At 33.4% G+C, this 129,355-nt stretch overlaps 9 protein-coding genes, 1 long non-coding RNA gene and 2 pseudogenes across 16 annotated transcripts; 6 read left to right on the top strand and 6 right to left on the bottom strand.

Annotated features, from left to right (window-relative positions):
• Positions 1–22,331: 22,331 nt before the first annotated feature.
• On the top strand, positions 22,332–31,877 carry LOC145591456 (uncharacterized). Of its 2 annotated transcripts, XM_081647914.1 has the most exons (4): positions 22,332–29,829; positions 30,003–30,086; positions 30,191–30,269; positions 31,398–31,877. In XM_081647914.1, exon 1 carries the CDS (start codon positions 26,376–26,378, stop codon positions 26,919–26,921), a length of 546 nt encoding a protein of 181 aa, XP_081504040.1. In that variant the 5' UTR covers positions 22,332–26,375; the 3' UTR covers positions 26,922–29,829; positions 30,003–30,086; positions 30,191–30,269; positions 31,398–31,877. The 2 variants fall into 2 exon arrangements, with proteins under 2 accessions (XP_081504040.1, XP_081504039.1); XM_081647913.1 differs by having other exon boundaries at positions 22,332–30,086.
• Positions 31,878–35,848: 3,971 nt separating this feature from the next.
• LOC145591792 (uncharacterized) lies at positions 35,849–36,825 on the bottom strand. The gene is made up of 2 exons (XM_081648287.1): positions 36,229–36,825; positions 35,849–36,139 (listed from the first exon to the last, which is right to left on the bottom strand). The coding sequence occupies exons 1-2, from the start codon at positions 36,823–36,825 to the stop codon at positions 35,849–35,851; spliced, it is 888 nt and encodes a 295-aa protein (XP_081504413.1).
• A 2,806-nt stretch (positions 36,826–39,631) lies between these two features.
• LOC145591455 (uncharacterized) lies at positions 39,632–42,398 on the top strand. The gene is made up of 2 exons (XM_081647912.1): positions 39,632–39,938; positions 41,949–42,398. Exons 1-2 carry the CDS (start codon positions 39,643–39,645, stop codon positions 42,151–42,153), a joined length of 501 nt encoding a protein of 166 aa, XP_081504038.1. The 5' UTR covers positions 39,632–39,642; the 3' UTR covers positions 42,154–42,398.
• Positions 42,399–43,179: 781 nt separating this feature from the next.
• Positions 43,180–45,093, bottom strand: LOC145591791 (uncharacterized). Its single transcript, XM_081648286.1, has 2 exons — positions 45,066–45,093; positions 43,180–44,747 (listed from the first exon to the last, which is right to left on the bottom strand). The coding sequence occupies exons 1-2, from the start codon at positions 45,091–45,093 to the stop codon at positions 43,870–43,872; spliced, it is 906 nt and encodes a 301-aa protein (XP_081504412.1). The 3' UTR covers positions 43,180–43,869.
• Positions 45,094–47,470: 2,377 nt separating this feature from the next.
• LOC145593058 (uncharacterized) lies at positions 47,471–51,722 on the top strand. 2 transcript variants are annotated; one of them, XM_081649567.1, is made up of 14 exons: positions 47,471–47,541; positions 47,619–47,693; positions 47,811–47,882; positions 48,007–48,084; positions 48,351–48,569; positions 48,654–48,956; positions 49,031–49,096; positions 49,230–49,969; positions 50,048–50,323; positions 50,409–50,585; positions 50,676–51,048; positions 51,142–51,204; positions 51,326–51,394; positions 51,478–51,722. In XM_081649567.1, exons 1-14 carry the CDS (start codon positions 47,493–47,495, stop codon positions 51,618–51,620), a joined length of 2,703 nt encoding a protein of 900 aa, XP_081505693.1. In that variant the 5' UTR covers positions 47,471–47,492; the 3' UTR covers positions 51,621–51,722. The 2 variants fall into 2 exon arrangements, with proteins under 2 accessions (XP_081505693.1, XP_081505692.1); XM_081649566.1 differs by having other exon boundaries at positions 51,472–51,722.
• A 1,201-nt stretch (positions 51,723–52,923) lies between these two features.
• LOC145592538 (uncharacterized) lies at positions 52,924–53,511 on the top strand. Its single transcript, XR_014102446.1, has 3 exons — positions 52,924–53,020; positions 53,135–53,335; positions 53,435–53,511. It is a non-coding gene; the product is annotated as an uncharacterized LOC145592538 (long non-coding RNA).
• Positions 53,512–68,962: 15,451 nt separating this feature from the next.
• Positions 68,963–71,670, top strand: LOC145593057 (protein IQ-DOMAIN 6-like). Its single transcript, XM_081649564.1, has 5 exons — positions 68,963–69,296; positions 69,396–69,638; positions 70,198–70,425; positions 70,512–70,625; positions 70,720–71,670. The coding sequence occupies exons 1-5, from the start codon at positions 69,225–69,227 to the stop codon at positions 71,407–71,409; spliced, it is 1,347 nt and encodes a 448-aa protein (XP_081505690.1). The 5' UTR covers positions 68,963–69,224; the 3' UTR covers positions 71,410–71,670.
• Positions 71,671–71,722: 52 nt separating this feature from the next.
• Positions 71,723–74,666, bottom strand: LOC145593056 (cytochrome P450 711A1-like). The gene is made up of 5 exons (XM_081649563.1): positions 74,365–74,666; positions 74,039–74,191; positions 72,337–73,141; positions 72,153–72,248; positions 71,723–72,066 (listed from the first exon to the last, which is right to left on the bottom strand). The coding sequence occupies exons 1-5, from the start codon at positions 74,628–74,630 to the stop codon at positions 71,734–71,736; spliced, it is 1,653 nt and encodes a 550-aa protein (XP_081505689.1). The 5' UTR covers positions 74,631–74,666; the 3' UTR covers positions 71,723–71,733.
• Positions 74,667–77,134: 2,468 nt separating this feature from the next.
• On the bottom strand, positions 77,135–80,270 carry LOC145593054 (heat shock factor protein HSF30-like). Of its 5 annotated transcripts, none has more exons than XR_014102535.1 (4): positions 79,687–80,270; positions 77,693–78,563; positions 77,554–77,591; positions 77,135–77,421 (listed from the first exon to the last, which is right to left on the bottom strand). XR_014102535.1 is itself a non-coding variant. In XM_081649561.1 (4 exons), exons 1-3 carry the CDS (start codon positions 80,002–80,004, stop codon positions 77,560–77,562), a joined length of 1,098 nt encoding a protein of 365 aa, XP_081505687.1. In that variant the 5' UTR covers positions 80,005–80,269; the 3' UTR covers positions 77,137–77,421; positions 77,554–77,559. The 5 variants fall into 5 exon arrangements, 3 of the variants coding, with proteins under 3 accessions (XP_081505687.1, XP_081505688.1, XP_081505686.1); XM_081649561.1 differs by having other exon boundaries at positions 77,137–77,421; positions 77,816–78,563; positions 79,687–80,269; XM_081649562.1 differs by lacking the exon at positions 77,554–77,591 and having other exon boundaries at positions 77,138–77,421; positions 77,816–78,563; positions 79,687–80,267.
• Positions 80,271–95,264: 14,994 nt separating this feature from the next.
• Positions 95,265–98,420, top strand: LOC145591790 (glutaredoxin-C6 pseudogene; annotated as a pseudogene).
• Positions 98,421–107,714: 9,294 nt separating this feature from the next.
• LOC145593053 (ADP/ATP translocase At5g56450-like) lies at positions 107,715–116,350 on the bottom strand. The gene is made up of 2 exons (XM_081649559.1): positions 115,714–116,350; positions 107,715–108,686 (listed from the first exon to the last, which is right to left on the bottom strand). Exons 1-2 carry the CDS (start codon positions 116,065–116,067, stop codon positions 108,045–108,047), a joined length of 996 nt encoding a protein of 331 aa, XP_081505685.1. The 5' UTR covers positions 116,068–116,350; the 3' UTR covers positions 107,715–108,044.
• Positions 116,351–117,069: 719 nt separating this feature from the next.
• On the bottom strand, positions 117,070–125,149 carry LOC145591789 (spermidine synthase 2-like; annotated as a pseudogene).
• Between the last annotated feature and the right edge of the window lie 4,206 nt (positions 125,150–129,355).

Genomic DNA, 129,355 nt, shown 5'->3' with positions numbered 1-129,355 from the left:
CATTTATATTATTTTTTACTACTTTCGAGGTCAATTTAGCTCTTTAAGGTCTAAAATGGCCCCAAAAATCTTAATCGAACAATTATTTACTTGCAAATTGATACATTATATGTACCAGTGGGAACTGGGAAGTTAAAAAGTTAGGAGTATATCATTAGTATCAATGAGAAAAGTCATTACCAGATGTGTACCAATGATAATTTTATAAGTTATTACACGTTTACTTAAACGAATTAGTCACATCAATTAATAAGTCCAAAGTACAGCTGTACCATTGGTAAATACGGAATATAATTTGAGAAGGTGTACCATTGGTAAATATAATTTGAGAGGGTGTACCATTGACAAATGCCAAAACTTGAGGTGTACTCGTGTACCAATGAATCAATGATATTTACCCTTCTTTTATTTAAAAAAGAAATAGTAGTAGAATTTCTTTCAAAAAAAAAAGAAAAAAAAGAAATAGTACTCCCTCCGTGTTTTAATAAGTGTTACACTTACTAAATCCGGCCGTGTTTTAATAAGTGTTACACTTCCTTTTTTGGCAAAAATCTACAATAAAATATTATATCTCTTTTCTCTCATGTTCCCCACCTAAACCTACTACTACTTTTTTTTTATTATATCTTTCCTCTCACATTCATTACTTTTTAATAAACTATGAATCCCACTATTTTTCTTTTACAATTTTTTAATACTCCAGCTACCCCACTTATCTCTTATTCTATTTAAGTCAATTAAATTGCCTAAAATTATGTGCCGGTCAAATTGTAACACTTAAAAAAACACGGAAGGAATAGTAGAATTTAAAAATTATGGAACTAGTTTTGTAAATTATTACGACACGAGACAAAGGATGTACACAAAATACCATTATAAGATAACCATGGCATATACCAAGCTAAGCTTTGTCTAGTGGTAAGATTGTCACCTTTCAATTTTGAGGTTGGGGGTTCAATCCCTACTAGAGACACTTTTAAAGTGGGGATCCCTTACCCTTCCCCCTCAATATCGGATTAAAAAAATCGTGAGGGTTTAGTTACGATAAAAAAGAAGATAACCATGGCATTTGAAGCTAATGGAGTGTAGGTGGGAAAAACATTTCGATCCCACTTTTACAGGGTACGGTGTAGGAGGCCAATCTTTAATCTTGACTAGTAGACCATTAACACTATCAATTTTACCAAAGTGAGTATCAAAATGTTATCTCCTCCTACAGGGCTACACCTTTTTTAGAAGTCGCCTTCATATTACTAAGTGAACCTTTTTTTTTTTTTTTTAAAAAAAAAAAAATTTAAATATAGTGTGATATGGCAATTATCCATCGATATAAGGTTTATTAGTGTTTGGGTCCAATTTCTCCAATTAGGTCAGTCAACAAATGATTCAATTACAAGTTCAAGGCAAAGGTTCAACTCTCCAAACAGTGCCAAGTCAGTCAAGGCCCTATCAACATGGCACGCCCATTTGACCCCGCGGCCCATTTATCTATTTAGCAAAGGTATAAAAGCCTTCACTCTCCTCTCACTACATTAACTCACATTAAGCCTCAAACAGTTAATACTCTTGCATAGCTTTCTCTCTCTAAACATTGTACTGACTTCGACATCGGAGGGCCTTCCTTGGCACAACCCCCAAGACCAGTTTATGTGTGTTTGCTGTGCAGGAAATCCTCGGCTCAGTCATCACTTGGACCGAAATCAGTCTTCAGCCCACAAGAAAGGACTTGTCCGAAGGTCCCATTGTTTTCACCCGAAACAACTAGTAATTCGCCAAGGGTAGCACTAAAAGTAGTGGAACTAGGGGTAAAAGCAATTCAAGATGATACAAATTAAAGATGGAGGCTAAGAGCAACTCTAATGGCAAGCTAATTGTTAAATTAGCTTGTCATGCCACATAAGCTTTTAAGCTAATTATCATTTTAGTTACTTTGAGCTCCAATGGCTAGCTATTAGCTTACTTATAAAAGTTATAATGTGTATTTGTATGACATAGTTTGGTGGTAAGACACTTAGTTTTACAATTAGAGGTGCATATAATCTCGTGGGTAATGTTTATTATTATAAATTGATGAAATTTGACATGCAAGGAAAACACATACATTAAAAGATTACCACATGGCACGCATACTTTGAAACATCTTTTAATATATAGTATAGATATAGATAGATTAATTAATTAATTAATGTGGTCATTTGACAATTATAAGATAGTCAAATTGATAAATCGCAACTTAAGATAAAAATTTCAACCTATTAGTATCGTGCATAATATAACTTATTTTTTTTCCAATAGCATATGGTTTATATCTATATATTATATATTAAAAGACGTTTTGAATCAAGTCCACATGCCACATGACACTCTCTCGACGTTTCGAATCAAGTCCACATGTCACATGCCACATGGAACTCTCCCGACATTTCGAATCAAGTAGTCCACATGCCACATGGCACTCTTTTGGCTTTTTTTATTGACTATTAATCCATGTCATTACACACTAGAAAATCTAGAAGTATAATTCATATAAAATTCGAACTCTTAATCTCAACATTAACTAATAAGAACATATATAACCATTGAATTATATATTCATATGTGTCTTTAATTTCTAAAACAAATTAATATATGACCACATAATATACACAATTAATATATACGAATCTATATTATTATTAAAATACAAAAGGACAACATGCTAATGCTATATGTCATCGATCCCTCAATATGATTTGGCCCCACATCATTACTATGTGTTACCCTTACAAGTCATCACTCTGTTTCTCTTGATCATATGTGTAACTTTCGCATTTATTTTTTCTTAAATGTAACTTCGAAGTAATTGCACAATAAACTACAATTAATTTGTAAGAAATTAATCACATACTAATGGTTATTAATTCCTTGAATGCTAATATTCTTGATTCATACCGGTTAAGCAATTATACATAATAATATTTACAAGTATATTACTACATCGCTCTTTCTATTCCCATATTTTTTTCATTTATTTAATTTTACTTTAAACTTAAGGTGATGTTTTCAAAATTTAATTTAAACTTAAGATAATTTTTCCTTGTAATTAACCAAAAATCCGGGCATCGCTCGAGCCATAAACTAGTTACATGTTATAACTCGAGGCATCGCCCGGGTCCAAAAACTAGTTTACTCTATTAGACAAAGCTCTAACACTTTTTTTTTTTTTTTTTAATTTTTCTGTAAAACAGCACAAAAAACAAACTACTGTGTATTCATAGTATAATTAAAAAAAAAAAAACTAAAGGTGATTGTTTTGCTAATAGAACTAACTTTGTATAATTATCCTCAAACTTATTGATCAACTCACAATAAGTATCGAAAGCATTTTTTCCGAAGATTTTTTGCTAACTCGGTAACCCTAAATAAGTAACCTCTGAATAAGTAACACCAAAATAAGTAACCTCGGCGAAAGTACTAAAAGACTAAGTAATCGTATAAATTAATCCTTGACTGACTGTGTAACCTCCAAATAAGTAACCCCATCCACACTGAAGCAATGATTATTATTATTATTATTATTATTATTATTATTATTATTATTATTGTAAAATTAACAAAAAAACCTACAAAGTCAATCAATTTACAAGAAATTGGTGGGAAGCCGAGATACAATGTGGGCCCCCATCCCTTATTATTATTATTATTATTATTATTATTATTATTATTATTATTATTATTATTATCTCATTATTATTATCTCATAAAGTCATACAACCTACAAAAAAATTAGTGGGAAATTGAGATACAATTTGGGCCCCCACTCCTCTAGCTATAGAAAAGTCTATCCTAGTAAAAATATGAGCAACATCACAAGCCCCGATATCCTGAGTCGTTGAGAACTTCGCTTCTGAACCCGCTTCAGCAACGCAACAGCCTCTTTGTCTAATTCCCCAAGTGAAGAAAATGAGAAGGGAAGGAATCCATATCCAATTGCTCGAAAACTAAATTCATACTTGACCCACTTCCGATGAGGTGCATCAACCACAGTCCGTCAAGGAACAAAGTCAGATAGCCGAGAAGACCCTGTCAAATGAACACAGACATCACGACCACGATCCCAGGAATAAAGTAGCACATCTGCAGGTCTAAGGGTCCCGTCGTTCCCTCCAGACAAGCCAATGTCAACCTCCTTTCTAGCTGAAATCCCAGATCGATACAAACATCAACAAGAGTATCCCGAACAACATTATGCCGATGTTTAATACCAACCATACCAGCACACGGCACTGCGAAAGATTAAGACGGCATCCAAAGCAGAACAGAGTAGAGCAGTGAAAATTTTAATAGCGTAGAATAGGGCCTAGAAGAACAAAGCATATTTTAGCACAGTAGAACAACTCAAAAGAACAGGGTATTAAAGTTGATCAATCATGACCCTGGCACCCTGCCCACTAGCCTGCCCCGAAAAAAGGGGGTTTGGGTAAGTCGAAAAAAACTTTTTTAGGTAGAAAGCCAAATCCAACCAAAAACCTGCTTTGACCCGATAAGCTCACAACTTCATAGATATTTGGACATAAATTTTGATGTTAAGGTTTGACTCGAATTTTGGATATCTCTCTATGAATACACATTTAAATAATTTTGGGTCTTCCTAAACAAAAATAAAAGCACAATTTTGAGGTGTGGGCCCTTAGAGGTTACTTGGCTGCACTTTTTTTTTTTAATTTTTTATTTTTATTACTCATCCTTCTTCCATCCTTAACTAGCTCTTACTCCATTACTGCAATTTTCTTTGTTCTAAGTTCTAACACTCAATTCTATTAAAAAAAAAGTTGTAATTAATTTCATCCATCGAGTACCTTGAAATTTATCTCTTCACCTAGTATGTTTCCCATACAGACCAATGCTTAGCTATATCCTCTATATAAAAGGTTACACACTTCATTTCCTCTTCTACACTACAACGATATCAAACCTCCATAACTAGGGTTCTTCAAAATCGATTTCCTTTTCTTTCTGAAGAACTTGCCAAGTTCTTCAAAATCAAGTTGTTGATCGTCATAAAATCGATAATCGAGTCCTAAACTCATGGATTTTTTAGTATTCGTAGTTAATAATCGAGTCCTAAAGAATATATATATATATATATTTTTGAAAAATTGTCAAAAATAATACAAACTTTGAGCGGTCCGCTAAAAACAAGTCAAACTTTTAATTATTTCTAAATAATACAAATTTTGAGGGATATCCGCTTTAAACAAGTTATTTTACCTACAACTTATTTAGTCGGTTAATTTTTTATTTATCTTATAAAGTTGTTTAATAGTTTTAAAAAATAATACAATGTTACGTGTTCTATATAACCTATTCATGAGGTAACTAATCGGTTTTGATTTGTTTAAAGCGGATAACTCTCAAAGTTTGTATTATTCAAAAATAATTAAAAGTTTGACTTGTTTTTGACGGATTGCTCAAAGTTTGTATTATTTTTGACAATTTTTCCTTTTTTTTCAATATATTTGAAATTATACTTCATTTTTATTGGTGGATTAAATAAATATGAAACAAATTAAATTAAAATTATTTATAATTAACAAATTACGTGAAATTAACTGTCTAGTTCTGGTCATTTGTCCATATAAATTTCACAGCAAAAAAGGTGAGATGTTTGAACTCCATAGTTATGTCTTATATTATGAAGATTAGTTCAGCAGTCTTGTGAGTTATGATATATATATATATATATATATATATATATATATATATATATATATATATATATATATATATATATGATTGTCATATCCAAAACGCATCTCTTAGTATTTGTTTTTGCATAAGCACCTTAAGGTTGTATACTCTCCCGAGAGAAGAAGCTTCAACATACTTCATTTTCATGATGTTGTCAACGGGTTGCCCTCTAATTCTTATTCAGCACACTTGCTTGAAAGATCTACCATTTCAAAAGGTCTCATACTCTCTTTATTCCCCTTTCTGTTCCATTTTTCCATCTGCACTAGCTACATTCGCATTAATAAAATCATGATTTTTTTTTAATTTTTTTTGGTGAAAAAATGTGCAGATGAGAACCTTACATTGAACCTTAATGATAAAATGTTAATATCTGCTAGAAGAAAAGAAACAAGGGGAAATGAATTCTAATCGGCGCATGTCTAGATAGCAAAGTGGACTTTACAGTGATTTTACCGGTAAAATTGATTGCTACATTTCTTGGTCATCCCGCAGATTTGCTCATAATTCTAGTACTGTATGATGACCTTGTGAGCAATTGTTCCTTCCCCTCGTTGTGGCATTTCTATTAATATTAGCATTGAGTTTTCTTAAATATGTGAATGTCTTGCCATTGTTATGATAGAATTGAAAAGTGTTTGATTTCAAGGTTCTTAGCTCAAATGGCAGAGCGGTGTACAATAATGTACATGGTGTGGGTTCAAGCTAACACTAGTAGAAAAAAGAAAATTAGCACCGGTTCAAAACCCCCCTAACCCAGCGGTTTTGAACCGTTGAGTATTTGAGGGAGCCAATTCATCCAACAAATGCCACCGATTCAAAACCGGTGGGAAAACCTGTTATTGGCACCGGTTAACCGGTAGCCAAAATATTCCCGGGTTTTTTTTTTTGGTATTAATACTTATTGGCACCGGTTATTTCATGTAATATTTTTTTTTCTTGATTTTCTTGCAATAATAATAATAAAAACCTGTTTTTCCTGCAATAATAACCTGTTTTTCCTGCCATTATAATTGATATTAACAAAAATAATTATAATTATAATAATTATTATAATAATTATTATTGTTATCATTAATAATTATCAATAATAATATTATTATTATAATTAATAATAAGAATAATTTCTAAATTGAAATAAGAACAACAATACATATATAGATATAAATATTCCCAAATGAAATACAATAAAGAAAAACGTGTCAGATATATATACAAACAATACTAATTAATTAATGAATAATGTAGTTAAAAAGTTAACAAAACATAAATTCAAATAGAAGTGACATTTACATGTTAAAGGTGATAAAAGACGCCAACATGTCTCGAACTTCATTAAGTTCCTTGCTTGTCAACGGATCATCCTTTTGTACCTTGCAAAACTTAAAATACATAAAAATTATGTTAGAATTAATTAATTAGGTTAAAAATTATGTATTTTCTATTTTTTTTTCTCATAACATTTCTATATTACCTAGTCTTAGGTGTCTAAGGCTTGAAATTGCATCAAAAGAGCATTTTACTAAGTTTTAAGACGCATTTTATCAAAAATGGCCCAAATATGGCCTATATGACTTCTATTTAGCCCATTTTCTACATTTCTTATCAAATGATCTATTTGTTTCTCATAACATGTCTATATTACCTAATCTTAGGTGTTTAAGGCTTGAAATTGCATCAAAAGAGCATTTTACTAAGTTTTAAGATGCATTTTATCAAAAATGGCCCAAATATGGCCTATATGACTTCTACTTTGCTCAATTTCTACATTTCTTATCAAATGAACTATTTCTTTCTCATAACATGTCAATATTACCTAGTCTTAGGTGTCTAAGGATTGAAATCACATCAAAATATCATTTTACTAAGTTTTAAGACGCATTTTATAAAAAATGGCCCAAATATGGCGTATATGACTTCTATTTAGCCCATTTCTTATCAAATGATCTATTTCTTTCTCATAACATGTCAATGTTACCTAGTTTTAGGTGGCTAAGGCTTGAAATCACATCAAAAGAGCATTTTATTAAGTTTTAGGACGTACCTCATCAAGCTGTTGACTGTCCGTACAATGAGTCACTATGTCAAGCATGAATCTCATCACATACAAGCCACAATCAACTCCATTATCTTGTTGTGCGCACCAACATAGGACGAACAAATCTCATGAGTCAAACGTGCATAGCTAATTAGCAATAATTTACACAGTGTTTATTAAGATAATCACAATATCGTGTAAATTACCATCAATGATTTCCATGTAGGACCTTGAGGAGCACGACAATGTAGCTTCTTCATAACACTGTAGTAAAGTAAATTCAAGTTTGATTAGTCTTCTGACTACTAAATGAGTTAGGTAATGATAATCGTCACTAGGTAGCTATTTATATTTTCTTTTGCAATATAGCCTTCACGAGCAACTTCTTTGTTGATCGAGCTGAATCAAGGTGAAAGATTGTGTTATTGGAAAAACAAATCACCATGAGGGTCCAATGCAACCTACATAAATTCACAATACACAAACAAATCAATAATTAGGAGTCAACATATAGTGAGGGGAAAAGATTGAATTTGACATTGTTAGACATACTCATCATAACATGAGGCGAATATGAACTTATTTCCCGCACGCACTGATTCCTTGATACTCTGTTCAACATAATACATCACGTCAAGGTGGTTTCCTAAGATTCTAGTAGTGGATATCTGCTCAGGCATAACCACCCAACTTTACAAGGAGAATCAGTGTCACTTAAGTGCTCCTGTAGTGCTCTGCGTGCATCTCCTGTAGTGCTCTGCGTGCATGAACATTGAAAAATTAATGGAAATGAAGGATAATCACCACTAATTTGAATAACATAGATTAAGTGAAATTGAAGTACCTCATGAATGTTTGAATGAGGGAAATGTTAAGCATTGAACCACGTAGAAATTCCTTCACATCTTCTTTGTTAATCCATGCAAATGCATACTCATCATAGTGGAACATTGCCTTAGGAAGTGCAACTTCAATGGGATCGACCAAAAGATTAACATGATTGTGTAGAAACGTTAAATTCTTAGAGAGCGATTGAAGTACAATGTCTTCAAAAAGTGGAGTAGGTTGCATGGGTGAACCTTTCGAAGAGTTCTTCTTCGACGCTTGTTCACTCTTGGACCGTTGTTCACTCATCTTCATTTTAGGTTGATCAATGCTTTCAGGCTTCTCCACCCTCCATCTCTTTGAAGTTTGGCTTTTATTCGAAATCTGAAACTTCAACGAGTGAGTGATAAAAAAAAACGAAATCAGGTGCAGCTGCCAAGGCCGCAGCAGCCCAAGCAGGTCCTTCCGAGGCTGCAGCAGCCCAGGTAGCTGCTGCCGAGGCCGCTGAAGTCTCGGCAGCGGAAATGGGGGCCGGGGAGTCATGAGTAAGTGCTATTTTTGGGTTTTTTTAAGAGACAAGTTAGAGAGTGCAGATTGGTTATTTAACACAAAAAAAATAAATAAATAAATTACCTCGTTGATCAACCTTACCCACGCACGTGGCCATTCTAAAAAGCTACCTTGAGCTTGCCAAAGTTTAGTTATCCCAACCTCTTCTATGGGCACCGGTAGTGGGATGTCTTCGAACCCCGCAATCACAGAATTGATCCCAGCCGAGTAATGTTGTGGCCTAAGCGATCGGAAATGGACCGTATCACCAGTCGTCGCTTGTGCACTACCCTACGCCACCAAATGCAATTCTCCACTATTTGATAGCCCCGCGCCTAGAAGTGCACACCGAGTGTCTTCCTACACCAATAACGAAATTCACTTGTAAAAAAAGAAGTTATCAAAAGAGGTCTTTTCCTACACAATTGATAATATAACGACATTCATTACGCTAGAACCAAACAAATCACCTTTAAATTTGGAAATTCATGCGGGGTTGGATTATCAAGCTCCCTCGAGTCCGCATGTGTAGGAGTAGCAACCTGCAATAGTTCATCAATAATGCCACCTTAGATCTCACGTAACTCAATATTTTAAAACTTGTAATAGATTTGAAACTACCTCATGTAGCACATCTTCTCCATATATTTCATCTCCTCCATGTCTCTCATCTTCTCCTTGTCCTTGCGGGTGACTACATGAGTCGACCAGTGTAGTCGAGGGGAACGGCAAGCTCAATAACTTCATCTGCTTCGCCCAAGCATTGAATTCACCTACTATCTCGTTGCGTACTTGTTCCTTAATTGATGCCACCTTGGCATCCAAGTCATCCGGTGAGTTAACACTTGCTCGAGATCGACTCGATTTTGTGTATTCTAGACCCATCACCTTTTCCCATCCTAGCAATGACCCTCCCAAACCTACTACCCGTCCTGGATGGTAGGGCTTTCCCAAAGCCAAGGTGAAAGGGTCTTTCTCTACACTTGGGACCAACTTGCCCTCTACAAGTTCTTCAGTGTACTCAAGTTGTAGCAAAAGGAAAAAGGATGTCAATAATACAGTTAAAGTTGTATAGTGATAATTATGCAAAAGCTTCATAAAATTCAACAGTTCATAGGTAACTTACAAGTTTATTTGCCATATTTTTGGTTTTCGGACCCTTGATGACCCATTTTCCGGTTTCCTTATCAAATGTATGGAGAGAACAAATGAAATCGCCAGCCGACTGAACCCAGTAGTGATCGTGGAATTAGAGGGTTCTTTCGATGACCCTAGAAGAGAAGTGGGGTATACTCCCTCTAGGATCCACGTTCCCCTCCATTCACCAAATGTCTTAGCCCCCATACGATGGGTGTGCTGCCTCTGCAATGCATTTTTTGTATTTTGCTCTCGAAGTTCTTACATAAATACAAATGTTAGTATCATTACTTCAAAAAGAGTCAATATATTATTCAATTGGCATCAGATTTACCCAAACTTACAATTGCTTTCTCTCCACTTTTTTTAATAACGAAAAATTCCCATTCATCTTTTGACACATTCTGCCATTTTTGCCATGGGAGTAGGTCATCCTCAACAACTTCATCATTTCCACCTTCATTATCCTTTTCCTTGCAAGCTTTCTTCTTCTTTGGTTTCTTCTTCTTATAGATCCATCCATTAGTTAAGGTGGTCTTGAAGCCTCTGAATCTTTCCGCTACTAAAGATTCAAACACCCTTCTCTTATCGGCATCATTAGGAATATTAAACAGCTTCTGCAAGCACAAATAAAAGCGATTATTAGTTTCTATTTACAAACAACCGTAAGGTGAAGGTATTTATAATTGTGTAAATGTGCCAACAAAACACTTACCCTTGTATCATCCCAAAAGGTTTGAATCAAGCCTAGAGGTACTTGCCGCCATTTAAGTGTAATAGGGATTTTGCGGGCACACATGCCAACTTGGTTTGCATATTGTCGACGCCATTTGCTTGCAGGTTAGCCTCTGTTGTCATACTCCAAGACCATGGGACCGGCAGGTTTCTAAAGACTTGTTGTCGAACCCCTACCCTTTCTCTTAGTTAGTGCCTTTACCCCCCTCCACCACCTGTGTTCTTTTGACCCTGTCCTTAGCTTTGAGTTTCAGGAGTCGGGTTCTCACCTACAATCTCACAAACTGTATTTTCAATAGGAGGCGCACGTTCTGCTGAAATTGCAAATTCTTCAAGCCTACACTCAAACTCATCTTGAGCCTGATCTTCTGGCTCACCCAAATCAACCTCCTTGTTCACATCATAAGGCTCGTCCTCGTCCTCATCCTCATAGCCACTATCATCATCATCCTCCATATCCTCTACACAATTAAGGTCATAATCGTCCTCCGTGAGATATAAACACCTGTCCTTACAAACATAAAACGTTATTAGTTTATAGTAAAGTAGAAGCTCATTTATGCCATTTTCGCCTACTTATGCTCCTATAACCTTGGATTTGCATGAAAATGAATACTCTTATGCAATTTCAAACTACAAACATGTTAAATATAATGAATATGAGTTGTTAGAATGATTAAATGTTAGTTTATACACAAAACAAAGGATTTGGGTAAAGTAGAAGCTCATTTATGCCATTTTCACCTACTTATGCTCCTATAACCTTGTATTTGCATGAAAATGAATACTCTTAGGCAATTTCAAACTACAAACATGTTAAATATAATGAATATGAGTTGTTAGAATGATTAAATATATACAAAACAAAGGATTTGGGTAAAGTAGAAGCTCATTTATGCCATTTTCGCCTACTTATGCTCCTATAACCTTGTATTTGCATGAACAAACATGATAACTATACTAAATATACTCTTAATCCATTACTAACATTCAATTATAATACCTCAATCTAAAATTCCTTCGTTGTGGTTTGATCGCATATAACCTGCTTTGTCGTCTATGTCATTTGGTACAACAGGTCTAGGAACAGTGAAAGGTGCAGAATCATCAAACACATCATATTCTTCCTCATCTTTAACATCTCCAATGCCTAGGATTCTTCTTTTGCCGGCTAGCACAATAGACCATTTTGAATCGACTGGGTCAGTTACGTAGAACACTTGCTTAGCTTGAGATGCAAGGATGAATAGTTCTGCACTATCATTCAAGTGGCCAAGATCTACAAGAGTAAAGTCATCATATTTTATTTGACGTTACGCCTGATATTATCAACCCACTTACACTTGAAAAGAGAAACCGTGAAGTTACAATAATCAAGCTCCCATATTTCTTGTATTCGACCGTTGTATGACAACTTTGCATCGACAGGTGATTTATCCTTAGCACTTGCAAACTCCCTTGACGATGCCACGAGCGTTACACCACTGTTTTGGGTGGAGGAAGATTTCAAATCCTGACCCTCAGTCCAAAAGGTGTACCCATTGATGTCATATCCCTCAAATGAGCGAACATCATCCCTAGGACCATAAGCAAGCCACCTTACTGTATCGGTGACATCATTATCATCCAATCGACCCATTACTCAATCACGAAACCAATTGACAAACCTCTTATTATGAAACTACATCAGTGCCCTTTCACCTTTCAATGGAAATTCATCACGCAAACTAGCCATGTGCTCGTCTAAATATGGGTGAACATCTGCAACATGGTGCAACACATAAAGGTGTGCTTGTAAAAACTGATCTAGGTCAGGTGACATTCGTTTCGACCCAGTTGTGCCATGACCATCAAGTCTCCCTTCATGTCAAGAAGTAGGAAGACCAATAGGTTAGCAACGGCTATATAGTCGGCCACAAAGTTACCAATCTCCTCACCCACGGTCCCTTGCATCATACTTCCTTTCGGGTGAGCCCGGTTCCTTACTTTATTTTGCAATGTACCCATGTGTCTTTCAAAAGGATAGCACCACCTCATGAACACTGGACCGCACAACTTAATCTCACGCACTAAATGAAGAATCAGATGAACCATTATGTCAAAAAATGAGGGTGGGAAATACATCTCAAATTTGCACAAAGTCACAACCACATCCGCTTGCAAAGCATCAAGTGTACAAGGATCAAGCACTTTACTGCATATTGTATTGAAAAACGAACAAAGGCTTGTAATAGCTTCCCTCACTCGCTTCGGTAAAATACCACGTATTGCAATGGGTAGGAATACTTGCATCATAATGTGACAATCATGGGATTTCATACTTGTTAGTTTCAATTCTCCATTCAAGGATACAAATCTTTTCATGTTAGATGCGTACCCTGATGGAACCTTAATGCCGTACAAACATGCACAAAACATGCGTTTCTCTACCCTCGACAATGTGTAGCAAGCCCGAGGTAAATAAGTCTTTTCATCCTTACCTTTACCCTCAACTTTCTTCTTTGACGCATCCGTGGCCTTTCCCTTTCCCTTGCTCTTCTGTTTCCCTTTTTTCGAAACATTTTCATTTTCCTTTCCCGATTCCTTTCCCTTTCTAACCTTTTCTTGAGCCCACAATTCTGGACGAATCCTCATCTCCTGCAAATCTAACCGTGCACCCTTTCCATCCTTTGTTTTGCCTTGAATATTCATCAGCGTTCCCGAAAGAGCATCACACACATTCTTCTATATATGCATCACATCAAGACAGTGCCTAACGTCATGTTCTTTCCAGTACGAAAGCTTCCAAAAGATTGATTCTTTCTTAAAGAGAGTAGTTGAGACCGCAGCTTTTTCAGATTTTCCAAACACCGTTCGTATACCCTTAACTCGAGCATAAACCTCATCATCAGTCAATGGTCTAGGCGCAGTCTCCTCTTCCACTGTCCCATCAAAAGCCTTTTTTTGCCTACGGTACGGGTGATCACGCCTAAGGAATCTTCGAGTCCGCAAGTAGACATCTTTGTGAGAATTCTTAAGTTATATGCTTGATGTGTCATCAATATATATTGGGCATGCTTTTTTTCCTTTGACCTTGTACCCACACAAGTTGCCATATGCAGGGAAGTCATTCATGGTCCACATAAGGGTTGTACGCAATGTGAACACCTCGTTCTTATGAGCATAAAAAACGGAAACCCCTTCGTCCCACACCTTTCTCAAATCGTCAATAAGTGGCGCAAGGTAAACATCTATGTCATTTCTAGGTTGCCTAGGCCCTGTTATTAGCAGTGAAAGCATTACATACTTACGTTTCATGCACAACCAAGGAGGAAAATTATAGATCACTAAAAGTACCAGCCAAGTGCTGTGTTGGATATTAAGAGTGCCAAATGGATTCATCCCGTTCGTGCACAACCCAAGCCTTAAATTTCTGACGTCATCACCAAATTTCCCAAACTTCAAATCAATGTTCTTCTACTGCGGGGAGTGAGCTGGATGTTTCAGCATTCTGTTTTTCTTTCTTCCCTTTGCATGCCACCTCAAGTTTTTAGCGTCGTATTTTGGTATTGAGAATAGACATTTAAACCTTGGAATAATGGGAAGATACCACAACACCTTAGCAGGAGGTCCCTCCATACCAGGATTGCAACTCATGCGCTTGTAGCGCGACTGCTTGCATCATGGACACTCCTCGAATTGTTCATACTCATTTTAATAAAGAATACAATCATTAGGACATTCATGTATCTTCTTAAACTCCAAACCAAATGGGCACATGAGCTTCTTTGCATAATAGTAAGACTTAGGAATTTCATTCCTATCAGGCAACATCTCACTTAATACGGTCAACAAAGAAGTAAAACTAATGTCCATCCACCCATGCTTCGACTTAATTTTGAAAAGTGTTAGCACGGCTGATAGTTTGGAGTATTTTTTGCACCTAGGATACAAAGGCTTTTTGGAAGCCTCCGATAATAACTCAAACACGCCACCTTCAACACCATGCAACATCTCATCCACGTCTTCATCCTCGACCTCTTCCGCCTGATCATCCTCGGCTCCATCGCTCACCATTATCAATAATATATTCATCATTCTCGTATTCCTCATCCACATGAATCCCATTGCTTATATCATGCACATCATTCCGATCAAGATCCCCACTGTACTCTCCATCTTCACCATGCCAAATCCACACATGGTATTTAAGCCTAAACCCACGAAAAAATACATGATCTCTAATGATTTCAACACTTTTGACCACCTTCACATTATTACAATCAACACAGGGACAATAAAGACCTTTGTCACCCATTTTGCGTTGATAAGATAAAGCCCTCTCGCAAAACTCTTGAACCCCATTCCAAAATTCCAATGTATCACGTCTACCATACATCCAACCACGATCCTTCTCCATTTTGTAAATTGTCTCTAAACATATATAGAAACATATTATGAATAATGTGTAATTGCTACATATTTTATGTAAATCAAATTCAAGTACACATCGTGAATATACCATTCATATAGTGAAAAAATGCATATTTTCAAAGGGTCCTTATCACTCCAACCTAATCCATCCTTGAATGTCTACTCTCAATAGTAAATGTATGTCAACTTTCAATTTTAAGGAAAATCTGATCCGGCAGCATTTCACCCTAGTTCTCCAAGTACACGATGTAGATAATTACTTACCCACATATGTACCCAGAGAACATGGTGAGGAAATGGTAAGCCAAGATGTACCTTAAAATCGAAAAGAAGACATACATTCACCACCTAAGTGAGAGTACACATTCAAGAACAGTCCCAGTCGGGGACTATTCAAGACTTTCTCCTAATGAGAAAGCCTTGAACGGGTATCTAGGCATATGATGATGCAAGAATTCTATATATTGTTGTATTTATATGTAATTAAACAATACACAAGTTGTAATGTCATGAAAAGACTTTTATTAAATGGATAAATAGAAAGAAATATAGCTTAGTAAAGTTTATAATTCATACCAATATAGCAAGCACAATGTATGTACACTTTTGAACTTCTCACTTGAGCTAAATATGTAGTCTTCAAGCTAAACTCATGCTTCACATATGAATCTATAAAAAAAAAACAAAACAAAAATTAGGTTAAATATTATGTATGTACTATTTCTTTATCATAACATGTCAATATTACCTAGTTTTAGGTGTCAAAGGCTTGAAATGACATCAAAAGAGCATTTTACTAAGTTTTAGGATGCATTTTATCCAAAATGGCCCAAATATGGCCTATATGACTTCTACTTTGCCCATTTCCTACATTTCTTATCAAATGATCTATTTCTTTCTCATAACATGTCAATATAACCTAGTGTTAGGTGTCTAAGGCTTAAAATGATATCAAAAGAGCATTTTAGTAAGTTCGGAGTATATTTCATCCAAAATGACCCAAATATGGCTATATGACATCTACTTTGCCCATTTCCTACATTTCTTATGAAATGAACTATTTCTTTCTTATAACATGTCAATATTACCTAGTGTTAGGAGTCTAAGGCTTGAAATCACATCAAAAGAGCATTTTATTAAGTTTGGAGTATTTTTCATCCTAAATGGCCCAAATAAGGCCTATATGACTTTGACTTTGTCCATTTTCTACATTTCTTATCAAATGAACTAGTTCTTTCTCATAACATGTCAATGTTACCTAGTTTTAGGTGTCTAAGGTTTGAAATTTATAACTAATTAACAAGCTTACTAATCTCTAATTTTTTTTAACATTTTCCAGTAAAACCACCTAATTAAAATTGACAAAAAGAAACAAAATAAACAAAAAAAAAAAAAAAAAACATACAATTTAGACAATTTAACTAACAAAAATCAAAATTGAGGTTAAATTATATTCAAACCCTAGTTAACTTTAGTTTACTCATATATGCCCAATAATTATTCAAAATGCAAATTAAAATATAGGTATAGAATTCAAAATAATTGTTCAAAATGCCTACAAAATTAAACACTAACCCTACATGTGTTAGTACCATAATTAGAGGTGGAAGTGGTAGAGAGCTGGAGGGCAGAGGACGCGGAGGGTTACTAGACAGGTGGCGGAGTGGTGGAGGCGGTTTTACTCGAACGCAGTCGTCAACGCGGCTGTGTGCAGGTGGCCGAGAGATGGAGGCTGCTGAACTCGCGCGCAGTGGTGGAGGGGCCTGCTGGATGGTGTTCTCAACACCGAAAGAGAAAGAGAAAGAGAAGGAATGCGGCCGCCGGTGAGAGAGGGTCGCCGATGAAGGATTGACGGCAGGAATAAAGGAGGGCAGTGGTGAAGGGTCGAAGGAGGGAATAAAGGAGGGAAAGAAATGAAAATGAAAATGGGGATCGAAGAAAGAAAAGGAAAAGGGGGAGAAGCTATAGGGCGGTTTTTTTTTTTTTTTTTTTTTTTTTTTTTGAATTGCCCCTGGTTTGAACCGGTGGCCTTTAATTTGAACTGGTGCCAATAACCTCTTACCCAATCCCGCCCATTATTTTCCCCACCGATTTTTGAAAACCGGTGGGCATAACTCGGTGCCCATTTGTAAATTTCTACTAGTGTAAGCCCCGCATAGCCTAGATAGCACTTGTTTATTAGTTTATTTCGTGTGTCACCATTATTGGTTGTTATAACTTCTAATTACTGAGCATAGCCCTATTGGTTATGGTAATTTTTGCCCTTAATTAAAGTCACTTTTGTACTGTACACATTTTGGGTCACTTTTTTTTTCGAGTAAGGTCACTTTTTTATTCTCTCGAGAAAGGTTCATTTTTTTTTACTTGATTAGGGTCACTTTTGCCCTTAATTAGGGTCACTTTATCTATAATTTGGGTCACTTTTGCTTTATATTAAAGTCACTTTAATTAGAGTCACTTTTGCCCTTGATTAAAGATTAAAAGTGTTTCTGAAAATTAAGTATGAAATTTGCAAGAGAGGAAAGGGATATTGAGTATGTATTAGTATGTTTTACAACTAAATAGGGATAATTTTCAGTATTAGTATTACAAGGTAAAGTTATACAACCCTCCACGCCTATAAGAGGTGATCTTTCCTTTATATATATCCAAGTTACCCTGTCCAAAGATGCATACCTCGTCAAAGTTCATTTAAGAGAAATCTCATTCAACACAGTACAGCATATATAAATGCAAAGATCAGATGAAGAAGCTTTAGAAATAATTTCCGCAGAAGATAGACCAGATGTACTCAAAATCTCCTCGGCAGCATCCTTGGAATAAAAAAAAAAGGTACAACAATTTTTGTATAACTTGAAATTAATATCAACCCTTAGATAAGTGTCCACAAATCCACAATGACAACAGTTATATCAAATAGACTTAAAAAGCATTTATTAAGATCACATACCAGCCCTGCTTGTTCGGCCTAAAGTCCTTAAACGATGGATGTAGGCTTCAACATCGCATGGTGGTTCACACTTCAACAACAACAAAGCCTTAGTCCCAAATCGATTTGGGGTGGTGGTTCACAAACACAAAACCAAATATAATTAAAAAAAAAAAAAAAAAAAAAAAAAAAAAAAAGAAAGAAAAGAAAAAGTTTACGGAAATCATTAATCATAAATATTAAGTTTTACAGTCATAATGCAAGATGAGTACAAGAAAACTATACTCACTTAGATGATTAGCTGCACATAATCAATATCCAGACCTCTTGCTGCTACACTTGGATGATTGGCTCAAAGTGAGGGATGTTTGTGCAATTTAGAGCTGCTATATGATGTATATGTATGTCTGCCCAAAACAAGCAAAAAATAGCACATCATCCCCATCTTTAGTCAGATTCTTATGACTTGGAATGATTGGATAAATATATGAGTAACTTTTTTGTACATTCAGTTCACAATAAAATTAGCATGCATCGTACAATTTCGGGGGACTTTTAGTTAATTTGGGGTAACTTTTAATCTTTTTTAGGTAACTTTTAACTTGATATGATTTTAAAGTATATAGATAGAATAAATTTTATGAGAGTGATTTTCTTAGTTTCTCTCATTGAGATTTGATTTTTACTCATTTAAAAGAAGGTAACTATATCGGTAAAACATAGCTTACTTTTATTTACATCATAGTAACTTTCTTTTACATTAGGATAACTTTTATTTAATTCGACGTAACTTTTGATCATTTTAGGATAACTTTTTAACAAATGTACCTGATTTTTTTAATAATTTGTGCTTCCCTAATACCAGTACTTTTTTTGAGGTAGTAAGAGTTTTGGTATTAACCATACTCCACTAAAGAGCAATAGAAGAATCATAGTAGAATTATACAACATTTTCACTGGAAAAAAACAATAATAAAAAAAGAACACGTAGTAATTAAATTTTGAGATATAAGTTATCTTGTATTTGTTTTTCTGGAAATTTTGAGTTTGGAACATTGTTAGGGCTGCAAATGAGCCGATACGTTTGTGAACAACTCGCGAACAAGCTCGGTCAAAGCTTGTTTATTAAGTATTGAACGAGTCCGAACAAAAATTTGAGTCTCATTAAGTAAACGAGCCCAACTCGAACACCTTTGTGCTCGGCTCGTTAATTTTCACAAACACTCGTTCATAACTCGTACATATGATCGTTCATATGCTCATTTATAACTCGTTCAAGCTCGAAACAATTAATTTCACTGTTTAATTATTCTTAAAATAGTACAATTTTAATATGAAACCAAATCAATTATAATCAATTATCGTATATAATCAAATTAGCCATGTCAATAATATCATATAAAATTAAAATATGTGGAGTATTATTTTTAAGAAAGTGAATGGTATATTTGCTCAAATTTCTCATTTATAATATCAAATACTCAATTACTGTCTATCTTATTGTTATGATGAATATCATCAAATGACTTTTCTGATTAGAGTATACTTATAGTTTTTCAAAGTTGATTATATTAGCTTGATTGAGCTTGTTCACGTTTGAGCTTGTTCACATTAGAGCTTGTTCAAGCTCGAGCTCGAATCACAAATGAACGAGCTCAAGCCGAGCTCGAACAAGGCAAAACCTTAATGAACAAAGCTCGAACACAAAATTATGAAGCTCATTCAAACTCGAGCATGTTCGAACACTTGAAATCTTTACCAAGCTTAGGTCGAACAAGTAAAAACTCGACTCGGCTCGGATCGTTTGTAGCCCTAAACGTTGTCATCAAAAATTAATCGAATTCATCAACAAAATTCTTTGCTTCATCTTCTATGGTTGTGCGATTTAGTCAAAACTCGTCGTATGCTTCAAGTTCTCCATATTTTCAATTAATGGTGGTTGAATTTGTATAGCAGAAAATCTTGAATTAGGTATTCACAATTTGAGAAATTAAATGTTTTCGACATTGATGGTCGAAAATCTGAGGTAAGATCATCTCCTATTTCTTTCTCGCAATTCATCTTTTCATTTTCCCTACCGTTGTGATGAGAAGTAATTAGAAATTAGAAATTAGAATTCTGGTATTTTGGAAACAAAGAAAATTTGTTCACACGTGCAAACAGCCTGATGTACAGTAAAATATTGCACACCGGGTGTATGCAAAATTTTTTGATTACCCTAATCAGCCATCGAAAAGTGATTGACAAGTGATGAATTTTAATTTGTTAGAGATATGTGATAGAATCAATACTTATATTCTTGGCCCACTAAAACTCTAAATTTAAATCTATCTTATGTCAACCACTAAAATCTTTCCATAAACATATCTTAAAATACACTTAAAAAATAAACAAAAAAAAAAAAAAAAAAACTTATCTTAACTAACACAAATATTATTCTCATAATAAAACACTTTCAATATTGATTATATTATATATCTCAAACAATATTATATATACTGTAATATATCTCATATCTTTTTTTAGAAATAACACATCTTATATCATTAACATCTTAATGTGATATCGATTGCACTTAACTATCAATATTATATAATATATCTCATATCTCTACACTTTAATTAACTAAAGATATGATAAAGTTATCATATAAGCTAAGCGATCTGATAGAGTATAAAACATATTCCTGGGCCTTAACAGTAAGATTAAGCTTTTGGTTGAGATGGTCCTCTAATAGAATCTAAGATGTGCTTATACGTGTGATATCAATTAGGCAAAATGTGCATATAAAATACAATAAAAATATATTTATATATATATATATATTTCGGACATAATAAAATATATTGTTTGTTACATGTGTATATATTTTCAAAATATTATGACAACTTTTGTACATTTTTCCCTACTTTTTTAAAAGGATATTTTGATCTGTTCAAAAAAAATATATCTTTTGAAAAATAACACCATAACAAAGAGGGAAAATTCATGTATTATATAACACCGGAAAAAAAAAAAAAAAAAAACCTTATTGATTTCACCATCACTTAACGAATGTCATCCAAAAAACCGTTAGTGAACCCCACAACGTACACGTGTCACTTATCTATTGATTTTTTTTCCAAAAAAAACCCCTAAACCCAAAAATAAAAAAACTTAAAGAAAACCCCTAAACCCAAACACAACCACCACTCCTACCACTGGCCACCCTAAGCCCTACCGTCGGCAGCCCCACTACAGTCAAGCCCACTTGCCGAAATCACCGGCCTTCCCCATCCTAGCCTACCGTCGGCATCACAACCAACTACGAGCCTGGACCCTATCCCACCCCCAAAACACCCTAATCCACCACCTAAACGCCCTAGCCCATCTCTGAAACATTCCCAGTCTAAGATTTGTCACCTCACAACCAAAAGATTGCAGGATTAAACCTCACTAGAGGTAATTTTGGGTGGGGATTCCTTACCCTTCTCCTCACTCCCAATTTGTCTAGTACTCCCTTTGTCCCATAATATTTGAAACGTTGGGGTGGACACGTAGTTTAAGAAAAAATGGGTTATTTAAAACATTTGTTTATTGTATAAAAGATTTTCTTTTGTATTTTTATATTACAAGAAAGAAAACAACAAGTGGGGTGGGAGTGGGGTAGATGAGAAAAGAGAAAATGTGAGATTTTTTATTAGTGGTCCTATTTCATATTTAGTAACGTGTCAAATATTGTGAGACGTCCGAAAATGGGAACTGTGTCAAATATTATGAGACGTAGGGAGTAGTATGCTAACCTGGCTCGAGTTGACTTGTGATAGATTTCGACCCGGTAAAGCCTTTCTCCTTATCATTTAAAAAAAAATTAACATCAAAGACAAGATAGGACGCGAGTGGACATAGATTATTCAAATGAATCTTTGATTCTTTGGTTAAAAATATTTGTGTACTAAAAAAAACCAGATTCCAAAAAATTGACGTACTAGTAAAACTTATTTTTAAAGCAGCCTTAAAAAACTGGGATATCTAAAAGTCCTTAAAAAATATGGGAATGTTTGGTCTTACAGTCACTACCTTCTTCAACCCACAAAAACTTCCCCAACCCAAATCATCACTCTTCAAATTCAAACTTTTCAATCAAAATCAAAAAGTGGGTCGAATTTTTTTCCCATCTTTTTGCATAGTTAAGCTAAGGCATCAACAGAGGGCACAAGCATGTCAACTACAATCGAGAAATTGGGTGTTAAAATTGAAAGGAACCCTCCTGAGTCTAGGCTCTCTGAGCTCGGTGTTCGTGATTGGCCTAAGTTTATTTCTCTATCTCTCTTTTTATTTCATCTATTAATGGTTATATTTATGATAATGTTTTCAATTTTATTATTACTTATTTTCCTTTGTTATGTTATTTGGACTCTTCATTATTAATTAATAGTCGTGTTAGAATCGGCACTGTTATGTGGGGTATGAACACTTCATTTTGGGCTATAATCTCGAAAAAATTTCATTGAATAGCGGTGTTTGACATTTGGACAAGTATTGGTGTTTTGTGAGACTTTGGGCAGCTATGTCATTTTGAGTTGCTTATGAAGCTTTATGTGTTCAACGTTGAAACGCTTTTTGAGGGTTTTGGTGGAATGGGTTTGCATTAATTTTTGGAAATTTCATTTTAGTGAAAATAAGTTTAGTACCATATACTACCATATGAGTGAAATAAATTAAGCTACTGTGTTTAATAGTTTAAGGCTTTAAGCTCTATATTAGTAATTTGTAGGTAAGTTGCTCTATATTAGGGTTTTGGTGAGTATTGTTTATTTTATTTGATAATCAAATTACCAAATTCGAAGAGATTTAGAAAATTAATTAAAGGGTGTGAACAAGGAGAAAAGACAATAATGCAAAAGGTCATCACTAAGTCACAGCAAGGTTTTCTGCTGCATTGAGTGTTAACTCCTCGTACTAATTTCTGCATATGCCTTTTGTCCATATTATAGTGTACAGTGATTTGCCAATACGGCTTATACAACTACTCTAGGGTTGCTTTTATGTCACCTAAGAAGTAAACCATATTCTTTATACTATGGAGGACACCTGCGTTAGTGCCTCGTCTGCAATTTGCATCCATAGAGATTAGAGAAGGGGCATAATGAGTTAGTTTTTTGTAACTTTGTTAAACCTTCTACGGCCACTTGAAGAAATAAAATTTTTGATTAAGGTGCTGAAGACTCATTTCTAATACTCGTACATAAACTTTCTAATAAAAAAATAAATAAATAAATCTGATAATCTGACTTCATTATGTGAGTACTTGCAGATATGTCTTTCGATTGCTCAAATGCAAAGCTCTCATATCAAAATAAGTTGGCGTATTGTAGAATAATAAGAGTTAATTCAAGTGATGAATATCCTATATTAACATAATTTGTTAATATCAAGGGTTTTTGGTAGATTCTTAAGCAAATCCCCCTCTCTCTCTTCTATCACCACTAAACTACCCACTGGCAGTACCTTCTATTGCCGCACCACCACTAACACCATCATCCGACCATTGCACATCCACTAGTGCGACCATTCGACCACCGTACGACTTTAATCGTCCACTACCACCACCAATTGACCATAACACTACCAATTGACCACTAACACTACCAATCGGCCACTTCCACCACCAATCGACCACTTCCACCATCGTTAGTACCACTAAACGACTATCACACCTTCGCGAGCACCACCCTTTCCTTAAGGGGTTAGTATGGGCCCACTTTACATATGTGCTACTAGGGTGTCTTTTGTTTGGCCGATTGGCCGGTTGAGACTCACGATGGTAGTCCAATGGTCGACAAGGCCATGGGAGGGGAGGAGAGAGAAGGAATAATGGCCATGTGTCACAGTCACTTTTGGGTCGACCTAGGCAAGGTCGTCGACCACCCCGCATAGGCGCGCAAGTCCTTCGGGATTTCACTTGCCCACGCGAGCAAGTGCATGCTCGATTCGGGAAGAACGAGCCAAGTGAGGCTAGAGAAGCTCACTACCATGTCTAAGACTTGTGAGGTTATCAGGGATGACCCCCGAGTGCTTAGACCATGGCGCTAGCATGCAAAGACTTGGTCAGCTAGGCATTGGGCCTAGTGCTAACACGCGCGCGCGCACTAAAAGATCCTCAGAGTGTTTGGATAAGCAAAACTCCATAACAACCTTTGATACTTATTGAGGGGATTTATTAGGACTCTAATAAATCATACATGGCCATAAGGTCAAGGTTAGGTTCAAGTATCGGGCTTGAGAGCCCATTATTGTGTTACTGTCAGTTGGGTGTTCACTATTTCAAGGCCAGAACAATATAAAGCTCTATAAGGGGCGAGTGCTCACTCAAGGGGTCAGTGGCTGACCTAAGGGTGGCATTATGGCTAGGGGCCTTGGGCATGGTCTTGAACATAGGATAGCCTATGGGGACTATAGCACCCTTGGATGGCTATGGTGGACACTCGATAGGACAAACCGACTCGGTAGTCCAGACTATGACGGAAGCGGGGTGACTAACGAAGGCCGATGGCTTAGTACGGTGCATGCTAGCTAGGTGGTGCGTGGTTTGACTAAAGGATAATCTTGGGATCATGTTAGGGTGTTTCTATGGTGGTGACCATAGTGGCTCCGGCATGGAGGAACAAGTGCAGCTCGGGTTAACGATGACTATGGTACCTTTGAGGGGACCATGGACTTGCGTGGCCATATGCTGGATGCTAAGGAAATACCTTGGCTTGTAGATTGTCTACTCAAAGCTTTCCTTGGTGGACTATTTATAGTAAGGACTCCTTGACGATTATGCTTAGTCATCGTGGTTGCATGCGGTTGCCTTGAATCTATGGATTAGCTAAGTAGTGGGGCTAATGGGCGGTTGAGGTAACCACCCACGTTGCATCACTCTCCCTAAATTGTCGGGACGGTTATGCTGAGGTGGCACGTGGCTAAGTTCGGTTCCTAAAATATAAGACCATGATGTTAGTGGGTTGACTAACGGTTATCTTGACTGTGTCTTTGGCGTGGTCAAATGGGAACGCAATTAAGCAAATACGAGGGCGGTTCCTATAAAATAGGAGCACCAGAGTAGTAGGGTGTGGCCAAAAAGTGGGTAGTTATTCTAAGAGAATGATGTCACGTCACGTAGAAGTTACACCACTCACTTAGTGGCCCTAGAAAGTAGGAACACTAAGGGAGTGGGCAGTTGCACTGATCAGGCAGGGTTGAGCGCCACATAAGCACACTGATGTATGCCTCTTAAAATGTAGGAACATGGCATAGTGGGGCTTGGAGGTTACCAAGCAGTTGAAAGAATAACAAGGAACGCGGGTAACTCCCTTAACACGTGGACAAGTCCAGATTCATCCAAGTAAGCATGCAAGTAGTGGGCGGTTATTAGTTCATGGGTGTAGTGGGCATAATGGGCAGTTATCTTATCTGATTGGGTTATAGTCAGTGCCTATAAATAGGCCAAGGCATTCATTTGCTAGGATCGAATTTGGAGGACTCTAGAGAAAGATTCTAGAGAGAGAAACCCCTTGTAATTTGTAAGCCACGAAAATAATAAAGTGTTTATGTTGTTGGTGCTTGTCTCTTACTTGTGTGCGTTTATTCTTTGTTGCTTTGAGTGTTAGGCTAGTCTAGACTTGGTCTAGGTGCCATCACGGGAACCTCCTAAGTTCCTAACTTAGAAAAAAAAACCAGTCCACAAAATATCCCTTGACAATTTGGTTCGACCTGTCGGAGAGGCAAGTTCTACTTAGAGCTACGCAACAAGATGAGACCTCCTCCCTCTCGTTCAGAAAGACAACATGGTCAGTAACAAATCCTACGACTAAGAAGTTGTCCTTCACGAGGGATATTCCCAAAGGTGTGTCGGTCAAACCAATATCTGCAAAACCTCTTCGTGCTATTGCTGGTGAGCCGAGCGGTTGTGTGCCTCCTCTAAGGACGAGCACCCCTCAGCCCACAAAGGAACTGGAAGACCTTCTAGATGAGGACTCCTTGTATGCTAAGGTGATGACGTACTTGGGAGACTTAGCAGGTGAGGTGCTGCACTCAAGTGACCCATGGTTGTCTCTTAGCCAACTGAAGTCCCTTGTGAAGGAAAACCGTGAGAAGCTTGGGTTCAACCTCGAGGATCCTTGGCGCTCTTGGTGGGACCAGGTGAAAGCAGGGGAAGTCATGGAGAAATGGTGTAGTCGAGTGTGGGATGTTAGCAGCAACTTCATCTCACAAGTTCCTTCCCCAAAGCTGGAGGTAGCTTTTGTGACTAACTTCATACCTTGCAATGCTATTGTTTCTCATGCAGATGGATGGATTGAGGATCCACCGGTGCAGGTGAGTAAGCCAAATGTTGTGCCCAAGGAAAGGTCTAAAAAGCTGGCCCAAGCATCTATCCTCACCAAGGTTGCAACCAAGATGGTAGAGGTAGTCAATCTCGATGACTCTGAGGATGAGGGTATGGACGATGCTCCAGCCAATTCCGAGGGTTCTCCTAGTTGGAAAGGATATTGCTTCGGCGATTATGAGGAGAAATACGGTGATTCCATCACCAGAGTATAGCCCTACTTGCGCATCGCCGGAGTACAACCCAACTACCTCGGAGTACGCTAAGCTTAAGCCTGAGTTTGGGCCCTTTGCTCCTTAAAGATGAAGGATATCCTTTGTGAGGATTTCTACCTATCTATATTAGATGCTGCTTGTTATAATTTCTTTTCATTTTCAGTTTATTTTCCATTTACTTTATATGTACATACGCACAATGTAAAGTATATTATTAATGAAAAGAATGTTGCTTTCGCATTATTACATTGCTTGTTTTCATAGTCATGGTGTGTTATGCGATAACTCACTAACTTAATCGATGTATCGATTTTAAGCCGGAGGTGGGAAAGGGGTGTCACTCCACTCCATAAAAATTGACTTGAAACTACGCGAGTGTAATAATAAGGGATGTGGGTAATAAGTCCTTAAAAGCAACAAGGTTCCTTGCGAATCACACTCAAAACTTTAAGAGTTCCGACCGGAATGAGGGGACACCCTACAAAGGTTGGCAGTTAATCTGGGGATTACGCCCGATTCTTGAAGTAGGGATGTCAAAGGAATGACGCTTTTGATAAGGCAAGATCCTCCCCGATGCAACCCTTCTGCGAAGTTGTCTAACTTTGCGAAGCTTAGCTTGGAAAGGTAAGCAAGCTAAGGAAAGCAGTGCAAGTGCCAAGCGTTTGGGCACATGGTCGTTTAAAGCTATGAATATCCGAATGTTAAAGTTCTTGTTTGAACTATGGGAACCTCTTGGTTTAAAGGGGGATGGCGTTGAACATCCTAGCAACCGGAGTGTTGCACCCGCGTTAGACTAGAAGTCTAGGGCATAGAGAATGACTCTAATGCTGGACATTGCGGATTACCTTTGAAAAAGGTTGGGTATAGAAAAATCATGGATAAGAAAAGGAGCATGGCCAAGTGGTGTCATTGCCTTGCTTAAGGGTTGTGCATAGAGACGATAGTGTGCCGAAAACGATGTTCTTGTGGCCAGATATATGTTATCCTTGCACAAAGAACCCAAGTCAAAGGTGGGAGAGCCTTTGATGACCTTGGAAGGTCGATGATGCCTTGGCTAGGCCTATAGGCGGCCAAGGGCACAAGCAGAGTGGCTTGTGCGCTCAAGGTAAGAGTGATATCCTTGAGGCGAACAAAGTTCTAAAACCTTCAAAGTTATGTGTAGGCGTCGTTCGAAGTGCGCCTACATTAAGCATGTGTGAATATGCTTGGCACTCATAGGAAGTGGGAATTGACGTATACGACTAGGGACAAATAAAGTAGGGAGCCGCCAAAAAGTTTTTAAGGAACTTGTAAACCGTTCACGGATCATTTAAGGCAACCACGATTAAGGAACAACGATTGACCAGTGAAGGTTACACCCCATTCATAACCCATGAGATTACTAACTCCATATGGTTCGAAACCATAAAAGGAGGATCGGGGATGATGGTACGAAGTGAGTCATTGAGTCACATTCGCCCGTATTGGCCTCTACTTGATTCTTATAGTGAAAAGTGATTCATGCGACCTCAAAGGCATGCAAACAAAGATTCAATTTGCTCCAAACTATTTTTAGGCTAAATTGGTTGAATATCAATGCAACACATAATTCTAAAATATCGTTATCACTTGAATTAATAAAAAGATTAAAAAGGAAACTAAACCGGTCGTCCAAATTATCTAATTAGGCGTGATTTTCAATTACATTATTCCCTTTAAACATGCAATATGGTGATCAATAATAATAATAGAATAAACATTAATATTGGAAGCAATTTAACAATAATCCAACAATATAAAATCGTTGCAAAAATAATAGAATTAAAAGGATTCCTTACTTTGATTTTGCTTGCTTGCAACTATAAAACAATAAACGAGTTAGTAACTTCAAGGAAATAATAAAACAATAATTAAAATTAAATTAAATAGAGTTGATTTGGGGCCAAACCCTCAAACAGTTCTACCTTTCACGCCTTGGTTTAAGAACAGAACTTCGGGTCAAGTATGGACTCCTTGGAGTGCTTGAAGGAAGTATTTTGAGAGAACAAGGTAGGCTAGTGTTTAGACTAGAGCGTAGAAGAGAGAAGAGAGAATTAATTGATGCCCCGAACAACAAAAATGAGGGGGTATTTATAGGGAAAATGAGTAGAAGAAACACACGGAACCCTAAAAAGATAAAACCCTAAAAATAAATGCCGCGACATGTCAGCAGTATGCCGCGACACGGCAAAATATGCCGTGACACGGTATAATATAGTGTGACGTGGGGTAATTTGGTGTAACGCGGGATAGAAACAGACCTAAAAGATAAAACGCATAAAGTCCGACACATGGGGAAAACACAGGAAATTCCCGTGACACGATGCATGTACCGTGACACGGCAAAAAATGCCGTGACGCGGCAAAGTCCACCGTGGCGCGGCAAGTGGCGCCGTGTCACGGTGTTTTATTTTTTCGAAATGCGGTGGAAAACACACAATAAAGGCACCGTGCCATCAGCCTTTGCCGCGTCGCGGCATTTTAGCTACTGTCACTACAAGAAAAATATTTATTTGCTGCATTTCTTACCATACGCTACAAATTAAAGTGTGTTTCACTTCTTTTAAATAAAATAATTAATTAGCAGGGGTTAAAACCTTCAAACCGCTGCAAATCAATCATCTCTCGCCTTTTATCCCCAAAACCCTCGTTCATTACTTATTCTGCTGTCAAAACTTCTCTCAACCTTCATCTCTCTCTTTCCTCAAATCTATCATTCTCACAGCATGGCTTCGACTTTCTCAGTCACCGGCGTTGCTGCGAGGTAGGTTCTCACTCACCGTTGGCGCTTCACCTTCTCTCCATCATTATTGTCAATCTTTGCGGTTGCGTTCTCCTCCGCTCCTCCAAACCTTTTCTTTGTCCTGCCCTTCTCTATGGATCCGTTCAAGTAATCTCTCTCTCTCTTTATTTTAAATCTTCAATTTGCTTGATTTGAACATGTTTGAAGTTCTAGGATTCATTGATTTGATGAATACAATTGGGCTATTTTATTTATAGTTAATTGCTTCTAATATTGATTCTTAAAAAGAAAATTGAATTAATAAACTTTGAAAGCAAAAGGATGGATGGACATGGACTCCAGAGCTGCATGTTCGTTGCTTCATTTTCCGTCCCAAGCATTTCGCTCACACGGCGAGGGAGAAGGTAAATTAGGGTTTTCGTCGATAATTTCGTCCAATTTTAAATTGATTTCTTTTGGCTCTTAATTGGAATTTAATTGATCAAATTTCATACAATGGTGGAAAAAGACACGATTTTTCTGAATAATTTTAGGGGTTACCACTGCCAATTTTGAAGATATTGAAATAAAGAGATATCTTACTCAAGGTAACTATTCTTTATTATCAAATTAAATTTTTATTTGGTTTAATTGTGCTTTGCTTTGATGTTATACCACGTGGGATTTTGTTATTTTGTGAACGTGTGATTGAATTTATACATTTAGGTCATTTGTCTATCAATTGCAGAGACAATATAGTGTTTTTAGGCCATTAATGTGCAAAGTTTCATCTGTTCATTTTATATATTGTGTTACATGTTAACCTTATATTTGACAAGCTTCTTAAATGTGCAAAGCATGCTTAACTGGTTGCTAGGTACTGATATGACTTAGAAAAGGGATGAGCTTGTGCAAAAAGGGCTTTTTACAAATTTTTATCATAAGTTTAAGGGCTTCAAACACCAAATACAGCAACCAGGGCCTAAAGGAGGACGGGTCTAACATAGTTGATCTTGCTTAGAAAGTGTTGATGGAGTGGTTCACTCACTAAAAGATCTTACATTGTGTTTGATTTGATTATTAAGCTTTATTTGTGATGTTGATCTTAGTGTTGCTAATTGTCTTAATCTTTTTTTTTTTTTTTTTTTTTTTTTTTTTTTTTTTTTTGTGTAGAATTGAATTGAAAGGTCATAGACCACTTGTTCCCCCTGTATTTTGGTGCCTATTTTAAGAATCCCACTACTAGTGTCGAAGTTAGGTATAGGTCATGAGAATTTGGGTAGTACTATTCATTTTACCCTACGAGTGAAAATGTGATGTGTTAGATCATTTGGGTTGAAATTTAATATTGAAATATTGCAGCTTTACTTGCAAAACTAATGGGTATATTCGTGTGGATTGTTATGGAAGCCTCAATCAAATGAGAAGTGATTTGAGTATTTCTTTCATTTTTCTTTTGTTGAACATATATACTCACATTGGTTTTTATTTTTTACTCCTTAGTTATCAGAAAAAGAATCATATATAATCGGTTGAAATTATCTTCTCAAATGCATTGTTGTTACAGTTCTGAGATCGTGAGATGGTGTTGGCATTACAAGTTAGCTGAATACGCTCCTCGTTTTGCCATGCAGCCTAAATATGTGGTTTTATAATTTTATCTCTGTCTGTTGTGGCTGAAATGGTTTTGTATGGGTCTTTAACTATTGTAATCCATCCCCTTTTTATGGTGCTAGGACTTAGGAGGGAAGGAAGAAATTTGCAAGCCTAGTTCTTATAGATGATGGTACTACTGCTTATTTCACTTGTACCTGCTTGTGCCACAACTACTTGCTCCCTGCTGGACGCCACTGCTATTGCAGCTACTTAACGCCACTATAGTTGCTGCCTTCTATTATTTCCTCTTTGGTCTTTAGATTTGGAGCTTGTAATTTTGTATTTCTCACCCCGTTGTGTAGGGATGTACAAAGTGCGGTTTAGACCGCACCAAACCTCAAACCAAACCGCGAATTGGTTCGATTTGCGGTTTGAAAATTACGATGCGGTTTATTATCCAATTCGCACCAAACCGCACCACGAATACCCCTACTGTTGTGGATGTGCTCCCGTTGTATAATGTTAAGCTACCAAACTAGCTAACACTGTCATATTGTATTTTTTTTTAAAGTGTAATTTTACAGGATTTATTAATAGAAATATCAGATTTATTTATATAAATATAAGTGTATGTGTGTATCAATTTAAGGTGCAATTTTGGTACTTTTAATAGTGTAAATAAAAATATTGGTTAATTTTTGGTTCTATAAATACAGATGTAATAATTACATTTTTAATTAATTGTAAAAATGTATTAATTAGCAGGGGTTAAAGGTATAACCGCAGATTGATTTTCTGCAGTTGTTTAAATGCTGCAAATCAATCAATTGATTTGTTGCCACCCCAAAAACGCAGCAAATTAATCATTTTTAACCGCCGCAAATAAATGTTCTACTAGTGTGTGCGATAATTTCAGTTTTTTACGCGTTTTTAAAACTATGATAACTTTTGATCTGTAACTTGGAATAAGGCATATAATATATCATTAGAAAGCTTATCAAGTCTACTTTTCAACTCAATTTGAATCAGGTAAAAATAAGTTATAGATTTTAAGATATGGCCGTTTTAGTGAAAGGGTGTCGGTTTTGGGCCGAGTTTAGTATATTGCTCATATCTTCTTCGTTTTAAATCGGAATTGGGCTTATGATAAATTGTTGGAAAGATTATTGAAAGGCCTATACAACCAAATAATAATTGGATCAAAATTATAGGGTCACAAAATCAGTTTCTCTTGGTTTTGTGATGTGGATACAAAAAGTGGAAAGTAAGTTATGGTTTAGGGAAATGAGCTATGAATTGAGTTGGTTTATGAAATGTATTGAATGGAAACATGGACTAAGCACTCCAAATGTTAAATACTCAACCAGACCAATAATGGCGGTGAAAGGTTGTTCATCATCGGGTTTGGTTTTGGGGAGACATTTTTAGGTGTCTACATTATGCTATGTGAATGATCTTTGATCAGGTAAGGATGTGTCTTTAATTTCTCAAACTTGGCTGACTATTAGAGTCGAACAGTTGTGGGGTGTCCACAAATTTTTCTGGAAGCAACACCATCGTTGATGCAATGCGAGTCGCCCTAGAGATATGCTCCATGTATGTCTGATTTGGGAAGTCAAGAAAGTGGTCTTGACTACGATCACCTGATACTTGGGGGCTAATCAGGGAACGTTGCTATGATCTGATGGAATGTTCGAATTATAGTCTATGAAAGTTTGAACAATCGATGGGATCCTTATGTCCATGGGCATTACTATGACTAGAGGAGTCATGCTTGAAGGGTGGTTCAGAACATGTTCATGCAATGGGTGGAGTAAGGTGGGACCTTGCTGCCATCATTTCTCATGGAAAGATGAGAAAATGATGAGTGAACTCGACGCCGAGAGATACCATGGTATGAATCTGCTTAGAAAATGAGCCGATTTATGGACCAGCAATCATTGCGAATGATTGTGAGTCGGTTGGGAAGCAATGATGATTGGTGCCGATTAAACAGAGGTTAGCTAAGAGCTAACAGAAGTCTTGGTGATAGAGCTTGAATATGGATCCCCGGGAACATGAGCACTTCCAAGCAAGTAAGCGGCAAGGGGGTGCCATCACTTTAACCCAGTTAGGTGCTAACCCGAGTGAGGGGTAACCTTTGGGGAGAGATGTGAGCTATCTCGTGAGAAGCTCCATAGGGGAGCAACCCTATAAGATTGCATTCGTGGAAGACGAAAGCAAGTCCAAGGAGTTCCGTGCCGGCTTTGAAAGGGAATATTGGACAAGGGTTACTTAGAAGGGCCTATGTTGCCTAAGTACACGTTGGTGCTACGAGGTAGCACAACCGGGTGTCAATAAGGCAAGACGTGCTCCCCTATGGAGTGTTTGGATGATTAAAACTCCATAACAACCTTTGATACATATTGAGGGGACTTATTAGGACCCTAATAAATCATACATGGCCATAGGGCCAAGGTTGGGTTCAAGGATCGGGCTTGAGAGCCCATTATTGTGTTACTGTCAGTTGGGTGTTCACTAGTGTTTCAAGGCCGGAACAATATAAAGCTCTATAGGGGGCGAATGCTCACTCATGGGGTCAGTGGTTGACCTAAGGGTGGCCTATGGCTAAGGGCCTTGGGTATGGTCTTGGACATAGGATAGCCTAAGGGGACTATAGCACACTTGGATGGCTATGGTGGACACTCGATAGGATAAACCGACTCGGTAGTCCTGACTAGGACGGACGCAGGGTGACTAACGAAAGCCGATGGCTTAGTACAGTGCATGCTAGCTAGGTGGTGCGTGGTTTGACTAAGGGATACTCTTGGGATCATGTTAGGGTGTCTCTATGGTGGTGACCATAGTGGCTCCGGCATGGAGGAACGAGTGCAGCCCGGATCAACGATGACTATGGTGCCTTTGAGGGGACCATGGACTTGCGTGGCCATATGCTGGATGCTAAGGAAAGACCTTGTCTTGTAGATTGTCTACCCAAAACTTTCCTTGGTGAACTATTTATAGTAGGGACTCTTTGACGATTATGCTTAGTCATCGTCGTTGCATGCGGTTGCCTTGAATCTAGGGATTAGCTAAGTAGTGGGGCTAGTGGGCGGTTGAGGTAACCACCCACGTTGCACCACTCTCCCTAAATTGTCAAGAGGGTTATGATGAGGTGACATGTGGCTAAGTTTGGTTCCTAGAATATAAGACCATGATGTTAGTGGGTTGACTAACGGTTATCTTGACTGTGTCTTTGACGTGGTCAAACGGGAACGCGGTTAAGCCACTACGGGGGCGGTTCCTATAAAATAGGAGCACCAGAGTAGTGGGGTGTGGCCAAGTAGGTGGGTAGTTATTCTAAGAGAATGATGTCACATCAAGTGGAAGTTACACCACTCACTTAGTGGCCCTAGAAAGTAGGAACACTAAGGGAGTGGGCGGTTACACTGAGCAGTTGAGCGCCACATAAGCACACTGATGTATGCCTCCTAAAATGTAGAAACATGGCATAGTGGGGCTTGGCGGTTACCAAGCAGTTGAGAGAATAACAAGGAACGTGGGTAACTCCCTTAACACGTGGACAAGTCCAGATTCATCCAAGTAAGCATGCAAGTAGTGGGCGGTTATTAGTTCATGGGTGTAGTGGGAATAACGGGCAGTTATCCTTTCTGACTGGGTTGTAGTCAATGCCTATAAATAGGCCAAGGCATTTATTTGCTAAGATCGAATTTGAAGGGCTCTAGAGAGAGATTCTAGAGAGAGAAACTCCTTGTAATTTGTAAGCCACGAAAATAATAAAGTGTTTACGTTGTTGGTGCTTGTCTCTTGCTTGTGTGCGTTTATTCTTTGTTGTTTTGAGTGTTAGGATGGTCTAGACTTGGTCTAGCTAGGTGCCATTATAGGAACCTCCTAAGTTCCTAGCTTAGAAAAAAAAACTAGTTCACAAAATATCCTGTGACACCATGGAAGGGGAGGAGAGACAAAATTGAGTGGCCATAGGAGCGGAAGCCATGAGAGTGGGGGAGAGAGAAGTACTATTATTTATGAGAATGCCACTATATTAACAAACAATGTTAATATAGGATATTAATGGGATAGCCTCAAATAATAATCTTATGTAAACTAACGCAAACCATTAAAATACAAATTTGAGAAAAGTTGTAAACAAAAGTTGTATTATTGATAGAATCTAAATTGGAATACTTTTTTTAGCTATATACGATAAATCAATATCAATCAATACTATATACTAAAGTAATCACCAGGAATATTCTAGAATTACACGTGTCACGTTTACATTAAAAAATTTCCCGCTAAAAACTTTTTTTTATTTATTATTTTCCTTAGAAAATAAAAAGATAATTGATGAAAACAAAAGTAATATACAACCTTATTTCAAAAAAAAAAAAAAAAAAGAATATATAGCCTAAATAATTGAACAATAACAATAAATTTAAATAAATAAAATATTAAAAATATACACAATCTATTTAAAAAAAATACAAACTTATAATACGTAATATATAAGTATAATTTTTTGCTGTGAATATCCGAACGTTGCTTGGGCAAAGAACTAGTTATATATAATTTGCGAAGTATAAGAGATAGATCATAAGCTTGGATCCTGAAGCCACACATATGGTGCATGTTCATAACAATATTCTGGTTTAATAATGCCATCAAAGCGATGAATATTTTCATCTGCCAAAGCGAAGATGCCAGCGTCATCATCCCCAGGTATCCGATAATCACCACTAAAATAGATAGAGTTATGTTTGATTCCATGAGCAAAAGATGATGCCTTTATAGAAAAGGATGAATTCCAACCAACGAAAATCGTTATATCACCCAAATCAGGAACATTTTTGGGCTCTCCATTGTTAACATTGAGGTCATACACCTTGAAAAACATAGTTTTGAAGATTTCGTGGCCGCAGAATTCATCCCAAACCAATGGTCTTATAAAAAGTTACCCTTATAAAAAGTTACATCAATTCGTCTGTCCGTAAAAACTGTCTGCCATCTTTCATAGCCTTCTCTCCAGAAACAGATGACCCCATGACCCCGAAAGTTGGGATCGGGCGCAACTAAGGCGATTGTGAAATCACTAGAGGAGGATGGGTTCCCTGATAGGATGAACTTGAGAATTTCCTTGCCTTTAAACGCATAGTAACGGTGTTGTAATAAACTACTAATCAAGCAGGTAACCTTAGGAATGTTTATTTTGGCACCTGACTTGGGGTTGAAAATAAACACATTATTTTCCTGGTCAGTATAAGTAACACTGGCCAGTATCCATCCATGCGACGATAACAGCCTTATATCGAAGCCGTGGATCCACAGAGAAAGGTTGACTGTGCGCACTTTGCGGTTATAGAGGCTGTAAAACTGACGTTGCTTCGGCCCACCTTCTTTGCGCCGAGGCAGCATAAGCCATGGCTTCCCTTCAAACTCAAACTTGCATTCTTTCGCCCCTCTTCTCCAACTTGAACAAACCAACGCAAATGCTTCTAAGTCTTCTACTATTTCCAGATGTTCTGCAATCATACTCGCTATTTCGCTCGGTATATTGCCCCAATCAGCCATCTTAAACTGAATTTTAATTTGTCACTGATATGTCATATAATCAATATTTATATTCTTGGCCCATTAAAACCCTAAATTTAAATCTTTCTTATGTCAACCACTAAAATCTTTCCATAAACATACCTTAACATACTTGTCAAAAAAACTTATCTTAATTGACACATATATTATTCTCATAATAAAACACTTCCAATATATATTGATTATATCCCATATCCCTAACAATATTATATACTGTAATATATCCTCTTTTTTTTTTTCTTTTTAGAAAAGTCATATTATTTTTTTAAAGAAAATAACATATTTTATATCTTTAACATCTTAATGTGACATTATTGAGGATATATTTAGGAAATCTTAGAATATCTTTGGTTGGCATATTTTGTGCTAGTCTATCTTTTGATATCTTTATCTTTTGGTAGTTTCCTAATCCTAGGCAATTAAGGGTTAGTCTTTGTATTATATATGTGTGGCAAAGTTATTAATGAAATCAAGCAATCACATTCATAAATTTAGCAGATATCCATTGCACTTAACTAACAATAATATTTGTTTCAAAAAAAAAAAAAAAAAAAAAAAAAAAAAAACTAACAATAATATTATACTCATACTCCGTATAATACATCTCATATCTCTACATTTTAATCAACTGAAGATATGATAAAGTATGTGTCAAAAAAAAAAAAAAAAAAAAAAAAAAAAATGATAAAGTTATCATATAAGGGATGTAGGATGTGCTTATACCGTTATACGTGTGATATCAATTAATCAATTAGGCAAAATATGCAGTGATTTTTTGATTTTTTATTATTTTTTTAAATAAAATATACGAAGTATTGTGTTTATATTTTCAAAAAAATATTAGCGATTTCCCTCAATAATGTTGAAACAAAAACAAATTCCCATTATGCACCTATTTAAAAACAAATTCCCAAAATACCGTCCATGTAGGATTGGTATTTGGTTTGGCTTAAAACCGCTAATGTTGTTAACGGTTTTATGTTAAAACCGCTAGCAACATTAGCGGGTATTTTTTTTTTTAAAAGAAAGCAAAGAGACTCGTTATTAATGAAATCAGGTCTCTTTGAACTTCCAGCAATAATGTGGGCGCTCTCTTTCCTGCTTTTGGCTAAGGCATGGTTTCAGAAGAAGACCTCCTTTTTTGTTGACAGGTCTCTTTGCCTCCTTACTTTTTTTTTCTAAAAAGCAAGGAAGAAAAGAGACCTGTTAATTGAAAAAGGCGGTCTCTTTTCTGAAACCGCTAATAACAATAGCGGTTTTAAAGCTATAACCGCTATTGCCATTAGCGGTTTTAGGCTGAACCAAATCAAAAAAAATTACACCCAACACCGATCCTACGTGGACGATATCTCCGGAATTAGTTTCCAAATCGATGCACAAAGGGAATTTATTTTTATTTTAGCAATATTGTGGGAAATTCTATATTGTGACAACTTTTGTACATTTTTCCCTACATTTATAAAAGGATATTTTGCTCTGTTAAAAAAGATATTTTGCAAAATAACACCTTAAAAAAAGGAAAAATGCATGGATTAACACTGAGTGATTTCCCTCAATATAGTTGGATCAAAAATTAATTCCCATTATACATTGGTTTGAAAATAAATTCCCAAGGTACCGTCCAAGTGGATCGGTGCTTGGTTCAGCTTAGAACCGCTAATGTTGTTAGCGGTTTTATTAATAAAACCGCTAATGACATTAGCGGTTTTTATTTTTTAAAAAAAAAAAGAAAATACAAAGAGACCAATTGTTACATAAAACAGGTCTCTTTGTTCTTAGTATTATGAAAAGGACACCTACACCCAAGTAAAGCGGGTTTGTCGGTTGGTGTTTGTTTTTTCTCAAAAGAATATAAACCTGTTATTTCAAAATGTGGTCTCTTTTTGCACATATAAAGTGTTCAATGCATTTAAGGAGGGAAAGAGACCAGTTACTAATAAAAGGCGGTCTTTTTTTAAAACCGCTAATACAAACAGCGGTTCTAAAACAAAAACCGCTGTTGTTATTAGCAGTTTATGGTGAACCAAAATAAAACCCCACACCAATCCTACGTGGACGGTGTTTGGGGAATTTATTTTCAAAACGATGTATAAAGGGAATTGTTTTCTCTTTTACATTATTGTGGGAAATCACTCAAAAAAAAAAGAAAAAAAAAAAGATTTCACCTCTACTTAATAGATGTCAGCCACCACTCCTACAGCCAACCACCCTAACCCTTACCACCGAGAGCCCCACTGCCGCCAAGCCCACCTGCCGAAATCACCGGCCTTCCCCATCCCGGCCTACCGGCGGCACCACAGCCAAGTGCCGGATGCCCGAAACTCTATTCCAACCCCGAAGCACCCTAACCCACCGCCTAAACACCCTAGCCCATCCTCGAAAAATCCCAGCCCAAAGTTTGTCACCTCACAACCAAAAGATTGTGGAATCAAAGTATCAAACCCCATTAGAGACAATTTGGGATGACAATTCCTTACCCTTCCTCTCCACTCCCAATTTGTCTAATAGTACGTTAACTCGCGTCGAGTTGACCTATGATAGATTCCGACCTTATAAAGCCTTCTCCCTTTTGTTAAAAAAAAAAAAAAATTAACATCAAAAACAAGATAGGACGTGAGTGGACATAGTTAATTACTTAATTCAAATGAATCTTTCATTCTATGGTTAAAAATATTTGTGTACTAAAAAAAACCAGATTCCCAAAAAACTGACGTACTAATAAAACTTATTTTTAAAGTTGCCTTAAAAAACTGGGATATCTAAAAAAAAGTAAAAGTCCTTAAAAAAAATGTGGGAATGTTTGGTCTTACAATCGCAGGACAGTCAAGTATAGGGTTACTACCTTCTTCAACCCACCAAAACTTCTCCAACCCAAATCATCAGCCTCTTCAAATTCAACCTTTTCAATTAAAATCAAAAAGTGGGTCGAATTTTTTTCAATTAAAAACCAAGAAAAACCCATCTTTTTGCATAGTTAAGGCATCAACAGAGGGCACAAGCATGTCAACTACAATCGAGAAATTGGGTGTTAAAATTGAAAGGAACCCTCCTGAGTCTAGGCTCTCTGAGCTCGGTGTTCGTGATTGGCCTAAGTATATTTCTCTATCTCTCTTTTTATGTCATCTATTAATGGTTATATGTATGCTAATGTTTTCAATTTTATTAATGGTTATATGTATGCTAATGTTTTCAATTTTATTATAACTTATTTTCCTTTGTTATGTTATTTGGACTCTTCATTATTAATTAATAATCTGTTAGAATCGGCACGGTTATGTGGGGGTATGAACACCTCATTTTGGGCTATAATCCTGAAAACATTTCATTGAATAGCCGAGTTTGACATTTGGACACGGATTGGTGTTTTGTGAGACTTTGAGTTGCTTATGAAGCTTTATGTGTTCAATGTTGAAACACTTTTGAGGGTTTGGGTGGAATGGGTTTGCATTATTTTTTGGAAATTTCATTCTAGTGAAATTACGTTTAGTACTATATGAATGAAATAAATGAAGCTACTGTGTTTAATAGTTTAAGCTCTATAATTTGTAAACATGTCAAAATTGGGTAGAATATGTAATTTTGAAATGATACATGTATTTTGGGTTTGAACAAGAGATATCTTTATATTGTATAATTTGTGCATAACATAATTACCCATGATTGATTAACGATTATAGACATGGGAATATGGGATTTTGAGCAATTGAGCTTTTTGATATATGTTGGTGATCTTGATATATGTTGTTGATCTATTGCTCTTAGGACCTGTAATTATGTCTGTTAGGAATCTTAGGATATAGGTTGGTGATCTTGGTAATGTTCACTAAGATGAAAGTGCTCTAGAATATGAGTGTCATTGGTTGTCTTTTTATAAATGGCGCTCCAATGTTTGGGTTAAGTGATCAGCATTTCGAGGTAGTAACATTTCTATGAGATTTCTAAAAGTGTCGTTTGACAATAACATCTTTTTTTTTTTTTTTTGATTCATTTTGTAGTATTTTATTGCAAATTTTCTCAATCTCTGGAAACTAATATCATGTGTACAGGCTTCAGTTTTGTGTGAACATTATGATCTCAGCATTTACTGATCCTTTCATGTCATCAAATGCTAATGACTTGTTAACAATGGTACTCTCATGTGAAGTCTTTATGGCTTATAGAGTCTAGTGTAGACGTTATTGATTAGACTTTGGATTTACTTTCATTCCCTCAGTGATTAGGCTACTTGTAGTTTACTAGTTTTGTCTTTAGTGCATATTTTTTTCCTCTTATACCATACTCCCTCAAGTCTCATTTGCTCAACGCACCTATATTTAGGAGAGCTTAATAAAATAAATAGATAGTAGGTTTTGCTTGATTAGAGGTGAATATAATAAGATGATAATGGGGTTTGGCTGTGGTGAATAAAAGAAGATATTGAGATTTGGTTGATTAAAGATGGATAGAAGAAGAAGATAGTGGAGTTGATTAAAGATTGATTTGAAAAAAAAAAAAAAAGAAAGAAAAAGAGATAGTAGGGTTTTTTGGATGTAAATGTGAATTTTGTAAAACAAATAAGCTAGTAGAAAAATATGAGTTTTACCTTTATAACAAAAGACTAGATTTTGTAGTGAAATGAGACTTTTATTTAGGGACAAAGGAATTATGCAGGAAAGGTGAAGCAGATCAGACAAGAAGAATAACAACATATAGATTGTGTTTTATTAACAATGTGCTAGTAGGCTAAGCCAAGGGGGTGATAATCTTATTAGGATTTGAGGAAGTAATTGTAAAACATGTATATTGATTAGGTTTTAAGGAGTTAAGTGTACAATGCACTTATTGACTATGAGAATACACATACAGACTAGGCCCAAAATAGGAATATAATATAAAGCCAAATCAAGTTGAAATTGTATTATTAATTTTTTGTAGACAGAGGGATTACTTAATTATTTACTTGAGTATGAGTGTCAATTTTAAGCACTTTAATCTAAATTACTCTACCATTTTCCCAACATAATAAGGAATGTTTGAGTATCAGGAGCTTCTTAATTTATAGATTTATGTACAGTTATTTATTTTTGGTTATCATGTAATGTTTTTTCTTTATCATCATATAGGTGGGGTTGTGCTCCTAGTAAGTTTCCTTGGACTTATGAAGCAAAGGAGACTTGCTTTCTGTTGAAAGGAAAGGTGAAGGTTTATCCTGATGGTTCCAGCGAAGCTGTTGAGTTTGGAGCTGGTGATTTGGTGGTGTTCCCAAAAGGTATGAAGTGTACATGGGATGCCTCAGAAACTGTTGATAAGCATTACAACTTTGAGTGAGCTTACAGATACAAGCCTGTGAGACTGTATGCAAATCCTTTGCAAGCCTCTACATAGAAGGTTTCTTGTATACCCTGATTATACTATCATCATGTTGATCAATAATCATGTTAAAAATAAAACTGCTCTTGTTGCTATGGAATTTATTGAGATCAGTTAAAATATTTGTATTGTGTAATTATGGTGATGTCTTACATCTTTTCATCCTTTCCTAAACAAATATAATGATGAAAATTCTCCCTCTACTCTAGATAAGTCATTTTTAGTGGAAGGCTTAGAAGTTAGAAATTAAGAACAGCTAAGGTGAGAGGATGCATAGGAAACATTGTCTTAATCTGGTCAGAAAAATTGACCTTTTCTGAACTGAGAGTTACATTCAGACCTCGTTCTGTTCAACTTTAAGTTTAAATGAGTTAAGTTCAGACAAATTAAGTTTCATTACAATCAACTTAAGTTATGACACCCAAAAGAAAGTTCTGCTGCACTGAATTCTGTTATAGGGAAAATAAGTTCAGAATATAAGTTTGGTTAAGCTCAAATACCATAAGCTCAAATAAAATAAGTCAAATAGAGCAAAGCTTCTGTTTTTTTCCTTTTTGAGCATGTATATTGCTTTTCTATCTTGCATGCCTGGGGTTATTGAGTTGGTCTGCACTCTGCTCCCAACAACAAATCAATTGTCTTACATATTACAAACTAGTTTTTAGTTGTACTTTCCGAGTTTCCCCATTTTGTGTTAGAAGAGGATCAGCATTCCCATCAAACTGGTGATAGTTATGAGTTTGACAAAGAATTTTGTTTTTTTTTTTTTTTTCTTGACTTGTTCATTAGGCTTCCTAGGTGGTTGAGATGAGTACTGAAAGGTAAATTATATAATTCCTTCATGGCTTCATAAATTCTTGTTTTGGATGGACTGGAATAAATCCTACTGCAAGCTGAGCTTCAAAGTCAATTGATTGACGTTATGAAACAAATCATACACAATATTATAGTTTATTTTATTAGAGAAACAAATCATAAAATAGGCCTTTAACTATCTGCTTTTAGAGCATAACCTATGGTTTTATCTGTTTAGAATCGTGTTCTGATTATCAGTTATGTGCTCAACAAGAACAAAAATTCTGAAATAAGAAGGGGGATTACTCTGATATTTTCTGCTGCTTATTTCAAGTCTCTCACGATTGTAGCTGGTAGCATATGCATATCCACAATGTAGTTAAGTAAGCTTTAGTCACTCTCTTGGTTCTCTGAATGAGCAAATCTGTACATATAATTTTCAGAATTTTGAATTGCTGACCTTTTTCAGCTTTAGTGATTATTGCATGTTTGTGTTTGTTGTATACCTTTTAGCATGTTTCTGGTGCCATAAATTTCCTCACATGCGTTAATTTCAATAACACAATGCTTGAACAAGAAAACTACTCGTAAATGTGATTAAGCAAAACAAATTTAGTAATTCCAATGCTATATAAAGATATACTTGATATAAAGTATGCAAATTTCAGTACAAAAGTTAAAGAGGGAGGGAGTCACTACACATCTTCACTGACTGGTTTTACATAAACTCTCGAGTTCTTTACTAAGCATATACTTGGAGTATATTCCAACTTTAGTAAGCTGGCTATATATTAATGTATGCTACTAATTGATAGAATCTTTATGCTGTATACCCTGCTATTCCCCTTAGGTTGTCTTCATATATTAAGGCCAGGCATATTAGTTTCCGTTTTTGGCTGGAGGTTTAATCTGGGTTTTTTGAGCTGGTGTTTGCTTCTTTTCCCTGCTTAGGGATGAGGAACGAGTTTCTGGGGGGAACGGAAATTCTGGAGGGAAGGGAGAGTAAGGTGGGGAAGGAAATTCTGGAGGGAAAGGAGAGTAAGGTGGGGAAGGAAATTCTGGAGGGAAAGGAGAGTAAGGCGGGGAAGGAAATTCTGGAGGAAAAGGAGAGTAAGGTGGGGAAGGAAATTCCGGAGGGAAAGGAGAGTCTGGCGGGGATGGATTCAAAGGGGGGGAAGGAAATTCCTGAGGGAAAGGAGAGTCAGGTGGGGATGGATATTGAGGTGGGGTAGGAAGTTCCGGAGGGAAAGGCAAGTCAGGTGGGAATGGATATTGAGGTGGGGTAGGAAGTTCCGGAGGGAAAGGCAAGTCAGGTGGGAATGGATATTGAGGTGGGGTAGGAAGTTCCGGAGGGAAAGGCAAGTCAGGTGGGAATGGATATTGAGGTGGGGTAGGAAGTCCCGGAGGGAAAGGACAATAAGGGGACTCTGGGGTAAAAGGGAAGTCTGGTGGAGAAGGATTGAAGGGGGATGGTGTTATTGGTGGAAAAGGTGTATTAGACGGGGGCTCACAGGAAGATGTAGGTGTAGGAGCCAATGAGGGTTGGACTTTAGGCTGTTTTGTTAATGCCTTGCGTGATGATAGTTTCGTTTCAGCTGCAACTTGGGCAGGAGAACCTAAAAGGATCAAGATTGCAACCAGAAGCAGTGGCACAGCCAAAGAAGAGAAAACTGAAGGCACGCGAAGCCATTGTGTTTGGGTATTGTGTTTACCAGTTTGCTGTGTGTTATGTTGTAGGTTACAAGTGTTAGAAGTACCTGTATTTATAAGGGCAGGAAGGTAGACTGATTCAAGGTATGGGTTTGTCTTCTACAAGAGACATGGAAATATAGATGCATTGGAGTAAATTATGGGTTTGTCTTCTACAAGAGACTTGGATATATAGATGCATTGGATTAAATCATGGTGTTTAATGGCCTCGATTTTCTATCTAGTTTGAAAATCAAGCTAGAGTTAATTATTCTCATTCTCAAGTCTTAAGCAGGTCTATTACGTTGGTCTTTCCTCTACTGTCTTTTGTTAAGAATTATTGACCTTAGCTATAGTTGGTATACACTACACCCTAGTGTAGGTACCACAACCTACACCCCCATCAAAACACATCGTTTCACATGTTTCCCCTACCCCCACAAATCAGTAACTGCTCTCACTCACCCCCCACTAACCGCAGTAACTGGGGTAAATTAGAAATAACTTCCCCTACCCCACATATATATATATATATTTAAAAAAAAATCCATTTCAAATCATTTTCTCTCTCTAAAAACCATCTTCTTCATTTCTCTAGAGTTTCTCTCTCATCACACCGTCGAATCGGACGAAATTCGCTTCAAATTATTGCAAAATTGCTTCAAAACACTACATAATTGCTTCAAATGTCTAATATTCGAGATGAAATTAAACAATCGAAGCAACATTTTGATAAAGAGTAAGTAATTTTGTTCATTTTACTTGCGATTTTAGTACAATTTTTTGTATGAAGCCTAATTTTGGTTCATTTTCTTGTGATTGTAGAGTGATTTTGGAAAAAAACACTTTAGAGAAGAACATGCAAGAAGAATCTGGAAAAACGGAGCAAAATGTGTCCAAAGAGTAAGTAATTTTGTTCATTTTCTTGCGGTGAAAATTATAGAGCGAATTTATATGTGAAACCTAATTTTTGTTCAATTTTTTGCAATTATAGTATGACTTTGGAGAAGAACACTTCAGAGACGAGTAAATCAGTGAAAAATTCTGAAGAAATGTATGTACCCTAATTTTTGTTCATTTTTGATCAATTTTTTGTTCAATTTTATGTATGAACCCTAATTTTTGTTCATATTATTGCGATTGTAATAAAATTTTACTGAAAATTAAAACATTAACAATTTCTTAAATAAAACAGAGAAGATGAAGATGATGATGTACCTCTTCAGTCAAGACTAGAAAAATTGAAAAAAAACCGCGAAAAGACTCCAATTGTAGATCCTAAACTTTTAAAAGATATTGACAAGTCAATTGGTACGGATTTAAAAATGTCTCCACTTCCAAGGTAAATAATCATTTATAATATATATTATAATCATGTGTAATATGTTACTTGTATTTGATAATATTTGGTTTTATGATTGTTTAATATGCTATTTGTGTTTGATCAAATCTGACACTCATAATGTTCATTTATAGATAAAGTTATGATCATATATGTATATTTGTTCATTTGAGTATTCATTGAGGCTTAAATATAAAATGTACATTTCATTGAAACATAATTGTACATGATCATATTTGATACTCATAATGTTCATTTATATATATAATTGTGATCATATATTTATCTTTGTTCATTTGAATATTCATTGGGGTTTAAATAACAAATGTACATTTCATTGACACATGATGCACATATATAAATATGAGAATAATCATTTGTATGCATTCAAACTAATGTCCTGTGATTAATTTATATTGTAGTGATGTGCCATTTAGAGTGATACACTTACTCCAATTTAGAGATGGAAAATCTGAACCATTAACTCTAAGGAAGGTTATAGAACAAAATGAATTTGATAATAGTTATCAAAGATACACTTTAAACAAGTAAGTTTATATGTGTACAAATAAATGTTTTTATATGCAATCATTGTACATTGTGTATGTATGCCAAACTTAATAGATAATTCTTAAAATTTTAGTGAAACAAAAAAGGTTCGAGTGAAATTTATTATGTCAAAATCAAGACCACCAGAAACAAATCAACCAATAAGGTATAAAAGTTTTATACCAAAATAACTGATCCTCTTCTTCATTGTATAAATTAGTTCATATTTTAATTGCATGTTATATAAAAATAACTATATTTTTTAAAGTGAACAAAGTGAGAACATCTCTGCTACTCATGCATGCTACTCATGCAACAACTGAGGGTGAGTCTGCAACTGACAAAGAGAGTAGGGATCAAAGGTATACTAATGCTCACTTGTATATAAATAAATGTACATTTTACATACATAATTTGTTCATTTTTATTAAATAATTTATTAATGTTTATTTCAGCCAACTGGAAGAAGTTCAACCAGAAGGGCAAAGCAATACAGAAAAGAATAATCCTGTCCAAAAGTAAGATAAATTAAATATTCATTGTCTATACATTTAATTTTATGTTTATTTGCAAAGAAAAACTGAAAAGAATACTCTTGGTCAACATTAAGATAAGTTGAATGTTCATTCTCTTTATACTCTATGTTCATTTTTAATTTATGTTATCAAAATTGTAAATTCAAACATATTTTAATGAATTATCAGAAAATCAAAAGATGATGATCAACAGAAGCCTGCAAATAAATCGAAAATAATAACCTTAAAGGACAAGATGCAACAAATACATTTAGACATAAAGAGAAACCCAAAGTATGTTCAAATTTGAATAAGTGAATTAATATAATCAAATAATGTAGATATTTCAAAATTATTTAACAGTATAATAAATTTACAGGAAGTTTAAAAAATCAACAATCAGAATCATGGAAAGTCTCAAAAGAGTGGAAAAGGCAAAAATGGAAATCAAGAGAGGTAAATGTTCAAATTTATTGAATACTATTATTTAATTATTATAAATATGAATTTTAACAATACTATTTCTTTTGCAGGTGAACTGGGGAGACTGGGAAAACAGAAAGAAGAAGGGCCAGTAGGAGACAAAACTGGGGAAACAGACCTCAAAGGTAAAAAAAATTTAAATGTACATTTTCATTACATATAATGTTCATATTGTATCTACATAATCTTGAATGTTCAATAATATTAAAAAATATAAATTTAAACTTTTTGAACATTCATAGAAGGACAAGAGGGAAAAAAAGGGCCTGAAAAAACTGTGGAAGATGAGTCTTCAAAGACAACAGCTATGAAAGGTAATTAATTTTAAATGTACATTTTTATTACATATAATGTTCATATTGGATCTATATTATCTTGAATGTTCAATACTATTCAATAATGTTCATATTGGATCTATAATATCTTGAACATTCATAGAAGGACAAGAGGGAAAAAAAGGGCCTGAGAAGGAGAAAACTGTGGAAGATGAGTCTTCAAAGACAATTGATGTGAAAGGTAAATAGTGGAAAATGTACATATTTTTACACACATGTTCATTTTAAATCTTCATAATTATAAATGTTCAAAAATAATAATAAATTTCACTAATTAAAATTACACAGATGGACAAAAGCAAGACTCACAAAAGTTAAAGTAATGGAACATTCAACTGCAAAAGAGAAAGATAATATTGTTCATTTATATTGTATATAGTAAACATTTGTTATCTTATTTACATAAATATTTATTTAAACTTTTATATTTGATCATTTCATATGCAGCACAAACTGCACATGATTTTGTTGAAATTGAGGATGAGACTCATCTTCTAAATCAAGATGTGGATAAAGATTTCACAAAAATGAGTGATGAGATAGCTCCATCATCACAAAAAAGTGATCAGTCAACCAAAGGGAAAACAAGATACAAAACGGTTGCAAGGAAGAACAAAAACAAAAACCCTGTTGTTGTGCCAAGTGGTAGAATTACAAGGAGCCAAGGTAATCATAATACTTTTCCATTTAACAATAAATATTACACTTTAAAATATACTAACATAAATTTTTTTTAAAAAAAAAAAATAGATGTTCTGTTACATGAATCTGAAAAGGATGTTGAACCTGCTGAAGGAACTGCAAAAATCGGTCAGAAGAGAAGAATGTCTACAAGGACTTCTCCTATTCAAAAGGAAGCTGATGCACCATCTCCAGCACCCACTCCAATCGGTCAGAAGAGAAGAATGTCTACAAGGACTTCTCCTATTCAAAAGGAAGCTGATGCACCATCTCCAGCACCCACTCCAATAAAAAAAATGGCAGGTGCTCCTGTTGAATATGTTCCAGCACCTACTCCAACCAAAAAATTGCCAAGTGCCTCTGCTAAAAAGGGTAAATGTTCAATCTTAATGTATAGAATGATCATTTATGATGGTATATCATTAATGTTCAATTTCAATTTATAGGTGGAAAAAAGAAAACTGCAGAAGAAGTGAAGAAAACTTCCAAGGTTGCTGGCAAAAGAAAAGCAGGTATATAATGATATATTATAAATGTTCAATTGATATTTATAGAATGATCATTTGAGGTAACAATTTTGTTCATTTTATCATTTTCTTACTTTCCATTTTCAATACATTAACAAAATCATAATTGATATTTCAGATGTCAGTCCTGCCAAGAAAAATGCTGGAAAGAGAAAAAAGATACAAGAAGTACCATCAGATGAACCATCTCAAGATCCTACTGATGAAAGTTCTACGGACAGTGATGATGATAGTGAAGAGTCAGTTTACAGAGCAGAAGCAGAGCCTGTCAGTGAGGATGCTGATGAGTTAGAGGAGGAAGTAAAGCCAAAGAAGAAACAGGCAAAGAAGGGGAAGTCAGTGAAGCCAAAGGCTGAAAAGTTGGAGCAGAAGTTGGTAGTATATGATGAAGGAAAGGTTGAAGGTATGGGAAAAAAGAAAATGAAAGCTGAAATTGTTCAAGCAATGGAAACTGATGAAGTTGAGGAAATACAAGAAGAAGAATTTGAGGAAGAGAAATCTTCAAAGAGAGGAGGACATGTGAAGTTCATTGCATGGATAAAAAAGATGACACCTGCCGAAAAACAACAAGTTGTTGATATAGGGTTAGGATCCCTTCTTGACATCAGTTTACCTCAACTTGATCAAAAGTTCTGTAATTGGTTATTGGGAAGTTTTGAAGAGAATAGCCAGTGTTTTGAACTACCAAAGAATGAAAAAATTGAAATTGAGGTAGAGGATGTGAGGGTAGTTTATGGCTTGCCTACAGGAGAAATTCCAATTGTTGAGCCAAAGTCTGATAAAATTAGTGAGGAGTATGCAGAATTTCTGAAGAAATGGAGAAAATCATGGTCAGGAAAAACTCCATCAGTGAGCCAGGTATGATCAGTTTTAAATGTTCATTTTAAATACATTAAATGATCAAAAGTATTAACATTTTGTTCATTTTTTTTGCAGATTGTGAATGGATACATAAATGATAAATTCTCCAACAACAGACCACCAACTGAACATTTCATTACTAACTTTTTAGCAGTGGCTGTGAACTGCTTGATGAAATGTGTATCAAACAATCAATGCCATTTCAAATTTCTTTATTCTATGATGGACAAAGAAAAAATAAAAAATTTGAACTGGTGTCAGTTTGTATACGACTCACTGATCAAATGTCATGTTGATTGGAGAAAGCAGCAAGGAAAGGGATTCTACAAAGGCCCTCTTCAACTTCTGATGGTAAATTCTTAGATACAAAATGTTCATTTAAATTTTAATTAATGCTCATTTTTTTTTGTTAATGTTCCTTTTTTTTTTCTTGTAGTTGTTCTATTTTGATAGGATTCAGAGGTTAGACAAAAGGCCTCCAAGAACATTTCCTATCATATCTGCATGGAATAGAGACATGGTTCTTGAGAGGTTGAAGATTGAATTAGAATTGGGATTTGGGAGAGGAAAAATTCTACCAAGGATTGTTGCAGAAGTTGAAGAAAACCATCAGGTTATAAAATGATCAATTTTGTTAACATAAATGGTCATTTGTATCATCTTAAATGTTCACTTGCATAATTCTTAATATTCATTCATATAGGTTTTCATGGATGATTTTGTTTCACTGGTAAATACAACTTGTTCAAACCTGTCAAAGCTTTCTTCAAAATTAGTGAAGGCAAAGGACATCTTCCCTGGAAATGACTTGGTGAAAAAAGTTGATGAAGTGTTAGGAAATGTGACAGCTAGGGAACCATCGATTCTAAGCCAAGATGAAGAATTCTTTGGCAGTGAGGATTTCCTAAATGCACTTGTACAAGCTGAGAAGGATCTGATGCAAGGGTCTGAAAAGCAAACAGCTAAGAAGCAAATGACTGAGAAGAAATTGAGCAAAAAGGGAAAGGAAAAAGAACAAGAATATGACATCAGAAAAGCTTTTAGCTTGGGGTTGACTCCACCTTCTCCAGCCATTGGTAAAATCTATCTCAAAGAGACTACTCTAATTTTTATATGAAAAATTCTCAATTTGTGGTCTAATTTTTAAATTTCTTTATTTTTAAAAACAGAAGCAGAGCCCACCTCTTCAACACTTGGTAATATAATTGAACATCCAACAATTTCAACAAATGGTAATATGATCATTTATTAATAAAGAATGTACATAAACTTAAATAGAAATGTTCATTTCTAATTATTATGTGTAAATACTAATAACTTAGTTTATCTCCATAATGATGATTTATAATACAGCTGGAGAAATGGATTTGGGTAAAACTTCAGCAGCTTCAGAACAAATTATTAAAGGATTGCCTAGAACAGGTATAATGTTCAATTATAAAGAGTCAAATGTTCATTTACAAAGAAATAATATTCATATCTAATTTAATTTTTCTTAGATGCAGGATCTGGTTCAGTGGTTGATGCTGACCCTAGGTCAGATGTTGGTGAAAAAAGTGAAGATCCAAAAAGCACAATTGGAGGTGCAGAACAAAACAAAGAAGCTGTTTTTGAAAAAACAAAAAATGATGAAAAAGTGGAGGGGTAAAATCTTGAAGACATGTCTTACTATTAGGGTTATGTAATTAGAAAGGATAAATTATCTAGATGGAACAATTTAACTTATGTATCTATCGTTTTGTAACTTGAAACTGGAGTTTCATAAACTATGTTTGTGTGTACAATATTTTGTGGAATATGTAATATGAATGTGTGGTTTATGTTAAATCAATATCTTTCATTTTATGAATTGAAAATGCACACAAAGTGTTATATAAGAAGCTTATATTTTATAAATATGTACTGACATTGTTTGACATTTCAGTGAACACAAGAAGATAGTTGCTTCATCCTCAAAAGTCACAAAAAGGTACATTTATATTAAGTTAATGTTGAAAAATAATAATGAACATTTTCATATACGTAAATGTACATTTGTATTATGTAATATGATCAGGAATGATGAAAAGAAAAAGTCAATTGCAGAAAAGGAGAAAAAAAGTAGAAAGGAAAAGGTTGAAAGGTATAATTTCAATTTTTTTTATATACACTCAAATGTTCAATTATATTCCTTATAAAGTTCTTAATTTAACAATTTTTTATATTGAACAACAAGACCACAAACGTGAAAAGCAAACAATTCCTCCTGCTTTCCGATCTCCTTACTTGGTCAAGTACAAGGATCTGTTTAAAGATGAGAAAGTCATGAACCAAATTGCAGTAGACTTTGCTCTTGGTGGAAAAGATGAAAGGTAATTACTTATTCTAATTGAACTTAAGGTTAAATATATTTTATAAAAATATGTTCACATTCATATTATTAAATGTTCATAATGCAGTTCACTCTTATACTATGATGGCTTGAATCTCATCAATAGAAAAGAAATGAAAACTCTTGGAGATGATGTTGAAGTGACAAATAATGTCATAGATGGATGGGCAAGGTTTCTTAATCATAAAAAGCCGAAAAGCAAGATTTATTTCTCAACAATGCTTCATGTTAGTCTTTCTTCTATTTTTATATTATTGATTCTATTATCCTATGATAAATTATTGCTAAAAATACATTAATCTTATATATGTTTGTTTCTATTTCAATAGCAAATCATGTGCACAAATAGAGTTTGTCGAGAAGGATCATCAATGAAGACAAGAATTAAGGCCTTCATAGAAAGAATTGACAATGAGCTGAAGGGGAATAAAATTGACAGCATTGTTGGATATAAACATGTTTTAATTCTTATTTAATATAAATGTTCAATTACATTCAGTATATTATCCAATAACATTATATAATTTGTTCAGGTGTTCTTCCCAATATCAACTTCTCAACATTTTTTTCTATTGTGCGTCAATCATATAGAAGACAAAATACATATAATTGACAATAGAAAACTACCACAACATGTATCAATTCAAGCAAAGTATGAAGATCAACCAAAAATGCTGGTGAGATAATATTTTCATTTATACTTGGCTAAATGATCAATTATATTTTATTAATTATTCATGTCTTCATCACATTACCAACTTCTAAACAATTTTTACTCTTGCTTTGATCAGTTAAAAGGTTTGACAGAGTACATGAAACACCTTGGATATGAAGATGCAAATAGAATTGAAGACTACACAGTTGTTTTGGAAAAGATGAAATGGCGTAGCAACGATAACTATACAAACTGTGGAGTTTACATAATGAAGCATATGGAAACCTTCACTGCTGATCCTAATGAGAACTGGATTTGTGATTTAAAACCAAACAATGTAAGAGTTATAAATGTTCAATTATTTAAGATATAATGTTCATTTATGAAACAGTAAAGATTGTTTAATTAAAATTTGACAATTCATTTTGTTCAACAGGTGGAACAAATTAGGAAGCTAAGGCTTCAATACACAGCAGAACTGATGTTATTTGAGGAAAACACTTAATCAAGAGCAAACAGAAGGAAAGCAAGAAAGTTTGCAACTGATTAGTTTTAAATGTTCATTTACAACTACATATATGTTCATATCTTATATATAGACTCTATTGGTTTTAAGAAATAGACTTATAGATTTTATTTTTAAAAATGTTATTGTAATTGATATTTTATTTTAATCTTTGAATGAATATTTTTATAAGTTTTATAAATTTGATGTTGGTTCTTACTTTTGTTCATATACAAGTGGCTAAAATCATTGATAAATATAGAATTTTAAAACATATAAAATTCTAATGACTAAATAATCATTGAAAAATGTAGAATTTTAAAAACATATAAAATTCTAACACAAAGTTCAAATATACTAAAAATACTACTATATAAAATATAATACTTATGTCTTTTACATAATAGATTGAAACTTCAAAATTACAATATAGTTCTTAAAACAACATTACAAAAAAGTCTAATGTTTATAATGTTCTGAAATACTAACCTATTTATCTTTATTAGCCAAACGTTTAGCTACACTTGTATCAAAAAAGGCTAACAACCTGTCATACCTAGAAGAAATCTTTCCAGAACCTAATTGAACATTTCTTGATTGAACATTTTGGACACGAGCACCTTGATCATTTCTTTGAACTGTGGGAGGAATAACTTGAACATTCTAAACACGATATCCTTGATCATTTTTTTCAACTGTAGGAGAAATAACTTGAACATTTGTTGATTGAACATTTCTGGAGTTAGATATGATCATTTCAAGATTGGTATTTGAACAATTCTGAGTAGGATTTTGAACATTCCTGGGAACTGTAGGTTGAATAACAGCATGAGATTTTGTTGACGCAGTAGGTTGATTGTAAGTTTTAACACAAAAAGCACCTTTATTTGCACCAACATTAGAACGAGCTTGAACAGCAGAAACACCTTCAGCAAGATTAAAATCTTTCGCCTGTTAAAAATTAAATTGATCATTAATAAACCAGTATATGATCAGTTACAAACACTTATATAAAAAAATAAGAAAAAAAAAAAACCTTAGCAATAGATGAAATATCAACATCAATAGATATGCTGGATGGAATAGGGCTTTCACCAGTAGCCTACAAAAAAACCAAAAAAAAAAATAAAAGATTAAAAAAAATTATCATATAGATCATAAATGCAAAAAATTAAAATAAATTTATAATCAATAACAAACAAACATACCTGATCAAAATCATTAGAAATACTCTGATCTGATTCCTTAGAACTAGAAGGAATTTATTCTACAACAACTGAATTAAAGCCAACCTATATTTTTAAATTATAAAAATCAATAATAATAAAATATAAATCTACTTTTTTTTTTTTTTTTTTTTTTTGCACATTTGAATTTACCTGAGATTGTTTATTGCTCAAAACAATCAATTCAGTGGGATCAGTAATAGAATTAGCATAAGTAACAGGACAACCATTCTCATCAAGTTCCTATTAAAAAAAAAAACTTAAATGATCATTTACGAAAACATGAATGATCAATTTGAAAATATTAAATGATCATATACCTGTACAACTGCTTGCCCTATACCCCTTGTAAGGAGTGTACAGAGACTTTTTCCTCTTGAAATTACCCTTTGCCTTGTTACACTGCTTCTCCAAGGTACTCTTAGGCCTTACATTCCTCTCACCTTTAGGCCTAGCTTTTGGAGGATTCTTGATCTCAAGATCAACAATTTCAACCTCTTTAACAGGTTCACTAAAGTCAATTACACCTGATACGCTCTCAACCTTTTCTTTTAACAAATTGAAATAACACTCAACCTCTGCCCTTGCATTCAAAGAATTCTGACAACTTGTTATCAACTTAACAAACTTTCTGATTGTTTGTGACCTCCAAACACTAGTAGCCACAACATTTGTCCTCAAAGTAGGTTCTTCAATACCATGACTACACATGGCAGCCTTTGTCCATCGTTTCATTATATACTCTTGTGGAATATTACGCACACAATGCAAATGATATACTCGAAGAGAATGAGAACAAAGTAAACCAGTCTCACTAAAGTACATGCATGTGCAACAAATTGCATGTGTTTCCTTATTAAAAACAACTTCATGCTTAATTATATCCTTCCCAGGCCTCCAAAGAAGATATGAATATTCTGGAAAACGCAAACCATTATCAACATGATCATAAGCTGTCCCCCTAATGAACTCCTCTTCAAAAAGCACATAAGCTTGAATAGTGTACAGTGATCTTGCATGAACTAATATACCAATATTAGCAAAAGCTAGGTGCCTATTACCCCTCAGAGTATTGTAATCTCTTGCACCTTCCTTACTTCTCCACTCAGAAATGACATCAAGAAAAACATGATAAAAATCACATAAACCTTGAGTCTTATTAAGACGTTGTGAAACTGACTTATTATTAGTTTCACTACGTTGAGAGGACAATATACCACCAGACCAATACTTCTTAGAATAAGCAGGACACCACATTTCCTTTATTTTATACAAATCACATAACCAATCATCATTTTCACATTTGTATTTATCACACATCCTGTATAACATAAATGATCATATATTAATTGAAAAATGAACAAAATATAAATTAAAATATGTACATTTGTATAAAGAATAATGATCATAAACAATATGGACACTAATAATATTATGATAACATACATAACAAAGTAAATTGTATGATCATATGTAAAACACTAAATGTTCATATATATATCACATAATAATCAAATATATCACATAATAAAAATAAAAAATAAATACAAAAAACAATAATTTACCTTTTCCAGAAATATTCAAATTCAGTAGGAGTTTCACAATACTTCAAAAGATATCCAAACAAATCTGTAAAGCCTTCCAAACCTCTCAATGCTCCAATGTGTTTCTTAGAATTTTGTTCAAGATGCCATACACATAAACGATGATGAACAGTTGAAGGAAAAATGTTTCTTATACCCGCTGCAATCGCTTGTGCTTGATCAGTCATAATTGTAATGGGACTTTTCCTCCCCATTGAGTGCAAAAATGTATCAAACAACCAATCAAAAGACTCGGTGCGCTCATTAAGAATAAAACCCATACCAAACATGACATTGTTACCATGATGGTTCATCCCAACAAATGGAGCACATATCATTCCATATTTATTAGTTCTATAAGTTGTATTAAAAACCAACAAATCTCCAAAGTAATGATAATCTCTCATCATCCTACCATCACGCCAAAAAAAACTAACTAAAGCACCACTATCATCTTGTTTAAAATCATAATAAAAATCTGCCTCATCCACATGTCTCTTGGCAAAATATTTAATCAATTGGTTACTATCACATCCTTCAATTTGGGCAGCTTTTTCAGATGACAATGCATTATAAGCATCAGAAGCAGTAAAACAAAGATTAGGAGATCCCCCAACCTCCTTCTTTAGAACCCTCAAAGAATCAGTAACTTTGACTCCACTCAATTTCATTGTTGAAATGAAAAGAAGCTGCTCTTTATTCACATCTCTTTGAGACCTTATCAAATGCCTTTTTTCAGGAGGAATCATAGCATGATTATGAACCATTTCATGTCTTGTACATGTATAGACCCCTAAATGATCAATATGAAACTGCACAAAAGCTAAACAACCAGTTCGATGATCCAACTTCTCATAAATCCTTTTATTCTTACACTTATTATCTTTGAATCCCTCATTACAACAAACAAATCTTTTCATCAAAAAAGAATCATCTCTTCTTCTCTTACTCTTCCCAATTCGAATTCCAAAACCTTTCCTAAAAGCATATTCATTATACGCTTCGAAAGCTTCATCTTCAGATTTAAATTCTTTATCCTTTAATTCAGACTGTTCTGCTTCTAAATACATAATATCATCATTTTTTTCCACTGCACAATATACAATTATAAATGATCATAAAGAGTTTCATGAATGAACAATAACAAATAAGTAAAATGTTCTATATCAAAACAGCACATGATCAATTGCAAAAAGAATTTCAGCACATAATATTTTGAACAATATTTTCATTATTTACCACTACACATAATATCGATATAAAAATGTAAAAATAAATGATCAAAAATGACTTTAAGACTGAACATAAACACATTAGTAAGTATGAATAAGAAAACATAAACGATTAATTGAAAGTATAATCTACAAAATATACAACAAAAACACACAATTCTAAAACACAGAGAAAACAACCAATGAAACAACAAATGAAGCAACAAAATGTTCATACAAAGTATAACAATCCAAAAACGTTCATCATAATGTAATCAAAGTAGTAAATTCAAAAATCGAAAGTGAATAATAATACATCAATTAAGTTCAAATTAACAGAGCATTATAACAGAACAAATTAGAGATAATTAAAAATTGCAAAATTATGATCACAATTACTCACATTGTTGCACAAACGAATCAACCAAACGAACTCCAGAAGAAAACACACGCTCGCAATCACGATCAAAATCAACGCAATCTCCAGATGCAGAATTCGCCATTGATGATCGGTAACAATTAACGAGTTCGTTCAAAAAATCAAATGAAGAAGATGAATTAACGAGAGAAAAATGTAGATCAAAAATGGAGGTTGATCAATTGAAGAGAGAGAAAAAATAGGGTTTAAAATCATATATATACATAGCTTGAATAATAAGAAACAAAGAAAAAAGGAAAAAAGAGGAAGAAAAAAAAAAGAAAGAAAGAAAAAAAAAAGAAAAAAAAAAAAGGAAAGAATCGCAAAAGGAAAGAAGCTGCACATGAGAACTCAAATACCAGCTACAAAACGACGTAGCATAGGGGGGGTGTAGGGAACACACCCTACACTAGGGTGTAGGGTAAAATTTTCACCTTAGCTAGCATGGTGAAGATACATTGTTAATTGATTCCAAATTATGGAAATTTTTAGTAGGGGACTCGTGGATGTGAGAGGTTCCGAGCTTGAAATTTCATCCCTAATACTTTTGAAAATATACACCTCCTTTCTCTCAAAGTAATATTACCTCCGATTTTTTTTAGTTGTAATTTTGGGGTATTATTTGAGAGATATAAAATATTTCAAAGTTGTAATTAAAAAAAATCGTAGGTAGTAGTCACATTGTTTCACATTACTCAATTTTATGTAATTTATATGTCTATAATCTCAAAATGGACCGAGTATATGAATAATTAAAAAAAGTTGTTCTTAAAAAACTTTTAAATTTACTATTTCACCCCCACATGGAATTAATAGTCATAATGTGTGGTGTGGAAAATGCCTCAAGTAGCTACTTTGAGTTCAATTAGATTAACAAGAAATACTCCTAAAGTTCAGTGTATTTTATAATAATCGAAAGTTGAGATTATTAAAGATAAATTAACTAAATTTTGGATTATATATATCAATTTTTCTTACATGTTTTTTTAAAGGAAAATGCCTCCAGTAGCTACTTTGAGTTTAGTTAGATAAACAAGAAAATACTCTAGGTTGTTCCACAATATATTTACCAATTACTCTAGGTATAATTTGAGAAGTTGAGAGGGACAATTTTCTTTAGTTATGTTTTAAGCAGGTCTGATACATACGTCGTTCATCTCATTTCTTCGTTGAGGATTTCTCTGAGGGATACATTGGCAATATATAGCATGTTGAGGGCAAGAATTTAACTTAAATAATTACCGAACTAGTTGCGTTGTTTGCAATTTTATACTTCGTATGAAATTGTCATTGTAGGACAACTTGACAAGGATTCTTTAATTAAATATTTTGTGGTGAAGCGGAGAGTTTAAATGGAGAGATAACTAACCCTATGTGTTTTAACAAAGTAAAATACATTGTGTTTTAGCAAATAACTAGTATAGTGCCCGTGCGATGCACGGTTTATAAATCATATTATTAATCACGCAGTAAAAAAAATTAAAAAAAAATCAAAAAATCAAAATTCAAAAATAAAAAATAAAAAAAATCAAAAATCAATTAGTAATAAAGGGTTCATTTTCACTAACAATTTAATTATTAAAATTTTGTTTAGTCACAGTAATGACTGATACAAAACTTACGAAATTTGATTTGAATAATATTTTATGTCATTTGCATTTGTTTTATTTTATTCGGTTTTTTTTATATATAATATTGTTTTATTAATTAAAAAATAAATGAATAATGCTCCATACAACTATATAAGAGAAATAGACAAATTCATTTCCTATCCTCCGTCAGGAAAAACTAAATTTTTTCTTATCATATCATCCGCTTCAATAGATATATAATCTAATATTTGTTTTACCCGCCGCAGTCACCAAATCTATAGATACAATAATAAACTTATATCTTACACATTATATATAAATTTTTGGCATATTTTTGGCTAGGAACATATTTATCAACTTTTTGTAATAAATTATTTGAAATCAATCAAAATGAATAAAATATATTTTGAGTTCTATCAATATTATTAATATAATAGAAACTAACCAAAACTATGCAACAAAATATATCAAGTCTTTGTTAGAGATAATAGTACAAATATAAGACAAAAAAATTAATATTGATGACTTGTTTGTCTTATAATATAATGTATTATTTGAGTGAGGTAAATTAGAATATTCTAATTAACAACATTACTATTTATAGAACATCATAAAATTATTGCCAATAATTGTTATATATTTAGTATAGCACCCGTGCAAATGTGCAATGTACAATTTTATTTTGAATCAAAATATTACTCACTCCGTCCTTTTATTAAAGCTCACTATTCCTTTTTTGGCAAATCAAAATTAAAATCCCATTATTAGAATCTTTTTCTTTTTAATAAATGGTTTTTATAACCTCATTCTCCTAATTTAATCCCCAAATTATCCTTAGTTTTTGCTGATTTTTTTTTTGTGCTAAATATTTTTGGCATTTATTAATCTACCAACATATGTTCTCTCTCCTCATTCTTCTTCTTCTTCTTTCTTGATACCTCTTCTTCGTTTTGACATTTAATTTATTAACCTTTTTTTTTATATTCTCTCACTTGTTATTTAATGCACTTGATATACTTTGATACTTAAAATCACATGGTTTAAGAAATCTACAAAAACCTTAATTCCCGTGAAAGATGAGAAATGATACTCTAATAAAAGGACGGAGGGAGTATTTTTTTTCTCAAAATTCTTAAAACTAATGGCATTGTCAATATATGAATATTACAGTTTTAAACACGAGTAGTTGTTGTAAAACCTTTTAGTCCTATATATATTTTCCTATCAAATATCTAATTTAACTTGCACTCTTCTCGTTTAGATTGGTTTTTGCTTCAATTTTTCTTATGTAAAAAAAAAAAAGGAAAATGTCATTATAAGAGACATTGTACGGAAAATGAAAGGATAATTAAAGTTAAATTTATATTCAAGTTTCTAAATTTTTTCTTAAAGCAACATTTCAGCTTAATATTCAGTATTTGTCGAGTAAAACAACCGATAAACGTAATTATAACACTATTTTGTATTATACCTTTATTGACTCCATAATTGATCTCAAACTAAAGTCTATCAGTATTTTTGTTTAATTTTCAGTAGAAAAACAATATTAGGCTTTCAATATACGGAATATATTGTTTCCTTATGCCACTTAAATCATATTTATTCAAATTATTTATTTGTAACTTGATGACATTGGTAAATCATATATGAAGTAGATATTGGAAAGATATTATGAGTTATTTGTAGTATTAGAGTAAGTAAAGATACATAGTTACACTATAAAATTTATTGAGTAACATTTAAGAATTACAATACACAAAGTATAATTTATTGCTAAAAATAAAATACAAACTTTTGTTAGGAAATCATGAAGATCTTATGCATGTATAGAACTTGATTTTTATTGATAGATTTAAGTTTGAAGTTTAACAAAAAAAAAATTATGCTTGAATAAGTAAATAATAATTATTAGAAATATTTATATAAATAAGACAAGGAAATGAGGAGTGACATTTGTCAGTCTCACGTTAAGACGCTTGTCTTTTAGTATAGTATATAGAAATTACGGAATGTGACATTTGTGATTTGAATTGCAGAAAACAGAATACACCAAAGAGGTAATGATAAATTTGTTACAAAGGTAATGATAAATTTGTTATAATATTTTTTTACTAAAAATATCAACCTTTTATAATTTTTACTATAGAGAATTAAATTATTTAAATATATTAATGATTAAAGTAGTGCATTGTCAAATCCATTGATCAACATTTTTCATTTAATTTGAAACAAAATGACTACAATATTGAGCAACATGCTGGACTTATTTAACATGGGCCCAGCCTTTAAAAGTATGGGTTTATGTTAGATTTTTCAGCTTGAATTTGGGGAAATTTTTCTTAGGTATTGGTCATCATTTCAGCTCTAAAAATGTATTTCAAGACTTCTTTAGGTTAGGGATGGCAACGGGTCGGACTCGGAGCGAATTATGCTAAATCTGACTCCGACCCGACAGGAAGTCGGAGGCTAAATCAGACTCCAACTCCGACATCCGACTCCGAGACTCCGACTCCGACTTCATTATCCGACCTCCGACTCCGATCCGACCCGACCCGACTCCGAGTTTTTTTTCGTTATTCAATATACTTTGAGAAATTGGGCTATTTGGGCCTTTACAACCCACATCCAATGCCACCATGACCCACACAAAAATCCACTATCTATTGGAGTCGGAGTCGGATAATCCGTAGAGTCGGACATTTATCGGAGTCGGATTTTTTTCTCGGATTTTTTGTAGGATCCGACTCCGACCCTCCTTCGACTCGAAGTCGGATTATTTTAACGGAGTCGAACTCGGATTACTTTTTTCTCGGATTCGGAGCGGATTTTTTTACCTCGGATCGAGGCGGAGTAGGGTCGGATCCGGACTGGATTGCCATCCCTACTTTAGGCTTTAAGCTTTTTGGCCCAAAAATATCATTTTTTGTTTGTTTGTTTGTTTGTTTGTGTGAAGTTATATGTCCCTTTATTGGTTCTCTTTTTTCTCCTTTCACTTGACTAAAATTATTCACCATATTATTCCAATGACTATTATAATGTGATAGAATATAGGATTAATATTCTAGATATTCTGTTATAGTAGGATATATTTTGCATATATTCTGTAATTATCTCTTGAGATTTCCTAACAAGATTAGGTCTCATACTTGTAACCCTATATATATTGATTAATGGAATACACTCCAATCTGAGGAGTTTCACAAAATCTAACATGGTATCACAACTTCAGGTTACGATCTAGCTTCCGCAATTTTCCTTTTTTTTAAATTTTAAGCCGGCATCCCTGCCTTCTTTGTTTACCAATTCTCACGACAATTTCTCCTTTTCCTTAGTGCACCTGACTTCTTTTCCCTTCATTAATTGATCTGCTTAATCAATTAATTCCTTGTTCCTCAATCTTGTTTTTAATTTAATTCTGGTGTACCTACTTTCTTGCTACGAATATGGGCAAAGATAGCGACGCTTCATCTTCCTCTTTCGAATATCACCCAGCCTTAGGGGTTAATAACATCAAGAATGTTATCCCTCTTATTCTTGATCGTGAGAAAGTCCAATATTCTAATTGGGTTGAACTGTTTGAGTGTCACGCACACGCCTTTAATGTTCTCGATCATATTGACTCTAAAACACCTAAACCGAAAGATTTATCGGATGACATGTGAAAACGACTCGACTCTGTTGTCAAGAACTAGATTTATGGTACTATCTCAACAGATTTGCTTGAAACGGTTCTATGTAAAGGGGATACGGCTCAGCAAATTTGGGACAAATTGAAGGCAATTTTTCAAGATAACAAAACTACTAGAGCCGTCTATCTTGATTTGTGGACTAGGCTTGTCCCAAATTATTATTCATGCTGATTTGTGGACTTCTCCCATTCGTAGTGATAAAGGTCATAAATACTATTTAGTGTTATTGGTTGATTATACTCATTATGTGTGGACAATTCCTCTTGTTTACAAGTCTCAAGCCTTTCAAACCTTTCTAAACTTTCGACAATATGTGCTTACTCAATTTGAACGTCCTATTAAGTCATTTCAAAGTGATCATGGTCGCGAATTTGATAATAACCCGTTCAAACTCTTTTGTGTCAAAAATGCATTGGTTTTCCGATTCTCTTGTCCACACACATCCACTCAAAATGACAAAGTCGAACGCATGATTCGTACGATTAACAATATTAAACGTACTCTCTTATTTCATGCCTTTCTCCCACCTTCATTTTGGAGTCATACCCTTGAAACGGCCACTTACTTGTTGAACCTATTACCTACAAAAACTCTCAACAATATTACTCCTGCTCAAGCTTTATTTGGCATTGTCCCATCCTACACTCACCTTCGAGTTTTTGGGTATCTATGTTTTCCTAACCTTCCTGCTACGGCCAAACGCAAACTAGCACCCCGATCACACCTTGTGTTTTCCTTGGCTATCCTTCCGAACATAGGGGCTATAAGTCCTTAGATCTTTCTACCAATAAAATCATAATCTCGCGTCACGTAATTTTTTATGAGCAAACTCTTCCACATCGAAATATAACTCACTTTCGAAGCTCAGATTATAATTTTTTGGAAAGTATTGATCCATCCCCTTTATTTCAGTAGCAAAATATTTTACACATACCCCATTCAAACCTTAGGTAACCCACACCGCAAGGCAACTGCGGCCCAACACATTCTCCCGCACCTAACCTGCGGTCCCCCTTTCATGAGGTTAGCCCAGCGACAACTGGGATTCCTGCGGCCCAAGTAGAAGCTGAGCAGGAACCGGCCCAACCAAGCCCAACGACCGCTGGTTTGCCTGCGGCCCAAGAAAAAACTCGGCCCACCCCCAACACTCCCCACTCTCCTCCATCCACTACTAGCCCAAATACATACACTCCACCTCCTTTAAGAGGCCTCACGCCCATAACTGCTACCAGACCCATTCCAAACTCCCCCTAAATGCAAACTAGAGCTAAGCATGGGATTTATTTACCCAACCCCAAGTATGGCTTAGTTACCTCCCAAACCGACACCAACATGACCCGTTCTCCCTTACCTAAAAATCACAGACAAGCTCTTTCTGACCCTAATTGGAATGCAGCGATGCGTGATGAATATAGTGCTTTAATTGAAACGGGGACATGGGATTTGGTTCCTAGGCCAATGGGGGTGAATATTGTGTATGTGGTTATTCCGACATAAATTGAATGCTAATGGTGATCTTGAAATACACAAAGCACGTCTAGTTTGTGATGGCGGGTCTTAGGTTGAAGGTGTTGACTGTGATGAAACTTTTAGCCCGGTTGTTAAGCTGGCTACTATTCGAACAGTGTTGAGTTTGGCTATGGCTCGTAAGTGGTCTATTCGCCAACTTGATGTAAAAAATGTCTTTTTTACATGGTGATTTGAATGAATGTGTTTATATGCATCAACCTCCTAGGTTTGTTGATAAAAGATTTCCAGGCTATGTTTGCAGACTTCGCAAGGCTCTATATGGCCTCAAACAAGCTCCGAGAGTTTGGTACCAGCGATTTGCTAACTATCTTTTGCAGATGGGGTTTGTCATTGTTAAAATGGACAATTCTTTATTCATTTTCCGACATGGGAAAGATATGGCATATTTACTGCTATATGTTGATGATATTGTGTTGGTTACATCCTCAGATAAACTATGAGAGAGCATTATTTCTCACTTACGGAAAGGGTTTCGATGACTAACTTAGGTCCTCTGAATTATTTTTTGGGCATTGCTGTTACTTGTACTCCTTCATACTTGTTTATGTCACAACAAAAATATGCACAGGAAATTATTGATGAGCGTGCAGGTATGAGCAGTTGTAAACCTGCACAAACTTAGTTGATACTCAATCCAAACTCAGTGCAGACGCTGGACCTAAGTTTCATGATCCAACACTCTATCGCAGTCTTGCAGGTGCATTACAGTACCTCACTTTTACTCGTCCTGATATAGCTTATGCAATTCAGCAGGGTTGTCTATTTATGCATGATCCCAGAGAGGCTCATTATGATGCATTGAAACGGATTCTGCGATACATTTAGGGTACCATTGATCATGGGTTACATTTATATCCTTCAGCTCCTAAAAACTTGATTACTTATACTGACGCAGATTGGGGCGGGTGTCCTGACACTCGACGCTCCACTTCCGACTACTGTTGTTTTTTGGGTGACAATCTTATTTCTTGGTCGTCTAAGTGTCAGCATACTCTCTCTAAATCAAGTGCAGAGGCGTCGCAAATGTTGTTTCTGAGGCTTGTTAGCTCCGTAATCTTCTTATAGAGCTACATTGTCCTCTCTGGCAGGCCACTCTTGTTTATTATGATAATGTCAGTGCAATTTATTTATTTCATAATCCCGTACAACACCAATGCACCAAGCACGTCGAAATGGACATTCATTTCATTCGAGAAAAGGTGGCGTTAGGGCATGTACGGGTCTTACACGTTCCTTCACGGTATCAGTTTGCAGACATTTTCACGAAAATCCTACCTCGACAACTATTTGTGGATTTTAGATCCAGTCTTAGCGTACGTCCTCCTCCCGCTACGACTGTGGGGGTGTGATAGAATATAGGATTAATATTCTAGATATTTTGTTATAGTAGGATATATTTTGTATATATTCTGTAATTATCTTTTGAGATTTACTAACAAGATTAGGTCTCATACTTGTAACCTTATATATATTGATTAATGGAATACAGTCCAATCTGAGGAGTTTCACAAAATCTAACATAATGGATTTCAACAAATGTCTCAAACGGATCCCAAAAGTAAACTACAAGTATAAAGTCTTTGTTAAAATCAAAAGTTTTGAGTGAAGAAAATTTTGGAGCAATGGCATCCAATGCATGTAAACCACTTTCATGAAGTGTTTTCGTTTAATTTTCATTTTCTGTTAATTCTTTTTTTTTTTTTAACTTGTTTATTATGTTCACTCTACATTTTTTTCACACTCCTTTTTATGTATGAAATGTATCTATAGTACTACACAATCAAGTAAAACACATATAGAAGATACAGGTGTCAAAAGCACACCCAATTTTAATCTGAGGCGAAATCAACTTGAAAAATATTTAGTTTAGATTTTAACTTGCATGGATACATTAATTTAGCATAGCTCAAGTTTAAAAACAGACCTGACCCGACCCAATCTGGACACTCGATTGTTCATGGACATATATCTATAGTTCAAAAAAATTGTACGTGCATTTTAAAAATTGAAAGCAAAGCTGAAATGTCACCTGAGAAGATGAAATAAACTTTTGAAGTACCCAAAGTTTAAAATTTGACTACGTACTCGTGATTATTTAAAATCACATGCAAATAAGAACAGTCAATTTATGAAAGTAAATGAAAGAGTTTAAAAGCCTCTCTCCAAAAGAGTAAACATGCGAGTCAGCACATGGCTTATGCTTTGCTTATACAGTTATACATCACATTCACATTTACATTTACATTTATTTACATACCACCCAATACCTTTTTTTAAATACCCTTTTTATAAATACTTTAATAGTACGAATAATAAATAAATATTACCTCCGATATTTATTATTTACAACTTTGAAATATTTTATGTCTTGTAAATAATACCCCAAACCTGCAAATACGTGTAATAAAAATCAGAGGTAGTACATGAATAAATTAAATACTTCTTTTTTTTTTTTTTTTTTTTTGAAACATATATAAAAACTTCTACGTACGAAGTAAATTGAATAAATAAATTTAAAAAGACTTGATTTGATTTTTAAATATTTAAAAGAGAATCAACGGCTGAGATATGATGAAATCAAAATTCCAACAAATAAATTTACCTTGATTTCGATGATGTCAATTAGAGACAGAGACACTGCATTGCATGCGGTCCCAATTTTACTGTTACATTAAGCAAAGTAATTAATTTTTAATTACAAAAAAATAATAAGAGTCCAAAAAATATAGATTTATTGTCGATTTTTGTGTCTTTTAGTGATCTTTTTGAAGATTTTCATATTTTTACAAGTAACTGACAAAAGTGGTCGTTTCCTTTTCATTATTTCAACGAGAAGAAGTGGGAGGATCTGTCTTGCCTTACGTACTCTTTGTGTTTGGGATTTCTATTCTATCGTATGATCTATCGTATCCGTATCAAGATGGATTATACGAAGTACGTAAATAATTTATTGTACTCGTAGTATAATTGGTTACTTGTATAGTCGTATGTGGTATAATCAAAATTATTCTTAACTCGATTGAAATTCAATTATAAATAAAGTAAATATAAATAAGTGAAAATTAGGTGAATACAACATAAATTTAAATTACTTCGGTATAATATGGTGGTATATTTAGACACTAGCCTACCTTCGGTACCATATACCTAGAGTTTTGTGCGTTTTTTTTCAATGTTCCTTTAATAAGAATATGTCTTGTTCTATGATTTAATGTGTATCCGATGTATGATGATACGAATATATGTTTAAATACAATTAGTAGATTTTTAATTTAAAAATAAATTAAATTCATATTATATTTAAGTTTACTTTTTATTAACAAAATTATACAAAACATTTACGAAGTACACAAGATTTTAATTTGAAAACCTACACAACCCAAGTTTAAAATTGATTTATATTAAGACGAGTTTCGTACAATTAAACTCAAGTTTAAACTTGTGTTAACCTCAAGAAAACCTTTATTAATGAATCATATCGAATTGACTCTAATCAAACAACACTAGTACACATTCTTTACACTTCAATTAAATCAATAAGCAAAATATGCTCAAATACTTCGTATGTTTCAATAAATTCTTTTGTTCATTCATTTAAAGAACAATCAAACTTAAATTATTGCCACAATCAATAAGCCAACCATGCTTAGTACATTAATTAACCTTAAATTTTCTTGTGAAATAACAAACCCTAATAGTAAAAACTCGAAACAAAGCATGCACCACCCTTGACAAATAATTGAGTGGACAGATTACAAATAAGATTCGTCGTATGGACAAATGTTCGGATCATCTAGTAACAAAGTTATTACTTCGTATAACTTAATCAAAATATTCAAATTCTACGTATTGGACTCGACTCAAATCCGAATTAGTCAAAATCCGAATTAGTCAAAATTAAACCCTTCCACGGCACATCGTAAAGAATCAAATGAGTTACTCGAATAGGATAAAACCATAGTATAGTCCACTGCAAAAACAACCTGATACTACAAAAAATAAGCGGGGTGTTGCAGCCTCGTATCCGTTACACCTATTTTTCAAAATTCAAACAAATTTCTCTCTCCTCTAATCACATTTCCTGCACATTACTCCACAACTCCCCACTAAACTAAAACCCAAATACCCCACTTTCTTCCTTCTTCATTGTTTTATCCAAGATTTCAAACTTCCCTTTTTCTCTCACCTTTCTCTCTCCTCTGAACACTCTCTCAGTAATTGCACTACATTACAATTTGATTTAATTCTCATTGGCTCAGTTTCTGCCTCCTCTGTTTTCTTCCTTTAACAACCTCTAATTCTCTCTTCATTACAACATTTCCTATTTTTCTCTCTCTTCAAAATCTTCACTTTCTTCTTCCTCTTCAAATTTACAAAAAAGGGTTCTTTTCAAACTAAAAATTCACCCATCAAATCTTTACTTCTCTGTTCACAAAAAAATCCCCTGTTTTTTTTTACTCTGTTTACTCTAAATGGGTGCTTCTGGAAAATGGGTTAAAACCCTTATTGGGTTCAAAAAACCAGACAAAGATGATCATTCCCATGTAAATTTTACAAATTTCCCAGAATTTTATTGATTATTTTCATTTGTTTGATGAAAAAAAGTTCTGATTTTTGAGATTTTTTTTCAATTACTTTTGTAGGAAAAAGCAGGTAAAGGGAAGAAATGGAAGTTATGGAGAAGTCCATCAGGAGATTTGAATACATGGAAAGGTTTCAAAGGTCGTCATAAGACAACAGCTTCAGAGGGTTCGGATTCTCCGTGTCGAAACGATGCGTTTAATGCTGCTGTTGCTACTGTTGTTAGAGCTCCTCCTAAGGATTTTCGTGTTGTTAGGAAAGAATGGGCTGCTATTCGTATTCAAACTGCTTTCCGTGCTTTTTTGGTAATTTTATTTCTTACTCGTCATTGTAATTTATTATATCAGATGCGTTATGATTTAGTTGTCGCGTTACTAGTTCAAATTACGCAGTCAAGGCGTCAATGACATGAGAATAATTTAGTCATATGAAATAAATTCAAAATTATTGTATTTTTATTCCATGGTACAAAGTGGTTTTTACTCTTAGTAGAAATGTTCAGAAGAGTGGCATTTTGTTCCTAAATTACATTCCTACTTCTCTCTATTATACGAGGAATAAATGTTAGGAGTAGGAATGTAATTTAGGGACGGAGTGAGTAGTGTTAAATGCACATTTATTCATGTTGTGCTAAGCATATTACAGTAATGTAAACTCATATTCAGGTTGGATGTGTTTGAATTTAAACTTGTACAGTGTTTTAAGAGAAAAGGATTTTAATGACTAATTGTGAAATTAATTCTTGATTATTATTATTATTATACAGTATGCTGAATATAAGAAGCAAGGTTAGCTAGATTTTAGGAGATGCAGTTTTTTAACTGGTTTGGTTGTGATAAAATTTGACCAAAAAATTTTCATTAGGCAAGAAGGGCTTTGAAGGCATTGAAGGGAATTGTGAGGCTGCAAGCTCTAGTTCGAGGGCGGCAGGTCCGTAAACAAGCTGCCGTGACACTGAGGTGTATGCAGGCATTGGTTCGGGTTCAGGCACGAGTTAGAGCTCGGCGTGTGAGGATGTCAATTGAAGGACAAGCTGTACAACAATTGATTGATGAACGACGTACCAAAACTGAACTCTTGATACAAGCTGAGGTTAAAACCAATAAGTTTTTGATCCAAACTAAAAATTATTCTTGGGTTTGAACTTTTCTGATTTGCATTTTTTGAAAATTTTGTAGGAAGGATGGTGCGATAGTAAAGGAACATTGGATGAAGTGAAAACAAAGTTGCAAATGAGGCAAGAAGGAGCATTCAAAAGAGAAAGAGCACTTGCTTATGCTCTTGCTCAAAAGGTATTGATCTACTAGTCTTTTCGACTTGCATTACTAATGCTAATATATCGCGATTTATTGTGTATACTGACAGAATGTATCTGAATTTGTTCAGCAATTGAGGTCATCACCCTTTTCAGGGTTTAAAACAACCTTTTCAACCCCTTCCCTTAAGGGTTATGAAATCGACAAGAGTAGCTGGAGTTGGTTAGAGCGTTGGATGGCAGCAAAACCATGGGAAAACAGACTGATAATGGAAGAAGTTAATAGTACAGTATCTGAGGTGAAAACCCCACCTCCGAAAGCCTTTGTGAATCCCTTTAAAGAAACTTGCCCGAAATCTTCTGAACTTCAGTGCCAAGTTAAGGTCAGAAAGAACAATATGACAACAAGAATATCCGCTAAACCACCCATAATGGCTCAAGGAACGCGGTCATCATCTAGCCCAAGTTCAGAATTTCCTTATGATGAGAGCTCGGCTTCCTCCTCTATGTGCACCTCTACAACTCCAATTTCGGGGAATGAGGAGAGTGGTGGGAATAATAGTAATTGCAGTAGGCCGAGCTACATGAATCTCACTGAATCGACTAAGGCTAAGAGGAGAACTCAAAGGGCACAAATGCAGTCTATGGATGAGTTTCAGTTTGCAAAGAAACTTGCAGGGTTCTCAAATGGAGATTCTAAGAGTAGCGCGGGCTCTGATCCTCCTTCTGTGAACTTCTCTAGGCCGCTTAACTTGCCTACTAGTCGATTGGAGAAGAACTTGATGAGGCCAAGGGAAAGAGAGAACTACTTGTACAACTGAAGTAAAAGGGTTATTGCTTTCTCCTGTTTGTTAAGGCAACAGCTTGTTGTTTTTGTAAGTCTAAAAACTTGAAGAAGCAATTTAAGCTTTTGGTGTTATTTTGTTTCTGTGATCGAGTTATCTCCGTAGTGCAGATTGTAATTGGAGTATTCTTTTTGTTCTTACTTGCAATGTTGTAGAAAGTCATGAATGTTGTAATGTAAAATTAAGTAATTTTGCACTTTATTGCAGTAAATGTATCTGTAATGTTTTTCAGTATCAGTTTAGCCACTAATTGCATTTCTGAATTACAAATGATCAACCTTCGAATATGGTTCTAGTAGCTTACACTTTTCGTTTGATCACTCGAAGCTTGACTCCATGCTTGTAGTTTAGAATGATGCCATAGTCCAGCTCTATAGGTGTCTCCATCTTGGGGGAGTGTTGAAATACATAATGGCGGTATAGGTGGATGATCGAGAGCTTTATTTCTTGCATAGCGAATTTCTGCCCAATGCAAGCCCTTGGACCGATTCCAAAGGGTATGTGAGCATATGGATGCCTATTCTTCTCCTCTTTGCCATCCTGATCGAATCTTTCTGGCTTAAACTTCTCTGGTTCTGGAAAGTTCTTCGGATCCTTGGCTAGCACACCGGGTGCCAACCACACCCATGTCCCCTGCTCCCCCAAATGATTGCAACAATTTATTTACTTGCTCAAATAATATGTACCAAAATGATTAATGACAGTTCCAAAATTCTTACCTTAGGGAGCATATAACCTCCTATCTCAACTGGTGCAGCCGTTTCTCTTGCAATCAAAGGCGAAACTGTGTAAAATCTCATGGATTCCTTGATTACCTGCCAACAAAATGCTATTATTATAAACATTCCTACAAAAATAAAATTCTGTTAAAAATGTATTAACAGAACACCACCTAGGACTTACCTGATCTAGATAAGGAAACTTATGCTGAAGATCATGAGCCGAGGGCACCTGATCACGCGGTCCAAACCCATTAATCTCTTGAACCAACTTCTTCTCCACTTCAGGGTGTCCAGAAACAAGATACACAATAGAAGACAATGTAAAGGCGGTTGTGGCTGACCCAGCTAAGAGGTGCTCATAAGCAAGTGCACTGATATAATCTGAGGTGAACAAATTTCTTGATACTTTCTTAGAGTACCTAGCACTTAATATGAGGGACAAGAAGTCCTTCAAATCTCTCTTCTCCTCATTGTCTCGCTTCATAACAATTTCATTAAGCCGGCTACTCAAATTTTTATTATTCCTTTCGACTTTCCAGTCCATAGTTCCCGGTATCCTCTTAAGAACCTGCCTAAATGGCTCCTGTAAGAATGGGATTAACAGGCCTAATATGATCGAAAGTGATCCAGAGAGGTCCATTTTGAGTGTGGTTGTGGAATATATATGTTGGTTGATGAAATCCGAGACTTCAGAATTTTTAGGTTGATCATTTGTTGAGTTTGGCTTAGAGAGGCCAAAGTTGATGCCAAATGCTGCTTGTCCAATAATGTCAGTGGCTAACCTGAGGGAAATATTAGAGAACAGTACGTCTTCGTTGTCGTTGTCGTTGTCGTTGTCGTTGTCATTGCCTTGTTTGAGAGGATGGAAATTGAGGTTTTGGGTTGCTGATTCTATGGAGGATTGCATGGTTGGTAGTAAACTGGCTAGATGAGATGGTTGGTACATTGAGATTATTGTGTTCCTCATTGTTGACCACCTTGTATCCCTGAAAATTATGGAATTTTTGTAATTTGGCTTTATAAAATTAAAAGTTGCAAAGTAAATATAAATCATATAATAGGTGACACTTTAAAGGGACATTCCTACAAAGAGCAAGTATTTTTGGTCTCTTGGAGAGTAAAAAGACAAAGAGAAATGTACCATATTGCCATTTTTGTAACATTACCCAAAAAAGTAATTGGAATAATACCTACTCTATTTCAATGCATGAAGTTATTGTGGATTAAAAGATTTCGAAAATGACACTATCATTAGTAGAACAATGTAAAAGTCTAAAGATGTATCATTGATATGGTATCTAGTTTTTTGTATACAAATTCGAAAACCAAAATCATTCTAAAAGTACACGTATTAACTTTCTCAAAGACATTTTTTTGCCAATATATTTTTCTTATGCTAAGAGTTTTATCATTAATGTTGAATAAAGGAATTCATAATGAAAATTTTTATTTATTTTATTAAATTTGAAAATATACATTAATTTGTAACGGGTAAGAAGTATACCATTTCAAAATGTAACTACTTTTTTGTTTAGGGAAAATGTAACAACTTCATATGGGCATAGGTTGGGCCAAAAATCCATGCACCATGTTGCGCTAATCATGCCTTGAGAAGACACATCCCTATGTCCCTTAAATGAACCTTATTACCTTAGGGATTTGTATTTGGCCACTAACTAATTGAATTTAAATGACAACAAATTTGGCCAAAATTTAATAAAATTAAATGCCAAAGTTTAAGAGAGTGAGGGATAACTCAAGTGGTTAGAGCTTTCTTCCCAATTCCAGTCGATCCTGGGATCGATTATTCTCGCCCATCCCTTGTGGCTCTCTAAACACCGAAAAAAAATGCCAAGCTCTAGACTTGAGAGTATAAACATTACCTGGTGAAGAATAGGCCCTTTTGGTGAAGGGGTGAAGCAGAAATAGGTGAAGGAATGCTTCTGTTAGGAATATATTTGAACTTCCTTATTCCAACTTCTCTGCATAACTCTGCATCTGCTATAATTACTAGTGGTTGTCTTCCCAAATGAAATCTACATTTTCATCACTATTCAAATTTAGGCACTAATAAATATTTTCAGATCAAAAACAATTTCATACATATAGTTTTTTTTTTTTTTTTTTTGACAGGAATTTCATACATATAGTTAACATGCCATCATATAACCAAAACAGAAGCTAAAGAAGAGAAAGAAGCAAACCAAACCTGTAAATAGGGCCATAAAGCTTAGCTAAGGCGGCGAAAACGTCTGGACCATACTTAGCCATCAAAGGAAGATGACCTACCAAAGGGTAAGGTGGAGGACCAGGCACCCTTCTAACCTTCCAATATGGTGCATACAAATAGTAAATCACTAACACACTTCCTACTAATATTGTCACTAAACTTAAGGGCATTAACATGGGTGCCCTTAAAATGGAGGACACCCCTAAATCAACTACTAATAACAGCTTACTTAGAGCTTGATACATAGTGATTAGTAATATTAGTGAAGGTTTAGTGAAGAGAAGAAATGGTGGTAGTAAAGAAGCATAAGCACACAAATAAAGTGGTAAGACTTTCTATTTAAAGACATTGATTAAATGTGTAACATATATTTTCTATGTTTGTCGGTATCGGTTATAATAATCATTGTAGTTTTGACACTACTTAGTGGTGTATAGGTAGTGTCATGTTTTCGTTTGATGCTGTTTATTTAGAGGAAATTAAAGGTGAGAATCGATGGATTTCTAAGAGGAGTCCAATAAGGTATGTTTATGTAATTGATTGAAAATATTCAAGGTGACATAACCTAGTATTTGTTACATTTGAAAAGAAACACTTCATAACGAACGAGCTAGTTTATATAAAAAAAAATCCCCACTAAAAAGTTTTATTTATAATTGGATGTGGAGGTTACTTAGATGATGCAATGACATACTGCCATACTTGTAGTAAAGTGGTACACATTATCAAATCCACGTGTAAAGTATATATATATATATATATATATATATATATATATATATATGTATATATATATATATATATGTACACACACATATATATATATTATGTGAAAGTCGTGGACTTTATCTATAAAACTGCTTGTTGACGAAACTTATTATTTAAGGTCGGGTGTGGAGACTACTCCCATAGCGTATTCGCTATAGATTTATGTTTATTGTATTCATATTATATAAACTCTATATATTTTTCAGACGCTTATATATATCCGAGTATATAATAGAAGATTGATACTTATAGGTCATGGCCACATCTAAAGAAAATCGAGAGAGGATGTTACCTTCATTAGTTAGTGGTGAGAGGCCAATAACATGACCAATATGTTGGCAAAAGAAGGGGCAGACCAGGGTCACTAGACGCACTAGGATTGGATGGATTTAAAAGCATATCTTTAGTCAAAGTATTTAATTTTAGAGGAATATGATTAGAATATCAATGGCATATGCACACATTATGCGTATGTGATTTCTGTTAGACACATCATTATTTCTTTCATGATGAAAACACTCATACAAGCTTTAATTAGCTTTACAACTCTATAGTAAAATTTATATTGTTTGGTTGTATAGGAAAATTTTAAGGGAAAAGAAGGGAGGGTGAAGAGGGGAGGAGAAATGAAAAGAGAAAAAGCATTGTAATTTATTTCCGTCTTAAAAAAAAATGAACATATTCACCAAGAAAGTACTTGAAGGATGTTTATATTAGGACTTGTAATTTCTTAAGCAAGAAAATTGCCTGATTTGCATCTCATTAAAATCAAATTTATCTTATGACCAAGAAATTTTGAAAGATGTTGAAGACAAGGTGATGTTAGCTTGTGTAGAAGATTTCCAGATGCTTGAATCAAAATATGCCCAAATTAAAAAGAGAAGTTACTAAGTTGCTCTTATCCCATACTTTTAAGAAAGACTAGTTATGAGTTAAGTGAGTTGATGCTTATGACATTATAAGAGGCAAAATTTTGAGTTCTTTGAAAGTTTCAGATACTGTTTCTTGGTTGTATGGTTGTTAATTGAGTTGCAGACATGATAACCTTAAGAGGAAAAGATTGATTTGTAATGATCAGGCAAATCCGAAGAGCTTGTGTAGTTTATGGCTTGTGACTCAGAACAGAATCCCGGCTACAGATTGATTGACGTGATGGAATGTTCCGATGATATTCTTTGCTGCTTATTTGTTCAGCATGACAGTATTCAGCTGAGCCCTAGCAGAAAGCGTTAAATTAATGGCTTACACCAGGCTTAGAGTTATAGTAATATGCAACTGGTTGGGATTTTTGGACAAAGAGATACAGAGCTATCTGAACTGCTTGGAGCTCTGACAAAAGCAAAATCTATCTGATGTTCTTCGAAGATAATGTCATCTACTGTATTTAGTTGCAGAGGAAGGAAAGATGTTTATTACGAGTAAGAAATGCAAAACTAGTGAAACATTGTACAAGGAAGCTGTCTTTAGAGAGGCGAGTATAAGATGATCGACTTGATTCTGTGAGATAAATGTTGTTCTTAACTCTTGTTAGTCCATGCTACAGCTATCGTTTCTGGATTTTATAGTTAGTTGCAGCTTGTCTGCTATTATCGTTATATTAAGACTGCAGAAATTGGCTTTGCCTCTCCTGTTGTTAATTCAGTACAGACCTTGCTGCGGTGAATACAGTTGTGATTGAGGTGTTCAAAACTGAGCTTGGTTGCCTTCAGTTACAAGAATCCACAGATGCAGCTAGAAATACCTAGGAAAATTCTATGTTACGAACATCTCTTTTATCTTCAGTGAATCTGCTCCCAGATGGTCATGTATATTATGTGGACTACGAGTATCAGATATTTACATTCCCAAATGAAAGGCTTATATTTACATAATTTCAGTCCCTAAATCCATTGTGACTGCTACTCTTGAGTTCCTAGAAACCCAAAACTAGGAAGGAAAAAGTAAAGAAAACCAGGCAATCCTTACATTAGAAAAGTTAGATTAAGTTAAATGACAGCTGCGATACAGTATTGGTTTACAACTGAATCCAAAAATTAATTACAGAGTACATGTCTAAAAATAGGCAACTTTTACAACTATTATAGTGTTTTTACATTGTAACAAAAATGACAGTACTTGCACCATATATGTAAACCCAATACAGATTTATCAGCAAAAGATATATTAATCTCCTAGTTGACTAGTTCCAACAGATAATCATTATAAACTCAGTTTCTTGATCGAAATCAATTCTTCTCAAATCACGCTACCCTTTATCATAAGATTGCCCTGCAAAAAAAAAAAAAAAAAAAAAAAAAAAAAAAAAAAAAAACAGTGAATTATATTACTGCAAAATAAATCACAAATGTCTTACTTGATTAGCAAGACAATCCTAAAGAATACAAGAAACAAACTCTCAACCGTCAATTACAGCCCCTTTGCATCCTCCTGCCACCTTTCTGCATTACAAATCAAACATATCATAAGAAATGAATATCTAGTAAACTAATACATTTAACAAACCAACATACAGAAACAAGCTTATCCTGCGATAACATACCAACCACAAGGGGCAGAAGTAAAGCAATCGAGGCAAGGAGCCATTACAATACAATCAAAGAAAATCACTCAGGTTTTGATCTTAAAAAACCCATTTGATCAATTAAGTCTTGTAGATCCTCACCCCAATTTGAAGGATCTGGCACCAGGTCCTCTACTGGTACATCCACCTCTTGTTCATCGCCAACATAACCTTCCCCCTCGCCTAACAAGTCCTCACTCAGTAGCTCTTCCCAGCTAATCTCACCAACATTTCCCAAATTTGCACCAACTGATGAGGGAATTGGATCAGGTTCCAATATTGGCTCCTTAACATCACTGCTTGACTCATCATCCAATGCAGCTGAGAACAAAGTCTGGATTTCTGATTCAACAGATGCCAACCCTTCAGTAGCTTCGACTGCAGCTGATAGCACTTCTTCTTGCAAGCTCTCTGCGCTTGGACTAGCTGTTAACCTCCTTTTCCTTCCAATCTCAATGCCTTCAAACACTCTACCCTGCTCATTATGTTGCATCAAGTTCTGTACAAAAGCTGGGTTTGTAAGGGCTTTGGCTAAAAATGTCATCATCTGTTGCTGCTTTCTCTCAGTAGACTGAAGTCGAGACTCCATAGTGCGGATTTGCTCCCTAGAGACTTGCTGCTGCTGTCGTAGTTTCACAATTTCAGCCATCAACACATTACGATCTCTCCTTAGTCGTTCCATCTCACCATCCAACCCATAGTGACCTATCTCAACACAAGCTCCTCCTTGGTGTTGAATATTTTGTCCAACATTTCTCCTCCTCTTGATGTTCCTTAACAAATGCTTTTGCCCTCCTAGAAAACCTTCATTTGCAAATTCCCAGCGATCAGGATCAACCTTTCTGAAACCCTGAAATATTTGAAATTAACAACTGGTAAGCTACTGGACTTTAAAGATAAACATTATTTAAGGGCTTAAGGCAGCTATCTCGATTGAGAAAGTGTATGATGATATCCGCAATTCATCAGTCTCACAGACATGATCACTAAACCACTAGCCATCCATGTGTGTGAGATTGATCAATCTCGAATATTAACATAGACTTCCTTGGCTCGACCATATCACACCAGCAATGACATCAGAGAAGTCTCAACTTTTAATCATCTTGAATATATCACACCAACAATGACACCAGAGAAGTTCCAAGCAATCTTCAGTGCAATGATTCCATCAGACCTTCATATCCTAGAAGAATGATCAAAACCAATAGTAACAACTTGAAACCGATCAAGGAGCTAAATTTGCAGTCACATGAAAGCAAATATTAAAGATAAATCAAGGGTAATTATCAAAGTTGAAAGGCTTTTTTGGCAGCAAAAACCAACTCAGCCACAGAATCTCAGAAAATATCTCCTTTGTAATGGTCAACTCTGAAGCATATTACTAACAAACAGGTAGCACGCAACACTTCAACCCTACATGTATCAGCAAAATAAGCATTAATCATGTTGAGAATGTCGCATTTCTCACAATATACTCATCAAAATGAGCAATTCTGAAATTCTGACTGTACCTATATCAATTACTCAATCCCTCATAATGTGAAGAAAAAATAAAATAACTTTCAAGTTCCATTCATCCAAAAACCCAGCTAATAGAAGTTCACATAAACATTTCAACAAACACATGACACCCACAAATCATATGCCCAAACCCTGAATCAAATTACAAATGTTTCAGCCAAAAAATATATTAATCGAATAACACATAATTTCATACAAGCATTTCAACAAACAAATGATACCCAAATCAATCACCCAAACCCTAAATCAAACAACAAAAGTGTCATCCAAATATTAAATAAAACCCAGATCAAGTAACACAGAATGTCACACAAGCATTTCAACAAATACATGATACTGATGATACCCAAATCAATTACACAAACCCTAAATCAAAAAATCAAACAAACATTTCAACAAACACTTAGTATGCAAACAAACAAAACCCCAAAAAACAAAGAAAATCTTACATAAGTATTCAGCTGACGAATAAAGCTGGAAAAATTGTTATGCTTGAAAAACTTAGGCAAAAGCAAAGTAGAAAACTTGATAGAATCCCAAACAATGAAGCTATTACGAGCTTTACTCCAAGAAACAATAGTATCCGTTGAAGGGTCTTCCACCATATCAAAAGTCTTGATCAAAAATGGAGGTGGGCCCATTTCATGGAGCCCTTCCATGGGTCTAGCAGAGAAGCTTGATACTGATGAAGACGATGAAATTGATGATCCTGTACCCGCGTTATAGGGGATAGTTACTTCCTCTTCCTTAACAATCACATTTTCCATTTTCTAGCTGAAAAACAGAGCAATCCCTAATTCTGAAAATTGGGGAAAATTAAGGGGTTCTAATCTTAATTGAAGATGGATTAATTCTGGGTTTTGGGGTTTAATTGTAGTTTGATAGTTGGAAGATAATTTAATGGCGGGAGAAAGATGGGATGTGGGGTTGAAGAAGGTTCTAGATTGAGGAGAGAGAAAGAAAACAGGGGAATTATGAAGGATCTAAGAATTTCTCTACTTCTCTTGGAACTTTCTTATTCACTGTTTTTTGAAATTATTGTTTTTTTTTTTTGGGAAATTTTGACAAAATTAAAAGATAATTATGGAGATATAGCCAAGTGTAAAGTAGTGGGGTTAGATTTTGATTTTTTTATTATATCTTTGTGAAGTTCTGGAAAGTTCTGAAATTTATGAGAAGTTGACAACTGGGTTCAGGCATTATTTTAAACCGTTGGATCATTGTCCGGTTTGCCCCCACTCCTTTTTTTAAGACCTTTGAAATTGACAGTAAAAAGACCCGTTTGGTAGGTGATATCAGTAATACTCCGTATTATTTACACACAATTTTTATTCCCTTCGTTCCTAATTACGGAGTAACTAATACAATCAAACTTAGTGTACATGTTAATGCACTAATTTGAATTTAAATTCATATGAAGTATAATTTAATATTAATTAAAAATATATAACTGTTAATATTAGAGGTGATCAAAGGATGGGTTCGGGCCGGGTAGAATCAACCCATATGCTCGAGCCAGGTCGGGCTTTTCGGGCAGTGTCAAGCTAGTTTGATTAGCTCTAATTAAACTTCGTCAAAAAAAAAAAAAAAGATATCCACATTCATCCAGGAACATATTGAGCTTTTAGATCTGGTAAGGTTTGATTGCAAGTGTTGCAGGCCTTTCTTTATTTTGAAATCACCTCTCCAAAAAAAAAAAAAATTGTAGGCAACATAGTGATTATGGGTTGTAATTGGTGGGAAAATGAGTTGATAACTAACTGTCCCTTCTAATGGAAACATTGAGGAAATTTTTATGTGTCTCAATGTAAGGCACAATTATTCAAATTTTATTATCTACTTATGAAGTGATGAGTACTACTGCCGTGTCAAACCTGCAATTGCAAATTTGCAATTCATGTGTCAAGTAATGGCGTAAAAATTCCCAACGTTTAAGAGCGGAATACCACATTTCTTTCTTTGCATATGTTGGGCCTTGGAGGCCCATAATTTACTGGATTCAGGCCTTTTAAGATCACTAGAAGTACAGTATTAGGCAACTTAGGATGGATCAGCTCCTAGACTGAACCCATCTGATAAGATCATGCTCCTAACATTAATTGGGGCAAGGCCCAGATAGTTCATTCGCCCGAAAACAATTTGGCTCCTAACTCAGCTCATTTTCTGAAGTATGAACCACTATTATTGGCCAAATACTTGTTCTCTTCGATTCAGTTCAGTTTAGTACTTAGTCCAGTTTCAATTAGTTCAATTCAGTTTTCAATTTCCTTCTCTCATAAACAATTTATTTTAGCTCTATTCAGTTCAACTCCAATCAGTTCAGTTCAGCTCAATTCAGTAAATCGGAACAGGCCCTAAATTTGTTCCCGATGCATAAATTTAACCAAAAAAATTGGTGAAAGTAGTATAATTTTAAAGTAGGTTTGAAACAAATAAATAACTTAAAATTGATGGTTCATAGGAAGTATTAAAAAAAAAAATTAAACCATAACTTTTTTATAATCAATGCATAAAGTTTAATTTAAAAAATGATAATTTAGAAATATACATTATTGTAATTGTGGCTAATCCAATAAATACATAACTCCGTTATAATTTATTTGCAATAAATAATTTTCTTTCCTTTGTTTAATTATCATTTCTTTGTATTTATTTTCTCATTACATACAATTTTAGTTATTTTTTCTCTTTCTATTATCACTCACGAACAAATTTTATTTAGATTTTGATAAATATTTCATATAAAATATCACATCATTGTAAATAATTTAAAACAGAGGTAATATAAGTGTATAACTTTTTGTTTTGCATAAATATATTGATTAAATACAAAAGTCAAAATATCGATACATAACCTACCACCTTACGTCACAAACGTCCATATTGGAGTGAAAGGTCGTCCAAAATAACTGCACCTTAGACACGTATTACGTATTATTGGGTTGGCACTTTTGTTGAGAACAAGTTAAGGAAAGACATGCTTAGTTGAAAAAGGTAGAAAGTGCCTTAGATATTTAGGTTTATGTCTTCTTGATGGGGTTGTAGTACAAGTAACATTATTTAGTTGGCAATTAATAAAGTATATATGCCACTTCCAAACAGGTCAAAAAAAGATGGGATTTAGCTGCCATAACAAACAGTTAAAACATTCTCCATTGTTGAGCAATAAGAAGTGCCCCATATGATATCATGTACTACATTCACTAATCTGTCAGACATCCATTTTTATACAAGTTAGATCGACACCCGAGTTATTTCTCTATCTCCTAAACTCGAATTTCACTTCTCCGTCTTACATCTATTTCATCGCTTAATTGCTTACTTTCTATGATTCCACACTAATATATGATCATGAAGCCATCTCTTTGATGGCTATTAGATGATCATTATAAGTATAGTATTACATAGTAGCAGTTGTTTGTTCATTGGTCATTACAATTTCTCCCATTCGTAACTTTTTAAAGCTACATATGTTTGGGAGATTCAGAAAAAAGTTTACCAACATTGGTCATTACAATATGTTTGGTAACTAGCTTATTTGAGCAAAATTAGCTTTTTTGACCAATATTAGCTAACTCAAGGTGTTTGGTGGGAAGCTTATCTAAATAGCTTATTCCACTAAATAAGCTCCTTTTAAAAAGCTCCTTTTTCAATTAGCTTATTCAATATCTTACGGTGAAAAAATTACACTTATATCCTCATTTAAATTGAAATCCAACCACAACTACCTAACCTCACAATTAACTTATTGATCATTTCACATATTCAAACTTTAAGCAATCATGCTATTTACCAAATGCTTTTATTCAATCGGCTAATCAAATAAGTTAATCAAATTAATTAATACAATCAACAAGTCAAAATCAGCTAACACAATCAGTTTCAGCTTTTCACCAAATACGACGAATAACTAAATTGAATCATGGATCATGACTTAATAAGTGATGTTTAACACAAAACGCACTACTCTCAGCAATATATACAAACCTACATAATTCAATGTATTGTGTATTATTAGAATTGTATTTTATTCAAGTAATTGTACCTAAACTGAATATAAATGACAAAGGAAAAAAGAATTAATTAGGCGCATATGATGACGAAATTGAAAAGAACTAAAAGCATACAACGTTGAATATGCAAAAGCATCAACATAATAAAGAACAATAAAAAGGAAATAAATAGCTAGAAAAGATTATGATTTTGATTGCCCTTTCTTCTTAATTAACTAAACACAATGCAATAAACTCACGAAAGATGTCAAGTTGAAGTTGCATACATCATCGTTTCATATATGACCTCATCATTTTTCAATTCATACTCAAAACAACCACTCAATCACTAATTTGTCAACTTAATTATCTAATAAAAAAAAAACTAACCTAGCTAGCTACAAATTCATAATTCTTAATATATTATCTTAAATTTGGTTATGGATGATGTAGTTGGACTAATCAATTGCCTATGATCAATTTGGAAGTTGGGTAGTTATTATGACTTTTTTAATTGTTTGCTACATGCATCCCTTTTAATAATATAAAAATAGATACTCCCTCCGTCCCTAAAAGAATGACCTATTTGGATAGTTTTCACGGGTATTAAGAAACTTAAGTTGAAAGTACAAAAGTGTATGAAAAAGCTAATAAAAGTAACTTGAAAAGGAAAATTTACACGGGATTTGCAAAAAAGTAGAGAGAGAGTAATAAAAGTATATAAAAAAAAAGCAAAATTTACATTGAAAATCTAATTTTGCACAAATATTATTGTTAATTGAAGGGTATTTAAATGCAAATGGAATAAACATTTTGGGACTAAAATTTGGCCAAAAAGGCCGTTCTTTTAGGGACGGAGGAAGTATACTTCTTAAACGTTTGATATGAATTACTCCAATAACATCATTTTGAAGAAGTTTGGTATAGTATAAATTTTTTGGGAAATGATTTCGATATATGTTCTCGGACTCTTTTCTCATAACTAGGGTGACACGCGCGGAGCAGTTTGATAAACCTTTTCAAAAAAAATTGATGGTGTAATTATGTTTGGATTAGTGTATATTCGTTTGGATCACACGCGATATTGCAAAAGTGTGTCCCAATTTTATAAAATTTGTTGATTTTTTTTGTTTGGACGTTTAACTCTGATTTAAATTTAAAGTATATATGACTACATGTAGCTATTTTAATACTTCCTCCGTTTTTTTTAGTTGACACGGTTTAAATTTTACACTATTCACACAACACGCTTTGATTCGCTGTTGTGGTTTATAGATACGATAAAATATATTCATGTGGGATCTTATTTGAATCGTTTCAATGTATATTTTATTAATATCCACTTTTTATAATTTTACAATGTTGATAATTAGAGATATTAATCGTTAAAAACATGTGTTGGCAAACGTGATGATATAAAGAGGTCAACTAAAAAAACAGAGGAAGTAGGATTTAATAAATCAAATTACCACACAAACCCCAAAATTTCAGCCTAATCCCCATGATATCCAAAACTTAGAGCCCGTTCACTTCAACTTAATTTCAATTCAGTTCAGCTCCTAATTTCCTTCTCTCATAAAATATTCAGTTCAGCTCCAATCAGTTCAGTTTAGTTCAATTCAGCTCCAATCAGTTCAGTTCAGTTCAACTCAGTAAATGTGAACATGCCTTTACATCTTAAAAAAATGTCAAAAATAAACTAACATGAACACCACAAATTTTAAAAATAAACCAAGCTCGTGCCCAATTATGTTAACTAACCGAGTCATTCTTTGCATTTATAATTATATTTGGTGTGTGACCCAATTGATCATAAAACAATCTCAATTAGTATTGTAATTAAATCATAAATTCAAAAAATTATATATTATATTTACTCTCATTCTTAAATTAACTCATAATTAAGTTTTCTCAAATACTTTGCTTGATGAGGTAAGACAAGATCTTAGGTATAATCAAAATCTTAATTGAGAACTCTAATAATCCACATACATTCCTCTTTATATTGTTAGGTACATGATCACACTTACAACACCATCCTGCCAAAGCCAATCTCAAAATAAAATATAATTCAACGAAATTTTCACATGAAAGGGAAGTTTAGCACAAGTATATAATTGAACAAGACCTGAAACTGCCTTATTGCTTAATAATCCTATAAATTCTAATTACTTTTTCATATATTTAGATGACCCATGTTGAGTCGTCGAGTTGTTTTCCTGTAGACACATGTTCAAGCATTATTACACCAACCTCCACCTTGCACAAGAAGGTAAAATTTGAAGTTAAACAACCATTAAGAGAACAACAACAACACCATCTTAAAAACTAAAGCATCAGATTATAATTGAAAAACAAAGTGAATCTAGTTCAAAGACAACACCTACTTACAGTGCAAGATATGGAATAAACATATATTAACATATCACAATTGCAAACCAAAGGTTTCCGAATAATAATGAGAAAGAATCATTATAGAAACCCTTTTAAAATTCCCCTTTAATAGCAAAGTCCACTTGTTTCTGAAATATCAACTAGTTAATAATATTCTGAGAGAGCAATTTTTGACTTTCAACAACTATATAGCCTAGAAGTATCTATAATAGTTAATCAGGTATCTTATAATCTATATACATGAAAATTAACTACTTTTTCATCTTTCTCAAGATGTACACATATACACAAAAACTGTCAAGAGCAAATGACCATGAACATATTTTGGTAGAGAAAAATGACATCACATATCATAACAGTTTAAACATCTCAAATATAAATTAATTTCCTAACCATTTTCGGTAAACATCACCAAATTATTTAATTGATAAGTACATATTATTTTTGAACTTCAGAAATAGAAAAAAAAAAGATACTTGAAAAGCACAAGGAACATCATAAACAAGGTTCTTTAGCAACGTGGGATCAGCACCAGCTATTCCCACCAGCTCTAACACAACAATTCGCCTCTGCCTCGACAAACAATGGTCCATCCCTGGCACAATCAACGATCAATTTACCCTCAGATAATTAACGCAAGAGGGTAGAAATTAACAAGAACCTTAGACAATGATTCACTAAAAAAATTTGCAGCATCTGCATTTCCTTTCTCTAGTGACTTCTACAAGTAAATTGTCCTCTTTACAACAACAATGTTTTGGTCTAAGTTGCATAAGAAGTAATGCCCTTTTTTCTGTTTTCTCCGCTGGTGGAACTCTTGTAGGCTCTTCTTGCTTTATTTCGAGCCCGAATTTCCCATCACAAGCAACACCCCCCATTTCGAAACAACTTTAAAAACCTTTCCAGAGCACCCACAGTGCACAGATTTACTACAAATATTAGTTTGTGAATAACCCAAGATTGTGAAGCTTTGCGTTAAGTTGTTGCATGTAACACTTATACATACAGTTCCATTGCAGTCGCACATCTCATTGATATAATAATGAAAGTAATTTATGTATATAATTCATATCTTTAACAAAGACAAAATACCTCAGGAAGAAAGCTTTCTAAATTGATGTATAAGAGATTGAACATTCATATAGAAAAAGTATAAAAGATGTATTATATGATAATTCATTTGAAGAAATTTTATGATTACAAACTTTGCACAAAGCTATAATATAGGCCTTAATGCCTTTATTCACAAAAGCAAGAGATCCAAACAATGCAAGTGAGTGAACCTGCCGAAAGTGAACCTCTTATCATTCTGTAAATGGGTAGACAAAACATTACAAGATTTCATTGTAAGAATCAAGCATTATAGTGATTCTGTATAGTATGAGGAGATGAGTATAGAGAAATGCAACACACACAAAAAAAATAAAAAAAAAAGGGTGAAATTGGAGGGAAAAAAACAGGATAATATAGCGAGCATCCATAGAAAGGGACTATGTTAGTGGTTGAAGGATAAGGAGATCAAGATGGAGTGATCTCGTGAGCAGGGTGCATAGCTGCCACAAGAGTTCCATAAGACAAAAGAATTTATTGCTAATAAACATATACAATTCACACACCTACATCCAAATTCAAGCAATCACACAACCAGCAGATTGCATAAGCTCTGAGTCCCCGCCTTTAATATTTGGATGTGCATATAAACATTGTAAACAATCCAAGCCTAATCACCATGAGCATTTATCACAACTAACTGTACTCTTAGTGAGTGAAATTATAAAGTGCACTGGTCATGAATAGAGATCTTTTACACTTGTGAAGATGATTTGTAGAGCATTGAATAAAAATTGCTACTATGAGTAAAAATATATTGTTTTTGAATGAATATCTTTGCTACAAGAATGACTCCTATGAGAAAAAGAATTGAATGTGCTTTTATGAGGTGCTGCAACCGGGTTTCCAAATCACCTCTAGTACTTGTTTAAAGGCAAAGATAGACACTATTAGCATGGAACTTATCCTTGTAATCTATGAATCTTACAACCATTTCCTGCAAACCCCAAGATTCCCTTTCCAAATTACATAGAACAACACAAGCTTAAGCACTCAACCAACCAAACCAAATAGCAAATTTCAATATTTAAATCCAAAAACTAATCAATCAAACCCAATTCAATTCAATTCCCAAATTCGAATTTGAACCCCAATTTGTAAGCTCCCAAGATCCTAATCCCAAATTTCAAAAACAAAATCAAATTGCAACCAAATTAAATGAAGAATTAAAGAGCAACATCAACAAAATAAGAGAGAGAAAGAAGGGTTACGAATCCACCCTTTTACAATAATCATGTATTTACCAATAAGGCAACAGATAAATTAAAGACAAAAGCAAAAAATTGAAGAAACAACAGGAAAAATAATTAAAATCACGTAATAAAAAATATTAAAGTTCAAAGCTGATCATATCAAACCCAATTCAGTTGAATTCCTAGATTCAAATTTGACCCAAATTTGTAAAATCCAAAAACCCTAAATTTTAAGTCACTTGAAACATTAATTCTCCAGCGATCATTGGACTTCCGCCGTGAAAGATTCGGCAAAAAATTGCCACTTCTGATCTGAACTTGCTCTCTCCTTCCGCCGCTACGACATTTTCTGGTAATGGCAAGCAACCGATCAATGTTGGCTCTTCAGATGTGGCTCTACTCTTGAATTTTTGGATCGGACCATTGGGGTTGTTGGAAATGATGTGAAGATTCATTTGTTAGCAATGCAAACCTTATTTGTCAGCATCATCCATCAGTAAGAAAAGAAAAGAGAAAAACAAACAAAGTGCCTATTTCAAGGTAAAAAGCAAGGTTGCATGAATCATCAAAGAAAGAAAGAAGAGGGCAGAAGTAGAAGAAGACATGTGTTTTTCTTGAAAATTATTAAAAAAAAAGGGGGGGGGGGGTTGATGCATGTGAAGTGCACATGCTCTCACACATGTGATTCCCATGCTCGAGCACTGTTCATAAGGGGCATAGGTGAGACTTTTTAAAGGGTGAGGAAAAGAACATGATTGAATTGGTATGGTGGTAAATGGTAATGTGGTGAAAGGGTGTTAATTATTAACAATTGAAAATTAATTTTTGTATTTGTATGAAAAACTGATATTCAGAGTGTGACATCGTAGAATTACGAGAAAATGCTTATGATGTGTCTTTCAATCGATATACAAAGCTACATGAATAAAACTTTTCTTCTATACGTAGTATTAAGGAGGTGAAAAATTATTGTATTCATTAATTTTAAATATGTAAAGACTATTGGCACTATGCTCCTTCTTACAAGGATTTCACAGCCCAATCTATCTCCCAAACCCCAAAATGACATATTACAACATTGGGGAAAAGCAGCATTGCATGTCCTATGATCATTATTATAAGAAGCGTTATAGTGTTCTACATTAACTATCCAATTAGCCCGTTATTATATTAGTCTCTGATAACTATGCCAAGTGGAAAATTATTATAGTAGCTTTAAGCTATTTATCTAATAAAAAAAAATATATGTAGGAAAAAAAGGTAATTAAAATTTTATGTTACTTTTGTATAATAATGATGATGTAAATATAATTTTTTTTTCTTTTTTTTTTTTTTTTACAAAAACGTTACTCGTATTAAGATAGATTAGAAAATTATAACATGTAGATGTCATTCTCAACAGGGAAACTCCGATATGGTCTGATTGATTGTATATGTTTTGAACATTTTTGGTTTAATTTGAATTAAATATGATAGTCTTACTAGCCATCATCAAATGACATTGTCTTTCACTCATGCAACAAGAATTCGATTTCTAACCCAAACAACCTTTTATTGTTGGCAAATTGAAAATGATTTCAATAGCACCAACCTTGGGTTATGCATTCAACAAATTTGAATTAAATAAAAGTCATAACATTGAAATATAGCTAATTGAAACAAGTGAAAGTCAAAGTAAAACATCACTTTTGACTAATAGCCAGAATATCATGAACTAATATCATAGGTGCGATGCATGCCATAATAATGATAAACAGTAATGATTTCCCATATCATACAGTTTAATAATTCAACAATAGGAATCCTACTAAAAATTCGATCCTCTTTCATAACCAAATCCAATAAATTTTTTTTCCCCTACCTTCATTATAACAACATTAATTTGACAAAACTTTCTATTCATTAATATTATATAAAAAAAAAATACATTATCATGTAGAAGTATGATTCAATACCATGAAGGCATGAAGGAACAAAGTCAACTACATTACATAGCATGGATGAGCAAATAACAATTCAATAACCTCTGCTTTCATAACAAGAACATTGTTTTAAGAACCGTTGCTTTCCAAAACCATTTGCCAACCTAAAAAAAAAAAGTTTAGAAAAATTGAAATATAAAAAGTCTAACACACAACAGAAACATGATCAAAGCAAGTCATCCAATGATCCAATGTACAAATACCATGTGGCAGACACATTAACCATTTTTTTACATCACTCCCACCACCAACGGTTCACGTTAATTTATGAATTGCCATAAACTTGGAGTATAAATTTTTTATTTATTTTAAAGTTATTTTATTTATATTTTAGTCCATGGAAAAAGTTTTATTGTGACAAATTACGTCATTTCGATATTCTCTCTCTTGAATTATTTACATTTGCTATTATTATTGAGGCCCTCCTGTCGCAAAAATAGTAGTAATAAATAATAATATTAATAATAAAATGACAAAATGGAGTTGAATGATTTTTAAAAAGCTGAAAAATCCACTTCAAAACCCAAATATTTGGAATTTCTCATTTTGCCTCGGTCCCTCAATAATTAAAGTTTCCCTGATTGTTTTTATTTTAACTTCAATATTAGTCCCTTTCTTCCTTTTCTTCTTCAAAGAAATCGAATATTGCTCAACATTATTGGACTAGGAAAAGGGAAAGTATAAGTTCTTGGGATAGATAAAATAAGAGTTTATCATGTTTTTATTGTTAAAGATTATGGTTATTATTATAAGGTTATATTCATTCACTTTAATTTTACTTATTTCTCAATATTAAATTTAGGTAAGTTTACATAAAGGTTATTCAAATTCAAAGTACAATTAAATTAAAATTAGGCAAATTAATCACATCCTTAATAAAACATTTTAGGGTACAATATACAAGTCACCTATAACAAACCTACCTTTTAGATTTCATGGAGTCATAAGTAAATAGCAAAAAATTTAAGGGTACACAAAAATGAAAATGTTGATTATCTTTCCTTCTCATTAAGTCAACTCATGCTTAAGTGCCGCAATATTATTGAGCTTTGCCCAGTTAATTCCCCAGATAAACCAAAATTTGTTTATGTGGAGATATAATCGTCTTTTCAAGTACCAGTAGAGGGGTACATGTGTCAATTCATATATTAGTTGAATGGTATATATGTAATTTGCTCACCAAACAGTAAATGCAAGTTGCAAACAGTAATTGGACAGGTCACCAAAAGTACTGAATAAATTACCACACTTTTTCAATATATTTACAGAAATGCCACCAGATTAACAAAAATTCGTTTGTCTGGCAGATAAACTTATATTTGCCGAATATTATTGAATAAGTGTTTACAAAACTAAAATCACTTTCTAAATTTAGGTAAATTATTTTGTATTGCGATATAATGTTCAGCTGAAACACTCTTAATAAAATCAATCACAACACGATGGTTTAATGCTTATCTGTAAATTGCAACTATGTTAAATATTTTCCTGAAATAGGGAGGACAAATCAGTAAGACTTTATACACTGTTTAAGTCTATCTAATTGGTAAGAATTTATTCTATTGAGTACAATAATTTCAGAAAAAGAAGATTCACAGTCAACATCATGAAAATGACGTGGAGAAATATGATTGGCTCCATAGTTTAGGAAAATGAAAAATTACTACAAATAATAAAAAATAAAAATTTGGTTGATACCGATTTCCACTCCATGGGTGAAGGAGAATTAAGATTCCACCCACGTGGCAGGTGGGGAGACGTCACTATGACGAGGATGTTGAAACCTTCTACTATGTCGTCACCTTCTTAGGTGGGCCCATCCTACTATTTGCCACGTCATCTTATGCTCTCTTCTTAATCTACTTCGTGTTAATCATCTCGATCTTCTCCCTAAGCTAGCTACTAGCTAGTCTCTTGGTTGTATAATTGGATCCAAATAGTATCCATTGATTATAACAAGTTTATGGACATGAATAAATTGAATTAAATTAGAAGTTGGGTGTTATTAAGTGGTGGTTGGGGGGGGGGGGGGGGAATTGTGATTTTTATGGTGTTATTTTATCTTATGGTGAAAATAAATTACTTTAACGGAAAATGTATTTGCTGTATTTGTACAAATTTCTATTGTCGATACACATATAAATGACTTACACTTGAAATCGAAATTTCTTGCGCGAAGTAGAAAATAAATGAATTTTTAGGATCGTACTAGCTAACTATTGTAGGCTTTATAGCCTTGTAGGGTTGATTGGAAGAGGAAATATAGAAAATCAACTTATCTTTTAAGGATAGAGGAAGTAATATGGGCACGAGCTGGGATGACACGAAAGCCGATCAGGCATGGCACAAGCCGAACACAATATAAAAGGCACAATTGGTAAGCTTTAAGCTAACACGGATGTTAATTTTATAATTTGGTACAAATACGATGACCTAACTCTTTTATTTTAATCAAAATTACCCAAAAAAAAAACGCCAACACAAAAAAAAAAACCCTCGTATATATTAATATAATTAGGAATCAAATGACACTACATAATCAAACATTTCATTGAGACAAAATACCCAGCCATGCATAAAAATCGATATGAGTGTAACACAACATAACATATTACTTTCAACAAACAAGTTCTGCTGGAGGCTTGAGCACAGCAAAACTTAATCGCTGACACAATACATGAGCTTGCATGCCCTGTCTCGTGCCCGGCTCCCAACTCATGTGTATAGGATGACGTCAAAGATCACAAGTACAAAAAAGGAAAAAAAAAAGAAAAAAAAAAAAAGGAGGAGGTTTACGTCAAAAGTCAAGAGTGACGCCACTAACACCAAGATAGAGCACATTTAATATCCATCACTCCATGTGCTCTCTCTCCTTCTTTTCTTGCCTTTCACTTTCTTTCTCCCTTACGCTACTTCTATTCTACTCTCTCTCTCTCTCTCTCTCTCTCTCTCTCTCTCTCTTCTAAGCATATATCCTGTATTTCTCTATTCAGAAATCTATTTTACTTTTGCAATTTACCACATTTTTATTCTCGTAAAATTATTACGTCATATTCGGAGTTAATTTTTTTTTTTATTTAGCAAGAATAATTATGTTACGTAGTTTCTTACGTAATTATACTGCGTGCTTTTTACTCGCCAATTATTGGAACTTGTTTCCAGTTGTCTAAACAACAGATGTTATTTTTTTTGTGAGTATTTATTTTTTCCAAAAATTAAATTTTGCTCATAATCTTGTGCCCTACCATGTGGAAAATTTGTTTTGTGTTGCATCATAACTTCATCACCATGTTATTCACGCCTCTTGCTTATCCTTCGATTATGACTTTGATCAATACGGCAAATCACGTATCAAAATTTAAGATAATACTCTAAACAGATTATAACTCGTATTATGTTAGTACCGATCGAGTTTTTTCATAGTTTTATAAACTACGGAGTAATATATACCATTATAGATTTTTAGAAAATATAGTATTCGTAATAAGAACACCCATATTTAAATTTTTTTTCTAATTTGAATGAGAAGCGTGACAAGTTTCAATGATCACTTATGCACTTGTCTAAACTTACCTTATTTATACGGCAAGTTGTAACGTATCAGAACTTAATTTGTTTATATGATATAGCAAGAACAAATTAAACCAAACCCAAGGATAAAAGTATTGACTCTAAGATTGTGTAATCAATTAATAAAATGATTCTAGTTACAATTTGATACAAGTATTAAAAAATAAACCGAATTTTGCAATGACAATGGACAAGCTAGCTCTAGCATATAATAAGAATAGTTACCTTGATTGTAACAAGTTAAAAAATATCCCATCTTTGTTGTGATCGACGGACGGTACATAATACTCAAAGGCTCAAAGTTAAAATCTGGAATCTAGTACAGTGACTAAAAGATTGGACATTAGCTTTTGAAAAGGATACATAAAAAAAAGACTTTTTAAAACTATGAGTATGACCATAAATTAAAATGAATGTATTAAACTATGCTGCCATTTCACAAATCATAAGTAACATAGGCCAACTGAAATTAAATATAATTAAGAATCTATTTATCTGATTATTTATTTGTTTGTTGAATTCTTCCATAAAAGTTAGGTTTTTGGAATTTGGAAGTTCACACCCTAAATTGGACTGACTTTTTTTTAAAAAAAAAAAATATATTCTTACAATTAGAGGAGCCCGCAGATCTATGGTAAACACTAAATACTTAAATATAAGGAGGGAAATGGTACGGATTTTATTTTCATTAATACGTACTAATATGTAAAATTGATTTAATTACTTAACCCCTTATAGATTCGGGTAATATCATGTTCATATATACTTGGCATGAGTTGTAGTGTATAGTACTACGAACTTGTATCACTAATATACACTACTGATAAAATTTCAATTCATATTCCTTCATCCTTCATTTGGCACCTTTTAAAGCGCCACATTAGCTTTGACAAACTACAAAAAGTTGGGATGAAATTATGATATTTCAATCAAATTAACTTATTATATAAAAAATTAAGAAATTTTTGTTGTATTATTTTTACACAATGTATTCGGTTCAGTTATTTAAAGTATATAGACTCTGTCTAAGGGTCTGTTTCGATTTACTGAAAACAATTGAATTGAACTGATTGGGGCTGAACTGAATAAAGCTGAATTGAATTGTTTATGAGAGAAGGAAATTAGGAACTGAACTGAACTAAAGCTAAACAAAACTGACCCTAATATGAGTTTGAGTTTGAGTCAAGCTAGACCCTAATCAGAAGGAAAACTCTCCTAACATGCTCAAGACCTTAACAGTTAGATTTGAACAACTCCTTTAACAGCTAATCTTTATCTAAAACTTGTTGGATAATTTTTCATTGTGTCATAAAAAAATACACGAAACATCAAATTAAATCTTCATCAGATCTAGTACCGAGTCAAATAGTTTTTCAGCCTAGTATTTACTAATTTCAAATCAAGAACTCAAGTCCATACCATTAGTATCATGGTATGTATAAACTCAGTTACTCCATACACTAAGTTTAAACCAAGTCGAACTCAAGTAACTCATTCATGAGATGTCTCGAATATCCAATCTCATGTAAATAAAGAAGTAATGATACTACCCCATATTACAAAGACAATAAAAAGCAAACCCGTTAATTGCTTAATGATGTAAGCAAACAAAACACCACCTTCTCATCAACCTCCCTTAAAATCAAAAAATTTATTTATATATAAAACCCTCTTCTCCTTCCAATTTACATCCTCTCCCTCTCTCCCCCATTTCTTCATTCACTCAACTCGTTGACATCAACACTTTCTCTCTCCTCCCCAAAAAAATAAAAAAATAATAAAAAAAATGCAAGGAGTTCAACACCAAGTAAGGCTAGAACTAACAACGGCAGGTAACACGTCACCACTAGCAATCGACGTCTCAGAATCAGCGGAAGTAAGGATCCAACGGCTAATAACGGAGAATCCAGTAGTCATTTTCAGCCGTCCATCTTGTTGCATGTGCCACGTCATGAAGAATCTCCTCCACACGATTGGGGTTCATCCAACGGTGATTGAGTTAGACGAGGTTGAGATCGCCGCCATACCACCCAGCTCCGGCGAAGATTCCGGCGAAGCTCCGGCGTTGTTTATCGGTGGGACACGTGTCGGTGGATTAGAAAGCCTCGTGGCACTCCACCTCAGCAATAAGCTTGTTCCTTTGCTTGTTGATGCTGGTGCTCTTAGTCTTTCCGTCCCTCTTTGGGTATGATCATAAATTTCACAAAAAAAAAAAAAAAAAAAAAAAAATTATTTTGGTACTATTTTTAGTAAGTCAATAATAATAATTATAATAATGGTGAAAATTATTATTGTTATTATTATTAATTTAGGATTTTCTTAATTAATCCCCCAACCCTCACCCTTCTTCTAAAATGCAAAAATTAATACTCCGTAAGATATATAGAGTAATTACTTGATTAATGATGATGATAATAATAGTAAGTTGTAATAATAATTGTAATTTTAAGGAGGAAAAGAGGGGGAAAATAGGGGAAAAAACGAAAAAAAAAAAAAAGAGTGTATTATATGAAAATTATGATGTTGTTTATTTAACTGTATGTATAGTTATTAAGTGGAATGACAAGTCAGAAGTGTGCATGATTAGATTACGTGTTTGGTTATAAATTGTATTGGTATCTTTTCATTTTTAGTTCTCTAGTAATGCATGAGATTATTGATTCCTTTTATTGTGGATCTACTTCTATTGTTCACACCTATGGATGGAGTATTTGTATTTGCCAAATATTATCATTTTGCCCCGGACCTCCCTTTTGTGCTCGATCATGGAGTATTGTATTTGCGAAATATTATCATTTTGCCCAGGGCCTCCCTTTTGTGCTCGATCACGGAGTATTGTATTTGCGAAATATTATCATTTTGCCCAGGGCCTCCCTTTTGTGCTCGATCACGGAGTATTGTATTTGCGAAATATTTTCATTTTGCCCAGGGCCTCCCTTTTGTGCTCGATCACGGAGTATTGTATTTGCGAAATATTTTCATTTTGCCCAGGGCCTCCCTTTTGTGCTCGATCACGGAGTATTGTATTTGCGAAATATTTTCATTTTGCCCCGGGCCTGGTATAGATTTTGGGTCATTATATTGTGGTTATAAGGTCGTTATAAATGTAAGTTGGATCTCAGGTCTTGGGTGCCTATGCCAATTTCGACATTAGAATTTTGTGAGGTTATACATTTTACACGGGATTATGAATTTTCCTTATTTTTTTTAGTAGTGTATTTGATCTTAGGTTTTGAGTATGTACCTCCTCGACATTAAATTTTGCAATTTGGTCATCCTCGTGATCAATCTATTTAACAAATGTGACATCATTTTGGTCATCCATGATGAAATTGGTAGGTTTTAAAAGGCTAAATTGGAGTCAAGATATAATCTAGGTAGGATTTAAGAAATTTGGGGATGAATAATGGGAGATCAAATAAAATTTACCAATATTTGTATAAAATACTAGAAATGGACAATAATTTTGTCGTGTAATGCCAATTTAAGTATCTCTTGAAGGATACTCTACGTATTGGAATCCATTTAAATAATACACGTTGAATGCGCCAAAGCTTGTGTACGATACAGCTATATATAGGTCATACTTCCTCCTTCCACATAATGTAAATATCTTCTTTATTTTTTTTAGGTTGTTCACAAAAAGTACTCTTTTTTGCTACTTTAAAAATGTAAACTTAGGTCATGTTCTGTTTATTGTTTTCTGAATTACTTTGGAAAAAAAAATTGTTCGAAAATAAATAAGATTTGATAAAGGTTACTCGTAATAATAATTGTGCACCTAGCTTCAATTATGGTTGAGATACATTCTAATATTTCACCCACTCAACTCTCTTTGGCTTGTTCTATTTATATCTATTGTGAATTTGTGATATAAGGATCTTTTCACCTATTAATTTTCTTTAGTCCAATATTTATTTTTTTTTAATTTTTTTTTTATAAGAAAATTGGCATATATAACATGACATCAACAAATGGAGCAATGCTAATATAAGCGGATGTAAAAGTAGATTTGGGTGAATCTTTGATTTTTCCTTTTGTGATGACAACAAAGTTAGAAGAGTGGAAGGAGAGAGGGGGGGGGGGGGTATTTAATTGATCAAGGTGCTTGGACGTGTGGGAGTTTTAAATACATACACATCTCTTTCTACTACTAAAACTAACTTAGGATTCTACGTGCACTATTGATCACATAACCAAACATTAACTTATCGCTTTAAAGTTAGATAACAAGATAAGTGTCAAAAACTCAAAACTAATATGTGACGAAGGTAGTATATATGTCAATCTGGGCTCTATTGCAGCACTGCTCTATACAACCACTTAATTAGTTTGTGTTATCCCAACACATTGTAAAATTGGTGTTATATAATCCAATAATTCCTGATTTTTTCTTCTTCTACATCTCTGCAATGTCTGCCCTCCCTGAGCTATATTTGTGGATAGAGGGAGTATCTTAAACAATTTTGTGCACAAATCGAGTTGATGATGAATGCATCAACTAGATCAATTTGATTTTATATGCTACGGTTAGTAATTCAAATTCGATCAATGATACAAAGTAAATTTAATCTCATTTAGAGAATTTAATCAAATGATGACATATAGTATCTCTCGTTTACAAGAATTATAAAAAAAAAAAAAAAAAAAAAAAACTTACTCGATATAATCTCTATATATATGCACATGTTAATGTATGGTTCAATGGATTCACCCGCGAGAGGTCAGGCAGGGTTCAGCTTAACACCGATGGCGCAGTTAAGGGTGCGCAACCTAGGCCGTCTAGTAGGGGCTGGCCTGAGATCGAAGTTAATAGTGGTATCAATCGAGGGGAATCATATAAGATGAGTATTTTGTTGAATTGTGGTATTTGTAGATAGAACTCTTTGAGATTAGGAGAGGATTGACTGTAGCTTGGAATGTAGGTCACATAAATAAGTAAGTTGATGGTTAATTCGGAGTTAGTTGTTTGTATGTTAGTGGGTCTCCTCCACTTAACCTACCCTCAAACTCAGTTGAACTCAATATTTGGAACACTAGTAATAATAATTACTTTATTATTATATAATATTGGATGATATTGCACTACACTTGATCACTTATATAATTATATTATATGTATTAAAGAGGAAGGAAATAATATGTGACCATTTATATAGGTAGCTTAGTATGATGATTTATAAATAAAAATTACATAGTTTTACATTTAAAGTAGCCTTTGATATATATGAATCTAATAAGATCATACATATTTGTTTTTGTCATTATATATAAATCACTAATTATACATTACTTTGACCACGTAAATGTACAAAAATCTATAACTAATACTAAAATAGCAACCATTGACATCATCCTATCCTAAAAGTAGACACATGTCAGGTTGTTATTAAAAAATTTCCCTTCAAAAGTATTTATGATGTCATCATTTTCTGAATTTTATTTTATTTTATTAAAATTTTGGTAAGCTATATTATTATTAGTTTCAATTTCTGAAAAGTGGTCTATACTCTATAACAATAATGCTTTAATTTTTCTTTCTCATGTACCCCTTTTATCATTCATTTTTTATATGAGCCCCTATTTTAAAATTAAAAAAAGAAGTATTTGATGCTTTTTTTTTAAACCATATTTGATGTATTATTTATTTTGAAGATTTTTTTGTTTTTAATTCCGGTATGAAAAATAAACAATTTTAGAAATTTTTATTTGTTTAAATCGTGCATCGCACGAGACTAATCAAGTATATATTAAACAACAGTAATAAATTAATAAATTTTGGTCTATTTAAAAAAAATAAAATAAAGAATTTGGTCAAAATTTTATTTATTTATTTTAGCAGAAGGTTTGGTTAGAATAAATACTACGTACGAATGAAGTATTAATTGTAATAAGGTAAGGAGAATTTTAAGCACATGCAATTGTTTGACAACAAAGGGTATATTGATTTGAAGGGAGGAGACTATTTGGAGCAAATGCAATTGATGAGAATAAGGTCCAAAACAAGGTGAGGGAGGGGGCCCTAGCAGGTAAAAATATAATAGTGCTTCACAAATAAACTAAAAAGATTCTAAAGGCGCAATATGGAATATGGATCTTTTAATTTAGTTTTAAGGCCAAGATTAATTTAATTTTATTTTGAAGGGACAAGAATAACTTTGTCACCATGCTAAGAAACACCAATAAGGTTTTTGAGTGAATTATATGTGGCTACACCACCAAGCACTTTGGATTCTACTTTTTTTTTTTTTTTTTTAATATTTTTTTAAATTTTTTTTCTAAGAGTTTGAAAAAATTAATGCAAGTTGCTTGCATATAAACTATAAAGTGGGTCTAACCCACAGTCAAATCCAAGAAACCAATGCCCTATGGGAAAAGATAATTGATGCATCTCATGCATTAAATTGTTATTATTTGTTCATGTGATATTTTTATGTTTTTCTTCAATAATTTTTTATGATGTTACTTTCATGGCATTTTTGGTCTCATGGGATTGCTCAAAAGTTGGGATCAATGAACAAGATATGTTTAGATTTGTAGAGATCTTATGTATTGTGAAAGCTTTTAGCTTAGGTTTGTTAGTCATACTACTCTTTTACGAGTATACCACATACGAAGTTATTTTATTGTTGAAGTATTCAACTAGGAAGAAAGGGCGAACTTGGGGGGATGGATGGGAGTTTGACACCGTACCCTTGATTTTTGAATATTTTACCTTTTTACTCCCTCCATCCTCCCCCCTTTTTATGTAGAGTTGAAAGCTATTTGGGTTAAATGGCGCAAAAATTAAAGTGCAGAGAGTGTAAATTTATAATACCACCATAACATGTTAATTATCACCGTACCTTAGCTTAAAGTGCGGAGGGAGTGCAAAAATTAAAGTGTAGAGGGAGTATAATTTTGGACACACAACAACGCAAGAGTTCCATTACGAAGGACAACAACTTCCGCAATCAATGGAGATCTAAGATGGACCTATATATTGAGAGACCAATATGATCTCCCAAAGCATCAGCAACAGCAGAATTGAAGTAATATCTATATACATGCACTAAAAAGAAAATAATTCATCAAGTTGCACTCTTTGATCATATATTCAACCCCTTAGTTTGGTAAAATGTATGGTTGTATTTTAATTTACGTCTTTTGATATTTCTTATCCTAGAAAATGCACTACATAAAATTTAAATTGACTTTTTATATGGTCTATAAATATCGGAAGACTATTCAATGGCTACATAAAAAATGTAGCCATTGTAACTAATTTTAATCTTAACCGTTTAAATATTAATAATTAATCTTATCCGTTCAATACTTGACTTCTAAATTATAAATATTTTAAAAACTACTTTATCTTGAAAAAAAAAAAAAAAAAAAAAACTGAAAAAAAAAAAAACTACCTACCCGTTTCCACCATTGATGAACTTCTAAGTATTCAACCATCATCCTAATCTCCATAGAATAACAATATGAGAAACAATTAACATGGATTGGATTAAAGTATAACAAACAATCAATGGAAAACTGCCAACTAATCTTAAAAAAAGGAATATAATTTTATTCAGTGGATAGTTTAATACGAAGTTCATGGATATATAATTGGATAGGATCAAATTTCCTCTTGCACTAATGGATGGATTTCATTTTAAGTGATTCTATCTCCTCTCAACACCCTGCTCTTCTATAAATAATTGTCCTCATAAATCTCATGAATTTGGTATTTTTTGATTGAGTCATGAATTAGGCAGCAAGTTTCCACGATAAATGCAAAATCGTCGGAATCTTTTGCATAGGAAAGCTATTCAATTGCAATATCTTTCCTTTGGTTGATTCATGGATAATTAGATAGGATCAAATTTAATCTTTCATAGGAAAGCTATTCATACTTTGCAGATTATCATCAATGGAAGATTAGAAACTGCCATTGTATTTTAGTTTTTAGAGGAATAAAGAAAAATAGAAAAAAAATTGGGTATTTTTCTTGGTCAACTTATATCAATGGCCCTTCTTCACATAATATTAATCAACGGTTTAGATTTCGTTTATATAATGACTACAATTTTATTGTAGCCATTGCAAAACTGTCCATAAATATCAACCCTACACATTCATATAAATCACATGATCTTAAACTTGAATAATATGTCGGGGGTGGGGCTACTATTGAACGTATGCATATTTGATGTTTACTTTGCATCCAATCAAGGGAACTTCAATCTATTGTTTTCTGAAATTGATTGCTAGTACGATCAATTGTCAATAATCATGAGTTTCTTCAAAAAAAAAAAAAAAAAAAAAAAAAAAAAAAAAAAAAAAAAAAATTCATGAGTTGATCATGTACTATTATGAATTTATGATTTGGTTTTAGATGGTTGATAGTGGTTGTATTGAAAATAAAATATTTGATAACCCTTAATTTAAAGTAAAGTTTTTAGCCTGTTTTTAAATTTTAACAACATTACTTAAAACTTTAACCACTAACATATTAAATTTTTATATATATAAAAAGTATATACATGTGTATATTTAGACAATTTTATTAAAATTCACATAATTATAGTTTTCATTTACATATAAATATAAAAAAGAAAATTTTGAATAGTACAAAGTATAACAACCATTTCCTATAAGGAGAAAAAAACCCCAAAAAGAATACATCTATCATGCAATCTATTTTACTTTGAATAAAAGCACTTTTATAACTAACTTTTTTGTTTGTTACTTCTAACTAGCCTTATTGGCCTATGCAATATAATGTGCGAGTTGTTCATAGAAAATTGCATTGTGATGAGATTAATGAGAATACCAATAAATCATTACGGGTACTTATAATGTGTAACCGAAAACATGATAAAAAAATTAAAATTTTGGGACTTTATCTTAAAATTAGGCTTACAAAAAAGAAGGTGGAGGAACAAAAACTTAAAGGGAGATAAATAAAAAATGATTACATAAAAGATGAACTTAATTACGTAAAAAAATTTGGATCTTAACCCAAGCACTTGATACCATGCTAAATTTAGGTCTCAATAATTTCTCTATATTTTTTTGGCCACATTAAACAATATATATGGGGATAGGAATATAAAACTTGATATTCCTAAATATCCCAACTTTCTAAATAATATATCACAATATACAATGTTATCATATTTTCCAAAATATATCCCAATAAAAAGGAAAAAGTTGATTTAAAGAGGGGAGATGAAGATGAAGTGTTAATGAAAGAGTTAAGAAAGATAGTATTAAAAAAAAATATATAAAAAGACATGTGGCTCATTGTGTTGGAAAAAAAGATACTCTCTTCATCCCCAAAACTTCGATCCTTTTGGCCAAATTTTAGTCCCAAAATTATCGACTCATTTGCATTAAAATATCCACCAATTTACAACAATATTTGTGCAAAATTAGCTTCCTCATTTAAAATTTTATTTTTTCATGTATTTTTAATACTTTATCTCTTTACTTTTTTACAAACCCAATGAAATTTATCTTTCCAATATGTTTTTATTTCTTTTTATTTAAGTTTCTTAATAACCGTAAAATCAATCCAAAAGGGTCGAAATTTTGGGGACGAAAGGAGTAATAAAAAAGTGTAATGGAATGGGGACATGTGTCTTTTCCGATTTGAGTTCTTAAATACTAAAGTATATAGAATAGGTATCCTCCATTCAAATTAGAGTATTAGAAGTAGAGTTTATACCTAAATGATTAATAACATTATGTTTTATTTACAACTTTGCAAGAATTATTCAAACTCAAGATTCACATGTGTTTCCTCTACTATATTACGGAATTATGCAAGCTACGGAATGTTTAGAGTATTTAACCGTTTAATGTTATATAAATAACCTATATTTAAGTTAGTGGAAATGTGAAAGAAGTAATGTTGATTACATGTAATGAACTAGCTTTTATTGATGATTATAATATAAATAATGTTTTTTAAAAAAGTTGGAAAAAAAAAAAGTTGAATGGTAAGTGTGATATGTAGATTTATGTGATGGTGTGTGTTATTGTATACTATATTGATTCACAAAAAATATACTGAGTATAAAGATGGATATAGATACACAATTTTAAAATGTGGCATGTTACATCGTATGGCAGGGGTTACTTATTGTGGGGTTACTCGTTTGGTCAGGGATAAATTATAGGGGTTACTTATTCAGGGGTACGTTACTTATTTAAGTGTTACTCGGTTCGTCAGGGGTTACTCTCACATAAAAAACGCGCTAATCGACTGATTTAAGTAACCCCTGAATAAGTAACTCGTAGTGCCCCTGCCACACTGTGTAATCAGCTACCCATAAAAGTTGCTGAGATAAATTGTCATATTTTCTTAATTTTTGGAATATACCAACTTTTTTCTTTTTTGAAGGAAGAATATACCGTTGTTTCCCTAGTTAATGAAGTTCACTAAACATAACAACAGAAGTCTAAAACAAAACTACATCGTCATTTTTTTTAGGGTGAGACTTTACCATGATTTAGAAATAAACTAATATACCGTACAATTTGTTAATCAGAGGCGGCTAGCTAATGACGAATAATTTACCTACTGCAGGAATATTAAGAGCACTCAATGTAACAATAAACATTATAATCATATAATTTCGTACTACTATGATTTAAATAGACCTAAAGGAAGATTCCTTTGTTCTATAATTGGCTCCATTGTTTTTGTATCCAAGTACTAAACAAATTTTTGTTTACTTATTCGCTTTCCCTACTTATAGTTAATGATAGAACTTAAAATTTGATTTGTAATGATATTTTAATATTAGGGTAGATTGTTTTTGTAAGCATCATTTTACGTATTATCAATAAGAATAAGATTCTTCCATTGATTTTATTGTGTAAAAACAAACTCATTATGTACTCGAATTTGAATGATATTCTCTATCTGTTATGTAACTTTTGTATAGAACATTTCACCTCCTACTACTCCGTATATCAGAAGTAAATTCCTCAGAGATTACCAACTACCCAATTAGTGAAGTTGTTATAAACTTACATCACAACTAAAGCAAGTTCCCTATTTAGGAAAAGAGAGATGTGATAGAAGAGGAGTATAGTGGCAATTAACCCCACCTTCCATATACTTTTGAAAAAAAAAAAGATACAAAATGGTGGTTAAGTGATGACAATATGATCATCAAAAGACAAATAGCAACAACCCACAAAAGGTCCACAAAACCCACAAAAAAAAAAAACATTAGTATGTGCATTTTTATTTTCTTTAATTTTCTATGTAAATAGTGTCACAATTGCACGTACGTCATGCAAATTAAAGGACACTTGAGAGCAAAAACAAAGGAAAACCCACCATATTAGTAGAATCTTTTAGCAACCTAAAAGAATCTATATTTGAATCTTTTGTACATAGATTTCCCCACATTACCAATTATTTTAAAAGTAGGGCAAAAAATTATAATTGAGATTAAAACCTAACTTATCTACCCCACCAAAGAGTTTTATCTTTTCTTTGCATCACTCAAAGTCCAAAAGTTTTGGTAAAGCTTCTTTAATTTTACTTTGTTAATTATTATTATTTTTTCTTTTTTTTTTTTTTTTTGTGTTTGATGTCATCCGATGCTTTAGGTTCTTAATTGGCGGTTTCTTCTTTGCATTTGCACTTTGCTTATAATAATTCTCTTCTTCTCCTCCTCTCCTTTAATATTTCTCTTTAGTATATATAGTATCAAATGATGTATATATGAGGTAAAATGAGTTAATTTTGAATGATTATGAGGTGACTTTTTGAGAAAAATCTTATAGAAAACGAATCGTTTAAGAAAAAATAAATTAAGGCGACTTTTAACAGTGTTGATATCTTGTCTTCTTATTTTTAATAGTAGTCTTATATAAGAAGAAACCTCATTGGTTTTTATTAATGTCGTATCAAATTTGATTTTGAATAATTCTTTGTTTAGTTATTGCGCTCCAGAAATTTATGCGCATAATAGTTCACAGTAGCTATAAAGACTACAATATTCGTTATAATTAACATTGGAAATTTCAAACCAAGTTGGACATTAGAGTGAAGGTATTATCTAATGCACACCATGAAAAGGCATTTTCTAATGAAAATTTAACAAACAATGGCCCCGGCCCCGATATATAAGTGCGAACACTAAGTTCAACGACAAATTATTTGAATGATTGAAATGATTGAATAAATGTATGATAAATATTGTCTTTGCTCCTAATGAAAAACCTCTAATTTTGCCTATCTCATTTTAAGCAATATGTATTCATTTTTATAGCTTTATTAATATTGAGACATTCCTAATTTTTTACTTTCTGTAATTGAATTTTTTTTGCTGAAATGAAATTATTTTTAACAATATGTGAATAAAAGTGTTATGAAGGCTTTAGAAATCTCCAATTAATTTCTTATTCTTTTTATCAAACTCAAAAGATCAACAACATTCCACTAATCCGTATGATATAAGTAATCAGAATTGAAGAACGCATGCATAGACTCAACAACAAGTTTTAATAATAAAAAACCAAATTTGAGCCATCCTAGACCTCGCAATCATGGGACAATGAAATCAAATTTTCCTTTTTGTGGAGGCATTTTTTTTTTAAATTTTTTTTTTTTTTTTTTTTTTTTTTTATTATCATTAGCTTTAGGTTTATGGCTTAAGAAATGAAGTTGCTATCAAACTCATCATGATATCATCAATATAAATTATTTAAGTTCCTTTTTCTTGTCCCTTCAACTCACAAATCACAATCCTTAGTTCCTTAGTACATGAGTATTTTTTTTGTTGCCGGCCAAACATAGAAATTTAACAATGGGCATTTGCCAATGGTTTTTCATATTAATGCCTTGGAAAACATAGTCATGTGCCCTTTTTTAAATTTATATTTTTGTTTTATTATCTTAAAATTAATCTAAATAATTTTAAATATACTCCAAATGATGATGCAATTAGCCAATAAAAGGAATCATATTGCATCATATTGAATCCTGCATCCCACTCAAAGTACAATTATAACTCAAGTATAAAAGAAATACCATTAAATTAAAACAGGAAATAAAAGCAAAATAGTAGTATATCATCTCCAACACCCTTGCTAATATGGTCCACTTTTCCACTCTTTCCCATCAACTTGGCTTACTATACTCTACTTATTATTTGTAGGATGATGGAGCCAATTCATTGCCACACCCGTGTCATGATAATCGAATTCGATAAAAGAAATTAAAGTTCTGTTTATGCTAACTTCTCTTTGCGAAGAGTATATATATATATGACAAATGTACTACGAAGTATTTGATTAAGTGAAACATTTACGTTTAAGGAGGACTACATAAATCACTTGAACATTTTGTGAGACTTTTCATGTGGAGTGTTCCGTCAATCAAACTATTTCCCTCTATTAAGAACATACTCGATCTGTACTTTCTATGAAGCTGTAATTCTTTTCACTTTCACCTTTTTGTTTCATGAAAAGATTTTAAATGTCTAGAACAAAAAGAAACGGAAGAAGGAATTAATAAGTAATGGTATAGTCTAATTTTTAAATATTATGTCCTGTCTCTTTATATACCTGAGTACTTCTTTGAAATGGCAACAAAAATAAATAGCAAATTTAAGTACGTAGGTAGATGATAACGTAATTTACTGGTAAAAGGAATTATATGACATCACACTTAAATCATAATCATAGTTTAATGAAATTAAGGAAAGTTTATAAATCATTAAAAACAAAACTATGTACTTAATACAAATTAACATTCTCTAATAGAATTCTTTAATCCACTTTTGCTCCCTTTTCCCATCAACTTGGCACAAAGTTGCTGACTTCATTCTAATTTTAAATACTTAGGAGAAGCAAGAGGGAGCCAGTTCATGTATACTGGCATAATCATTACTTATTGACACTAATTAGATTTGAAGCTTTTTTAGGGTAGTGATGAATAAGTTGGCTAATCATACTTAATTAAGACGCTTAATAAAGTCTAATCCGTCTTAATTATATCTAGTTAAAGTATCACCAATAAGATTCACCTCACCTAAGTGTACCTAATAAACTAACCATTAAAAATATCGATATTGTAATATAAAGTAGACCCGATAAAAGTAACCCTTATTCGATTATACTAATTAGAATACCTAGACATTGATAAACCTCTCAATAAAAGCTATAATTGTATAGAACATCAATAAAAGCTATATCATGTAATTGGTGCATATAATATGATGAACCTGTTGGAAAATTGAAGATGAAATGAAACCATCTATACATGTATCAATTAGTTTCCTGATAATGGAGTTTACAGGTTTTACTCTCCAGAATCAGTAGCAAAACAACCAAGTTACAAGTGTGTATACGGAAGATGGTTAAGTAGATAAAAAAAAAAAAAAAAAACCGGAGTCAATTCTCGTTCTTATTGGTCAGCTAAAAAATTCAGTGTAAGGCTGCCATAGCCAAGAAGGAGACAATACCAGCAGACCTATGTTTTGATGTGCATCCATCAGAATTTGTCATCAGGACACTAATGTTAAAGTTGTATTGAATGTTGTATACCTGAAACTGTGAAAAAAAATCAATTCCTGCGAGAAGTAGAACCACCCCAGTGCATGAACTTCTTAACTTCGTCGTATAAAACAAGAATGGCAGCAGCACCAGTACTCCTAAACATGTTTGAAACAGCGCCTCGATAAAATGAAGAGAGCCCTTCTGTCCTATATATTGTCTTCCAGCAATCAAAAGTTTTTCTGTACATTGGTTCCTTGAGGCCAGATTGCATCATCATACGCCTTCGAACAGTATCAAAAGGATAGGAAATGAATCCAGCAGAAGTGGTCACCACTTGAGCCACCAACCACCGTTTCCATAATGCCAGCTCTACAGCATCCTTAGCAAGTACATCTTTCACAGTATCAAATCCTCCAAAGTACAGACCACGATGAATAACCATTCCATGAAAAGAAGCAGGGAGTCCCCTGTAAAGCCCACGAATCCCTTCTAGCCTGTAAATTGTACTCAGGAAGTGGTATATGCCCCGAAATTGACGGGAATCAGCCTTACCAATGTCTGCAGCTAGTCGTGTGTGAGCAATATCAAGCGGATAAACAATCATCAATGTGGTGCAACCAGCTGCCGCCCCAGCAAAAAAGTTGGCAGCTGGACCAGTCATAATGGGTGGGCCATCATTGTCGTTTTTCAGTACATCTCGATAAAGATCCTGCAGCACGAAATTAAACAGATAAGAAACATATCTACGTAATTTCTTGTATGATATATAAATGACATGATAGAGCTTCTCTAGTTTTCTTCTAGTCTTTAGGGGGATTCCAAACTGATATTGTTTTACAAGACACAGACAATAGAATACACGATGCATAAATCGTCTGTTTGTTCTAGAACTTGGTCACTCCTTACAAGAGGTTCCTACTGCAGTAGTTTCTCTTATATCAGTCCAAAAGGTACAGCAGTACACTTTCACCTACGAAAACTATAGTAGTAAGGGCGAACATTCACAAAAATAGCTCTAACTTTTAAACAACTATCTTCCAACCAATGCACATACTAGAATCCAATATTTTATGGAAGCCTCCAATTACTAAACAGCAATGATTGTTCTAGCCTAAAATTTCTTTGTGAAGTTACTTCAACAATTACTTTGTAACATTCTCACATTGAAAGTTAGGCTCAGCATAAGAGAATTAGTTGGCAGGGGCTGCTATCCAAGTGCATTCCAAAATGCAAATTAACTTGTGATTTGCCAGAGAAGCAGATCAGAAGCATAATTCCCAGCTCACAAGTTTAGTTCACAGAGTAACTCCAATCAACAAATTTAGCACCAGCCGCTAAAAAATAATTGATTTGAAGTCTAAGATGAACCATATGGTCCAGACTCCAGAGGAAAACTATTACAATGATCTCCCTCTATATATGCTGTCTTGCACCATCCTGCACTAAAACGCCACTGTTCAATGCCTAGAAATTTGGGACAAAAACCCAAAAAAAAAAAAAAAAAAAAAAAAAAAAACCTGGGTAAAATAACAATTACGCAAATAACAACTAGATGATGTGATGCCAATTTGGCAAATATAAGTTTCCTTTTGTTGGTCTGGACATCTTCTCCTTACAGAGTCTTAATTCCTACAGCTGCATAATCATCCATACAACCGAGAAGATATTGAATTATGACAGATCTTCACCATGCCTTAACTTTGCTAGGACTAAAAATTCCCACATCTAGCCACTTAACCTCATATCCATCTCACCCAGAATTCTAACTCATTGATGATAAAGCTATCACAACAGCAAGAGCAAAAATCTCTTCCTTTTCATCTCCCCTACTGCAACTCATTCCACATTCATGTTGCTTGTCCTTGACCAGCATTAACTATGGCATGCGAGAATAATAATACAGTGCATGTTGGCATGTTGCTTGTCCAAAGATAGCATTAGCACACTTCAGTGTAACATTATCAATTATTCATATATATATAAACCCCTCCTAACCAGAATAGTTAGCAAGCAACCTGCTGAAAGAAGGAATCAGGGAGCATATATGTCCAACAACCTTAACCCTAGCAAACCAAACTGAATTAAGACTGTATAGTTCAAGTTCAGACCACATGAAGCGCAACATTTGTTGTCTGAAGTCTCACAGCCTAGTAATTACTCAAGACTATACATGTCCATATATATGATATTTCCAAACTAACCTCCATAATATCAGCAGGACTACATTTCTAATACATACATTTTTAAAAAATAAATAAAGATTAAACAACCCAATGACTACAAGGAGCATCATGTTCATTTGTTAAAATTAGTGGACTTTGTAGGGGTCAAATACATAAAAATTATGACCAAAGTTTGATTTATACAAAGATAATAAAATAGCAAACCAAGACTCATAGTAGAATGGAAAGACTATCAATAAGGCTTAAACGGGCTATAAAGCTGTTCACCTTTGAGCAACATAATTTAGGCTAAATAAGTTTAAGACTTTAAGCTACTCAATTGAAAAAGTCTTGGTTTAGATTTTGATATACATATCCAAGCCCATATGGACTTTTGGGTAGAATTTTGGAAAAAGGTCAGCCAAAACAGTTTGATTTACAGCTCCGAGCTAATAATATATATCTTCAGATACAACACATCACTTTTTTTCCATTCATTACTCTACAAAGGGGCCAGTCTGCTAGTCAGATGATCATGTCAATTTCTTTTAACTAATGCTCCTTTTAACTATCTCATTAGCCATCAGACTCAAGCTCATCCTAGCAGCATCATCTCTTGACAAACAGGTAGCCTAGGCTACTAAGCATGCGTGGGGAGAGCTAGTGCCAATAAGGAGAGCATAGACTAGGCTACTGAGCATGTGTGGGGAAAGCTAGAGTCAATAAGGAGAGCATAGACTTTCACAGACAAAATTGAGGAGCTGGCTCTAACAGTGACACTATATGTCACACCCTTGATATTGATGAAATCATTTATTTATGGGTATATAGAGTCCAAAACAACAGAAGAAAGCTTTTTCTGGGGGGGAAAAAAAGAACCAGAGTTCTAACGTATCACAAATTAGTACAAGTGTAGCCTCTTTACATATATGTAATTAGCTGGAAAATGAGGATCAGGTGCCCAAAATATATATATATATATATATATATATATATATATATATATATATATATATATATATATATATATATATATATAAGGTGAGATGGACATTTATGAATGAGGATGGTGAGCAGGATGGAGGTAGACAGCTAGGGGATTTTGTTGACTTTGATGGCATGGAATAAAAGGAGAGAGAACGTAATAGATTATTATTTAAAGTCAAGCATCTAAACACCCTTAAATCAAATAGGAAAAAAAAAAAAAAAAAGAAAAAGACACACAGAAAAACAACCAAATGACAGGATGCTCTCAAAAATGAAAAACAAAAACAGCACATAAAGTCAGATCCTACTAATCAAATTCAAACTCCATTAGACTAGTGGTAACATTCTATTTCTAAGCGTGGTTCAATCAAATGATCTCCAACTAGTATAATGAGAACCAGCCAAGGGAATTGTGAAGATTGCATATACTTACTGCAACTATCAGCATATACACCAGTACTCCACTTAAACCATACCAGTGCTTGCTAAATTGGTATAGTATTATAACATCATATACCTCCAACTCAATTATCTTTAATCCAATGAATCAACTCATAATCTCACCTTAACTGACCAAAAATTTGCAACTCATTCAGGTTCAGATAATTTTGCTTTTTCGTTGGACAAATATATTCAAAAGCCATTTGTCTGTTTCTTATTGTTTTTGGGTTCATTTTAAATCAAGTCAATTGCCTGTCCAACTAGAACTACTTGAAAAAAGTGGCTCTTGTGAAGAAAAGACAGAATAAAAAAAGCAATAAAATAGTATTGCTTTACTAAAATCCACTACAGGATGGGGAGTATATCATGATAATTTCATCAGATGCAGAGGCTTTTGAAACCTGTTTAATTTACAAAACATTTCTTTGTACCTTGTCTCTTGTTCACCCACATAACCACATAGAAACACTTAGATTATAGAGCTTCAAGCCTTGGCTAATAAAAAGCTAAAACCCCGTGACAGCCATATCCAGTAAAAATCAATGTTAAATCTGGAAGATAACGCCCCAGTAAGTCATAGGCCATAGGGTGTGCAAATATCATAACACAACATTACACTCAAGCATTGTTGTGTGGTTCAATGGAATGAAGTCAGGGAACTGAGAAGGTATAAAACTGAAACCATATGGAACAAAGAAGCATAGACATCCATTTTGTACTTTGGTATCTTCCCCTTCTTTTCAGGGACAGGTATGATCAGCCAGGAAGCAGGTACTTAAGTCAAAATAAAACACCAATTAATCTCCATTTCTCAAATCATCGGTAAATCCAATTTCATTAGTCAACTACTGCCAAATGCCAATCCCAAGGCATTTTCAGTACGTAAATACTTCGTCTTTTTATTTTAGTAGATATGTTTTGACTTTTAACACTATTCACAAACTTCACTTTGACTAGCTTTTAAGATTTTTAGCAATGATAAAACATAGTCATGTGAGATCTTATTTGAATCGCCTTAATGTAAATTATATTAATACCAAGTCTAAATAATTTTTACATGTTGATAATTACAGATCGTAATCGCCAAATGACACAATTTTGATAGAAAACCAATTACATCATAATACATTTAGAGTCACTTATTGCCTTACTATGCACAATTAATTTTTTTTTTTTTTTTAAAAAAAAAAACCTAGAAGCAAGCTCGTCACTTTTTTAAAGCTAGGGAGCAGGAACTGATTTAAAGCACACAGAGTCAAAGTATGTAAAACTTGCTCATTCTATTCATCAATCTCCCTTTTAAGAGTGGACAAGGCTAGGAAAGTTCACTTCTAAGTCAAATGTTAGAGAATTCATTATGAATTGATTTTTCTCTAATGGTTAGCTAAAATTCACTCAAATACACTCAAGACTGCTATTTCTGATGCTCCATCAGCAAGCCAAAGTGTCAAACCCAAAGCACTCAAGTACAAACTTAATACTCTGTCCATACGACAAACTTTTTTTTTTTTTAACTAAAATCAAATGTCTGCCAAAATCTTATTGTTTCCCTTTGAAGTAAAAGTCAATGGTTTTGAAAACAATATTCCTATCTCGCTCTCTATTACATCACCCCTACTTTTATCTCTACTATAATGCTTTCCTATACCCTTTTTATCTCTCAATTGACTTCCTACTATATCATCTACATTGTCCAATACTATTCTTAAAAACCAATCAATAACAGCCATAAAGCTTAATTTGTAATGGATGAATCAGTATTCTAGGGAAATAACAAGTCTATACCTAAGTCTTGTGTTCCTTCTCATGACAGCACAGGACTACAGGAGGGAAATTACAAGCAAATTAATTTAGAGTGGGGTGGAAAATTCTTCTCTAGAAAAAAATAATAATAAATAAATAAAAATAAAAAATCAAACCAATGCTGATTCACGTACTAGATAAGAATGCTGATTCACGTACTAGATAAGAAAAAATTTTCTTACACAAGGAAAGATGGAAGAGACAATACATCAAAAGATGACAAGGAGTTCTCTAACTAACAGGAGATGAAATATAAATATAATCACTCAAAGGCTCTCAAGGCATAAGAACAAAAATGATGCAAAGATAACAACAAATCCATTGCACAAGAGAGTCAATGAGATGACTCCTAGCAACAGCATTTGATCTAACACATGAAGTGCAATAATTATAATTTGATCATCATATCTCATACAACCTAAAAATCCTAGTGAAAACCTGGACTACACCCACAACCTCTTAAGTATAAGCCACAACAATTCAGCAAACTCTCAGAGTTTCAGCACACCCAATCTCTCTCAATCACAAAAGACATAGCACTAATCTGTGATTGTTATTCGTATTGAAAGTTTCTTCCCCAGATATGGCCTTCATCCTTTTCGGAATCTCTGCTAACTAGTTTGAAAGAGAGAACGGTTGTGTTTATACAAGTGTTGGTTAAAATAGTTACATACAAGAAAAGGCACCATTGGTGCTCAAACCATTGAACAGGTAAATCAATGTAGTCTTTGAACTTGCAATTGTTGCAAATCTGTCACAAGACTCACAAAAGCTAACTCTCAGAATCTTATAACCGTATTTTCTTCTGAAACAGTCCGAACAGATATCATTCAATTTTCTTTGTCAATTTGTCATAAATTTGACTAAAACACTATATTTCCCCCAAAATAGTAGAAACTTCCCAGACAAGTAAACTGGATACAAACAGCATTTCATGACATATCACTATTTTTAACTACATAGTCCAATTAGCTGGTTCTAGCAATATACTCTCACACCTTCAGATAACTGATGTGAGTCCCATTAACTCCTATACTTTGTCCAACAATAACAACTATCTTTGTCAAACAATATTCAATTAAAAGAAGGCATGGCGTAAACATGGCTATGACCAAGCTGTTCAATCTTTTATGTCAAATATTTAATCATTATGCTAGTTGCAACATATCCAAGGAAAACCCGTACACCTAAGCACCGAGAGAAAGCTAAAACATACTTATATCCTTCACAGGGGTAAAAATGGCATCTTAACTATGATATAGATGCTTCCAGAGAGGATTAGTCAATTAAACAATGGAAATAATTGAGGAAAATTTCTAAAACAGAGCATCTCTTGTGTTTAATGAACCTTGTAAGTTGTAACTTTGTAAGCAATAAACAATAACACAGTCCATAACTATGTAGCTTGAGCCCCCTTTACTAAATTCCAGAAAAGTTAAGACATTTCAATCAGCAAATCAGCAACTATATGTCCATATCATCTAATACACCAACATTATAAACTCCCAAAGAAAGTACATATCTATGATTTGACGACCAATCTCAAGCTTAATCAAGCCAAAAACAAGTCTTCAATATCTCTTGCACGCAGTTCAACAGAGGTCAAACAAATCTCGACAAAATCTGGTGCTATAAACCAATATAAATCATGTCCATCATTAAACAAGAAGCTAAATTTCAGACTTCAGAAATAACAATAATTCAGTATCACCTACCTAGTACCTACACATCCCAAGAGTGTCCATTATACACCCGGGTGTACATCCATTCACCCAAGGCTAATTTATGCTAATTTGGGAAGGTGAAACCTCAAAAACAATGTTTCTCACCAAAATATGCAATGTAAATGAATTCCTATCAAACCCATTATTCAATTTGGAACCAAAAATCAGTAAACCCTCATCATCCATCAATCTTTACCTCATTCATAAAAATCACCAAAACTCTAAAACCAAACATACTTCTAAAGCCTAAACCTCAAACATAATGTTCCTCATCGATATATACACTTATAATGAATTGAAATCAAACCCACTATTCAATTTGTAACCAAGATTCAGTAAACCCTCATCATTCATCAATCTCTATTTCTTGCACAAAAATCACCAAGAACCACAATCCAAATAACATAATCCCCTCCCCACCACCCCCTCTTCCACAAGAATCACCAAGAACCATAGTCATGCTACTAGTTCAAATTACACTATCAACACAACTATCATATAATTCGAAACCAAAGCAATACAAGTTATACAACTACTACATTAAATAACATAAACTAAACTTAAATTCAAAAGTTAAAAAAAAAAAAAAAGAAAAAAAAGAAAAGAAAATTAGATATACCTTAAGAGAGAAATTGAGAGCAACAGAAGGGTAATATCGAAGAACACTGCTACCATTACCCCTCCAAAGAGAGACAAAACCTTCTTCCTTGACCATACTAACAATGCAATCAAACATACCCTTAAATTTCCTGTGTTTTCCAACCCCAATTGCAATGTTACTCTCTTGTGTTTGCAACAAAAGCTTAGCTCGTTCAATGGGTGCAACAATGGTGTGAACTACACCCCCCATAACTGCCCCCGCCATTAAATCTCTCTGAAAGCTCGTCGCATACTTCCAAGATTTGTAAGACGAAGACCCAGTTGATGGTTTTGACTTTGATGGGGTTTCTTCTCCTTCTTCTTCTACCATCATTACAACTTGATTTTCTCTCTCTACTAACTCTAGCTGAAATTTGATGGGTTTTCTTTCAATGGGTGATTGTGATTGTTAAAATGGTACATTGCTGTAATTGGGGGTAAATGAAGAATACTTGTTTGAATTTTTCTGGGTTTTGAGTGGATCGAATTGAGGGATTCTTTGAATGTTTTAGTTGGGATTTTTGTGGGAAGAGTCTATGATTTTCTATGAATATGAAAATGAGTTTTTTTGGGGTTTGTATTAAAAGGGGTTTGGTGAATGATAGAATCGACTACAAACAAAGAACAAGGATAGGAACAATTTTTATTTGCAGCACCAAAAATTCTTTCCTTTTCTTTGGGGTCAATCTCTTCAAACACACGTGGCAATGATGATTTTATCCAAATTCCAAAATCACTTCTTATTTCCATGAGTAAATTGATTTAGTTTCTAATTAGGGTGGATAATATTTGGCGTATGAGTGTATGACTAATCGACTTAGGGCCTGTTCATATTTATTGAAGTGAACTGGACTGAACTGAACTGAGTTGAAACGAATATTTTATGAGAGAAGAAAATTAGGAGCTGAACTGAACTGAACTGATTGGAGCTAATTGAACTGAAATTAAGCTGAAGTGAACAGGCCATTAGATTATGTTTATTTCACCTTATTTTGAAATCGTTACGTACTTATTTTAGATCATATTAAAAAAAAAAAAAAGGTTTAAATAAGATAAAATTAGAAAAAAAAAAAAAAAAAGTTTAAACTACTTTACACAATATGAAAAATAAGTAATAGATTAGTCACCAACTATAATCACATAAAACTTTATGCAAAAGCCAATGTGATGATGATCTTAAAAATGAAGGAGAGTAAGAATCTTGTTGATTAAGTATATAATTCTTAGGGCACCATTTAGAATTGAAAATATTCTTCCTTCTTTGATGAAGGATAATAGTGTCTACAATGACGTACAATTTAAACACAAATAAAAATAGTTTAAACGGGAAAACACACTAATAGAAACACTTTTTCTCGAAACTGGCTGAAGTTTTCTTCACGAATGTAGGCAAGCGAAATGCTGCAATGTGCATCTAAAAACAAATGAAAATGAGATTAGAAATAATATAACAATAAAAAAAATTAACTAAATTTCATGTTTTGTTACTTTATCTCCACTTATTACAAGAATACAAGATATATGCGCTCAAAAAAAGTTATTCATTTCAGATAAGATAAGTTTAACATTGTAATAAATAAGTTTAAATAATTTCTTATTAAAGTAACTTAATTATAATTTACAGATAAAATAAATTAGATTAAATATGTTTCAAATAAGTCAAAATCAAATGAATATTTTTTTTTTGAGATCTAAATCATATGAATATAATGCACTCTAATTGGGCTAGTAATTATATTGTCATAGTGTAATAGTTGTTCGAGCTTCGATCATATAATTAGTCCCCTGTTAGTTAGTACGAGTATAGATTTTTCTTGTAAAAACGAGTATAGATTTTTGAAAAAGTTGCCATCAGACATGTCCCTCACGAGCTTTCTTTTTCTTTTTTTTTTTTTTTAGTTTGCCCCATTCGGTTCACCGGAGCTTAGCTCTGACTATATTCGGATTCGACCCAAGTTTCACACCTTGATTTATGGCGGGTGAGTCTCCCAACAACAGTTTTCTGCATTCGGTGAGCCTCAAACTCAAGACCTCCATTAAGCGACATCAAGTTGCTTACCAGCCAACTCTTATTGGTCTCATGAGCTTTTTCGTGTAAGCATAGAATATAATAAAACTGTGTTTTCATAATAGGATGTATATATATGAAATATATTTTAAATTGATATATTGAGTGCCTAAATCATTTCAACACACCAATGTGTATATTGTAAAAATTTAAAAACATTCATACAAAGATTACTTAAATTGTAAACAAAAACAACAACATTAATAGTACTCGTAATACGGAGTACTAATAATTAGGGGTGAACATGGTCTGGTTTGGTGCGGTTTGAGTGTAGACCAAACCAAACCGCAAAATACGGTTTGGCCAATTTTCCAAACCAAACCAAACCATATTAGTATTGAAACCAAACCAAACCAAACCAAACCGTAATAATGCGGTTTGGTGCGGTTTGGTTTGGAGTTTATGATGAGACGACATTTTTTCCTAAAAAATTGTCAAATATTAATAAATTTATAATAAAATTTAAATAATTAGCCCAAAGGGATTAAATTTTACTACAAAGTTTTAAAGTGCTAAGTGCTAACACAATAAGAGCAATATGAGTTATATGACCTGTTGAATTTTAAGTATTGATATTTGAGAATGAGTATAGTAGTATACTACCGTATAGTCTTCTAATGATTTTTCATGTTTTTTTTTGTTTTTTTTTTAATTTTTTTATTATATATAATAACTATTCTAATTAGTTAAAAATTATATAAATATTAAAATGCGGTTCACTGGTTTACGGTTTGGTTTGGTTTATAATTTTCGAAAAACCAAACCAAACCAAACCGCAAACCATATTTCCCCTAAAATTGAAACCAAACCATATTTTTCCAAACCGTAAACCAAACCAAACCGCTAAAATGCGGTTTGGTCTGGTTTGGTTACGGTCCAGACCAAACTGTGTACAGCCCTACTAATAATTAGCGATTTTGAATTAATTACCTCTGAGTTATAAAATTTCAACGGTTGGTTTGATATCCCAGAGTTTTCGTTTTCGTCTAACGGGTTGACCGGGTGTAAAAAGTCAACAGGTGGCCCTTCAGTGGAGCAAAGCATGTATCCTATGACGCCACTGAATTTGAGAAAATTTTTAAATGGGAAATCTTAAGGATAGTAAAATTTTGAGGCTAATAATGCTATTTTCCTTTTTTTTTTTTTTTTTTTGGAGACCAATGCTGTTTTCCTCTTGAAATAAAAAGGTGCAATTGATTTTCTTTATATTAGCCATATTATACAAGTATACAATTATAGGTGATCTGGTTATGTAAGTATTATCTAATTTCAATCCATTGTTGAGTATCCTAACACACAACAATTATCGGCTCATTCTCATGCATATACATGAAAAAGTTTAACGTTAGTTGTCACAAAATTACCACAAAGGTCCATAATCCTCCTACATTTAGGACTTGTATTAAAATATTACTTCTTTTAATTCATAACATTAATGAGGGACGACTTTCGTTTAATCCTTGTTTTTAATTAATGTAATAATAAATTAAGATAACTAATTTGGAAGCAAAGGGAGTACCGAGTATGTACCTTTCGTACACTACTCCAAGCATAGTTAACAGATCCTTTGAAAATTTTGCGACACATAGAGATGTTGCTTTCAAGGTCAAATTCTTGGTTCCAAAAGCTTTCTGCACCAGCACATAGCACACCTCCTGGGCGGAGCGCCTTCGCCACTGTTTCTAAGAGCCCTTCATCGACTAGCTCATTGGCACCATACCCTACATCACGTGTTACATGCGGCGTGTTACTTAATAGGTCCATGGGACTATGGGAGTACATAATAACATGACCAAAAACTAAAATGAACAAATAGAGTTAGGGCCTGTTCTCATTGACTGAACTTAGCTGAACTGAACTGATTTGAGCTGGACTGAACTTATTAATTAGTGATTTTTAACTATGGATTAGTGACCTTTCATTATTTATTATTATACATATGTGTATATACAAATATACATATTAAAATATTTAAGAAAAATATACTACATAAATAAAATATTTATGGAAAATATATTAAAAACATGAAACCCCAAAACATTTTAAAAACATATACTATTTAATTAAAAAATAAAATATTATTACGACAAAAGAACACAAACACTTTGTAAAAAATTATTCCAATTAAAAAAAAAAAAAAGCTGGAACAAAATTAAACAGAGCCAACCCCCCCAACTGTATACCACTCTCTTTATTATTCTAATTAATACAATGTTATTATTAATTATTATTATTAATTTATTATTATTATTATTATTATTATTATTATTATTATTATTATTGTCGTTGTTGTAATAAGAGATTAAAAGAATGAAATTTGGTTTTATATCATTAGCAATATCATTAGAGCTGAGCTGAACTGAACTGAGCTGAACTGAAACTGAACTGAAAATAAACGTATGAGAATAGGCCCTTAGTTTATCACTTCATCCTTAGATAGATCGGAGCCACCTTAGATGTGTTTATGTACATACCCTTACATCTAAATTATGTAATGTGACATTATATTGATGATAAAACTAATGCAACTTATTACAATACATTTATGTTAACCTACTTATTTAATAATTTTGGTATCTATTTATTTTGAAACGATTTTTCTTACTTTTTCATCAATTATCCCCCACAACCTTTCAAACCTTCAATTTTCAAAATCTACGCTTTCCTTTATTATTTCAAATTTTAATTTTTCAGCACATTAGAAGGGGTACATTCTAGTTTATTAATTTTAATTTTTCAGCACATTAGAAGGGGTACATTCTAGTTTATTTAGCACGCATGCAAGAGGATAAAACAATATACGTAATAACTAATATGGGCAAGTGAAAAACCTAGTAAACATATTATTACACATACGACGCGAAGAAGAAAGGGAGAGGGAGGGGGTGCAATTGACTTACCCAAGGAGCCTATGACATGAGATGCATCCAAATATCACAATATCACAACATCATAACTTACTTGTGGAACAGACTTTAGAAAGGCCACTCCTATAAGGAAGACCACTTGGTTAGGAACTTAGGAAGTATTAGTAAATAAATTAAGGTTATAATCATATAATAACTAATATATCATATACCTAATATATAAAGCTAAACTTTTAGCCAGGTCACGAGACAACGACACTTGGCGTTTCAACTCTTCGCCAAGTGTCGCGTCACGTTGGATAGATTTAAATAGATTTCATAAGATAAAAAATTAGTTTAGAATTCTATTTGGATAGAATTTTATGATAAAATTGTTAGTTTAGAGTTTTATTTTCGATAAAATACCAATATTTCAGAGGTACAAATCATATAACTAATATACCTTTTAGTCAGGTCATGAGACAGCGATACTTGATGTAGTATTCAACTTTGTCAAGTGTCGCGCCACGTTGGATAGATTTAAATATATTTCATGAGATAAAAAAGTTAGCTTAGAATTCTATTTGGATAGAATTTTATGATAAAATAATATACTTTACAATCTAATTCGAAGTAGAATTTTATTACTACGTAGACCTGTCAATTAGGGTCGGGTCACGAGTCATCTCGGATAAGGTCACTTCAGGTTACGAATCAAGAAATGTTCAACCCTTGCCCAAAGTTTTGGGTTCGGGTCAACCCTACGTGCTTTGAATATTTATTTTTTTTTAATTTTTTTTTTGCTAATTTTTTTTAATGTATTAAATCGAACATTTTGTAACTAATTTTGTATCAATGATATATTTTAAATTTTGACCAATAGATTATAAATTTATCTTAAAATTCAATAAATAACTCGGGCATCGCACAGGGCACAAAACTAGTTAAGTAAATAAAGGTAACAATGAAGATTTTAACTAATCAATTTTAGAGCAACTTTTGTTGGTATTACCATCTCCCACATGTAACTTCACTCGGGGATCCTTGTAGCCAATTGCTATGTCTGGGAAATAAGTTGAATAAACCTGGAATATGTGTCAATAAAAACTTTGGTTTAGAGTGTAGAGGTCTCTTAGTTTCAACTTGTTATATATTTTATATTGTCAATCTTAATTCAACCAAAAAACATAAAAATAGCTAAAATAAAATACATTTCAGATTAGTGTTCAAGCAAAATATATATATTATTATGACACACAACTTATGAAGTCTACGGCCATGTTTTCTTCACAATAGAGCTAGAGAAAGTATATAATTAATCCTATCATTGCATGCATTCTCGCTCCCTAATGTTCCAAACCTAATGCTCTATTCCGTAGGGAGTGAAAATGGTGGTAATATAATATAACAACTTTGTAGAATCGTGCTTGTTCATAAGGTTAGGTCACCATCAATTACCATCGACCAAGACCGATGTTTTTTTTTTTTAGAATTTAAAACACATTTAATTTGAGGATGGAAGGAGCTTTCAATATCTTAGACATGAACAAACGACTTTTCTTACGAAAAAAAAAAACACTTTTTATACGATTATTATCTTCATGGACTTTATCATTATCACTTTGTGTAATATGGAGTACTTCCTACCAAACAAGCGGTCGATACTTAATTAGGAAAGCTTTTATTAAACATACAGAAATTAATTAGAAAGCAACTCACATCTACTGTCATCTGGTCAAGTTCGCATATGTCAATTTGCTCCAAAGAAGGATGTCGAGATGCTTCACGTAAAATTCCACCATCTCCTCCTCCAATCACCAATAACTAGAATTAAGAAATCAAATTAAAAGAAGATTATATGGAGTATTAATTAAATGTTAAATTAATATTACTCCCACCAAATCATTTTGTTCTTTGATGTGGGAAAAACAAAGGGGATCAAAGAAAATAATAATTAATTTCTCAAATATGTAATAGTTAATTAAATTAATTAAAGGAGGCAAACCTTCTTAGGGTTAGGGATGGAGCAAAGAGGAAGGTGTGTCAACATTTCTTGGTACGCCCACTGGTCCCTCTCAGTTATCTGAAGTTCTTTATTTAGGACCAAAATCTTCCCATATGATGCATTCTTTTAAAATAAAATAGAAAATACAAATTAATAATGTACAGAATTTATTGCTCACTAGTTTATATGACTTGTTCTATTTTATGTAGTCAGCTAGCACACGTCAAAACACTTGTGATTATTACTATGAGTATATATATTTAAATCAAAAGGTAAACTTGTTTTTATTCAAGGCATATTTTTTTAATATTACTTCGTATTTTATAAGGTAAAAATGATTATATATGGTGCATGGAAATTTTTTGTTTTAATAAGATTTTATTTTTATTTATTTGTGAGTACAATTATATACCTTTATACCAAACAAGACTTGACACCATCAAAATTAATAACAAAATGAGTTGCTTTTAAGTTTTTATTTTCTTAAGTGAGATACGGAGTACTAATTAATAAATTAAGACCTGACATCATCAAAAATAATAAGCATATGATGTCTCTATATATCTTTTTTCTAAAGGGACATACTATTTGAAAATTGTCAATTTGTGTCATACCTCAAATACAAGAAAATCTTGATATTTAGATTTTCCTTCAAATAAAACCTTTTCAGCTTTGAAGAGTTCCGCTTCCCCTGTACATTGAAAAAATATTAATTAAACCGCACGTTTTCTATGTATATGGCCAACTGACACACATCAAAACACTTCATATAGCCGACTAAACATGGGCAACGGGCCGTGCCGTGCCCCGCGGGCCGTGCCGCGGTGGGGGGCGTGCCTTGCCGTGCCTAATTTTGGCACACCCCAACCCACGGCACGGCACGGCCCACGTGCCTGGCGGGCCGGGCCGGGCCGCGGGCCAAACCGTGCCACTTAATTTTATTTATTATTTTTGTATTTTAATATATATAAATTAATTTATTGTGTTATAATAATTAAATAAGTTTATATATATATAAACTTAATTAAATAAGTTTATATAAATAAACTTAATTAATTAAGTTTTATTTGGGCATGGGCCGTGCCACGGGCCGTGTTGGCGTGCCGTGCCGGCGTGTCGTGCTGGCGTGCCGACGACCGTGCCAGTGCCGTGCCCGTGCCGAATTTCAATTTTTTGTTCACGGCACGGCCACGGCCCACAAGTGGGCCGCCGTGCCGTTCCATGCCAGTGGTCGTGCCGTGCCGGGCCATGCCGGAGTCGTGCCGGGCCCGTGCCGCCCGCGTGCCGGCACGGCCCGTGCCCATCTTTATAGCCGACTGACACACACTAAAATATTTTATGTGGCTGATTGACACACACCAAAACACTTCATGTGGCCAGACTGAGTCATCCATGACCGATCGAGTAACTCCCGACTGACCAAGTAACCCCTGACCGATCGAGTTCCCTTTGATCAAGTAACACATGATCGAATAACTCCTGACCATGTAACCTTGGGCACTCGCTGTGGTCAGTTACATATAAGACTTTGTGTTAATAATATTTTTAAAATTAAAAGTTAGGATGCCATAATATTTTCTTACCTTTTTTATATTTTAATAAAATTTTATTAATGGAAGGAATCTCTAATTCCCTATAAGGTATAACATTGTCTTATTATTATTATTATTATTATTATTATTATTATTATTATTATTAATAAGTAAATATAATTATTTATCGTTCCTTTACCCACCAATTCATCATCTTTACTCAACACATTATTAGACAAATAAGATTGTGACAATTTTTTTTGTCATACATATTGTGACTTTAGCTGGAATATGTTCAGTTCAACTTATTTAAGTTGATTTTTGCTTTCTTGTCAAGGAAAAAAAAAAAGTTGATATATGCTTATTTAAAAAACAATCAGATTAAATCAGACCAGAGCACACTAGATCAAATTGAAAATTTTATATTTTGAAAGTTCATAGCTATACTAACCTAATAATATCTCATTAATTTGTTAATTTTTTTTTCTAATAAACTAATGTACAAATAAGATCAAAATTTGGTCAAATATAAAAATCAAACCAAACATATCAAATAAAAAAAATTTAGATCATGCGAGTATCAAATATCAGACCAGAAATTTTTAATGAGGTCAGATTAGAAAATTTAAATCAGATCAAGTGAACTGAACAAAACAAAACATAACATAGCCTTAATATTTTCGAATTTATTTTGATTATAGAAAAACTAAAAATTGTTAGTAAAGTGTAAAGCATATCATTTTCGATTAAAGAAATAAATAGGATTAGAGAATACTGTACCCACCAGGAAAATCGTCGCACTTATTAACATACCATCCATGAATCGAAGGATTAATCTTGTCGAGAGTGTTCTCACACCCATCATTCTCGACAATGCTACTATTTTCCACTTGTTGATGACCCTTCTCAACGACGTCGTCTTTGTTGTTGCTAGCATCAATTGTAATCGCATTTTCAACCGCCATTTTTCTGATATTTTCACCTTATTAATTTAATGTGATCTTTTACAACTCTATAAACCCCTAAATTTTAATGAAATGAAGTCACAATGTAATTGTGTAATTTGGCCACTATATATGTACTTGAAAGTTACAAAGAAGATTGTAATGTACGAGATAGACCAACGTTAGTTGCTGAATTATTTGCATGTCATAGGATAAGCATGCATCACTCTTACCATAATTTCGTGCATGTTTACCAATTGCCTGTTTCATTTAATCAACTTTGCCCCCACTTTCTGTTACTCAATCCGTTTTAAAATGTAAAATGATTGACACAATTTAACCTTTTACACTAGTTATATGTAAAGTATTAACTTAAACCATATATTTATATTAATGAAAAAACTCAAATGTTTATTAATGTAGATACGAAGCATATTAGAGAGTAAGGGATATAGCTCAAGTGGTTAGAGCTACTCTTCCGATTTCAAGATATTTTGGGATTGATTCTCATTACTTGCCCTTATGGCTCTCTAAACACCAAAAAAAAAAAAAAAGTCAAAGTTATGATTAACAATTTGGCAAATATTATGACAAATCCAATGATGAATTATACAGTAACATTTAACACTTAAAAATAAACACGGAGAGAGTATTATGAAATGAAGTGAATAATACTTTACAACAAATTTCATATATGTAAGATACATTTTTTTAAAAATAAAAAAAATATTAAGTTAACTTAATTTAAGGATGCATTCTATCTAGGTAAATTTCACTTACCTAAATTCAACTCACCTAAATTTATGTGAACGTAATTATTAGAAACTTTTTGTCATAATTTGTACCTTGTAAGTTTTTAACTTGTAACCCTTAATCACCCATATTTTGGAACTTAGAACTAAATTTAATAAACTAAACTTCTTTTTTCTAAAATAAATTAAAATAAGGTGGATAAAACAGTGCCTATATCATATTAGTAAGGGATATTGAGTTGAAATTAAGAGTGTATTCTAGCTATTAAACAATAATTTGAGTATTGTAGCATAAAATGAATCGTCTTCTCTCTTTTACTTCTTTATTTATAGATGAATCTCCCCTTTCAAAAGTTACAAAGTTGATAACCCCATTAAATTAAGGCCCCATTCACTTCACCTTATTTTTGCTGAACTGAAATTATTTTTACTGAAACAAAATTATATTTGGTGAATTTAAATCATTTTTACTGAACTTAAATTAATTTTACTGAACTGAAATTATTTTTGCTGAACTGAAATTATTTTTACTGATTTTCTATTATAATTCTTCTTTAAAAAAACTAAATTTTACTGAATTGAAATTATTTTTACTGAACTGAAATTAATTTTACCGAATTGAACTTATTTTTACTGAACTGAAAATATTTTTACTTAATTATTTTTTTAAGGTGATGTGAACAAGGCCTAAATAGCAATTTGAAGATGGAATATTATTCATGGCAGTTAACAATTTTTATTAATTGGTAAAATAGCCATGCCATCTCTCAAAATTTGTTGCTTCTCCAACTTGTAAACGCCATATGAGTCGAAAGGGTTGTTATTGTTAGAGGACCAACTCAATCAAAAGGTTAAGCTAATTGTTGAGACCTAAGATTATATTTTATACTCTATCACGCCCCCTCACACGAGAACTCGTTGGGCTTGAAGTGTGGATGCAACATGGGCCCTACCATACCCAGAGTTTAATATCTCACTTAAAGGTGGGGGGTGGATGAAATTCGAACCCGTGAACTCTATATCACATGGACCGGGCTCTGATATCATGTTAAAAGACTAAGTCAATTAAATCAATTAAAAACTTAAATTGACGGTTAAGGGCTAGGATTATGTTTTATAGGTATCAATATTACTAGTATTAATCTTAATTAAGTCTTAATTGCATGTGATGATACTCCGTACGAAATACTGCTTCTTGAATTATTAGAAAGCTAAAGTATTCTTAATACCACAGTTCTCAATAACTTTCTATTTTTATATACTCTTTAGATTAAATTAATCAGTACACCTACTGACATTGCTCTTCTCTATAACTTTTTGTATACTGTACGTTTTCTTAAGTACTCCATAAAATGTCAATAAGGACAAATATTGACTCTATAGTCTTCAGTTGATCTTACGAGTAGTTTGTTATGCACACTTTGCCAAATTGCTAATTAAAAACAAATTGTTTATTATATTTTATTACGAAAGCTTTTGGATTATGACCTGGTAATTGTTAACCAGTTTGGAGTATCTTTGTTTTAATCTTATTTATATACTTTCTGTGTATTTTTATACTTATAACACACATTTATCATGCTTATTGATGAGGTGATTAAACTAGGTAAATAAATGAATTAATCTATGAAATTTAAACCGTAACAACTTATCCCTTTCTTCTTTTAGGTGTTAAAATTTTGTAATTTAATTTATCCGTTTACGTAGTCTAATATCTTCCTTAACATGCGTGCCAAAGGAGTGTGTTGCAACTAAATAAAAATGGAGGAAGTATATTATAAATGGAAATAAGTTAAGGATAAGTTTTTATAAGGAGGGATTGAAAAGTTACTTACATGCATTATGAGTAATTCTTATGGTGTACTTTTCTTCACAAGGGAGTAATGTATTACTGGTACTCAAAATTTTATTTTGAAATAGCTTAGCCGCATAGGCCCCGTGTCACGCACAGCTCATTAAAAAAAAAAATCTAACAAATTTAATTTGATAAATTATACAATTACATATTATGAGGCAAAGACAAAGTTCAACGTATAAACTCATTTTGTAAACCAAAATAAAATAACAAATAAAGTTAAACACACTATGATTTGGACTTCATTAGAATACGGAAAATGTTGAGCAAATAAAAAAAATGAAAAGTCGTGTTTTTATATGGCGGACTTTTGTTAATTTAGTTCAAATTAGGGTTGTTAACGCGCCGTTGCTAGTCATGTTTAGATAGTTCTTTCAGTTGTTGCCTTTATTTTTAGAGGTATAGATATTATTCACACACTATTTTTAAGAGATAAAAAGAATATTAATAAGGGCGAATAAGTAAATAAACATTTTAGAGGGTACACATAACTGTCCAAACTGTATTTACAAGCAAGAGTTAAATTATTAAATCACACTAGAGAAAATTAGAGGCAATTAACATCATATGAATGGGGGCACGTAGGTAGTAAATAAACATTTTAGGGATAAAATTATCATCACACTATTCATAAGTATTTCTTATAGTTTTTAAAAGAAAAAATAGGGATATAGTTAATGTAAGGGCAACTTTAACAATTATGGTAATTATAACCAATTTAAGGGTAACTCTTAATATATAATGAGTTTGATTATATTTTAAGATCATGATGTATTTTTTTGATGAATACCTGGTATAAAGGATAACATGATTAATTTAATACATTATGAGTGTTTTTTTGAAGATAAAAGTTTTGTTAAAAAATGGTAACTTTTTTAGTATGTAAGACAACTCTAAATACTTTTTATTAGGATATTTAACTTTAACTTGTCTTTTAATAAGTCAATAAATAGTCGGCTTTATTGAAGAATATTTGATATTTTTTTATCTCATATTTCGAAAAATATAAGAGATTCCATTTGTCACTATATAGGTGTGTCTTTTAGTATATATATATAGTAGTATATATATGTAGTTTATCCAAATCAAGTATTAGTAATTTTTTCAATGTAGATTGATAAGATACCAATTTATTTTATTACATATTTTGTAAAATTCGATTAAATCCTTATTTTCCCTCCAATGTTAAACATGTGAATTTGTGATAGTAGTTGTCGAACATATTAGAATTTTATAGTCACACGCAAAACTTATTTTTAATTTTGTTTTTTACAATAAGTAGTTCACATTTCAATTAAGCAACAACTTAGGGCATGTTCATATTTACTAAACTGAGCTGAACTGAACTGATTGGAGCTGAACTGAACTGAACTGAACTGAACTGAACTGAACTGAATTGATCTGAAATAAATATTTTATGTGAGAGGGAAATTAAGAGCTGAACTGAACTGAACTGATTGGAACTGAACTGAACTGAACTGAACTGATTGGAGCTGAACTGAACTGAACTGAACTGAAATTAAGTAAATATGAACAGGCCCTTAGTTTTGTTTTTGTTTTTGTTTTTGTTTTTTTTTTTTTTTAATTTTTATTTTGTAACAAACTTATTGTAAAATGTAA

The sequence above is a fragment of the Chenopodium album genome, chromosome 18 (assembly GCF_948465745.1).
Source record: "Chenopodium album chromosome 18, dcCheAlbu1.1, whole genome shotgun sequence".
NCBI classification, from domain to species: domain Eukaryota; kingdom Viridiplantae; phylum Streptophyta; class Magnoliopsida; order Caryophyllales; family Amaranthaceae; genus Chenopodium; species Chenopodium album.
Note: the sequence above shows the minus strand (reverse complement) of the source record. Positions and strands in the feature narration are given on the sequence as shown.

What these genes read in the sequence shown, in the direction of transcription:
- LOC145591456 (XM_081647914.1), top strand. Translation starts at nt 26,376, where the DNA reads ATGACGTACTTGGGAGACTTAGCAGGTGAGGTGCTGCACTCAAGTGAC.
- LOC145591792 (XM_081648287.1), bottom strand. Translation starts at nt 36,825, where the DNA reads ATGGCTGATTGGGGCAATATACCGAGCGAAATAGCGAGTATGATTGCA. An exon ending in TTACGGACAGACGAATTGAT is followed by an intron (nt 36,140 to 36,228) that starts GTAACTTTTTAT and finishes ATGTTTTTCAAG; the next exon opens with GTGTATGACCTCAATGTTAA.
- LOC145591455 (XM_081647912.1), top strand. Translation starts at nt 39,643, where the DNA reads ATGTTTGGTCTTACAATCGCAGGACAGTCAAGTATAGGGTTACTACCT. An exon ending in GGTGTTCGTGATTGGCCTAA is followed by an intron (nt 39,939 to 41,948) that starts GTATATTTCTCT and finishes ATCATCATATAG; the next exon opens with GTGGGGTTGTGCTCCTAGTA.
- LOC145591791 (XM_081648286.1), bottom strand. Translation starts at nt 45,093, where the DNA reads ATGTGTTTTGATGGGGGTGTAGGTTGTG. An exon ending in TGATGGGGGTGTAGGTTGTG is followed by an intron (nt 44,748 to 45,065) that starts GTACCTACACTA and finishes TTATAAATACAG; the next exon opens with GTACTTCTAACACTTGTAAC.
- LOC145593058 (XM_081649566.1), top strand. Translation starts at nt 47,493, where the DNA reads ATGGAAAGTCTCAAAAGAGTGGAAAAGGCAAAAATGGAAATCAAGAGA. An exon ending in TGGGGAAACAGACCTCAAAG is followed by an intron (nt 47,694 to 47,810) that starts GTAAAAAAAATT and finishes GAACATTCATAG; the next exon opens with AAGGACAAGAGGGAAAAAAA. An exon ending in AAGTGCCTCTGCTAAAAAGG is followed by an intron (nt 48,957 to 49,030) that starts GTAAATGTTCAA and finishes TTCAATTTATAG; the next exon opens with GTGGAAAAAAGAAAACTGCA.
- LOC145593057 (XM_081649564.1), top strand. Translation starts at nt 69,225, where the DNA reads ATGGGTGCTTCTGGAAAATGGGTTAAAACCCTTATTGGGTTCAAAAAA. An exon ending in CTGCTTTCCGTGCTTTTTTG is followed by an intron (nt 69,639 to 70,197) that starts GTAATTTTATTT and finishes AATTTTCATTAG; the next exon opens with GCAAGAAGGGCTTTGAAGGC. An exon ending in AACTCTTGATACAAGCTGAG is followed by an intron (nt 70,426 to 70,511) that starts GTTAAAACCAAT and finishes AAAATTTTGTAG; the next exon opens with GAAGGATGGTGCGATAGTAA.
- LOC145593056 (XM_081649563.1), bottom strand. Translation starts at nt 74,630, where the DNA reads ATGTATCAAGCTCTAAGTAAGCTGTTATTAGTAGTTGATTTAGGGGTG. An exon ending in CTTTATGGCCCTATTTACAG is followed by an intron (nt 74,192 to 74,364) that starts GTTTGGTTTGCT and finishes ATGAAAATGTAG; the next exon opens with ATTTCATTTGGGAAGACAAC. An exon ending in AGTTTCCTTATCTAGATCAG is followed by an intron (nt 72,249 to 72,336) that starts GTAAGTCCTAGG and finishes TTTTGTTGGCAG; the next exon opens with GTAATCAAGGAATCCATGAG.
- LOC145593054 (XM_081649561.1), bottom strand. Translation starts at nt 80,004, where the DNA reads ATGGAAAATGTGATTGTTAAGGAAGAGGAAGTAACTATCCCCTATAAC. An exon ending in TTCGTCAGCTGAATACTTAT is followed by an intron (nt 78,564 to 79,686) that starts GTAAGATTTTCT and finishes CAAATATTTCAG; the next exon opens with GGTTTCAGAAAGGTTGATCC. An exon ending in GCCAGATCCTTCAAATTGGG is followed by an intron (nt 77,592 to 77,815) that starts GTGAGGATCTAC and finishes TTTGTAATGCAG; the next exon opens with AAAGGTGGCAGGAGGATGCA.
- LOC145593053 (XM_081649559.1), bottom strand. Translation starts at nt 116,067, where the DNA reads ATGATGGTAGAAGAAGAAGGAGAAGAAACCCCATCAAAGTCAAAACCA. An exon ending in CTCTCAATTTCTCTCTTAAG is followed by an intron (nt 108,687 to 115,713) that starts GTATATCTAATT and finishes TTCGTGCTGCAG; the next exon opens with GATCTTTATCGAGATGTACT.